At 45.1% G+C, this 144,179-nt stretch overlaps 1 protein-coding gene and 1 long non-coding RNA gene across 2 annotated transcripts; both read left to right on the forward strand.

The window, feature by feature from the left end:
- Window positions 1-42,188: 42,188 nt before the first annotated feature.
- On the forward strand, window positions 42,189-66,733 carry LOC142917892 (catenin delta-2-like). Its single transcript, XM_076062235.1, has 6 exons — window positions 42,189-42,236; window positions 42,467-42,608; window positions 60,360-60,487; window positions 61,506-61,659; window positions 61,865-62,072; window positions 65,096-66,733. The coding sequence occupies exons 1-6, from the start codon at window positions 42,189-42,191 to the stop codon at window positions 65,337-65,339; spliced, it is 924 nt and encodes a 307-aa protein (XP_075918350.1). The 3' UTR covers window positions 65,340-66,733.
- Window positions 66,734-88,093: 21,360 nt separating this feature from the next.
- On the forward strand, window positions 88,094-94,855 carry LOC142917869 (uncharacterized). The gene is made up of 3 exons (XR_012937255.1): window positions 88,094-91,178; window positions 91,916-92,259; window positions 94,029-94,855. It is a non-coding gene; the product is annotated as an uncharacterized LOC142917869 (long non-coding RNA).
- Window positions 94,856-144,179: the final 49,324 nt, after the last annotated feature.

Genomic DNA, 144,179 nt, shown 5'->3' on the forward strand with positions numbered 1-144,179 from the left:
GAATAACCAGGCTACAGTCTACATTATAGACTGTCAGTACACTCACCCAGCTGAATAACCATTACTACAGTCTACATTATAGACTGTCAGTACACTCACCATACTTAATAACCATTACTACAGTCTACATTATAGACTGTCAGTACACTCACCATACTTAATAACCACTACTACAGTCTACACTATAGACTGTCAGTACACTCACCATACTTAATAACCATGACTACAGTCTACATTATAGACTGTCAGTACACTCATTCAGCTTAATAACCATTACTACAGTCTACATTATAGACTGTCAGTACACTCACCATACTTAATAACCATTACTACAGTCTACATTATAGACTGTCAGTACACTCATTCAGCTTAATAACCATTACTACAGTCTACATTATAGACTGTCAGTACACTCACCATACTTAATAACCATTACTACAGTCTACATTATAGACTGTCAGTACACTCATTCAGCTTAATAACCATTACTACAGTCTACATTATAGACTGTCAGTACACTCACCATACTTAATAACCAGGCTACAGTCTACATTATAGACTGTCAGTACACTCACCATACTTAATAACCATTACTACAGTCTACATTATAGACTGACAGTACACTCACCATACTTAATAACCATTACTACAGTCTACATTATAGACTGTCAGTACACTCACCATACTTAATAACCGTTACTACAGTCTACATTATAGACTGCCAGTACACTCACCATACTTAATAACCATTACTACAGTCTACATTATAGACTGTCAGTACACTCACCATACTTAATAACCATTACTACAGTCTACATTATAGACTGTCAGTACACTCACCATACTTAATAACCACTACTACAGTCTACACTATAGACTGTCAGTACACTCACCATACTTAATAACCATTACTACATCTACATTATAGACTGTCAGTACACTCACCATACTTAATAACCATTACTACATCTACATTATAGACTGTCAGTACACTCACCATACTTAATAACCATTACTACAGTCTACATTATAGACTGCCAGTACACTCACCATACTTAATAACCATTACTACATCTACATTATAGACTGTCAGTACACTCACCATACTTAATAACCATTACTACAGTCTACATTATAGACTGTCAGTACACTCACCATACTTAATAACCACTACTACAGTCTACACTATAGACTGTCAGTACACTCACCATACTTAATAACCATTACTACAGTCTACATTATAGACTGTCAGTACACTCACCATACTTAATAACCACTACTACAGTCTACACTATAGACTGTCAGTACACTCACCATACTTAATAACCATGAGTGTACTGACAGTCTACATTATAGACTGTCAGTACACTCATTCAGCTTAATAACCATTACTACAGTCTACATTATAGACTGTCAGTACACTCACCATACTTAATAACCAGGCTACAGTCTACATTATAGACTGTCAGTACACTCACCCAGCTGAATAACCAGGCTACAGTCTACATTATAGACTGTCAGTAAACTCACCATACTTAATAACCATTACTACAGTCTACATTATAGAATGTCAGTACACTCACCCAGCTGAATAACCAGGCTACAGTCTACATTATAGACTGTCAGTACACTCACCATACTTAATAACCATTACTACAGTCTACATTATAGACTGCCAGTACACTCACCATACTTAATAACCGTTACTACAGTCTACATTATAGACTGTCAGTACACTCACCATACTTAATAACCATTACTACAGTCTACATTATAGACTGTCAGTACACTCACCATACTTAATAACCATTACTACAGTCTACATTATAGACTGTCAGTACACTCACCCAGCTGAATAACCAGGCTACAGTCTACATTATAGACTGTCAGTAAACTCACCATACTTAATAACCAATGCTACAGTCTACATTATAGACTGTCAGTACACTCACCATACTTAATAACCGTTACTACAGTCTACATTATAGACTGTCAGTACACTCACCATACTTAATAACCATTACTACAGTCTACATTATAGACTGTCAGTACACTCACCATACTTAACCATTACTACAGTCTACATTACAGACTGTCAGTACACTCACCAAGGTTAAGAACCAGGCTACAGTCTACATTATAGACTGTCAGTACACTCACCATACTTAATAACCATTACTACAGTCTACATTATAGACTGTCAGTACACTCACCATACTTAATAACCAGGCTACAGTCTACATTATAGACTGTCAGTACACTCACCCAGCTGAATAACCATTACTACAGTCTACATTATAGACTGTCAGTACACTCACCATACTTAATAACCATGACTACAGTCTACATTATAGACTGTCAGTACACTCATTCAGCTTAATAACCATTACTACAGTCTACATTATAGACTGTCAGTACACTCACCATACTTAATAACCATTACTACAGTCTACATTATAGACTGTCAGTACACTCATTCAGCTTAATAACCATTACTACAGTCTACATTATAGACTGTCAGTACACTCACCATACTTAATAACCATTACTACAGTCTACATTATAGACTGTCAGTACACTCATTCAGCTTAATAACCATTACTACAGTCTACATTATAGACTGTCAGTACACTCACCATACTTAATAACCAGGCTACAGTCTACATTATAGACTGTCAGTACACTCACCATACTTAATAACCATTACTACAGTCTACATTATAGACTGACAGTACACTCACCATACTTAATAACCATTACTACAGTCTACATTATAGACTGTCAGTACACTCACCATACTTAATAACCGTTACTACAGTCTACATTATAGACTGCCAGTACACTCACCATACTTAATAACCATTACTACAGTCTACATTATAGACTGTCAGTACACTCACCATACTTAATAACCATTACTACAGTCTACATTATAGACTGTCAGTACACTCACCATACTTAATAACCACTACTACAGTCTACACTATAGACTGTCAGTACACTCACCATACTTAATAACCATTACTACAGTCTACATTATAGACTGTCAGTACACTCACCATACTTAATAACCACTACTACAGTCTACACTATAGACTGTCAGTACACTCACCATACTTAATAACCATGACTACAGTCTACATTATAGACTGTCAGTACACTCATTCAGCTTAATAACCATTACTACAGTCTACATTATAGACTGTCAGTACACTCACCATACTTAATAACCAGGCTACAGTCTACATTATAGACTGTCAGTACACTCACCCAGCTGAATAACCAGGCTACAGTCTACATTATAGACTGTCAGTAAACTCACCATACTTAATAACCATTGCTACAGTCTACATTATAGACTGTCAGTACACTCACCCAGCTGAATAACCAGGCTACAGTCTACATTATAGACTGTCAGTACACTCACCATACTTAATAACCATTACTACAGTCTACATTATAGACTGCCAGTACACTCACCATACTTAATAACCGTTACTACAGTCTACATTATAGACTGTCAGTACACTCACCATACTTAATAACCATTACTACAGTCTACATTATAGACTGTCAGTACACTCACCATACTTAATAACCAGGCAACAGTCTACATTATAGACTGTCAGTAAACTCACCATACTTAATAACCGTTCCTACAGTCTACATTATAGACTGTCAGTACACTCACCATACTTAATAACCATTGCTACAGTCTACATTATAGACTGTCAGTACACTCACCCAGCTGAATAACCAGGCTACAGTCTACATTATAGACTGTCAGTACACTCACCATACTTAATAACCATTACTACAGTCTACATTATAGACTGCCAGTACACTCACCATACTTAATAACCAGGCAACAGTCTACATTATAGACTGTCAGTAAACTCACCATACTTAATAACCGTTCCTACAGTCTACATTATAGACTGTCAGTACACTCATTCAGCTTAATAACCATTACTACAGTCTACATTATAGACTGTCAGTACACTCACCATACTTAATAACCATTACTACAGTCTACATTATAGACTGTCAGTACACTCACCATACTTAATAACCAGGCAACAGTCTACATTATAGACTGTCAGTAAACTCACCATACTTAATAACCGTTCCTACAGTCTACATTATAGACTGTCAGTACACTCATTCAGCTTAATAACCATTACTACAGTCTACATTATAGACTGTCAGTACACTCACCATACTTAATAACCAGGCTACAGTCTACATTATAGACTGTCAGTACACTCACCATACTTAATAACCATTACTACAGTCTACATTATAGACTGTCAGTACACTCATTCAGCTTAATAACCATTACTACAGTCTACATTATAGACTGTCAGTACACTCACCATACTTAATAACCAGGCTACAGTCTACATTATAGACTGTCAGTACACTCACCATACTTAATAACCATTACTACAGTCTACATTATAGACTGTCAGTACACTCACCATACTTAATAACCAGGCAACAGTCTACATTATAGACTGTCAGTAAACTCACCATACTTAATAACCGTTCCTACAGTCTACATTATAGACTGTCAGTACACTCATTCAGCTTAATAACCATTACTACAGTCTACATTATAGACTGTCAGTACACTCATTCAGCTTAATAACCATTACTACAGTCTACATTATAGACTGTCAGTACACTCACCATACTTAATAACCAGGCTACAGTCTACATTATAGACTGTCAGTACACTCACCATACTTAATAACCATTACTACAGTCTACATTATAGACTGACAGTACACTCACCATACTTAATAACCATTACTACAGTCTACATTATAGACTGTCAGTACACTCACCATACTTAATAACCATTACTACAGTCTACATTATAGACTGTCAGTACACTCACCATACTTAATAACCAGGCTACAGTCTACATTATAGACTGTCAGTACACTCACCATACTTAATAACCATTACTACAGTCTACATTATAGACTGTCAGTACACTCACCATACTTAATAACCAGGCAACAGTCTACATTATAGACTGTCAGTAAACTCACCATACTTAATAACCGTTCCTACAGTCTACATTATAGACTGTCAGTACACTCATTCAGCTTAATAACCATTACTACAGTCTACATTATAGACTGTCAGTACACTCATTCAGCTTAATAACCATTACTACAGTCTACATTATAGACTGTCAGTACACTCACCATACTTAATAACCAGGCTACAGTCTACATTATAGACTGTCAGTACACTCACCATACTTAATAACCATTACTACAGTCTACATTATAGACTGACAGTACACTCACCATACTTAATAACCATTACTACAGTCTACATTATAGACTGTCAGTACACTCACCATACTTAATAACCGTTACTACAGTCTACATTATAGACTGCCAGTACACTCACCATACTTAATAACCATTACTACAGTCTACATTATAGACTGTCAGTACACTCACCATACTTAATAACCATTACTACAGTCTACATTATAGACTGTCAGTACACTCACCATACTTAATAACCACTACTACAGTCTACACTATAGACTGTCAGTACACTCACCATACTTAATAACCATTACTACAGTCTACATTATAGACTGTCAGTACACTCACCATACTTAATAACCACTACTACAGTCTACACTATAGACTGTCAGTACACTCACCATACTTAATAACCATGACTACAGTCTACATTATAGACTGTCAGTACACTCATTCAGCTTAATAACCATTACTACAGTCTACATTATAGACTGTCAGTACACTCACCATACTTAATAACCAGGCTACAGTCTACATTATAGACTGTCAGTACACTCACCCAGCTGAATAACCAGGCTACAGTCTACATTATAGACTGTCAGTAAACTCACCATACTTAATAACCATTGCTACAGTCTACATTATAGACTGTCAGTACACTCACCCAGCTGAATAACCATTGCTACAGTCTACATTATAGACTGTCAGTACACTCACCCAGCTGAATAACCAGGCTACAGTCTACATTATAGACTGTCAGTACACTCACCATACTTAATAACCATTACTACAGTCTACATTATAGACTGCCAGTACACTCACCATACTTAATAACCGTTACTACAGTCTACATTATAGACTGTCAGTACACTCACCATACTTAATAACCATTACTACAGTCTACATTATAGACTGTCAGTACACTCACCATACTTAATAACCAGGCAACAGTCTACATTATAGACTGTCAGTAAACTCACCATACTTAATAACCGTTCCTACAGTCTACATTATAGACTGTCAGTACACTCACCATACTTAATAACCATTGCTACAGTCTACATTATAGACTGTCAGTACACTCACCCAGCTGAATAACCAGGCTACAGTCTACATTATAGACTGTCAGTACACTCACCATACTTAATAACCATTACTACAGTCTACATTATAGACTGCCAGTACACTCACCATACTTAATAACCGTTACTACAGTCTACATTATAGACTGTCAGTACACTCACCATACTTAATAACCATTACTACAGTCTACATTATAGACTGTCAGTACACTCACCATACTTAATAACCAGGCAACAGTCTACATTATAGACTGTCAGTAAACTCACCATACTTAATAACCACTACTACAGTCTACACTATAGACTGTCAGTACACTCATTCAGCTTAATAACCATTACTACAGTCTACATTATAGACTGTCAGTACACTCACCATACTTAATAACCAGGCTACAGTCTACATTATAGACTGTCAGTACACTCACCATACTTAATAACCATTACTACAGTCTACATTATAGACTGTCAGTACACTCATTCAGCTTAATAACCATTACTACAGTCTACATTATAGACTGTCAGTACACTCACCATACTTAATAACCAGGCTACAGTCTACATTATAGACTGTCAGTACACTCACCATACTTAATAACCATTACTACAGTCTACATTATAGACTGTCAGTACACTCACCATACTTAATAACCAGGCAACAGTCTACATTATAGACTGTCAGTAAACTCACCATACTTAATAACCGTTCCTACAGTCTACATTATAGACTGTCAGTACACTCATTCAGCTTAATAACCATTACTACAGTCTACATTATAGACTGTCAGTACACTCACCATACTTAATAACCAGGCTACAGTCTACATTATAGACTGTCAGTACACTCACCATACTTAATAACCATTACTACAGTCTACATTATAGACTGTCAGTACACTCATTCAGCTTAATAACCATTACTACAGTCTACATTATAGACTGTCAGTACACTCACCATACTTAATAACCAGGCTACAGTCTACATTATAGACTGTCAGTACACTCACCATACTTAATAACCATTACTACAGTCTACATTATAGACTGACAGTACACTCACCATACTTAATAACCATTACTACAGTCTACATTATAGACTGTCAGTACACTCACCATACTTAATAACCGTGACTACAGTCTACATTATAGACTGCCAGTACACTCACCATACTTAATAACCATTACTACAGTCTACATTATAGACTGTCAGTACACTCACCATACTTAATAACCACTACTACAGTCTACACTATAGACTGTCAGTACACTCACCATACTTAATAACCATGACTACAGTCTACATTATAGACTGTCAGTACACTCATTCAGCTTAATAACCATTACTACAGTCTACATTATAGACTGTCAGTACACTCACCATACTTAATAACCAGGCTACAGTCTACATTATAGACTGTCAGTACACTCACCCAGCTGAATAACCAGGCTACAGTCTACATTATAGACTGTCAGTAAACTCACCATACTTAATAACCATTACTACAGTCTACATTATAGACTGTCAGTACACTCACCCAGCTGAATAACCAGGCTACAGTCTACATTATAGACTGTCAGTACACTCACCATACTTAATAACCAGGCTACAGTCTACATTATAGACTGTCAGTACACTCACCATACTTAATAACCATTACTACAGTCTACATTATAGACTGCCAGTACACTCACCATACTTAATAACCGTTACTACAGTCTACATTATAGACTGTCAGTACACTCACCATACTTAATAACCATTACTACAGTCTACATTATAGACTGTCAGTACACTCATTCAGCTTAATAACCATTACTACAGTCTACATTATAGACTGTCAGTAAACTCACCATACTTAATAACCAATGCTACAGTCTACATTATAGACTGTCAGTACACTCACCATACTTAATAACCGTTACTACAGTCTACATTATAGACTGTCAGTACACTCACCATACTTAATAACCAGGCTACAGTCTACATTATAGACTGTCAGTACACTCACCCAGCTGAATAACCAGGCTACAGTCTACATTATAGACTGTCAGTAAACTCACCATACTTAATAACCATTACTACAGTCTACATTATAGACTGTCAGTACACTCACCCAGCTGAATAACCAGGCTACAGTCTACATTATAGACTGTCAGTACACTCACCATACTTAATAACCATTACTACAGTCTACATTATAGACTGCCAGTACACTCACCATACTTAATAACCGTTACTACAGTCTACATTATAGACTGTCAGTACACTCACCATACTTAATAACCATTACTACAGTCTACATTATAGACTGTCAGTACACTCACCATACTTAATAACCATTACTACAGTCTACATTATAGACTGTCAGTACACTCACCCAGCTGAATAACCAGGCTACAGTCTACATTATAGACTGTCAGTAAACTCACCATACTTAATAACCAATGCTACAGTCTACATTATAGACTGTCAGTACACTCACCATACTTAATAACCGTTACTACAGTCTACATTATAGACTGTCAGTACACTCACCATACTTAATAACCATTACTACAGTCTACATTATAGACTGTCAGTACACTCACCATACTTAACCATTACTACAGTCTACATTACAGACTGTCAGTACACTCACCAAGGTTAAGAACCAGGCTACAGTCTACATTATAGACTGTCAGTACACTCACCATACTTAATAACCATTACTACAGTCTACATTATAGACTGTCAGTACACTCACCATACTTAATAACCAGGCTACAGTCTACATTATAGACTGTCAGTACACTCACCCAGCTGAATAACCATTACTACAGTCTACATTATAGACTGTCAGTACACTCACCATACTTAATAACCACTACTACAGTCTACACTATAGACTGTCAGTACACTCACCATACTTAATAACCATTACTACAGTCTACATTATAGACTGTCAGTACACTCATTCAGCTTAATAACCATTACTACAGTCTACATTATAGACTGTCAGTACACTCACCATACTTAATAACCATTACTACAGTCTACATTATAGACTGTCAGTACACTCATTCAGCTTAATAACCATTACTACAGTCTACATTATAGACTGTCAGTACACTCACCATACTTAATAACCAGGCTACAGTCTACATTATAGACTGTCAGTACACTCACCATACTTAATAACCATTACTACAGTCTACATTATAGACTGACAGTACACTCACCATACTTAATAACCATTACTACAGTCTACATTATAGACTGTCAGTACACTCACCATACTTAATAACCGTTACTACAGTCTACATTATAGACTGCCAGTACACTCACCATACTTAATAACCATTACTACAGTCTACATTATAGACTGTCAGTACACTCACCATACTTAATAACCATTACTACAGTCTACATTATAGACTGTCAGTACACTCACCATACTTAATAACCACTACTACAGTCTACACTATAGACTGTCAGTACACTCACCATACTTAATAACCATTACTACAGTCTACATTATAGACTGTCAGTACACTCACCATACTTAATAACCACTACTACAGTCTACACTATAGACTGTCAGTACACTCACCATACTTAATAACCATGACTACAGTCTACATTATAGACTGTCAGTACACTCACCATACTTAACCATTACTACAGTCTACATTACAGACTGTCAGTACACTCACCAAGGTTAAGAACCAGGCTACAGTCTACATTATAGACTGTCAGTACACTCACCATACTTAATAACCATTACTACAGTCTACATTATAGACTGTCAGTACACTCACCATACTTAATAACCAGGCTACAGTCTACATTATAGACTGTCAGTACACTCACCCAGCTGAATAACCATTACTACAGTCTACATTATAGACTGTCAGTACACTCACCATACTTAATAAACACTACTACAGTCTACACTATAGACTGTCAGTACACTCACCATACTTAATAACCATGACTACAGTCTACATTATAGACTGTCAGTACACTCACCATACTTAACCATTACTACAGTCTACATTACAGACTGTCAGTACACTCACCAAGGTTAAGAACCAGGCTACAGTCTACATTATAGACTGTCAGTACACTCACCATACTTAATAACCACTACTACAGTCTACACTATAGACTGTCAGTACACTCACCATACTTAATAACCATGACTACAGTCTACATTATAGACTGTCAGTACACTCACCATACTTAACCATTACTACAGTCTACATTACAGACTGTCAGTACACTCACCAAGGTTAAGAACCAGGCTACAGTCTACATTATAGACTGTCAGTACACTCACCATACTTAATAACCATTACTACAGTCTACATTATAGACTGTCAGTACACTCACCATACTTAATAACCAGGCTACAGTCTACATTATAGACTGTCAGTACACTCACCCAGCTGAATAACCATTACTACAGTCTACATTATAGACTGTCAGTACACTCACCATACTTAACCATTACTACAGTCTACATTACAGACTGTCAGTACACTCACCAAGGTTAAGAACCAGGCTACAGTCTACATTATAGACTGTCAGTACACTCACCATACTTAATAACCATTACTACAGTCTACATTATAGACTGTCAGTACACTCACCATACTTAATAACCAGGCTACAGTCTACATTATAGACTGTCAGTACACTCACCCAGCTGAATAACCATTACTACAGTCTACATTATAGACTGTCAGTACACTCACCATACTTAATAACCACTACTACAGTCTACACTATAGACTGTCAGTACACTCACCATACTTAATAACCATTACTACAGTCTACATTATAGACTGCCAGTACACTCACCATACTTAATAACCGTTACTACAGTCTACATTATAGACTGTCAGTACACTCACCATACTTAATAACCAGGCTACAGTCTACATTACAGACTGTCAGTACACTCACCAAGGTTAAGAACCAGGCTACAGTCTACATTATAGACTGTCAGTACACTCACCATACTTAATAACCATTACTACAGTCTACATTATAGACTGTCAGTACACTCACCATACTTAATAACCAGGCTACAGTCTACATTATAGACTGTCAGTACACTCACCCAGCTGAATAACCATTACTACAGTCTACATTATAGACTGTCAGTACACTCACCATACTTAATAACCATTACTACAGTCTACATTATAGACTGTCAGTACACTCACCATACTTAATAACCACTACTACAGTCTACACTATAGACTGTCAGTACACTCACCATACTTAATAACCATTACTACAGTCTACATTATAGACTGACAGTACACTCACCATACTTAATAACCATTACTACAGTCTACATTATAGACTGTCAGTACACTCACCATACTTAATAACCGTTACTACAGTCTACATTATAGACTGCCAGTACACTCACCATACTTAATAACCATTACTACAGTCTACATTATAGACTGTCAGTACACTCACCATACTTAATAACCATTACTACAGTCTACATTATAGACTGTCAGTACACTCACCATACTTAATAACCACTACTACAGTCTACACTATAGACTGTCAGTACACTCACCATACTTAATAACCATTACTACAGTCTACATTATAGACTGTCAGTACACTCACCATACTTAATAACCACTACTACAGTCTACACTATAGACTGTCAGTACACTCACCATACTTAATAACCATGACTACAGTCTACATTATAGACTGTCAGTACACTCATTCAGCTTAATAACCATTACTACAGTCTACATTATAGACTGTCAGTACACTCACCATACTTAATAACCAGGCTACAGTCTACATTATAGACTGTCAGTACACTCACCCAGCTGAATAACCAGGCTACAGTCTACATTATAGACTGTCAGTAAACTCACCATACTTAATAACCATTGCTACAGTCTACATTATAGACTGTCAGTACACTCACCCAGCTGAATAACCAGGCTACAGTCTACATTATAGACTGTCAGTACACTCACCATACTTAATAACCATTACTACAGTCTACATTATAGACTGCCAGTACACTCACCATACTTAATAACCGTTACTACAGTCTACATTATAGACTGTCAGTACACTCACCATACTTAATAACCATTACTACAGTCTACATTATAGACTGTCAGTACACTCACCATACTTAATAACCAGGCAACAGTCTACATTATAGACTGTCAGTAAACTCACCATACTTAATAACCGTTCCTACAGTCTACATTATAGACTGTCAGTACACTCATTCAGCTTAATAACCATTACTACAGTCTACATTATAGACTGTCAGTACACTCACCATACTTAATAACCAGGCTACAGTCTACATTATAGACTGTCAGTACACTCACCATACTTAATAACCATTACTACAGTCTACATTATAGACTGTCAGTACACTCATTCAGCTTAATAACCATTACTACAGTCTACATTATAGACTGTCAGTACACTCACCATACTTAATAACCAGGCTACAGTCTACATTATAGACTGTCAGTACACTCACCATACTTAATAACCATTACTACAGTCTACATTATAGACTGACAGTACACTCACCATACTTAATAACCATTACTACAGTCTACATTATAGACTGTCAGTACACTCACCATACTTAATAACCGTGACTACAGTCTACATTATAGACTGCCAGTACACTCACCATACTTAATAACCATTACTACAGTCTACATTATAGACTGTCAGTACACTCACCATACTTAATAACCACTACTACAGTCTACACTATAGACTGTCAGTACACTCACCATACTTAATAACCATGACTACAGTCTACATTATAGACTGTCAGTACACTCATTCAGCTTAATAACCATTACTACAGTCTACATTATAGACTGTCAGTACACTCACCATACTTAATAACCAGGCTACAGTCTACATTATAGACTGTCAGTACACTCACCCAGCTGAATAACCAGGCTACAGTCTACATTATAGACTGTCAGTAAACTCACCATACTTAATAACCATTACTACAGTCTACATTATAGACTGTCAGTACACTCACCCAGCTGAATAACCAGGCTACAGTCTACATTATAGACTGTCAGTACACTCACCATACTTAATAACCAGGCTACAGTCTACATTATAGACTGTCAGTACACTCACCATACTTAATAACCATTACTACAGTCTACATTATAGACTGCCAGTACACTCACCATACTTAATAACCGTTACTACAGTCTACATTATAGACTGTCAGTACACTCACCATACTTAATAACCATTACTACAGTCTACATTATAGACTGTCAGTACACTCACCCAGCTGAATAACCAGGCTACAGTCTACATTATAGACTGTCAGTAAACTCACCATACTTAATAACCGTTCCTACAGTCTACATTATAGACTGTCAGTACACTCACCATACTTAATAACCGTTACTACAGTCTACATTATAGACTGTCAGTACACTCACCATACTTAATAACCAGGCTACAGTCTACATTATAGACTGTCAGTACACTCACCATACTTAATAACCATTACTACAGTCTACATTATAGACTGTCAGTACACTCATTCAGCTTAATAACCATTACTACAGTCTACATTATAGACTGTCAGTAAACTCACCATACTTAATAACCGTTCCTACAGTCTACATTATAGACTGTCAGTACACTCACCATACTTAATAACCGTTACTACAGTCTACATTATAGACTGTCAGTACACTCACCATACTTAATAACCAGGCTACAGTCTACATTATAGACTGTCAGTACACTCACCATACTTAATAACCATTACTACAGTCTACATTATAGACTGTCAGTACACTCATTCAGCTTAATAACCATTACTACAGTCTACATTATAGACTGTCAGTAAACTCACCATACTTAATAACCAATGCTACAGTCTACATTATAGACTGTCAGTACACTCACCATACTTAATAACCGTTACTACAGTCTACATTATAGACTGTCAGTACACTCACCATACTTAATAACCAGGCTACAGTCTACATTATAGACTGTCAGTACACTCACCCAGCTGAATAACCAGGCTACAGTCTACATTATAGACTGTCAGTAAACTCACCATACTTAATAACCATTACTACAGTCTACATTATAGACTGTCAGTACACTCACCCAGCTGAATAACCAGGCTACAGTCTACATTATAGACTGTCAGTACACTCACCATACTTAATAACCATTACTACAGTCTACATTATAGACTGCCAGTACACTCACCATACTTAATAACCGTTACTACAGTCTACATTATAGACTGTCAGTACACTCACCATACTTAATAACCATTACTACAGTCTACATTATAGACTGTCAGTACACTCACCATACTTAATAACCATTACTACAGTCTACATTATAGACTGTCAGTACACTCACCCAGCTGAATAACCAGGCTACAGTCTACATTATAGACTGTCAGTAAACTCACCATACTTAATAACCAATGCTACAGTCTACATTATAGACTGTCAGTACACTCACCATACTTAATAACCGTTACTACAGTCTACATTATAGACTGTCAGTACACTCACCATACTTAATAACCATTACTACAGTCTACATTATAGACTGTCAGTACACTCACCATACTTAACCATTACTACAGTCTACATTACAGACTGTCAGTACACTCACCAAGGTTAAGAACCAGGCTACAGTCTACATTATAGACTGTCAGTACACTCACCATACTTAATAACCATTACTACAGTCTACATTATAGACTGTCAGTACACTCACCATACTTAATAACCAGGCTACAGTCTACATTATAGACTGTCAGTACACTCACCCAGCTGAATAACCATTACTACAGTCTACATTATAGACTGTCAGTACACTCACCATACTTAATAACCACTACTACAGTCTACACTATAGACTGTCAGTACACTCACCATACTTAATAACCATTACTACAGTCTACATTATAGACTGTCAGTACACTCATTCAGCTTAATAACCATTACTACAGTCTACATTATAGACTGTCAGTACACTCACCATACTTAATAACCATTACTACAGTCTACATTATAGACTGTCAGTACACTCATTCAGCTTAATAACCATTACTACAGTCTACATTATAGACTGTCAGTACACTCACCATACTTAATAACCAGGCTACAGTCTACATTATAGACTGTCAGTACACTCACCATACTTAATAACCATTACTACAGTCTACATTATAGACTGACAGTACACTCACCATACTTAATAACCATTACTACAGTCTACATTATAGACTGTCAGTACACTCACCATACTTAATAACCGTTACTACAGTCTACATTATAGACTGCCAGTACACTCACCATACTTAATAACCATTACTACAGTCTACATTATAGACTGTCAGTACACTCACCATACTTAATAACCATTACTACAGTCTACATTATAGACTGTCAGTACACTCACCAAGGTTAAGAACCAGGCTACAGTCTACATTATAGACTGTCAGTACACTCACCATACTTAATAACCATTACTACAGTCTACATTATAGACTGTCAGTACACTCACCATACTTAATAACCACTACTACAGTCTACACTATAGACTGTCAGTACACTCACCATACTTAATAACCATGACTACAGTCTACATTATAGACTGTCAGTACACTCACCATACTTAACCATTACTACAGTCTACATTACAGACTGTCAGTACACTCACCAAGGTTAAGAACCAGGCTACAGTCTACATTATAGACTGTCAGTACACTCACCATACTTAATAACCATTACTACAGTCTACATTATAGACTGTCAGTACACTCACCATACTTAACCATTACTACAGTCTACACTATAGACTGTCAGTACACTCACCAAGGTTAAGAACCAGGCTACAGTCTACATTATAGACTGTCAGTACACTCACCATACTTAATAACCACTACTACAGTCTACACTATAGACTGTCAGTACACTCACCATACTTAATAACCATTACTACAGTCTACATTATAGACTGTCAGTACACTCACCATACTTAATAACCACTACTACAGTCTACACTATAGACTGTCAGTACACTCACCATACTTAATAACCATGACTACAGTCTACATTATAGACTGTCAGTACACTCACCATACTTAACCATTACTACAGTCTACATTACAGACTGTCAGTACACTCACCAAGGTTAAGAACCAGGCTACAGTCTACATTATAGACTGTCAGTACACTCACCATACTTAATAACCATTACTACAGTCTACATTATAGACTGTCAGTACACTCACCATACTTAACCATTACTACAGTCTACATTACAGACTGTCAGTACACTCACCAAGGTTAAGAACCAGGCTACAGTCTACATTATAGACTGTCAGTACACTCACCATACTTAATAACCACTACTACAGTCTACACTATAGACTGTCAGTACACTCACCATACTTAATAACCATGACTACAGTCTACATTATAGACTGTCAGTACACTCACCATACTTAATAACCACTACTACAGTCTACACTATAGACTGTCAGTACACTCACCATACTTAATAACCATGACTACAGTCTACATTATAGACTGTCAGTACACTCACCATACTTAACCATTACTACAGTCTACATTACAGACTGTCAGTACACTCACCAAGGTTAAGAACCAGGCTACAGTCTACATTATAGACTGTCAGTACACTCACCATACTTAATAACCATTACTACAGTCTACATTATAGACTGTCAGTACACTCACCATACTTAACCATTACTACAGTCTACATTACAGACTGTCAGTACACTCACCAAGGTTAAGAACCAGGCTACAGTCTACATTATAGACTGTCAGTACACTCACCATACTTAATAACCACTACTACAGTCTACACTATAGACTGTCAGTACACTCACCATACTTAATAACCATGACTACAGTCTACATTATAGACTGTCAGTACACTCACCATACTTAACCATTACTACAGTCTACATTACAGACTGTCAGTACACTCACCAAGGTTAAGAACCAGGCTACAGTCTACATTATAGACTGTCAGTACACTCACCATACTTAATAACCACTACTACAGTCTACACTATAGACTGTCAGTACACTCACCATACTTAATAACCATGACTACAGTCTACATTATAGACTGTCAGTACACTCACCATACTTAACCATTACTACAGTCTACATTACAGACTGTCAGTACACTCACCAAGGTTAAGAACCAGGCTACAGTCTACATTATAGACTGTCAGTACACTCACCATACTTAATAACCATTACTACAGTCTACATTATAGACTGTCAGTACACTCACCATACTTAATAACCAGGCTACAGTCTACATTATAGACTGTCAGTACACTCACCCAGCTGAATAACCATTACTACAGTCTACATTATAGACTGTCAGTACACTCACCATACTTAATAACCATTACTACAGTCTACATTATAGACTGTCAGTACACTCACCATACTTAATAACCACTACTACAGTCTACACTATAGACTGTCAGTACACTCACCATACTTAATAACCATTACTACAGTCTACATTATAGACTGTCAGTACACTCATTCAGCTTAATAACCATTACTACAGTCTACATTATAGACTGTCAGTACACTCACCATACTTAATAACCATTACTACAGTCTACATTATAGACTGTCAGTACACTCATTCAGCTTAATAACCATTACTACAGTCTACATTATAGACTGTCAGTACACTCACCATACTTAATAACCAGGCTACAGTCTACATTATAGACTGTCAGTACACTCACCAAGGTTAAGAACCAGGCTACAGTCTACATTATAGACTGTCAGTACACTCACCATACTTAATAACCAGGCTACAGTCTACATTACAGACTGTCAGTACACTCACCAAGGTTAAGAACCAGGCTACAGTCTACATTATAGACTGTCAGTACACTCACCATACTTAATAACCATTACTACAGTCTACATTATAGACTGTCAGTACACTCACCATACTTAATAACCAGGCTACAGTCTACATTATAGACTGTCAGTACACTCACCCAGCTGAATAACCATTACTACAGTCTACATTATAGACTGTCAGTACACTCACCATACTTAATAACCATTACTACAGTCTACATTATAGACTGTCAGTACACTCACCATACTTAATAACCACTACTACAGTCTACACTATAGACTGTCAGTACACTCACCATACTTAATAACCATTACTACAGTCTACATTATAGACTGTCAGTACACTCATTCAGCTTAATAACCATTACTACAGTCTACATTATAGACTGTCAGTACACTCACCATACTTAATAACCATTACTACAGTCTACATTATAGACTGTCAGTACACTCATTCAGCTTAATAACCATTACTACAGTCTACATTATAGACTGTCAGTACACTCACCATACTTAATAACCAGGCTACAGTCTACATTATAGACTGTCAGTACACTCACCATACTTAATAACCATTACTACAGTCTACATTATAGACTGACAGTACACTCACCATACTTAATAACCATTACTACAGTCTACATTATAGACTGTCAGTACACTCACCATACTTAATAACCGTTACTACAGTCTACATTATAGACTGCCAGTACACTCACCATACTTAATAACCATTACTACAGTCTACATTATAGACTGTCAGTACACTCACCATACTTAATAACCATTACTACAGTCTACATTATAGACTGTCAGTACACTCACCATACTTAATAACCACTACTACAGTCTACACTATAGACTGTCAGTACACTCACCATACTTAATAACCATTACTACAGTCTACATTATAGACTGTCAGTACACTCACCATACTTAATAAACACTACTACAGTCTACACTATAGACTGTCAGTACACTCACCATACTTAATAACCATGACTACAGTCTACATTATAGACTGTCAGTACACTCACCATACTTAACCATTACTACAGTCTACATTACAGACTGTCAGTACACTCACCAAGGTTAAGAACCAGGCTACAGTCTACATTATAGACTGTCAGTACACTCACCATACTTAATAACCATTACTACAGTCTACATTATAGACTGTCAGTACACTCACCATACTTAATAACCAGGCTACAGTCTACATTATAGACTGTCAGTACACTCACCCAGCTGAATAACCATTACTACAGTCTACATTATAGACTGTCAGTACACTCACCATACTTAATAACCATTACTACAGTCTACATTATAGACTGTCAGTACACTCACCATACTTAATAACCACTACTACAGTCTACACTATAGACTGTCAGTACACTCACCATACTTAATAACCATTACTACAGTCTACATTATAGACTGTCAGTACACTCATTCAGCTTAATAACCATTACTACAGTCTACATTATAGACTGTCAGTACACTCACCATACTTAATAACCATTACTACAGTCTACATTATAGACTGTCAGTACACTCACCATACTTAATAACCATTACTACAGTCTACATTATAGACTGTCAGTACACTCACCATACTTAATAACCATTACTACAGTCTACATTATAGACTGTCAGTACACTCACCATACTTAATAACCACTACTACAGTCTACACTATAGACTGTCAGTACACTCACCATACTTAATAACCATTACTACAGTCTACATTATAGACTGTCAGTACACTCACCATACTTAATAACCACTACTACAGTCTACACTATAGACTGTCAGTACACTCACCATACTTAATAACCATGACTACAGTCTACATTATAGACTGTCAGTACACTCATTCAGCTTAATAACCATTACTACAGTCTACATTATAGACTGTCAGTACACTCACCATACTTAATAACCAGGCTACAGTCTACATTATAGACTGTCAGTACACTCACCCAGCTGAATAACCAGGCTACAGTCTACATTATAGACTGTCAGTAAACTCACCATACTTAATAACCATTACTACAGTCTACATTATAGACTGTCAGTACACTCACCCAGCTGAATAACCAGGCTACAGTCTACATTATAGACTGTCAGTACACTCACCATACTTAATAACCATTACTACAGTCTACATTATAGACTGCCAGTACACTCACCATACTTAATAACCGTTACTACAGTCTACATTATAGACTGTCAGTACACTCACCATACTTAATAACCATTACTACAGTCTACATTATAGACTGCCAGTACACTCACCATACTTAATAACCAGGCAACAGTCTACATTATAGACTGTCAGTAAACTCACCATACTTAATAACCGTTCCTACAGTCTACATTATAGACTGTCAGTACACTCATTCAGCTTAATAACCATTACTACAGTCTACATTATAGACTGTCAGTACACTCACCATACTTAATAACCAGGCTACAGTCTACATTATAGACTGTCAGTACACTCACCATACTTAATAACCATTACTACAGTCTACATTATAGACTGTCAGTACACTCATTCAGCTTAATAACCATTACTACAGTCTACATTATAGACTGTCAGTACACTCACCATACTTAATAACCAGGCTACAGTCTACATTATAGACTGTCAGTACACTCACCATACTTAATAACCATTACTACAGTCTACATTATAGACTGACAGTACACTCACCATACTTAATAACCATTACTACAGTCTACATTATAGACTGTCAGTACACTCACCATACTTAATAACCGTGACTACAGTCTACATTATAGACTGCCAGTACACTCACCATACTTAATAACCAGGCTACAGTCTACATTATAGACTGTCAGTACACTCACCCAGCTGAATAACCAGGCTACAGTCTACATTATAGACTGTCAGTAAACTCACCATACTTAATAACCATTACTACAGTCTACATTATAGACTGTCAGTACACTCACCCAGCTGAATAACCAGGCTACAGTCTACATTATAGACTGTCAGTACACTCACCATACTTAATAACCAGGCTACAGTCTACATTATAGACTGTCAGTACACTCACCATACTTAATAACCATTACTACAGTCTACATTATAGACTGCCAGTACACTCACCATACTTAATAACCGTTACTACAGTCTACATTATAGACTGTCAGTACACTCACCATACTTAATAACCATTACTACAGTCTACATTATAGACTGTCAGTACACTCACCATACTTAATAACCAGGCTACAGTCTACATTATAGACTGTCAGTACACTCACCATACTTAATAACCATTACTACAGTCTACATTATAGACTGTCAGTACACTCATTCAGCTTAATAACCATTACTACAGTCTACATTATAGACTGTCAGTACACTCACCATACTTAATAACCAGGCTACAGTCTACATTATAGACTGTCAGTACACTCACCATACTTAATAACCATTACTACAGTCTACATTATAGACTGCCAGTACACTCACCATACTTAATAACCAGGCTACAGTCTACATTATAGACTGTCAGTACACTCACCCAGCTGAATAACCAGGCTACAGTCTACATTATAGACTGTCAGTAAACTCACCATACTTAATAACCATTACTACAGTCTACATTATAGACTGTCAGTACACTCACCCAGCTGAATAACCAGGCTACAGTCTACATTATAGACTGTCAGTACACTCACCATACTTAATAACCAGGCTACAGTCTACATTATAGACTGTCAGTACACTCACCATACTTAATAACCATTACTACAGTCTACATTATAGACTGCCAGTACACTCACCATACTTAATAACCGTTACTACAGTCTACATTATAGACTGTCAGTACACTCACCATACTTAATAACCATTACTACAGTCTACATTATAGACTGTCAGTACACTCACCATACTTAATAACCAGGCAACAGTCTACATTAAAGACTGTCAGTAAACTCACCATACTTAATAACCGTTCCTACAGTCTACATTATAGACTGTCAGTACACTCATTCAGCTTAATAACCATTACTACAGTCTACATTATAGACTGTCAGTACACTCACCATACTTAATAACCAGGCTACAGTCTACATTATAGACTGTCAGTACACTCACCATACTTAATAACCATTACTACAGTCTACATTATAGACTGTCAGTACACTCATTCAGCTTAATAACCATTACTACAGTCTACATTATAGACTGTCAGTAAACTCACCATACTTAATAACCAATGCTACAGTCTACATTATAGACTGTCAGTACACTCACCATACTTAATAACCGTTACTACAGTCTACATTATAGACTGTCAGTACACTCACCATACTTAATAACCAGGCTACAGTCTACATTATAGACTGTCAGTACACTCACCCACCTGAATAACCAGGCTACAGTCTACATTATAGACTGTCAGTAAACTCACCATACTTAATAACCATTACTACAGTCTACATTATAGACTGTCAGTACACTCACCCAGCTGAATAACCAGGCTACAGTCTACATTATAGACTGTCAGTACACTCACCATACTTAATAACCATTACTACAGTCTACATTATAGACTGTCAGTACACTCACCCAGCTGAATAACCAGGCTACAGTCTACATTATAGACTGTCAGTAAACTCACCATACTTAATAACCAATGCTACAGTCTACATTATAGACTGTCAGTACACTCACCATACTTAATAACCGTTACTACAGTCTACATTATAGACTGTCAGTACACTCACCATACTTAATAACCATTACTACAGTCTACATTATAGACTGTCAGTACACTCACCATACTTAACCATTACTACAGTCTACATTACAGACTGTCAGTACACTCACCAAGGTTAAGAACCAGGCTACAGTCTACATTATAGACTGTCAGTACACTCACCCAGCTGAATAACCATTACTACAGTCTACATTATAGACTGTCAGTACACTCACCATACTTAATAACCATTACTACAGTCTACATTATAGACTGTCAGTACACTCACCATACTTAATAACCACTACTACAGTCTACACTATAGACTGTCAGTACACTCACCATACTTAATAACCATTACTACAGTCTACATTATAGACTGTCAGTACACTCATTCAGCTTAATAACCATTACTACAGTCTACATTACAGACTGTCAGTACACTCACCATACTTAATAACCATTACTACAGTCTACATTATAGACTGTCAGTACACTCATTCAGCTTAATAACCATTACTACAGTCTACATTATAGACTGTCAGTACACTCACCATACTTAATAACCAGGCTACAGTCTACATTATAGACTGTCAGTACACTCACCATACTTAATAACCATTACTACAGTCTACATTATAGACTGTCAGTACACTCACCATACTTAACCATTACTACAGTCTACATTACAGACTGTCAGTACACTCACCAAGGTTAAGAACCAGGCTACAGTCTACATTATAGACTGTCAGTACACTCACCCAGCTGAATAACCATTACTACAGTCTACATTATAGACTGTCAGTACACTCACCATACTTAATAACCATTACTACAGTCTACATTATAGACTGTCAGTACACTCACCATACTTAATAACCACTACTACAGTCTACACTATAGACTGTCAGTACACTCACCATACTTAATAACCATTACTACAGTCTACATTATAGACTGTCAGTACACTCATTCAGCTTAATAACCATTACTACAGTCTACATTATAGACTGTCAGTACACTCACCATACTTAATAACCACTACTACAGTCTACATTATAGACTGTCAGTACACTCATTCAGCTTAATAACCATTACTACAGTCTACATTATAGACTGTCAGTACACTCACCATACTTAATAACCAGGCTACAGTCTACATTATAGACTGTCAGTACACTCACCATACTTAATAACCATTACTACAGTCTACATTATAGACTGACAGTACACTCACCATACTTAATAACCATTACTACAGTCTACATTATAGACTGTCAGTACACTCACCATACTTAATAACCACTACTACAGTCTACATTATAGACTGTCAGTACACTCATTCAGCTTAATAACCATTACTACAGTCTACATTATAGACTGTCAGTACACTCACCATACTTAATAACCAGGCTACAGTCTACATTATAGACTGTCAGTACACTCACCATACTTAATAACCATTACTACAGTCTACATTATAGACTGACAGTACACTCACCATACTTAATAACCACTACTACAGTCTACACTATAGACTGTCAGTACACTCACCATACTTAATAACCATGACTACAGTCTACATTATAGACTGTCAGTACACTCACCATACTTAATAACCACTACTACAGTCTACACTATAGACTGTCAGTACACTCACCATACTTAATAACCATTACTACAGTCTACATTATAGACTGTCAGTACACTCACCATACTTAATAACCACTACTACAGTCTACACTATAGACTGTCAGTACACTCACCATACTTAATAACCATGACTACAGTCTACATTATAGACTGTCAGTACACTCACCATACTTAACCATTACTACAGTCTACATTACAGACTGTCAGTACACTCACCATACTTAATAACCATTACTACAGTCTACATTATAGACTGTCAGTACACTCACCATACTTAATAACCAGGCTACAGTCTACATTATAGACTGTCAGTACACTCACCATACTTAATAACCATTACTACAGTCTACATTATAGACTGTCAGTACACTCACCATACTTAATAACCATTACTACAGTCTACATTATAGACTGTCAGTACACTCACCATACTTAATAACCATTACTACAGTCTACATTATAGACTGTCAGTACACTCACCATACTTAATAACCAGGCTACAGTCTACATTATAGACTGTCAGTACACTCACCCAGCTGAATAACCATTACTACAGTCTACATTATAGACTGTCAGTACACTCACCATACTTAATAACCATTACTACAGTCTACATTATAGACTGTCAGTACACTCACCATACTTAATAACCACTACTACAGTCTACACTATAGACTGTCAGTACACTCACCATACTTAATAACCATTACTACAGTCTACATTATAGACTGTCAGTACACTCACCATACTTAATAACCAGGCTACAGTCTACATTATAGACTGTCAGTACACTCACCATACTTAATAACCATTACTACAGTCTACATTATAGACTGTCAGTACACTCACCATACTTAATAACCATTACTACAGTCTACATTATAGACTGTCAGTACACTCACCATACTTAATAACCACTACTACAGTCTACACTATAGACTGTCAGTACACTCACCATACTTAATAACCATTACTACAGTCTACATTATAGACTGTCAGTACACTCACCATACTTAATAACCAGGCTACAGTCTACATTATAGACTGTCAGTACACTCACCATACTTAATAACCATTACTACAGTCTACATTATAGACTGACAGTACACTCACCATACTTAATAACCATTACTACAGTCTACATTATAGACTGTCAGTACACTCACCATACTTAATAACCGTTACTACAGTCTACATTATAGACTGCCAGTACACTCACCCAGCTGAATAACCATTACTACAGTCTACATTATAGACTGTCAGTACACTCACCATACTTAATAACCATTACTACAGTCTACATTATAGACTGTCAGTACACTCACCATACTTAATAACCACTACTACAGTCTACACTATAGACTGTCAGTACACTCACCATACTTAATAACCATTACTACAGTCTACATTATAGACTGTCAGTACACTCACCATACTTAATAACCACTACTACAGTCTACACTATAGACTGTCAGTACACTCACCATACTTAATAACCATTACTACAGTCTACATTATAGACTGTCAGTACACTCACCATACTTAATAACCAGGCTACAGTCTACATTATAGACTGTCAGTACACTCACCATACTTAATAACCATTACTACAGTCTACATTATAGACTGACAGTACACTCACCATACTTAATAACCATTACTACAGTCTACATTATAGACTGTCAGTACACTCACCATACTTAATAACCGTTACTACAGTCTACATTATAGACTGTCAGTACACTCACCATACTTAATAACCACTACTACAGTCTACACTATAGACTGTCAGTACACTCACCATACTTAATAACCATTACTACAGTCTACATTATAGACTGTCAGTACACTCACCATACTTAATAACCACTACTACAGTCTACACTATAGACTGTCAGTACACTCACCATACTTAATAACCATGACTACAGTCTACATTATAGACTGTCAGTACACTCACCATACTTAACCATTACTACAGTCTACATTACAGACTGTCAGTACACTCACCAAGGTTAAGAACCAGGCTACAGTCTACATTATAGACTGTCAGTACACTCACCATACTTAATAACCATTACTACAGTCTACATTATAGACTGTCAGTACACTCACCATACTTAATAACCACTACTACAGTCTACACTATAGACTGTCAGTACACTCACCATACTTAATAACCATTACTACAGTCTACATTATAGACTGTCAGTACACTCACCATACTTAATAACCACTACTACAGTCTACACTATAGACTGTCAGTACACTCACCATACTTAATAACCATTACTACAGTCTACATTATAGACTGTCAGTACACTCACCATACTTAATAACCAGGCTACAGTCTACATTATAGACTGTCAGTACACTCACCATACTTAATAACCATTACTACAGTCTACATTATAGACTGACAGTACACTCACCATACTTAATAACCATTACTACAGTCTACATTATAGACTGTCAGTACACTCACCATACTTAATAACCGTTACTACAGTCTACATTATAGACTGTCAGTACACTCACCATACTTAATAACCACTACTACAGTCTACACTATAGACTGTCAGTACACTCACCATACTTAATAACCATTACTACAGTCTACATTATAGACTGTCAGTACACTCACCATACTTAATAACCACTACTACAGTCTACACTATAGACTGTCAGTACACTCACCATACTTAATAACCATGACTACAGTCTACATTATAGACTGTCAGTACACTCACCATACTTAACCATTACTACAGTCTACATTACAGACTGTCAGTACACTCACCAAGGTTAAGAACCAGGCTACAGTCTACATTATAGACTGTCAGTACACTCACCATACTTAATAACCATTACTACAGTCTACATTATAGACTGTCAGTACACTCACCATACTTAATAACCACTACTACAGTCTACACTATAGACTGTCAGTACACTCACCATACTTAATAACCATTACTACAGTCTACATTATAGACTGTCAGTACACTCACCATACTTAATAACCACTACTACAGTCTACACTATAGACTGTCAGTACACTCACCATACTTAATAACCATGACTACAGTCTACATTATAGACTGTCAGTACACTCACCATACTTAACCATTACTACAGTCTACATTACAGACTGTCAGTACACTCACCATACTTAATAACCATTACTACAGTCTACATTATAGACTGTCAGTACACTCACCATACTTAATAACCAGGCTACAGTCTACATTATAGACTGTCAGTACACTCACCATACTTAATAACCATTACTACAGTCTACATTATAGACTGACAGTACACTCACCATACTTAATAACCATTACTACAGTCTACATTATAGACTGTCAGTACACTCACCATACTTAATAACCGTTACTACAGTCTACATTATAGACTGCCAGTACACTCACCCAGCTGAATAACCATTACTACAGTCTACATTATAGACTGTCAGTACACTCACCATACTTAATAACCATTACTACAGTCTACATTATAGACTGTCAGTACACTCACCATACTTAATAACCACTACTACAGTCTACACTATAGACTGTCAGTACACTCACCATACTTAATAACCATTACTACAGTCTACATTATAGACTGTCAGTACACTCACCATACTTAATAACCACTACTACAGTCTACACTATAGACTGTCAGTACACTCACCATACTTAATAACCATGACTACAGTCTACATTATAGACTGTCAGTACACTCACCATACTTAACCATTACTACAGTCTACATTACAGACTGTCAGTACACTCACCATACTTAATAACCATGACTACAGTCTACATTATAGACTGTCAGTACACTCACCATACTTAATAACCAGGCTACATTTTGATTTAAAGCTTTCGTGACTGCAGTAATTCATATTCTTAGTTTTTTCGGTAAAGTCACGTTGAAGAGAAACAACAAAATAACAAAATATATATAAAACAATAAAAAATTCTCACGACGTTTCGACCATAACTCAAACGGTCATCATCAGGTGTGTCGGTTTGCATAAATTTATTTTGAAAACGGCATATTTATTTATATATATAAAAATAACGTTTGCGTCACGCGCAACGATGGCAGTTTGCCAGGACTAGTCCATCTATTTTTTGAAAAGAGGAGGGGGGAGACGAAATTTGTTTTTATGTGTTCACGCTTACAGTGCCTTTCAGACAGCATACATAAAAACAAATTTCGTCTCCCCCCTCCTCTTTTCAAAAAATAGATGGACTAGTCCTGGCAAACTGCCATCGTTGCGCGTGACGCAAACGTTATTTTTATATATATAAATAAATATGCCGTTTTCAAAATAAATTTATGCAAACCGACACACCTGATGATGACCGTTTGAGTTATGGTCGAAACGTCGTGAGAATTTTTTATTGTTTTATATATATTTTGTTATTTTGTTGTTTCTCTTCAACGTGACTTTACCGAAAAAACTAAGAACCAGGCTACAGTCTACATTATAGACTGTCAGTACACTCACCATACTTAATAACCATTACTACAGTCTACATTATAGACTGCCAGTAAACTCACCATACTTAATAACCAGGCTACAGTCTACATTATAGACTGTCAGTACACTCACCATACTTAATAACCAGGCTATGGCCATTGACAAAATACAAATCGTTTGTATTTTGTCAATGGCCATAGCCTCAGCACTGCCCCATAGACTCAGCACTGTCCCATAGACTCAGCACTGCCCATAAATTCAACAGTGCATATTTAAACTATCTGCGAATCACGGGCTGGACATTTGAGGCCACTTTTTACCTCACGTTTTCCCTCACGAGAGGCGATCTCGCACCCCTGGGGGGTCGTCATCGTCGTCTATTTCTGCTCCAAAATAAATAAAAATTCAAAACCGCACCTCACGACTCTCAAAACGTCGCCTGGCCGAGGGAAAGGAGTCACAAAACATTTGGCGGGAAAAAAATTATCGCGTCACGTGGGTAGGGAGGACTCAAACCTGATTGGCTCCAAGGCGTAGCGAGGAGGGCGAGACGCCAAAATAATTTAGCGGGAAATTTTTTTTATCGTGTCACGTGGGTAGGAGGGAACCAAACCTGATTGGCTCCAAGGCGGGGGTGGGGAGGAGCCAAAACAAATTTGGCGGGAAAAAAACTCCCGCGTCACGTGGGTAGGTTTAGTTACTTGTAGGAACAACCACAAAGCACACAGATGTAGTTTTATATCACTCCCATTGTTTCCCTCCACGATGTCTCCTTTAAGCAATAAATGACTCGCAGGGTGAAAAGAAAACAGTCATCTCGACGAATACTGGCACATCTTATGCCCCTCACGAGGCAAACTATTCACAAATTAAATCGTTTTTATTTTGTCAATGACCATAGCCTCAGCACTGCCCCATAGACTCAGCAGTGTCCCATAGACTCAGCACTGTCCCATAGACTCAGCACTGTCCCATAGACTCAGCACTGCCCCATAGACTCAACACTGCCCCATAGACTCAGCACTGTCCCATAGACTCAGCACTGCCCCATAGACTCAGCACTGCCCATAGATTCAACACTGTCCCATAAACCCAACACTGCACATAGATTCAACAGTGCATATTTAAACTATCTGCGAATCACGGGCTGGACATTTGAGGCCACTTTTTACCTCACGTTTTCCCTCACGAGAGGCGATCTCGCACCCCTGGGGGGTCGTCATCGTCGTTAATTTCTGCTACGAAATAAAAAAAATTCAAATCCGCACCTCACGACTCTCAAAATGGCGCCTGGCCGACGAGGAGTCTCAAAAATTTGGCGGGAAAAAAAAATCCCGGGTCACGTGGCTAGGGAGGAATCAAATCTGATTGGCTCCAAGTCGCCGCTTGGACCAATCAGAGAGCTCCAAGCGCCTCGCCTCACAGCAGCTCCGCTCCTGCACTGATAGATCACTGCAGGTCTCTCGTCTATAGTTGAATAGTGTAATAGTGTGTGTATCTGTGTGTATGTGTGTGTATGTGTATTTATCTGTGTGTGTGTATCTGTGTGTATGTGTGTGTATGTATCTGTGTGTGATGTGTGTATATGTGTGTGTATCTGTATTATGTGGGGAGCGATAGTGTAGCGGTTAGCGCGCTGCGCTATGAACCTGGCGACCCGGGTTCGATTCCCGCTCACGGCCAACACCAGTGACGATTATCTGAACCGGTCCCGGGCCTCCCCTAGGTCGACTCAGCCTCAAATGAGTACCTGGTGCGGTGTGTAAACATTGCCACTAGGGAGACAAAGGCGGTCGGGCGTGGTACTGGCCACCCACCCCCTCGTGTACCGTTCCGGCCTTCATAGGTGCTCGCTAACAGCACTTGCCCCTACAGTCTGTTAAGGCTATATGGGGGATCTTTGTCTTTGTATCTGTATTATGTGTGTATCTGTGTGTATGTGTGTATCTCGTGTGATGTCTGTGTGTCTGTCTTGTGTGTGTGTCTGTCTTGTGTGTGTGTGTGTCTTGTGTGTGTGATGTCTGTGTGTGTGTGATGTCTGTGTGTGTGTGATGTCTGTGTGTGTGTGGTGTCTTGTGTGTGTGATGTCTGTGTGTGTGTGATGTCTGTGTGTGTGTGATGTCTGTGTGTGTGTGATGTCTGTGTGTGTGTGATGTCTGTGTGTGATGTCTGTGTGTGTCTTGTGTGTGTGATGTCTGTGTGTGTGTCTTGTGTGTGTGATGTCTGTGTGTGTGTCTTGTGTGTGTGTGATGTCTGTGTGTGATGTCTGTGTGAGTGTCTTGTGTGTGTGATGTCTGTGTGTGATGTCTGTGTGTGTCTTGTGTGTGTGTGATGTCTGTGTGTGTGTGATGTCTGTGTGTGTCTTGTGTGTGTGATGTGTGTGTCTTTGTGTGTGTCTCTGTTTGGTTGATGTGTGTGTGTCTGTGTGTCTCTGTGTGTAATGTGTGTGTCTTTGTGTGTCTCTGTGTGTGTCTCTGTGTGTGTCTCTGTGTGTGATGTGTGTCTCTGTGTGTGGTGTGTGTGTCTCTGTGTGTGTGTCTCCGTGTGTGTACGTGTGTGCCTCCGTGTGAGTCTCTGTGTGTGCGTCTCTGTGTGTGATGTGTGTGTTGTGTGTGTATGTGGGGAGCGGTAGTGTAGTGGTTAGCGCTACGCCGCGCTACGAACCGGGCGGCCTGAGTTCTATACCCCTTCCACAGCCACCGCCGGCGACGATTATCTGAATCGGTCCTGGGCCTCCCCTAGGTCGATTCAGCCTCAAATGAGTACCTGGTGTAGTGGTGTGTAGTAAACATCACCACTGGGGGAGACAAAGGCGGTCGGGCGTGGTGTTGGCCACCCACCCCCTCGTGTGCCGTGCCGGCCCTTATAGGTGCTGCTACTCGCTTACAGCACTTGCCCCTACAGTCTGTACGGGGGGTCTTTGTGTGTGTGTGATGTCTGTGTGTGTGTCATGTGTGTGTGTCTTGTGTGTGTGTGTGTGATGTCTGTGTGTGTGTGATGTCTGTGTGTGTGATGTCTGTGTGTGATGTCTGTGTGTGTGTCATGTGTGTGTGTGTGATGTCTGTGTGTGTCATGTGTGTGATGTCTGTGTGTGTGTCTTGTGTGTGTGATGTCTGTGTGTGATGTCTGTGTGTGTGTCATGTGTGTGTGTGTGATGTCTGTGTGTGTCTTGTGTGTGTGTGTGATGTCTGTGTGTGATGTCTGTGTGTGTGATGTCTGTGTGTGTGTCAAGTGTGTGTGTCTTGTGTGTGTGATGTCTGTGTGTGTGTGTGATGTCTGTGTGTGTGTCTTGTGTGTGATGTCTGTGTGTGTCTTGTGTGTGGTGTCTTGTGTGTGTGTGTGATGTCTGTGTGTGTGTGTGATGTGTGTGTGTGTGTGATGTCTGTGTGTGTGTCTTGTGTGTGTGTGTGTGATGTCTGTGTGTGTCTTGTGTGTGGTGTCTTGTGTGTGTGTGATGTCTGTGTGTGTGTGATGTCTGTGTGTCTTCTGTGTGGTGTTTTGTGTGTGTGTGATGTCTGTGTGTATCTTGTGTGTGTGTGATGTCTGTGTGTGTGTCTTGTGTGATTTCTGTGTGTGTCTTGTGTGGTGTGTGTGATGTCTGTGTGTGATATCTGTGTGTCTTGTGTGTGTGTGATGTCTGTGTGTATCTTGTGTGTGTGTGATGTCTGCGTGTGTCTTGTGTGTGTGTGATGTCTGTGTGTGTGTCTTGTGTGTGATGTGTGTGTGTGTGATGTCTGTGTGTGATGCCTGTGTGTCTTGTGTGTGTGTGTGATGTCTGCGTGTGTCTTGTGTGTGTGTGATGTCTGTGTGTGTGTTGTGTGTGTGTTGTCTGTGTGTGTGTGATGTCTCTGTGTGTCTTGTGTGTGTGTGTCTTGTGTGTGTGTGTGTGTTGTCTGTGTGTGTGTCTTGTGTGTGTGTGTGATGTCTGTGTGTGATGTCTGTGTGTGTAATGTGTGTGTGTGATGTCTGTGTGTGTGTCTTGTGTGTGTGTGATGTCTGTGTGTGTGTCTAGGCCACTACTCAACAACGAGTGGAGCACCGGGTGGCTAAAGCACAGCAGGTTGGCACAGTAGGGGGCACAGGTGGTGCATCAGCCAGTCATCTCAGTCATCTCAGTCAGTCGACCTGTGGCACCTGGGTCTGCCCCGTGACCTCCTGCCAGCGGGCGTTCGACACTTCACGTGGCCTCAGGGTGTACATAGCCTGGCACAAGCGTCGTGGTGACGTCACCGCCACTTAGTGGCGAATGGTGGTTGTTGTCTGTCTCGGCGTGTGTGTGTCTGTATCGGTGTGTCTGTGTCTCTGCATGTGTGTCTGTCTCTGCGTGTGTGTATGTCTCTGCGTGTGTGTCTGTCTCTGCGTGTGTGTCTATGTGTCTCTGTGTGTGTCTGTGTGTCTGTCTCTGCGTGTGTGTCTGTGGTTGCGTGTGTGTCTATGTCTCTACGTGTGTCTATGTGTCTCTGTGTCTATGTGTCTCTGTGTGTGTCTATGTGTCTCTGCGTGTGCGTCTGTGTGTCTGTCTCTGCGTGTGTGTCTATGTCTCTGCGTGTGTGTCTGTGTCTCTGCATGTGTGTGTCTGTCTCTGCGTGTGTGTGTCACTGTGTTTGTGTGACTGCCAAGTTGTCCTTATTTTCGTTGCCTTCTGATACGCCCAGCAGAGACACTCGCCGCACACACTCACCGTGCCGCGCACAGACAAAGATCCCCCATATAGCCTTAACAGACTGTAGTGGCAAGTGCTGTTAGCGAGCTCCTATAAGGCCAGCACGGTACACGAGGGGGTGGGTGGCCAGCGCCACGCCCGGCCGCCTTTGTCTCCCTAGTGGCGATGTTTACTACACACCGCACCAGGTACTCATTTGAGGCGGAGTCGACCTAGGGGAGGCCCTGGACCGGTACAGAGAATCGTCACCGGTGTTGGATGTGAGTGGGAATCGAACTTGGGTCGCCAGGATCGTGGTGCAGCGTAGCGCTAACCGCTACCCTTCAGCTCTCCACACACGTCGTCGGTCACACACAGAACCGCAGAGGAGGGCAAGAAGGATCCCAAGCGTGCGACACTCAGAACCACAAGTGGCAGAGACTCGGCCGAGAGAGTGGAGAGAGAGAGAGAGAGTGGAGAGAGAGTGGAGAGAGAGAGAGTGGAGAGAGAGTGGAGAGAGTGAGAGTGGAGAGAGTAGAGAGAGAGTGGAGAGAGTGGAGAGTGAGAGTGGAGAGAGAGTGGAGAGAGAGTGGAGAGAGAGAGTGGAGAGAGTGGAGAGAGAGAGTGGAGAGAGAGTGGAGAGAGAGAGAGTGGAGAGAGAGAGTGGAGAGAGAGAGTGGAGAGAGAGAGTGGAGAGAGAGAGTGGAGAGAGAGTGGAGAGAGAGAGAGTGGAGAGAGAGAGTGGAGAAAGTGAGAGTGGAGAGAGAGAGTAGAGAGAGAGTGGAGAGAGAGTGGAGAGAGAGTGGAGAGAGAGTGGAGAGTGAGAGTGGAGAGAGAGTGGAGAGAGAGAGTGGAGAGAGAGAGAGTGGAGAGAGAGAGTGGAGAGAGAGAGAGTGGAGAGAGAGTGGAGAGAGACTTTTCGGGACTTTATTTCCACTAAAACATTAACAACAGAAACATTACCGGAAAAAAACACCTAAACTGAAAATCAATAAAACATCAAACTCTTAACAGCTGTATGTGTACTCTTTGGTTCTATTCGGTAAAGTCACCACGTAGGTAAAAAAATAAAACAACAAAAATCACGACGTTTCGGCCACAACACAAGTAGCCTTCTTCAGGTGAAGGAACAGAACTAAAATACAAATGGCACCGGGATAGAGGCCGTGGAAACGAGGCGGTGCACGGACATCTCCGTGTGCAGCAAAGTTGTTCAAGGGTTTTTCTATTTGATAAACAATCAAATGTTCTGACATCAGAATGCGACGTGAACAAAATATATTTTTCTCCCGTGCATTTTCATAAACGAAATGGCGTCGACATGTCAAAAAACCTGAATTAGTTTTTTTTCTTCAAGGATTCTGTTGTCGGTTTTCATTGAAGTGTAATGACAGGGTGACACCTGCTGACATGACAGGGTGACACCTGCTGACATCACAGGGTGACACCTGCTGACATCACACGGTGACACCTGCTGACATCACAGGGTGACACCTGCTGACTTGACAGGGTGACACCTGCTGGCTTGGCAAGGGCTTCAGGGGTACGGCCACAGAGGTAACAACCAATCAGGGAAGGAGGCACATCTGGGGCAAGGGCAACAGGTGGGGCTAGCCGAGTTACTCCGGTAACCTGCTCGAAGGGTTCCACGAGAGGGCGTGGCTGGAGGCGGGGCCTAGCCACGCCTCTGGCCACGCCCTCTCGTGAAACCTGCTCCAAGGTTCGACGAGAGGGCGTGGCCGGAGGCGGGGCCTAGCCACGCCTCTGGCCACGCCCTCTCAGGTAACCTGCTCGAAGGTTCCACGAGAGGGCGTGGCCGGAGGTGGGGAATTCGCATTGCTGAGGATGTTGTAGGCGAGCTGACACGCCACCTCCCGTGCTCCCTCCTCGCTGGAGCTCAGAAATTCGGGGAAGATGCCGGCGCCTTCTCCCACCCCGGGAATCGACATCTTATAGAGGAGGCCCACGGGTATCCCGGGCTCCGAGTAAGCGTGCAGCTCGAAGATTGGGTAGCTGATGCCGGCGGTCCGGCACAGCATCCGCAGCCGCACCTCCCACGACAGCATGGCCGCCTCCGGCAGCGCCTCGAGAGCAATGGGCATGGGCCGCAGGTGGAGAGGTACCCACCACAGCTGCATGCGTGCCCCCCAGCCCCCAAATTGGCTTTGTGCGGCTTTGCCGGTGCCCGTGCACTCCGGCTGCAGCAGGTCTGGCACCGCCGCCTCCATCTCCACCGCCGCGGCCGCAGCCACCCGTTCCGGGATGGCCCAGTCCACCTTGATGGTCCGGCCCCATAGCTGCAAGTTGATTCGAAGGAGCTTCCGCCGGGCCATGGCGGCCGCGCGATGGCTCCCGTACTCGATGAACGCGTAGCCTCGGTTGAGGGTTTTGTCCCAGCGACAGACGCTCATCTTGACGTCCACCACGCCCTCCGTGGCACCGCTCATCGCCATCATCACCTCCGCTCGCTTCTTGTCCTTTGGCAGCCCCCCAATTAAGAGGCAGCGATTGTCCACGCTGAAGTGGACTCCAATGCGGCATCCTGGACGGATCTCGAATTTATCGAGTTTCTTGACGGCATCCATGGCTTGGGCGCGCGTGGCGTAGGTAGCGAACGCGTAGCCGCGGTTCTCTCCGCTAAACTCCATCATGAGGCAGAGCTGGTAGAGATTCCCCACCATCTCCAGCACGGGCACCAGCTCATCCTCGTAGAGGTCGCGCGGGATCCTCCCCAGAAACACCTCACAGCCACGGGCGGGACGGGGCCCCTGCCAGTCGGGCGGTGGTCCGATCTTCCTCTGTCCGTTCTCCTGGACGATGTTGTACCCTGTGCGCAACATGAGGTCCGGCAGGACCTTCATACAGGCCATGCCGAGCACCGGTGGTTTGGCTGCTACGGTGGTGCTGGGGCAGCGGCTTGGGGCCCGGTGGAGCCCTTGACACTCCGCGCGGTCGCCTCGTGCCGACAAAGCCACGGGGGGAATCAGCTCCTGAAGAGCCAAATCCCCGGCAGGAACTCGCTCGGCCCAAACCTACAGGCCAGCAGTGAAGAGAGGAAGAGAGAGAGTGGAGACGGATGGAGAAAGAGAGACGCGTTTGTTCGGTCCATGGGCCTAAATGTGACGTTAGCGTAGCCTGTGCAGTATGCATACAGCGCTTTTGTCAATCCACTGCTGGATGAAGCCCTCCCCCACATTGCGCAGAGGAAACAAGAAACACAAACTCACACGGTTCCCGGCATGCGTTTGTTTGTCCTCGGAAATGTTCACCGAGCGATGATTTTGCGTTTCGAGCGGCGCTCATGAGGCGGCGTTTGACTTCGCGCGGTGAACTTTGCCCGTGATGACGTCACTGGGCACGACAGGAGAGGTCGGCGCTGACTTTTAGCGCCGTTTTTTTTCTCCCCATCCATTTTAGACCTTAATTGTAATAATTAAGGTCTAAAATGTTAAAAGTTACAAGTGTAGGGGACTGTGTCCAATGAACGTCTTGCGAGCTTTTAGACGTTAACTTTGCCGTTGGGGGTTTTCCCGCCTTTTTTGCGCGGGGAAATCAAATGGGCGTAACAAGATGTGGTTATTAACAATAATTATTACAGTACTACTAATACTGTATTCATCGCTTCTTTTATCGATCCAAATCGGAATGACATCGACGCGACCGAGTTGGAAGGTGGCTTTAGAGCGTTTTGGTGAGAAAAGTGCGATGTTATGTAATAGTCGATTAGTTTTATATATATAGTTTTATATATTTTATTGTTTCCCTTCAACGTGACTTTACTGAAAGAGCTAAGAATATAGACTCTACTTATTACTAAAATGCATACATACATTAAAATAAATGCATAAATTGAAATAAAAATAAAATTTTACGTCACTTTACCTCGCTGAGAGGAGTTGATAGCCTACGAGGATGGTGGTGAGGGGGAGGAGCAGGAGGAGATGTTATTCTTTGGAAGGAGATTCCCCTTCCATTAAAACTTCAGCAAGCTGAAATTCTGAGGGTTTTTTTCTCTTTTCTGTCTTTTTTCTTGACTTGGACCTGGTTGAAGCTCACCAGGTTTGAGTTGTACTAAAAACCTGTCCATTGACGTTTGTTTTTGCCTTCTTCTAAGAACGTTCCTGAAGTGTGACATTGTCTGGTCATTCCACACAATACTCTTACGGCCTTGTTAGAGCTTTATTGGGGTGGTATTTTTCTTGCAAAACTTTGGACTGCCATGCATTTTGCACACATTTGTTTAATAAGTGAAGTAGGGGATTCCTCTATCTCCTCCTCGCCTGAAGAGAGTGCATCCATCTTCACCTGGTGTTCCTCCCTCTCAAGCTGCCGCAGCTCCTCAGTGGGTACAGCTCTTCCTTGTGCCCCTCCACTAACTCCTCCACATCATCATCACCATTCACCTCCAGGCCCATGGACCTGCCCAGAGAGACAATATCCTCCACAATAGGCACAGCCTCAAAGCCCTCAAAGTCCCTTTCAGTTACGGCTTCTGGCCACAAATTCCTCCAGGCAGAGTTTTTTTACTTGCTTCCTGCCAGGTTTTTGTGTATAAGAGTTATATATATTCTTAGCTCTTTCAGTAAAGTCACGTTGAAGGGAAACAATAAAATATATATAAAACAATAAAAATTCTCACGACGTTTCGACCATAACACAAACGGTCGTCATCAGGTGCGTCGGTTTGCATTAATGTATTTATTTTTAACGGTGTATTTATTTATATAAAACGTCAGCGCCACGCGCAGCGATTTGGCAGTTTATTTAGTGGAGCCACAGCTTGGCTCTGTTCTGAAAAGAGGAGGGGGGAGACGAAAAATTAATGTATGCTGTCTGAAAACCACTGTAAGCGTGAACAATCAATTAAGACCTGAAATGGCTTAGCAATCATTGGAAAGATTTGATTAACTATTTCAGGTCTTAATTGATTGTTCACGCTTACAGTGGCTTTCAGACAGCATACATTAATTTTTCGTTTCCCCCCTCCTCTTTTCAGAACATAGATGGACTAGTCCTTCTAAATAAACTGCCAAATCACTGCGCGTGGCGCTGACGGTTTTTTATAAGTAAATAAATACACCGTTTAAAATAAATTAATGCAAACCGACGCACCTGATGACGACCGTTTGTATTATGGTCGAAACGTCGTGAGAATTTTTATTGTTTTATATATTTTTTATTATTTTATTGTTTCCCTTCAACGTGACTTTACCGAAAGAGCTAAGAATATGAATTACTGCAGTCACGAAAGCTTTAAATAAAAATTCCCCCTTACCTCTCCACGCAACGCCTCTCACCACCCCCCTCAAACCCCCCCAACCAACCCCTCCCCTCACCACCCCCCTAAAACCCCCCCAACCAACCCCTCCCCTCACCAAACCCCTCACCAAACCCCTCCCCTCACCAAAACCCCCTAACCAACCCCTCCCCTCACCAAACCCCTCCCCTCACCAAACCCCTCCCCTCACCAAACCCCTCCCTCACCAAACCCCTCCCCTCACCAAACCCCTCAAACCCCCCTAACCAACCCCTCCCCTCACCAAACCCCTCCCCTCACCAAACCCCTCCCTCACCAAACCCCTCCCCTCACCAAACCCCCCTAACCAACCCCTCCCCTCACTAAACCCCTCCCTCACCAAAACCCTCCCCTCACCAAACCCCTCACCAAACCCCTCCCTCACCAAACCCCTCACCAAACCCCTCACCTAAGCCGCGCCCCTTCTTCCCGTCGTGCCCTTTTCCGGTGGGTAGGCCACGTGACGCCGTTTTGAACTGTTCAGTTTATTAACTGGGAGACGACTAACGGGCCAGCGGAGCCGGGCGAGCGAGGGGAGTGAGAAGAAGAGGAAGAAGAGGAGGAGGAAGGAGAGGAGGAGAGAGGAGGAGGAAGGAGAGGAGAGTGGCGGCGGCGATGTCGGCGCGGCGCTGCGAGGTGACGGTGCGCGGCGCCGTGAGCCAGCGGAGCCTTGGCGCCCTGGTCTGGGAGATCTTCGCTCACGCCCTGTACCAGCGCGGCCAGCTGCCGCTTCCCTACCCGCAGCTGCTGCACTTCCACAGCCACCTGGTGAGGGGAGTGGTGAGGTGGGGGTGGAGTGTTCAGGGGTGGAGTGTTCAGGGGCGGAGTGTGCAGGGAGGAGTGTGCAGGGTGGAGTGTTCAGGGGTGGAGCGTTCAGGGGTGGAGTGTTCAGGGTGGAGTGTTCAGGGGTGGAGTGTGCAGGGTGGAGTGTTCAGGGGTGGAGTCTGCAGGGGTGGAGTGTTCAGGGGTGGAGTGTTCAGGGGTGGAGTGTTCAGGGGTGGAGTCTGCAGGGGTGGAGTCTGCAGGTGGAGTGTGCAGGGTGGAGTGTTCAGGGGTGGAGTGTGCAGGGGTGGGGTGTTCAGGGGTGGAGTGTTCAGGGGTGGAGTGTTCAGCGGTGGAGTGTGCAGGGTGGAGTGTTCAGGGGTGGAGTTTTCAGGAGTGGAATGTGCAGGGTGGAGTGTTCAGGGGTGGAGTGTTCAGGGGTGGAGTGTGCAGGGGTGGAGTGTTCAGGGGTGGAGTGTGCAGGGGTGGAGTGTTCAGGGGTGGAGTGTGCAGGGTGGAGTGTTCAGGGGTGGAGTCTGCAGGGGTGGAGTCTGCAGGGGTGGAGTGTTCAGGGGTGGAGTGTTCAGGGGTGGAGTGTGCAGGGTGGAGTGTTCAGGGGTGGAGTCTGCAGGGTGGAGTGTTCAGGGGTGGAGTCTGCAGGGGTGGCGTGTTCAGAGGTGGAGTGTTCAGGGGTGGAGTGTGCAGGGGTGGAGTGTGCAGGGGTGGAGTGTTCAGGGGTGGAGTCTGCAGGGGTGGAGTGTGCTGGGTGGAGTGTTCAGGGGTGGAGAGTGCAGGGGTGGAGTGTTCAGGGGTGGAGTGTGCAGGTTGGAGTGTTCAGGGGTGGAGTGTGCAGGGGTGGAGTGTGCAGGGTGGAGTGTTCAGGGGTGGAGTCTGCAGGGTTGGCGTGTTCAGGGGTGGAGTGTTCAGGGGTGGAGTGTTCAGGGGTGGAGTGTGCAGGGGTGGAGTGTGCAGGGGTGGAATGTTCAGGGGTGGAGTGCTCAGAGGTGGAGTGTTCAGGGGTGGAGTGTTCAGGGGTGGAGTGTGCAGGGGTGGCGTGTTCAGGGGTGGAGTGTGCAGGGGTGGAGTGTTCAGGGGTGGAGTGTGCAGGGGTGGAGTGTTCAGGGGTGGAGTGTGCAGGGGTGGCGTGTTCAGGGGTGGAGTGAGCAGCAATATCTTTTCATCGGTTGCGTGACGCTGTGTGGAAGCTACCTGGTCTATCGCTCCGCACTAAGCTTCAGGTCTTCTCGGCCACGGTCATTCCCTCCCTTCTCTACGCTTGCGAAACATGGACCCCCCTAATGGAACATCTTCACCGGTTAGAAACAGTTAGGCTGGCCTGCCTACGATCCATCCTGGGTTTAACCAGACTAGATTGTGTGAGGAGCTCACAAATCCTTGAAAGATCTGGGCAAGGTCCCATCAGTGAGCTCCTCCGGCGGGCCAGGCTGCGATGGCTGGGTCATGTAGCCCGCATGCCCAGCCACCGCATGCCGAAACAGCTTTTGTTCGGCCGGATCGAGGGGACTAAACGGGCGCGGCACGGGCTAGAGAAGAGATGGAGTGATGTGGTACAGAAGGACGTGGAGCTGAGTGGACTTGTCGATGACTGGTACCAGCGGTGTCAAGGTCGGTATCTGTGGAGGAGGCTCGTGAAGGACGCTACTGGGCAGTTGGAGGTAGTTGCCCTCCAACAACAACGGAGGGCGGAGGAGCGACGCCAGTCATCTCAGTCAGTCGACCCGTGGCACCTGGGTCTGCCCCATGACCTCCTGCCAGCGATAGTGTAGCGGTTAGCGCGCTGCGCTATGAACCTGGCGACCCGAGTTCGATTCCCGCTCACGGCCAACACCAGTGACGATTATCTGAACTGGTCCCGGGCCTCCCCTAGGTCGACTCAGCCTCAAATGAGTACCTTGTGTGGTGTGTAAACATTGCCACTAGGGAGAGAAATGCGGTCGGGCGTGGTGCTGGCCACCCACCCCCTCGTGTACCGTTCCGGCCTTCATAGGTGCTGCTCGCTGACAGCACTTGCCCCTACAGTCTGTTAAGGCTATATGGGGGATCTTTGTCTTTGTATGTGTGTGTATGTGTGTATGTATGTGTGTATGTATGTTCGTGTGTATGTGTGTGTATGTGTGTATGTATGTGTGTATTTGTGTGTATGTGTGTGTGTATGAGTGTGTGTATTTGTGTGTATGTGTGTGTGTATGTATGTGTGTATGTATGTGTGTATGCGTGCGGGGAGCAGCGGTGTAGTGGTTAGCGCTATGCCACAAACCCGGCGACCCGAGGACTCCCGCTCACATCCAACCCCGGTGGCGAAAATCTGAACCGGTCCCTGGGCTTCCCCTAGGTCGACTCGGCCTCAAATGAGTACCCGGTGCGGTGCGTAGTAAACATCGCCACCGGGGAGACAAAGGCGGCCGGGCGCGGTGCCGGCCACCCACCCCCTCTTGCGCAACTAACGACACTCGCCCCTACTGTCCGTCACGGGCTACACGGGGGATCTTTGTCTTCGTCTGCCACGGGCTGTCTGTGTGCGCAGGCGGTCGAGGATGCAGTCTGCCTCCTCCAGCAGCTGAGCGTGCACATCCTGTACCACATCCCGGACGTGAAGGGCTCCAGGGTGGGCAGGGTGGGGGGGGGCTGGGGAGAAGCTGCCAGCCGCAGCTTCACCATGAAGAGAGGTGACCCCCCCTTCCACTCCCTCCCCCTCACTCCCTCCCCCCTCACTCCCTCCCCCCTCACTCCCTCCCCCCTCACTCCCCCCCCTCACTCCCTCCCCCCTCACTCCCCCCCCCCTCACTCCCCCCCCTCACTCCCTCCCCCCTCACTCCCTCCCCCCTCACTCCCTCCCCCCTCACTCCCTCCCCCCTCACTCCCTCCCCCCTTACTCCCTCCCCCTCACTCCCTCCCCCCTCACTCCCCCCCCCTTACTCCCTCCCCCTCACTCCCTCCCCCCTCACTCCCCCCCCCTTACTCCCTCCCCCTCACTCCCTCCCCCCCTCACTCCCTCCCCCTCACTCCCTCCCCCCTCACTCCCTCCCCCCTCACTCCCCCCTCACTCCCTCCCCCCTTACTCCCTCCCCCCCTCACTCCCTCCCCCCTATACACGACACTAGTAGTGTATAGGGTAGTGTAGAGTGTAGTAGTGTATAGTAGTGTATAGTGTAGTGTAGTTTGTGATAGTGTAGTGTATAGTGTAGTGTAGTTTGTGATAGTGTAGTGTATAGTAGTGTAGTGTATAGTGTGGTGTAGTTTGTGATAGTGTCGTGTAGTTTGTGATAGTGTAGTGTAGTTTGTGATAGTGTAGTGTAGTGTGTTATAGTGTAGTGTAGTTTGTGATAGTGTAGTGTATAGTAGTATAGTGTAGTGCAGGGGTGGGCAAATTTTTTTACTCGCGGGCCACAATGGTTTCTAAAATTTGACAGAGGGGCCGGGCCAGGAACAGATGGATGAAGTGTTTGTGTGAACTAAATATAAATGACGTGTTAAAAATCATTACATGAAAGGATTTGGCCTTTAACAGGTAGCAAAGCGTTTATTTGCAAGGCAGTTTAACAAATCGCACGAATATGAACAATACAAAAACACGTCGTAGCGTGACTGATCAAACATCATGAAAACATCTGAGCCATATACACCACACTCCCGGTCAAAGTGCGCCATCTAATGGGGAAACGGGGGCATTAAAGGGGAAAGGGAACATTTAATTTAATAATAATATTTGGACGGCGGGCCGGATTCAAAAGCCCAACGGGCCGTATACAGCCCGGGGGCCGTACTTTGCCCACGTCTGGTGTAGTGTATAGTGTAGTGTATAGTAGTGTATAGTAGTGTAGTGTATAGTAGTGTAGTGTATAGTAGTGTATAGTAGTGTAGTGTATAGTAGTGTAGTGTATAGTAGTGTAGTGTATAGTAGTGTAGTGTATAGTAGTGTAGTGTATAGTAGTGTATAGTAGTGTATAGTAGTGTATAGTGTACGGTAGTGTAGTGTATAGTGGTGTAGTGTATGGTAGTGTAGTGTATGGTAGTGTAGTGTATAGTAGTGTAGTGTATAGTAGTGTAGTGTATAGTGGTGTAGTGTATAGTGGTGTAGTGTATGGTAGTGTAGTGTATAGTAGTGTAGTGTATAGTAGTGTAGTGTATAGTGGTGTAGTGTATGTTAGTGTAGTGTATAGTAGTATAGTGTATAGTAGTGTAGTGTATAGTTGTGTAGTGTATAGTAGTGTAGTGTATAGTAGTGTAGTGTATAGTAGTGTAGTGTATAGTAGTGTAGTGTATAGTAGTGTAGTGTATAGTGTAGTGTATAGTGGTGTAGTGTATGGTAGTGTAGTGTATGGTAGTGTAGTGTATAGTAGTGTAGTGTATAGTAGTGTAGTGTATAGTGGTGTAGTGTATAGTGGTGTAGTGTATGGTAGTGTAGTGTATAGTAGTGTAGTGTATAGTGTAGTGTATAGTTGTGTAGTGTATAGTAGTGTATAGTGTACGGTAGTGTAGTGTATAGTGGTGTAGTGTATGGTAGTGTAGTGTATGGTAGTGTAGTGTATAGTAGTGTAGTGTATAGTAGTGTAGTGTATAGTGGTGTAGTGTATAGTGGTGTAGTGTATGGTAGTGTAGTGTATAGTAGTGTAGTGTATAGTAGTGTAGTGTATAGTGGTGTAGTGTATGGTAGTGTAGTGTATAGTAGTGTAGTGTATAGTGTAGTGTATAGTAGTGTATAGTAGTGTATAGTGTACGGTAGTGTAGTGTATGGTGGTGTAGTGTATGGTAGTGTAGTGTATGGTAGTGTAGTGTATAGTAGTGTAGTGTATAGTAGTGTAGTGTATAGTGGTGTAGTGTATAGTGGTGTAGTGTATGGTAGTGTAGTGTATAGTAGTGTAGTGTATAGTAGTGTAGTGTATAGTGGTGTAGTGTATGGTAGTGTAGTGTATAGTAGTGTAGTGTATAGTAGTGTAGTGTATAGTAGTGTAGTGTATAGTAGTGTAGTGTATAGTAGTGTAGTGTATAGTATAGTGTAGTGTATAGTATAGTGTAGTCTATGGTAGTGTAGTTTGTGACAGTGTAGTGTATAGTGTAGTGTAGTTTGTGATAGTGTAGTGTAGTATAGTGTAGTGTAGTTTGTGATAGTGTAGTGTAGTTTGTTATAGTGTAGTGTAGTTTGTGATAGTGTATAGTATAGTGTATAGTAGTGTAGTGTATAGTGTAGTGTAGTTTGTGATAGTGTGAAGTATAGTGTATAGTAGTGTAGTGTATGGTGTAGTTTTTGATAGTGTGTGGTGTAGTTTTTGATAGTGTGTAGTGTAGTGTATAGTGATAGTGTGTAGTGTAGTGTGGTTTGTGATAGTGTATAGTATAGTGTATAGTAGTGTAGTGTATAGTATATGGTGTAGTTTGTGATAGTGTATAGTATAGTGTATAGTAGTGTGGTGTATAGTGTATGGTGTAGTTTGTGATAGTGTGTAGTGTATAGTAGTGTATGGTAGTGTAGTTTGTGATAGTGTAGGGTATAGTAATGTAGTGTGTAGTAGTGTATAGTAGTGTAGTGTATAGTGTAGTGTATAGTATAGTGTAGTCTATGGTAGTGTAGTTTGTGATAGTGTAGTGTATAGTGTAGTGTAGTTTGTGATAGTGTAGTGTATTATAGTGTAGTGTAGTTTGTAATAGTGTAGTGTAGTTTGTTATAGTGTTGTGTAGTTTGTGATAGTGTATAGTGTAGTGTATAGTAGTGTAGTGTATAGTAGTGTAGTGTATAGTGGTGTAGTGTATGGTAGTGTAGTGTATAGTAGTATAGTGTATAGTAGTGTAGTGTATAGTTGTGTAGTGTATAGTAGTGTAGTGTATAGTAGTGTAGTGTATAGTAGTGTAGTGTATAGTAGTGTAGTGTATAGTAGTGTAGTGTATAGTGTAGTGTATAGTGGTGTAGTGTATGGTAGTGTAGTGTATGGTAGTGTAGTGTATAGTAGTGTAGTGTATAGTAGTGTAGTGTATAGTGGTGTAGTGTATAGTGGTGTAGTGTATGGTAGTGTAGTGTATAGTAGTGTAGTGTATAGTGTAGTGTATAGTTGTGTAGTGTATAGTAGTGTATAGTAGTGTATAGTGTACGGTAGTGTAGTGTATAGTGGTGTAGTGTATGGTAGTGTAGTGTATGGTAGTGTAGTGTATAGTAGTGTAGTGTATAGTGGTGTAGTGTATGGTAGTGTAGTGTATAGTAGTGTAGTGTATAGTGTAGTGTATAGTAGTGTAGTGTATAGTAGTGTATAGTATGTATAGTGTACGGTAGTGTAGTGTATAGTGGTGTAGTGTATGGTAGTGTAGTGTATGGTAGTGTAGTGTATAGTAGTGTAGTGTATAGTAGTGTAGTGTATAGTGGTGTAGTGTATAGTGTAGTGTATAGTAGTGTAGTGTATAGTAGTGTATAGTAGTGTATAGTGTACGGTAGTGTAGTGTATAGTGGTGTAGTGTATGGTAGTGTAGTGTATGGTAGTGTAGTGTATAGTAGTGTAGTGTATAGTAGTGTAGTGTATAGTGGTGTAGTGTATAGTGGTGTAGTGTATGGTAGTGTAGTGTATAGTAGTGTAGTGTATAGTAGTGTAGTGTATAGTGGTGTAGTGTATGGTAGTGTAGTGTATAGTAGTATAGTGTATAGTAGTGTAGTGTATAGTTGTGTAGTGTATAGTAGTGTAGTGTATAGTAGTGTAGTGTATAGTAGTGTAGTGTATAGTAGTGTAGTGTATAGTAGTGTAGTGTATAGTGTAGTGTAGTGTATAGTGGTGTAGTGTATGGTAGTGTAGTGTATGGTAGTGTAGTGTATAGTAGTGTAGTGTATAGTAGTGTAGTGTATAGTGGTGTAGTGTATAGTGGTGTAGTGTATGGTAGTGTAGTGTATAGTAGTGTAGTGTATAGTGTAGTGTATAGTTGTGTAGTGTATAGTAGTGTATAGTAGTGTATAGTGTACGGTAGTGTAGTGTATAGTGGTGTAGTGTATGGTAGTGTAGTGTATGGTAGTGTAGTGTATAGTAGTGTAGTGTATAGTAGTGTAGTGTATAGTGGTGTAGTGTATAGTGGTGTAGTGTATGGTAGTGTAGTGTATAGTAGTGTAGTGTATAGTAGTGTAGTGTATAGTGGTGTAGTGTATGGTAGTGTAGTGTATAGTAGTGTAGTGTATAGTGTAGTGTATAGTAGTGTAGTGTATAGTAGTGTATAGTAGTGTATAGTGTACGGTAGTGTAGTGTATAGTGGTGTAGTGTATGGTAGTGTAGTGTATGGTAGTGTAGTGTATAGTAGTGTAGTGTATAGTAGTGTAGTGTATAGTGGTGTAGTGTATAGTGGTGTAGTGTATGGTAGTGTAGTGTATAGTAGTGTAGTGTATAGTAGTGTAGTGTATAGTGGTGTAGTGTATGGTAGTGTAGTGTATAGTAGTGTAGTGTATAGTAGTGTAGTGTATAGTAGTGTAGTGTATAGTAGTGTAGTGTATAGTAGTGTAGTGTATAGTAGTGTAGTGTATAGTGTAGTGTATAGTATAGTGTAGTGTATAGTATAGTGTAGTCTATGGTAGTGTAGTTTGTGATAGTGTAGTGTATAGTGTAGTGTAGTTTGTGATAGTGTAGTGTAGTATAGTGTAGTGTAGTTTGTGATAGTGTAGTGTAGTTTGTTATAGTGTAGTGTAGTTTGTGATAGTGTATAGTATAGTGTATAGTAGTGTAGTGTATAGTGTAGTGTAGTTTGTGATAGTGTGTAGTATAGTGTATAGTAGTGTAGTGTATGGTGTAGTTTTTGATAGTGTGTGGTGTAGTTTTTGATAGTGTGTAGTGTAGTGTATAGTGATAGTGTGTAGTGTAGTGTGGTTTGTGATAGTGTATAGTATAGTGTATAGTAGTGTAGTGTATAGTATATGGTGTAGTTTGTGATAGTGTATAGTATAGTGTATAGTAGTGTGGTGTATAGTGTATGGTGTAGTTTGTGATAGTGTGTAGTGTATAGTAGTGTATGGTAGTGTAGTTTGTGATAGTGTAGGGTATAGTAATGTAGTGTGTAGTAGTGTATAGTAGTGTAGTGTATAGTGTAGTGTATAGTATAGTGTAGTCTATGGTAGTGTAGTTTGTGATAGTGTAGTGTATAGTGTAGTGTAGTTTGTGATAGTGTAGTGTATTATAGTGTAGTGTAGTTTGTAATAGTGTAGTGTAGTTTGTTATAGTGTTGTGTAGTTTGTGATAGTGTATAGTGTAGTGTATAGTAGTGTAGTGTATAGTAGTGTAGTGTATAGTGGTGTAGTGTATGGTAGTGTAGTGTATAGTAGTATAGTGTATAGTAGTGTAGTGTATAGTTGTGTAGTGTATAGTAGTGTAGTGTATAGTAGTGTAGTGTATAGTAGTGTAGTGTATAGTAGTGTAGTGTATATTAGTGTAGTGTATAGTGTAGTGTAGTGTATAGTGGTGTAGTGTATGGTAGTGTAGTGTATGGTAGTGTAGTGTATAGTAGTGTAGTGTATAGTAGTGTAGTGTATAGTGGTGTAGTGTATAGTGGTGTAGTGTATGGTAGTGTAGTGTATAGTAGTGTAGTGTATAGTGTAGTGTATAGTTGTGTAGTGTATAGTAGTGTATAGTAGTGTATAGTGTACGGTAGTGTAGTGTATAGTGGTGTAGTGTATGGTAGTGTAGTGTATGGTAGTGTAGTGTATAGTAGTGTAGTGTATAGTGGTGTAGTGTATGGTAGTGTAGTGTATAGTAGTGTAGTGTATAGTGTAGTGTATAGTAGTGTAGTGTATAGTAGTGTATAGTAGTGTATAGTGTACGGTAGTGTAGTGTATAGTGGTGTAGTGTATGGTAGTGTAGTGTATGGTAGTGTAGTGTATAGTAGTGTAGTGTATAGTAGTGTATAGTGGTGTAGTGTATAGTGTAGTGTATAGTAGTGTATAGTAGTGTATAGTGTACGGTAGTGTAGTGTATAGTGGTGTAGTGTATGGTAGTGTAGTGTATGGTAGTGTAGTGTATAGTAGTGTAGTGTATAGTAGTGTAGTGTATAGTGGTGTAGTGTATAGTGGTGTAGTGTATGGTAGTGTAGTGTATAGTAGTGTAGTGTATAGTGTAGTGTATAGTAGTGTAGTGTATAGTAGTGTATAGTAGTGTATAGTGTACGGTAGTGTAGTGTATAGTGGTGTAGTGTATGGTAGTGTAGTGTATGGTAGTGTAGTGTATAGTAGTGTAGTGTATAGTAGTGTAGTGTATAGTGGTGTAGTGTATAGTGGTGTAGTGTATGGTAGTGTAGTGTATAGTAGTGTAGTGTATAGTAGTGTAGTGTATAGTGGTGTAGTGTATGGTAGTGTAGTGTATAGTAGTGTAGTGTATAGTAGTGTAGTGTATAGTAGTGTAGTGTATAGTAGTGTAGTGTATAGTAGTGTAGTGTATAGTGTAGTGTATAGTGTAGTGTATAGTATAGTGTAGTCTATGGTAGTGTAGTTTGTGATAGTGTAGTGTATAGTGTAGTGTAGTTTGTGATAGTGTAGTGTAGTGTAGTTTGTGATAGTGTAGTGTAGTTTGTTATAGTGTAGTGTAGTTTGTGATAATGTATAGTATAGTGTATAGTAGTGTAGTGTATAGTGTAGTGTAGTTTGTGATAGTGTGTAGTATAGTGTATAGTAGTGTAGTGTATGGTGTAGTTTTTGATAGTGTGTGGTGTAGTTTTTGATAGTGTGTAGTGTAGTGTATAGTGATAGTGTGTAGTGTAGTGTGGTTTGTGATAGTGTATAGTATAGTGTATAGTAGTGTAGTGTATAGTATATGGTGTAGTTTGTGATAGTGTATAGTATAGTGTATAGTAGTGTGGTGTATAGTGTATGGTGTAGTTTGTGATAGTGTGTAGTGTATAGTAGTGTATGGTAGTGTAGTTTGTGATAGTGTAGGGTATAGTAATGTAGTGTGTAGTAGTGTATAGTAGTGTAGTGTATAGTGTAGTGTATAGTATAGTGTAGTCTATGGTAGTGTAGTTTGTGATAGTGTAGTGTATAGTGTAGTGTAGTTTGTGATAGTGTAGTGTATTATAGTGTAGTGTAGTTTGTAATAGTGTAGTGTAGTTTGTTATAGTGTTGTGTAGTTTGTGATAGTGTATAGTGTAGTGTATAGTAGTGTAGTGTATAGTAGTGTAGTGTATAGTGGTGTAGTGTATGGTAGTGTAGTGTATAGTAGTATAGTGTATAGTAGTGTAGTGTATAGTTGTGTAGTGTATAGTAGTGTAGTGTATAGTAGTGTAGTGTATAGTAGTGTAGTGTATAGTAGTGTAGTGTATAGTAGTGTAGTGTATAGTGTAGTGTAGTGTATAGTGGTGTAGTGTATGGTAGTGTAGTGTATGGTAGTGTAGTGTATAGTAGTGTAGTGTATAGTAGTGTAGTGTATAGTGGTGTAGTGTATAGTGGTGTAGTGTATGGTAGTGTAGTGTATAGTAGTGTAGTGTATAGTGTAGTGTATAGTTGTGTAGTGTATAGTAGTGTATAGTAGTGTATAGTGTACGGTAGTGTAGTGTATAGTGGTGTAGTGTATGGTAGTGTAGTGTATGGTAGTGTAGTGTATAGTAGTGTAGTGTATAGTAGTGTAGTGTATAGTGGTGTAGTGTATAGTGGTGTAGTGTATGGTAGTGTAGTGTATAGTAGTGTAGTGTATAGTAGTGTAGTGTATAGTGGTGTAGTGTATGGTAGTGTAGTGTATAGTAGTGTAGTGTATAGTGCAGTGTATAGTAGTGTAGTGTATAGTAGTGTATAGTAGTGTATAGTGTACGGTAGTGTAGTGTATAGTGGTGTAGTGTATGGTAGTGTAGTGTATGGTAGTGTAGTGTATAGTAGTGTAGTGTATAGTAGTGTAGTGTATAGTGGTGTAGTGTATAGTGTAGTGTATAGTAGTGTAGTGTATAGTAGTGTATAGTAGTGTATAGTGTACGGTAGTGTAGTGTATAGTGGTGTAGTGTATGGTAGTGTAGTGTATGGTAGTGTAGTGTATAGTAGTGTAGTGTATAGTAGTGTAGTGTATAGTGGTGTAGTGTATAGTGGTGTAGTGTATGGTAGTGTAGTGTATAGTAGTGTAGTGTATAGTTGTGTAGTGTATAGTGGTGTAGTGTATGGTAGTGTAGTGTATAGTAGTGTAGTGTATAGTGTAGTGTATAGTAGTGTAGTGTATAGTAGTGTATAGTAGGGTATAGTGTACGGTAGTGTAGTGTATAGTGGTGTAGTGTATGGTAGTGTAGTGTATGGTAGTGTAGTGTATAGTAGTGTAGTGTATAGTAGTGTAGTGTATAGTGGTGTAGTGTATAGTGGTGTAGTGTATGGTAGTGTAGTGTATAGTAGTGTAGTGTATAGTAGTGTAGTGTATAGTGGTGTAGTGTATGGTAGTGTAGTGTATAGTAGTGTAGTGTATAGTAGTGTAGTGTATAGTAGTGTAGTGTATAGTAGTGTAGTGTATAGTAGTGTAGTGTATAGTGTAGTGTATAGTATAGTGTAGTGTATAGTATAGTGTAGTCTATGGTAGTGTAGTTTGTGATAGTGTAGTGTATAGTGTAGTGTAGTTTGTGATAGTGTAGTGTAGTATAGTGTAGTGTAGTTTGTGATAGTGTAGTGTAGTTTGTTATAGTGTAGTGTAGTTTGTGATAGTGTATAGTATAGTGTATAGTAGTGTAGTGTATAGTGTAGTGTAGTTTGTGATAGTGTGTAGTATAGTGTATAGTAGTGTAGTGTATGGTGTAGTTTTTGATAGTGTGTGGTGTAGTTTTTGATAGTGTGTAGTGTAGTGTATAGTGATAGTGTGTAGTGTAGTGTGGTTTGTGATAGTGTATAGTATAGTGTATAGTAGTGTAGTGTATAGTATATGGTGTAGTTTGTGATAGTGTATAGTATAGTGTATAGTAGTGTGGTGTATAGTGTATGGTGTAGTTTGTGATAGTGTGTAGTGTATAGTAGTGTATGGTAGTGTAGTTTGTGATAGTGTAGGGTATAGTAATGTAGTGTGTAGTAGTGTATAGTAGTGTAGTGTATAGTGTAGTGTATAGTATAGTGTAGTCTATGGTAGTGTAGTTTGTGATAGTGTAGTGTATAGTGTAGTGTAGTTTGTGATAGTGTAGTGTATTATAGTGTAGTGTAGTTTGTAATAGTGTAGTGTAGTTTGTTATAGTGTTGTGTAGTTTGTGATAGTGTATAGTGTAGTGTATAGTAGTGTAGTGTATAGTAGTGTAGTGTATAGTGGTGTAGTGTATGGTAGTGTAGTGTATAGTAGTATAGTGTATAGTAGTGTAGTGTATAGTTGTGTAGTGTATAGTAGTGTAGTGTATAGTAGTGTAGTGTATAGTAGTGTAGTGTATAGTAGTGTAGTGTATAGTAGTGTAGTGTATAGTGTAGTGTAGTGTATAGTGGTGTAGTGTATGGTAGTGTAGTGTATGGTAGTGTAGTGTATAGTAGTGTAGTGTATAGTAGTGTAGTGTATAGTGGTGTAGTGTATAGTGGTGTAGTGTATGGTAGTGTAGTGTATAGTAGTGTAGTGTATAGTGTAGTGTATAGTTGTGTAGTGTATAGTAGTGTATAGTAGTGTATAGTGTACGGTAGTGTAGTGTATAGTGGTGTAGTGTATGGTAGTGTAGTGTATGGTAGTGTAGTGTATAGTAGTGTAGTGTATAGTAGTGTAGTGTATAGTGGTGTAGTGTATAGTGGTGTAGTGTATGGTAGTGTAGTGTATAGTAGTGTAGTGTATAGTAGTGTAGTGTATAGTGGTGTAGTGTATGGTAGTGTAGTGTATAGTAGTGTAGTGTATAGTGCAGTGTATAGTAGTGTAGTGTATAGTAGTGTATAGTAGTGTATAGTGTACGGTAGTGTAGTGTATAGTGGTGTAGTGTATGGTAGTGTAGTGTATGGTAGTGTAGTGTATAGTAGTGTAGTGTATAGTAGTGTAGTGTATAGTGGTGTAGTGTATAGTGTAGTGTATAGTAGTGTAGTGTATAGTAGTGTATAGTAGTGTATAGTGTACGGTAGTGTAGTGTATAGTGGTGTAGTGTATGGTAGTGTAGTGTATGGTAGTGTAGTGTATAGTAGTGTAGTGTATAGTAGTGTAGTGTATAGTGGTGTAGTGTATAGTGGTGTAGTGTATGGTAGTGTAGTGTATAGTAGTGTAGTGTATAGTAGTGTAGTGTATAGTGGTGTAGTGTATGGTAGTGTAGTGTATAGTAGTGTAGTGTATAGTGTAGTGTATAGTAGTGTAGTGTATAGTAGTGTATAGTAGTGTATAGTGTACGGTAGTGTAGTGTATAGTGGTGTAGTGTATGGTAGTGTAGTGTATGGTAGTGTAGTGTATAGTAGTGTAGTGTATAGTAGTGTAGTGTATAGTGGTGTAGTGTATAGTGGTGTAGTGTATGGTAGTGTAGTGTATAGTAGTGTAGTGTATAGTAGTGTAGTGTATAGTGGTGTAGTGTATGGTAGTGTAGTGTATAGTAGTGTAGTGTATAGTAGTGTAGTGTATAGTAGTGTAGTGTATAGTAGTGTAGTGTATAGTAGTGTAGTGTATAGTAGTGTAGTGTATAGTGTAGTGTATAGTATAGTGTAGTGTATAGTATAGTGTAGTCTATGGTAGTGTAGTTTGTGATAGTGTAGTGTATAGTGTAGTGTAGTTTGTGATAGTGTAGTGTAGTATAGTGTAGTGTAGTTTGTGATAGTGTAGTGTAGTTTGTTATAGTGTAGTGTAGTTTGTGATAGTGTATAGTATAGTGTATAGTAGTGTAGTGTATAGTGTAGTGTAGTTTGTGATAGTGTGTAGTATAGTGTATAGTAGTGTAGTGTATGGTGTAGTTTTTGATAGTGTGTGGTGTAGTTTTTGATAGTGTGTAGTGTAGTGTATAGTGATAGTGTGTAGTGTAGTGTGGTTTGTGATAGTGTATAGTATAGTGTATAGTAGTGTAGTGTATAGTATATGGTGTAGTTTGTGATAGTGTATAGTATAGTGTATAGTAGTGTGGTGTATAGTGTATGGTGTAGTTTGTGATAGTGTGTAGTGTACAGTAGTGTATGGTAGTGTAGTTTGTGATAGTGTAGGGTATAGTAATGTAGTGTGTAGTAGTGTATAGTAGTGTAGTGTATAGTGTAGTGTATAGTATAGTGTAGTCTATGGTAGTGTAGTTTGTGATAGTGTAGTGTATAGTGTAGTGTAGTTTGTGATAGTGTAGTGTATTATAGTGTAGTGTAGTTTGTAATAGTGTAGTGTAGTTTGTTATAGTGTTGTGTAGTTTGTGATAGTGTATAGTATAGTGTATAGTAGTGTAGTGTATAGTGTAGTGTAGTTTGTGATAGTGTATAGTATAGTGTATAGTAGTGTAGTGTATAGTGTATGGTGTAGTTTTTGATAGTGTGTAGTGTAGTGTATAGTGTATGGTGTAGTTTGTGATAGTGTGTAGTGTAGTGTGGTTTGTGAAAGTGTATAGTATAGTGTATAGTAGTGTAGTGTATAGTGTATGGTGTAGTTTGTGATAGTGTATAGTATAGTGTATAGTAGTGTGGTGTATAGTGTATGGTGTAGTTTGTGATAGTGTGTAGTGTATGGTAGTGTATGGTAGTATAGTTTGTGATAGTGTAGGGTATAGTAATGTAGTGTGTAGTAGTGTATAGTAGTGTAGTGTATGGTAGTGTAGTGTAGTTTGTGATAGTGTAGTGTATAGTGTAGTGTAGTTTGTGATAGTGTATAGTAGTATAGTGTAGTGTAGTTTGTGATAGTGTAGTGTAGTTTGTGATAGTGTATAGTATAGTGTATAGTATTGTAGTGTATAGTGTATGGTGTAGTTTGTGATAGTGTGTAGTGTAGTTTGTGATAGTGTATAGTATAGTGTATAGTAGTGTAGTGTATAGTATATGGTGTAGTTTGTGATAGTCTGTAGTGTAGTGTATAGTGTATGGTGTAGTTTGTGATAGTGTGTAGTGTAGTGTAGTTTGTGATAGTGTATAGTATTGTAGTGTATGGTGTAGTTTGTGATAGTGTGTAGTGTAGTTTGTGATAGTGTATAGTATAGTGTATAGTAGTGTAGTGTATAGTGTATGGTGTAGTTTGTGATAGTGTGTAGTGTAGTGTATAGTAGTGTAGTGTATAGTGTTTGGTGTAGTTTGTGATAGTGTAGTGTAGTTTGTGATAGTCTAGTGCAGTGGTTCTTAACCTTGTTGGAGGTACCGAACCCCACCAGTTTCATATGCGCATTCACCGAACCCCTCTTTAGTGAAAAATAAAATGTGATTTTTTTTCAAATTCAAGACATAGATATGTTTTTTACTGGTACACAAAATGAGCCGTGCATGAACATTACCTTGTTCAAAGAATAAAACCAACACAATGCATAAACTCACAACAAATTACATACCTGGAAATCAATGTGACTTCTGCTGTTGCCTTTGAGAGATCAGTTCAGATATGCGTGGCTTCACCTTGGCAAGTGCCACTCTCATGTCATTTTCACAGCAAAGTCTGTTCCTTTTCTTCGTTTTTATGTCCAGCATCCTCGAAAAGGATTGCTCACAAAGATATGTTGTAACAAATGGTATAAAAAAATCCAGGGCTTTCTTAGCAATAACTGGATACTTGTTCATTTGTCGACACCAAAACGTTGAGAGCGTTGTTGTTCTGAAGAGTTGCTGTTGAACCTGGCTCTGCTGAATTTCAATGATTTCGTCGAGGAATTCATCATTGACATCTGCTGTTTCAACAGCAAACGTGAACGGCTGTCTCACCCATGCTGGATATGACTCTCTTGTAGGGAAATATCCGTCGAGAGACTTTGCAAGCTCATCTAAGTACGTGGCAATTGTTTGCTTCAGTTCCGTGGATACAGAAATATCTCCGATTCCAGACACATCTTCGATCTTACTTGCACAGTCGTCCAGAAGCGGGAAGTTTGCGAAGTTATTGTTCTCTGTTCGTCGTTTCCATGACGGTAGCTTTTTTTGAAAAGCCTTCAGGTGTTCTTCCGCTTCCATGATATTGACTCCACCACCCTGCATCTGCTGATTGAGATGATTGAGAGCTGCGAATATATCAGCCATGTACGCTAAAATGAGAATGAACTCAGGATTTTTGAAGCAATCTGCATGGCAGTGTTGGTGCTCTTGCAAAAACAGGGCTAATTCCACACGCATGGCAAAAACACGATTCAGCACCTGTCCCCGGGATAACCAGCGAATATTAGAATGGAGCAGAAGTACCTCAAATTCAGAGCCCATTTCTTTACACAGCTCACTGAAGATGCGGTGCCTCAGAGCACTTTTTCGCACATAGTTCACACATTCCACCACAGTTTTTAATACTTCTGCCATTTTTGGAGGTAAGGTTTTTGTTGCCAACGCATGCCTGTGCAGAATACAATGCGTCACAATGATGTGTGGTGCATCGGCCTTTACTAGCGCACCAAAACCAGACTTTCTTCCCAGCATGACTGGAGCTCCGTCCGTACAAACTGCAGAAACCATATCCCATGAAAGATTGTTGTCTCTGAAGAAGTCATCCACAAGCTTCTTCACATCGGCTGCCTTCGTTGTTGTTGTAAGAGGCTTACAAAATAAAAACTCTTCTTTTATCATGTCGTCTTTCACATAGCGTACAAAAACAGCAAGCTGGCTTAGATCAGAAACGTCTGTGGTTTCGTCGAGTTGAAGGCTGAATTTTGCCGGGCTTGAAATCAGATCCGCGACTACTTGAGCCAAGATGTCTTTACTCATGTCTTCTATTCTGTCACTGACGGTGTCATTTGAAAGGGGAATTTGGGATAATTTACCTTCGGCCGCTGTTCCGAGTATCAGATTCGCCATCTTTAATGCAGCTGGTTTCACAAGTGTTTCACCAATGGTGTGTGGCTTGCCCTGCTTTGCGATCAGGTAAGCAACTTCGTACGATGCTGTCAGGATCGGTTTGTTAACAGGTACAAATCCAAGAGCAGGCAGAGTGGCCCTTTCATCGAATCTGGCTCTCTTCACCCTGAATTCAGCAAGTGTTGTGTTCTTGTATTCCCCGTCTCCATGCAGCTTCAAGAAGTGTTCCTTTAGTTTTGCCGGTGCAAGACTAGAGTTGCTCAACTTGGCGTTGCAAATCATGCAGATAGGACGCTCACTCCCATCACGTTCCGTGATACATGAGAATCCATGTTGTACATATTCGTCCGACCACTTTCTTCTTTTGCCCGACATAGTTAGTATGGATAAAATATTAAAGAAATCACACGACGTACGACAACAACAGTCACACGTTGACTACTGAGTATGCACTAAATTCCCCGCAGCGCTGATTGGCCAAGCAGTGTAGCATGATCATCTGCAGCCAGTGATGGCCAAGCAGGCCGTGTGTGTCATCACAAATTTACACAATAATTCAAGTGTGTCCGGACCTCCGTGGCGGGGGCTCTGCCGAACCCCTGAGATCAACTCACCGAACCCCTGGGGTTCGATCGAACCCAGGTTAAGAACCACTGGTCTAGTGTATAGTAGTATAGTGTAGTGCAGGGGTGGGCACATTTTTTGACTCGCGGGCCACAATGGTTTCTAAAATTTGACAGAGGGGCCGGGCCAGGAACAGATGGATGGAGTGTCTGTGTGAACTAAATATAAATGACGTGTTAAAAATCATTACGTGAAAGGATTTGGCCTTTAACAGGTAGCAAAGCATTTATTTGCAAGGCAGTTTAACAAATCGCACGAATATGAACAATACAAAAACACGTCGTAGCGTGACTGATCAAACATCATGAAAACATCTGAGCCATATACACCACACTCCCGGTCAAAGTGCGCCATCTAATGGGGAAATGGGGGCATTAAAGGGGAAAGGGAAAATTTAATTTAATAATAATATTTGGACAAGTTCGGCGGGCCGGATTCAAAAGCCCAACGAGCCGTATACGGCCCGGGCGCCGTACTTTGCCCATGTCTGGTGTAGTGTATAGTGTAGTGTATAGTGGTGTAGTGTATAGTAGTGTAGTGTATAGTAGTGTAGTGTATAGTAGTGTAGTTTATAGTAGTGTAGTGTATAGTAGTGTAGTGTATAGTGTAGTGTATAGTGTAGTGTATAGTGTGTATAGTAGTGTAGTGTATAGTAGTGTAGTGTATAGTGGTGTAGTGTATAGTAGTGTAGTGTATAGTAGTGTAGTGTATAGTAGTGTAGTGTATAGTAGTATAGTGTATGGTAGTGTAGGGTATAGTTTAACACGTAGGCTTTCGCGACCAATATTATTCATAATAACGGTTTTTGGGTTAGATCGCGTTTATTTATAAATGTGTCGTAACCCTCCACCACCCGACACGGCCAATCAGCAAAAAAGTGTCACGTTGATAAAAGACAAATAATTCACTACTTTAGCCCACCGGTGTGTTGAAGAGTGAATCCACATTTACAGTTTGAGTACGACGTTTCGCCAATTGCCCGATGATGCTGGAAGTACTTACCAGCGAAACGTCGTACTCAAACTGTAAATGTGGATTCACTCTTCAACACACCGGTGGGCTAAAGTAGTGAATTATTTGTCTTTTGTCAACGTGACACTTTTTTGCTGATTGGCCGTGTCGGGTAGTGGAGGGTTACGACACATTTATAAATAAACGCGATCTAACCCAAAAACCGTTATTATGAGTGTAGGGTATAGTAATGTAGTGTGTAGTAGTGTATAGTAGTGTAGTGTATAGTAGTGTAGTGTATAGTAGTGTAGTGTATAGTAGTGTAGTGTATAGTAGTGTATGGTAGTGTAGGGTATAGTAATGTAGTGTGTATTAATGTATAGTAGTGTAGTGTATGGTAGTGTAGTGTATAGTGTAGTGTATAATGTAGTGTATAGTAGTGTAGTGTAGTCTATGGTAGTGTAGTTTGTGATAGTGTAGTGTATAGTGTAGTTTGTGATAGTGTAGTGTAGTTTGTGATAGTGTAGTGTAGTTTGTTATAGTGTAGTGTAGTTTGTGATAGTGTGTAGTGTAGTGTAGTTTGTGATTGTGTATAGTATAGTGTATAGTATTGTAGTGTATAGTGTATGGTTTAGTTTGTGATAGTGTGTAGTGTAGTTTGTGATAGTGTATAGTATAGTGTATAGTAGTGTAGTGTAGTTTGTGATAGTGTGTAGTGTAGTTTGTGATAGTGTATAGTATAGTGTATAGTAGTGTAGTGTATAGTGTATGGTGTAGTTTTTGATAGTGTGTAGTGTAGTTTGTGATAGTGTATAGTATAGTGTATAGTAGTATAGTGTATAGTGTTTGGTGTAGTTTGTGATAGTGTAGTGTAGAGTAGTGTAGTATATAGTGTATGGTGTAGTTTGTGATAGTCTGTAGTGTAGTGTATAGTGTATGGTGTAGTTTGTGATAGTGTCTAGTGTAGTGTAGTTTGTGATAGTGTATAGTATTGTAGTGTATGGTGTAGTTTGTGATAGTGTGTAGTGTAGTGTAGTTTGTGATAGTGTATAGTATAGTAGTATAGTGTATGGTGTAGTTTGTGATAGTGTGTAGTGTATAGTAGTGTAGTGTATAGTGTTTGGTGTAGTTTGTGATAGTGTGTAGTGTAGTGTAGTTTGTGATAGTGTATAGTATAGTGTATAGTAGTGTAGCGTATAGTGTATGGTGTAGTTTGTGATAGTGTGTAGTGTAGTTTGTGATAGTGTATAGTATAGTGTATAGTAGTGTATAGTGTATGGTGTAGTTTGTGATAGTGTGTAGTGTAGTTTATGATAGTGTATAGTATAGTGTATAGTAGTGTAGTGTATGGTGTAGTTTGTGATAGTGTGTAGTGTAGTGTAGTTTGTGATAGTGTATAGTATAGTGTATAGTAGTGTAGTGTATAGTGTGTGGTGTAGTTTGTGATAGTGTATAGTAGTATAGTGTATGGTGTAGTTTGTGATAGTGTGTAGTGTATGGTGTAGTTTGTGATAGTGTATAGTATAGTGTATGGTGTAGTTTGTGATAGTGTATAGTATAGTAGTATAGTGTGTAGTGTAGTGTAGTTTGTGATAGTGTATAGTATAGTGTATGGTAGTGTATAGTGTATGGTGTAGTTTGTGATAGTGTGTAGTGTAGTGTATAGTAGTATAGTGTAGTTTGTGATAGTGTATAGTATAGTATATAGTAGTATAGTGTATGGTGTAGTTTGTGATAGTGTGTAGTGTATGGTGTAGTTTGTGATAGTGTATAGTAGTATAGTGTATGGTGTAGTTTGTGATAGTGTGTAGTGTATGGTGTAGTTTGTGATAGTGTATAGTATAGTAGTGTGTAGTGTATGGTGCAGTTTGTGATAGTGTGTAGTGTATGGTGTAGTTTGTGATAGTGTATAGTATAGTGTATAGTAGTATAGTGTATGGTGTAGTTTGTGATAGTGTGCAGTGTATGGTGTAGTTTGTGATAGTGTATAGTATAGTGTATAGTAGTATAGTGTATGGTGTAGTTTGTGATAGTTTGATGTACGGGCGTTGTGCAGGCAGTGAGCTGCTGTACCAACCCGACACGGTCAGCTGCTACGTGTCTCTGCTGCAGCAGTCACACAACACGGTCATCCTGCAAGCAGCAACCAGCACCATCTACAGCCTGGCCAGCGGAGACACCGAGGTGGGTGGGGGGGGGGTGACGTCACTGCACCACAAAACAAATGGCCGCTACTCAGCGACGGTGACGTCACTGCACCACAAAACAAATGGCCGCCACTCAGCGACGGTGACGTCACCGCGGTGCTCCTGCTCCCGGCCGCGTGTGCGTTGTGGGCCACGAGAAGCAAGATGACCCACGTTCCCTAGCAACGCTCCTTAGCAACGCTCCCTAGCAACGCTCCCTTGCAACGTTCCCTAGCAACGCTCCTTAGCAACGCTCCCTAGCAACGTTCCCTAGCAAGGTTCCCTAGCAACGCTCCCTAGCAACGTTCCTTAGCAACGCTCCTTTGCAACGCTCCCTAGCAACGTTCCCTAGCAACGCTCCCTTGCAACGCTCTCTAGCAACGCTCGCTAGCAACGTTCCCTAGCAACGCTCCTTAGCAACACTCCCTAGCAACGCTCTCTAGCAATGCTCGCTAGCAACGTTCCCTAGCAACGCTCCCTAGCAACGCTCCCTAGCAACGCTCTTTAGCAACGCTCCCTAGCAACACTCCCTAGCACCGCTCTTTAGCAACGCTCGCTAGCAATGCTCACTAGCAACGCTCCCTAGCAACGCTCTTTAGCAACGCTCCCTAGCAACGCTCCCTAGCACCGCTCTTTAGCAACGCTCCCTAGCAACGTTCCCTAGCAATGCTCCCTAGCAACGCTCCCTAGCACCACTCTTTAGCAACGCTTCCTAGCAACGCTCGCTAGCAATGCTCGCTGGCAACGCTCCCGAGCAACGCTCCCTAGCAACGCTCGCTACCAACGCTCCCTAGCAACACTCCCTAGCAACGTTCGCTACCAACGCTATCTAGCAACGCTCTCTAGCAACGCTATCTGGCAATGCTCCCTAGCAATGCTCCCTGGCAACGCTCCCTAGCAACGCTATCTAGCAACGCTCTCTAGCAACGCTCCCTAGCAACGCTCGCTACCAATGTTCACTGTTTGATGTGCCGTCTGCTTGGTGGTGTCGCGTTGCCGTGCGTCGTCGCGAGCAGTGGTCGGCGTTGGCCCGCACGGTCGTCGCCCACAACGGGGGGCTGCTCTGCCTCGTGGAGCAGCTGCGGAGCGATCACCAGCTGCTGGCATTCACCTCGGTGCACGCTCTGCGAGTCCTCGCTCGGAATGACCCCAACAACCAGCGCCTCATCGGTGGGATGCGGGTGGGGGGGTGGGGGTGGGGAGGTAGTGATGGGGGGATGGAGGTGGTGATGGAGTTGATGATTGAGGTGGTGATGGGAGTGGTGATTGAGGTGGTGATGGAGTTGATGATTGAGGTGGTTATGGGAGTGATGATTGAGGTGGTGATGGGAGTGGTGATGGAGGCCGCTTACCACTATCTCTCCGCACTCCCCAGGGCTGTACAACGGCGTGAGGATCCTCACCGTGATGCTGCCTGACGTTGGTGAGGGTGGTGAGGGTGGCGACGCCTCCCGGCTGGGTGAAAACGGGGTGTCGGCGGTGCTCTGGGCGCTCACTGTGCTGGTGTCCGGCAGCGCCGCCAACGCTCAGCGCCTGCAGGGCAGCGGTGGCATTGGGCGCGTCGTGGCCATCCGCACCAGCCGGTGAGCAGGGGGGGGGGGGGGGGTACACACTCACCACCACCACTCACCACTCTCACCGCACACACTCACCACCACCACTCACCAGGCGTGGTGCTGACTACCCACCTCGTGGTATGCCACAGCGCCGGCCTCCATGGGCGCTGCTGCTCGCTACTAACAGCACTTGCCCCTACAATCTGCTGAGGCTACACGGTTGGGGACCTTTGTCTTTGTGTGTATGTGTGTGTGTGTCTGTGTGTGTGTGTCTGTGTGTATCTGTGTGTGTGTATCTGTGTGTGTATCTGTATCTGTGTATCTGTGTGTGTGTGTGTGTCTGTGTATCTGTGTGTGTGTGTCTGTGTGTATCTGTGTGCGTGTATCTGTGTGTGTGTGTCTGTGTGTGTATCTGTGTATCTGTGTGTGTGTGTCTGTGTATCTGTATGTGTGTCTGTGTGTATCTGTGTGTGTGTGTCTGTGTGTGTGTCTGTGTGTATCTGTGTGTCTGTGTGTGTGTGTCTGTGTGTATCTGTGTGTGTGTATCTGTGTGTGTGTGTCTGTGTGTATCTGTGTCTGTGTGTGTGTGTCTGTGTGTATCTGTGTGTGTATCTGTGTGTATTTGTGTGTATCTGTGTATCTGTGTGTGTCTGTTTATCTGTATGTGTGTCTGTGTGTACCTGTGTGTGTGTCTGTGTGTGTATATCTGTGTCTGTGTGTGGGGAGCGGTAGTGTAGCAGTTAGCGCACTGCGTTACGAACCTACATCTCTGCTTTATTGACCTGGTCAAGGCCTATGATACCATCAGTAGGCCTGGGCTCTGGGTCGTTCTTCGTGCTTTTGGAGTACCTGACCCTCTGCTCACGATCATTAAGGACCTTCATGATGGTGAGCGGACCCGGGTAAAACTACGTGGCCAGGAGTCAGAGCCATTCCCTGTACACCTTGGGGTGCGACAGGGATGTCCTCTGGCTCCCACATTATTTAACATCTATTTTGACCACGTAGTTCGTGAAGCCTTCAATAGCTGTACCGGGGGAATCTCCATATGGTACAGATATAATGGGAGGCTAATCGATGCCCGGGTGCGGTCAAGGGATGGCTCCCTATTGCTCAACCACGTTATGTATGCTGATGATTTGGTAATAGCTGCTCAGTCAGAGGAGGAGTTGGAGACGCTGCTGTTGAGACTGGAGCGTGCCACTAAGAGGTGGGGCCTTACCATCAGCCCCACCAAAACTAAGCACCTGCCTGGGTATTTTGTACCATCGGACACTCCACCCCCACAACTCCCAATCGGTGATGGGGCAGTTGTGGAGAGAGTGGAGAGTTTCCCATACCTGGGCAGTGTGCTTATGACTGGCTCCAGTTTAACAGCAGAGGTCTCACTCCGAATCAGTCGAGCGGCAATATCTTTTCATCGGTTGCGTAACGCTGTGTGGAAGCTACCTGGTCTGTCGCTCCGCACTAAGCTTCAGGTCTTCTCGGCCACGGTCATTCCCTCCCTTCTCTACGCTTGCGAAACGTGGACCCCCCTAATGGAACATCTTCGCCAGTTAGAAACATTTAGGCTGGCCTGCCTACGATCCATCCTGGGTTTAACCAGACTGGATTGTGAGGAGCTCACAAATCCTTGAAAGATCTGGGCAGGGTCCCATCGGTGAGCTCCTCCGGCAGGCAAGGCTGCGATGGCTGGGTCATGTAGCCCGCATGCCCAGCCACCGCATCCCGAAACAGCTTTTGTTCGGCCGGATTGAGGGGGCTAAGCGGGCGCGGCACGGGCTAGAGAAGAGATGGAGTGATGTGGTACAGGAGGACGTGGAGCTGAGTGGACTTGCCGATGACTGGTACCAGCGGTGTCAAGATCGGCCTCTGTGGAGGAGGCTCGTGAAGGATGCTACTGGGCAGTTGGAGGCAGTCGCCCTCCAACAACAACGGAGGACGGAGGAGCGACGCTCAGATCAACGAGCGGAGCGCCGGGTGGCTAAAGCACAGCAGGTTGGCACAGTAGGGGGCACAGGTGGTGCATCAGCCAGTCATCTCAGTCAGTCGACCCGTGGCACCTGGGTCTGCCCCGTGACCTCCTGCCAGCGGGCGTTCGACACTTCACGTGGCCTCAGGGTGCACATAGCCTGGCACAAGCGTCGTGGTGACGTCACCACCACTTAGTGGCGAATGGCGGTTGTTGTTGTTGTCTGTGTGTGTGTCTGTGTGTGTGTGTCTGTGTGTGTCTGTGTGTGTGTGTGTCTGTGTGTGTGTGTCTGTGTGTGTCTGTGTATCTCTGTGTGTGTCTGTGTGTGTCTGTGTGTATCTGTGTGTGTCTGTGTGTATCTGTGTGTGTCTGTGTGTGTGTGTCTGTGTGTGTCTGTGTGTCTGTGTGTGTCTGTGTGTGTCTGTGTGTATCTGTGTATCTGTGTGTCTGTGTGTGTCTGTCTGTCTGTGTCTGTGTCTGTGTGTATCTGTGTGTCCGTGTGTGTCTGTGTGTCTGTGTCTGTGTGTGTCTGTGTGTGTCTGTGTGTCTGTGTGTGTCTGTGTGTATCTGTGTGTGTATATATCTGTGTGTGTGTCTGTGTGTGTATCTGTGTGTGTATCTGTATGTGTGTCTGTGTATGTGTGTGTGTCTGTGTGTCTGTATGTGTGTGTCTGTGTGTATCTGTATGTGTGTCTGTGTGTATGTGTGTGTGTATGTGTGTGTGTCTGTGTGTGTGTCTGGGGAGCGGTAGTGTAGTGGTTAGCGCTACGCTGCGCTACGAACCCGGCGACTCGATTCCCGCTCACGGCCAACACCGGTGACGATTATTTGAACCGGTCCCGGTCCTGGGCCTCTCCTAGGTCGACTCAGCCTCAAATGAGTACCTGGTGCTGTGTAAACATCGCCACTGGGGAGACAAAGGCGGCCGGGCGTGGTGCTGGCCACCCACCCCCTCGTGTACTGTGCCGGCCTTCATAGGTGCTCGCTAACAGCACTCGCCCCTACAGTCTGTTAAGGCTACACGGGGGATCTTTGTCTTTACCTTTGTGCATCTGTGTGTGTGTGTGTGCTGCATCAGGACGGCATGGAGCCAGGATGTATTTGCAGCGAGGGCTTTGCTCACCGCTCTCTGGGCTCACCGCAAGCTCCACGCCAGCTACAAGAATGACGGCTGGGACAGGGAGCACTTCCTGTCACAAAGATTCCTCGAGCAGCAGCGGCGTCAGCGTCAGCGGCAGCTATGGCAGCAGTGGCAGCTGTGGCAGCAGTGGCAGCTGTGGCAGCAGTGGCAGCAGTGGCGTCTGTCGCAGCGGCCGCAGTAGCAGTAGGAGCAGTCGTGGCTGTGGCGTTGTTGTTGATTTTGTTGTTGATGTTTATGATGTTGTTGTTGATGATGTTGATGATGTTGATTTTGTTGTTAAAGATGTTGATGTCGTTCGACTGGTGGGCTATGGGAACGAGGTAACGACGGTAGAATCTGCCGGTGGAGCGAGCCTCTGGAACAAGCGAGACCGTTCAGGAATTGGGGAGATGCGTGGGAGAATCGGGGCTGTTGCAGTGGAGGTCTCCGCCTGTTTGAGTGAACGCGTCTCTACAGTAAAGAAACCATCTCAAGATAAGTGTGACAAGTCTTCATCGCACATGCAATGAATGCACTTGGCACACGCCACACACTCAGAATGCAATTAGACTCGACGCAATCCATTCCTAGAATGAAATTGTTCCGCCGTCCACCTGGTCACCAAATAGTCCAGTGGGTTTATGAACAAACACATTCTCTTGCGGAGGGAGCTGGTAGGAACGTTGGGTTGCTCAGTCAATGGCCAGGGTCAACGGCGGCACCACGTGGTGTATTCCGCAAATATGCCCGACTGTGAGGGCGGGCACTAGCTGGCGTGAGTAGGTTACACGTTGAGTTTTATAAGGGCACCACGGGGTGACCAGCCCCTCCCCACCCAGCCCCACCCCTCCCACCCAGCCCCACCCCTCCCACCCCTCACCCAGCCCCTCCCCACCCAGCCCCTCCCCACCCAGCCCCTCCCCACCCTCCCCTCTCCACCCAGCCCCACCCCTCCCATTTTTGGATGCACGACGGACGGACGGACACAATAATCCCCTGTGGGCTGGTGGTGTAACCAGGAGGTTCCTACCAGTATCATTGAGCTTCAAATCTAATTGATGCGTAGATTCGAATCGCAACCCTTGCAGTCACTAATCTACATAGTCAACACAGTTTGATTGTTTTTTTTTATATGCCAATTAGGACATAGTTTCATGATGTTTAAGTCTCAGTGCGAGTGATATACGCTCGTCATTGCCTTGCTGCTGCTGCTTGAACGAGCGGTGGGGAGCGGTAGTTGTAGTAGCGGTCAGCACTGTGCCGCGCTACGAACCCCCGGACACCCGAGTTCGATTCCTTCCCACGGCCAACACCCAGTGACCAATAAAAAAAACCGTCTGCAATTCTGTTTAACGTCCAGTAGTAGTAGGCTTCTTTAATAACGAGGAATAACAACGTGAACAATAAACAACATCTACATTAACATTCAGAAGTTGTAGGCTTCCGTGACCAATGTTGACCATAATAGATGTTGTTTTTTGGTTAGATCGTGTCGTATTATTGCTCTTTGGTGTTGGCCCCACTTTTGTATGCTCTCGTGGTGTGTGACGTTACGGTGTTGTAATTAAATAAACATTGACGACAATGTAAAATAAAGCAGTTTGTTTCGTGTTGTTTCTTTGCTGGTGGGTTGGGGAATTGAGAACATTCCACACATGGAGTTATTTCCTTGACGGTGGCTTTCATAAATAGGTGGGATAGCAAGATGAGTAATTTTATTATCACTTTCATGTGATCACACGACCAGGTTTCACATGTCTGCATGAAGTCTAGGGCAGTAAGACTGTTTTTAGAGTGCTCGACATACAATTTTAAGGTTGGTACCGTATTTTCCCGCATATAGCCCGCAGACGCATATACCCCGCAAAAATAGCATTTTGTGTAAAACAAATTTCAGATATTCTACCGACACTTCTTTCAAATGTTTCTTGCCGTTGGTTTTTCACACCTGATGATAACCGTTTGTGTTATGGCCGAAACGTCGTGAGAATTTTTATTGTTTTATATATATTTTATTATTTTGTTGTTTCCCTTTAACGTGACTTTACCGAAAGAGCTAAGAATATGAATTACTGCAGTCACGAAAGCTTTGAATCAAAATTTCAGACAGCCCGCACCTCCATATACCCCACATGCATTCATAGATTTAACGTCGTTACCGCAGCTTAATTCCATCATTAAAACTAAGTTTACATTTGTAATACATTACACTATCAATTGTTAACATTAAAATCATAACTTGCACAAAGAAAACAAATTAACCAGAAACGAATGAACTTAAAACAGTAAATAAGTAAGTAAAGTAAATATCCACTAAATAAATAACACGTAACTGGTAGATAAGTAAGTAGTTTTAGCACTGGTAGATTGCGCACTGCGCAGACAATAGCGGCACTACAGTAACGCCGTGGCCTCGCCCACCCCCCACCTCTCCCCCAGCTCCCGTCGCCGGTAAACAAAGTACGCCCACTTCAAACATCATTTCATTGTACAAACAATTCGAATCATTTAAAACCTGATAACGTGCAATATTAGTGTGAGTGGTTTATTCAGCAGTGCTTTAGTCAAAGGTAAGTGTTGCATAGTGGACAGTCCTACCATTAAAAACTGTAAACGAGTCATGACTTGTCACACGTGTAAAATATTTTTGGGATAGCCAGCACCTCCATATACCCCGCAGGGTCTTGTTTGTTTGTAAAAAGTTGTATACCCCGTGGGTTATATGCGGGAAAATGCGGTAGTGTATATACTAATTGGATATCTATTATTTTTTTAAAATTAGTATCACTTTCAAAAACCTAATAGTTGGTTGTTTAAATCGAGACGATTGGCATCCCTTTCTTGAATAAAGAGGGAAACAGGTTAATGACATAACAGTGCACTACATAAATTAATGGTTGTAGAGGATTACTTTATTGTTACAGCTCATTTGAAAGCAGGTCTTGTTCCTTCTGTACTCGGAAACATTTAGCATCCAGTGCCAGTGAATGGCCATTAAAATTAATGGGACCTAGTGTCTGTGACTGCGTTATAAAAGTCCTAATGTGTTCACCGTAATTTTCAGCCACGCTCCACGGTAAACCGCCTACTGGACAAAGGACTTCCCAATGCGGCGCTTTCTCTCGTGATTCTGCAATACAATAATTCACCTGGCACCTACACAACAGAACGATTTCATTGTCTGATCTTCATTATTAATCACTGAAATTGTATCTCTAATTATTAAATTAATATGTTCACATGCTGGTGAACACTGTAAGACTTTGGTGGAAATCCACAGTGGTTCTCCGATGGAGAATGGCCCCCGTCACAGACGTTGGGATTTTCCTCTCCATTGCCAAGGTCACCAGCATGTGATTGTTGCCCATGCTCGGTTGAACAGCACATTACTTGCCATGTTTTTTTTAAGATCTTGGGACACAACGATGCTTCATAGTAAATTGTCACTTGTCCGCTATAGAAGATTACAAAAAGACCAACATTTACAGCTTACTCAGGCTATGCCATGACTAACACCTCCACTATACAACTGGGTCCAGCAACCTTTAAATCTGCATGAAAGTATGAATCCTCGTTTGATGAGTCACGGATTCAAAATAGTTTTTTGGCAGCAATTTAGTACAAATACCTTTTTGAGAAATAATTATAACAAAAAATGCAATAGACCCATTTATAAGTACAGCAATCTTCATTTGAAGCTTTCGTGACTGCAGCAATCCATACCCTTTGGTTCTTTCGGTAAAGTCGTCACGTAGTAGGTAGAAAATAAATAGATCACGTGACATTTCAATGGCAACCCAAGCGACCGTCTTCAGGTGAGACAAACGCAGCAGGAGAACTGCTGACGCACCCACCACCCCCCATCGTCAGACCACAAGCTGGGTCTGATGAAGAACTTTGTCAAAGCCATGGACAAAACACAAGCAACTTCCAAGTACCTCCGTGGAATGATTCTCAAAGTGAAGCGAAGATAAAGGAAGGTGTCTTTGTTGGTCCTCAGATTCGTGAACTTTTTCGGGATGACGCATTTGACAGTGCGCTGCGTGGCAAAGGAAAAGACGGCATGGAAAGCCTTCCGGTTAGTGGCAACATTTTCTCGGAAACAACAAGGCAGGCAACTACAGGGGAGTCGGTGGAAAACCTCAAGGCATACAAAAGCCTTGGTTTGCACCATGTCACTAAAGATACACTTTTTGCACTCTCATCATCTAGATTTTTTCTCACCGAATTGCGGAGCAGCGAGCAACGAGCATCGCGAGCGATTTCACCCAGGACATTGCAATAATGGAGAAACGCTATCGGGGTCAATGGAGCCCCATCAATGCTTGCAGACTATTGCTTGACGGTGTCAAGAGATGCTCCATTTTTTATGAATAAAAGAGACAAGCCAAGAAGCGCCGAGTAGACACTGAACAAGGACTAAACTATGTACTTACTAGCGGTAAGTACCCGGCGTTGCCCGGGTGAAAAAGATAGACACACACATCAAGTTACACACAGACATCGACCCACACACGTAGAAACACATCGACTTACACGCGCACACACATACATATATAGACTCACACAGACAGACATCGACTTACACACACATATGAACTTACACACACATAGACATCCACTTTAGATACACACACATGGAGTTATACACACATATCGACATACACACATATAGCGACTCACACACACACATCGACTCACACACAGACAAAGGTGAACTCACACACACATTGACGTAAAAACACATGTCATTACACACACACACATATCGAGTAAGACACACACACACGGACGTATATACACACACATGGACCCACGCACACATATCGATTTACACACACACACATAGACTCGCACACACGTAAATAGACTGACACACACATTGCCCTACACACATATGGACTCTGACACACAGAGATCTACTTTAGATACACACACATGTGTATCTAAAGTAGATGTATGGACTTACACACACACACATGTGGATAAACAGAGACATATGGACTGACACACACATGGACGTACACACACACATCGACACACAAACGCACATTGACTTACACACTGACATGGAGCCATGCACACACATTGACTAACACACACACACATCAACTAACATACACACAGCGACTGATACACGCACACATGGACTGACACGCACCCTTGGACTGACACACACACAGACACATCGACCTACACATACACACAGCGACTGATACACACACATGGACTGACGATATCTGTTCCGGTACAATCCTTATTTGAGCAAAGCTACGCCCAGTGACTGGCGGGTCATTAACATAATGAGTTCGTGAAAGCCGTCGCGAGTTGATTGGGACGGGTTCAGCACCCACGCCCCCATCCCTCGACATATGGCCCGAGCTCATTAACATAATTTTATTCAGTTACGGAGCCGCTCGTGGGAGGGGAGTGTCTTGTACCCCGGACGTGACGTCATGTCACCTGCAGCTGCCGCGTGACGTCACGAGATAACAGGAAGCGATCGCTTCGCTCTTGCACTGAAATCCGAGGTGAGAAATTATCATCGTGTTGGTGGTCGTGGTTGTTGTGGTGGTTGTTGTTGTTTACCAAGGTAGAGCCTCGCTCTCTCGTAGGGATGTCAGTTGAGTAGCAGCGAGCATGGGAATCGATGTCCAGGTTGGAACTTTACAACGCGGGGCCCAGCCATGCGGGGCCTTGCCTCCTGCCCTCGCCTGATTGCGTTTACTTTAATTATCTCGCTTAAGTTTAATTTGTCTTCACCCGGCTCGCCACTTTGTAACTTTGTTTTATTGTAAATATTCACGCATCTCTCAGAGACATGATCTAACCCACGACCTCCTGTACACCAGGCGAGGTAGTTCACATCTCTCAGGGACATGATCTAACCCACGACCTCCTGTACACCAGGCGAGGTAGTTAACATCTCTCAGGGACATGATCTAACCCACGACCTCCTGTATACCAGGCGAGGTAGTTAACATCTCTCAGGGACATGATCTAACCCACGACCTGTACACCAGGCGAGGTAGTTAACATCTCTCAGGGACATGATCTAACCCACGAACTCCTGTAGACCAGGCGAGGTAGTTAACATCTCTCAGAGACATGATCTAACCCACGACCTCCTGTACACCAGGCGAGGTAGTTAACATCTCTCAGGGACATGATCGAACCCACGACCTCCTGTACACCAGGCGAGGTAGTTAACATCTCCCAGCCACCACTGCGCCTACTACTGACGGTGCTCGTGTGAGTCTCAATGCGTGACGCGTGATTTACCGACGGCGATGTAAAGTGGGGGGTGGGTGGTGGCCTCCGTCCGTTGCTGCATTGAGAATGACCGCGGTGGATATCCAAACCCTTTGTTCTGACTGCTGCAACGTCCCTGCTGCATTGTGGGAGCGGCGGTGGCGGTGCAGCAATTTGGTGGCGTGGAGCTGCAGCCTCCAGAGGTGTCCTGCTCCCCAAGGGTGAGGGCACGAGCTGGATTGGCTCTTGACCATCACCCCGCTCGTGACCTTGACCCTGATGCTCCTGACTTTGACCTTTACCCCGTGCCTGACCTTGACCCTGCCCCCCCCCCCCCCCCCCGAGGGCGGTGCCGCCGTAGGTGCTGCTGCTCGCTACTAGCACCACTTGCCCCTACAACCTGTTACAGTCTACATGGGGATGGGGAGATAGTTGTCTTGGCATTGACATTTTGAGTTTAAGTTTCGAGATACAAAAAAAATAATGAAAGTGAACACAGACATTGGGATGATGTTTGTATTTTATTTTTCTTTGCAACTAATTTTTCTTCGTGAGAATTGTAAAATGCAAAGGGGGGGTGGGAGGTGGTGGGGGGTGCAGTAATGAACAGTCACGTGACAACTCAGTGGCGGTCAATGTTGTCGGAGGGCCCCTGACGTGAAATGAACCAAACGGAAGTAAAAATCGAAATTCGTTTATTTTGGGCGACTCCGTCCCCACCGCGCACGTAAACGCCGTGACCCACCTGGCGCTGAGATAATTCTGTCCTCGTCATGGTGCGTCGTCCAAGCACAGCAGCGAGGACGAATGCGCAGACTGAACAAAATTTTGATTAGCGCATCGTGTAAAGCTCGTCGAGAGGAATAGTTCGCCTTGAACAGATATAAAATGACGTCGCAACGCAGTTCGTGCGAGAGCCGGGGGCTTACGGGACCCTGAGGTCCCACCATGAGGTTCGAATGTGTGAAGGTCTAACCAGATTCAGAGGGCACGGGGTCCACCCAGTTGAAATGGATGGTGGAGTCTTCCGGACTAGAGACACGAGGCAGTGTGCCCAATGAGACGAGAGAGAGACAACCACGCTGAGAGGTGTCACAGCAACAACAGCAGCAGCAACAACAACGGCAAGAACAGCATTAGAGGCACGGTTCCACGTCTACACGGAGTTTGGGCCTAGTGGGTCGCCCACGTGGAAGAGCCTGGGTCGGGCCTAGTAATGCACGGTGTTGTGTCTGCTGCTATATTAACCAACTATTCGACCAAAACCATAAAAACACACAAACTACAGTTATAGTGTGCATTGAATAATCCGTGGCTGAAAGTTACGTAAAGTAGCTTACCTGATAATAGCGAGTGGAGTTTGTATTATATCCTTCTGTTTTGCAAAGTGAGCGAGGGTAGAGTTTGTATGATCTCCCCCTGTTCTAGAGAGTGGAATTTATATGATATCCCCCTGTTCTAAGAGAGTGGTGTTTGTATGATCTCCCCCTGTTCTAGAGAGTGGAGTTTGTATGATATCCCCTGTAGTGGAGTTTGTATGATCTCCCCCTGTTCTACAGAGTGAGTGGAGTTTGTGTGATCTCCCCTGTAGTGGAGTTTGTATGATCTCCCCCTTTTCTAGAGAGTGGAGTTTGTATGTTATCCCCCTGTTCTACAGAGTGAGTGGAGTTTGTATGATCTCCCGCTGTTCTACAGAGTGAGTGAAGTTTGTATGATCTCCCCCTGTTCTAGAGAGTGGAGTTTGTATGATATCCCCCTCTTCTACAGAGTGAGTGGAGTTTGTATGATCTCCCCCTGTTCTACAGAGTGAGTGGAGTATGTATGATCTCCCCCTGTTCTACAGAGTGAGAGAGTGGAGTTTGTATGATCTCCCCCTGTTGTAGAGAGTGGAGTTTATATGATCTCCCCCTGTTCTAAAGAGTGAGTGGAGTTTGTATGATTCCCCCTCTTCTACAGAGTGAGTGGAGTTTGTATGATCTCCCCCTGTTCTACAGAGTGAGAGAGTGGAGTTTTTTATGATCTCCCCCTGTTCTAAAGAGTGAAGTTTGTTTGATCTCCCCCTCTTCTACAGAGTGAGGGCAGTTTGTATGATCTCCCACTGTTCTAGAGAGTGGAGTTTGTATGATCTCCCAATGTTCTAGAGAGTGGAGTTTGTATGATCTCCCCCTGTTCTACAGTCAGTGGAGTTTGTATGATCTCCCCCTGTTCTAGAGAGTGGAGTTTGTATGATCTCCCCCTGTTCTACAGAGTGGAGTTTGTATGATATCCCCCTGTTCTACATAGTTAGAGAGTGGAATTTGTATAATCTCTCCCTGTTCTACAGAGTGGAGTTTGTATGATCTCCCCCTGTACTACAGAGTGAATGAGTGGAGTTTGTATGATCTCTTGCTGTGCTACAGAGGGAGTGATTGGAGTTTGTATGATCTCCCCCTGTTCTTGCTGATGGTTTTCTTGCTGATGGTTTTCACACCTGATGATGATTGCTTCTTGTGTTGCAGTCGAAACGTCGTGATAATTTTATTGTTTTATATTTTTATTATTTTAATGTTCCCCTTCTACGTGGTGGTGACTTTACCGACAGAACCAAGAATATGAATCCCTGCAGTCAAGAAAGCTTTAAATCAAAAGCTCACTTAATCAAACAAACTGAGTAAAACTTGGAAATGTAATGCAATGCAACACTGAGAGTCGATCAACACACAATAAACGCAAAGCCTGGTAGATTACTTTCTTACAAAGATTGCTCAACTAAGCGAGATAATTAAAGCAAACGCGATCAGGCGAGGGCAGGAGGCAAGGCCCCGCGTGGCTAGGCCCCGCGTTGTAAAGTTCCAACCTGGACATCGATTCCAATGCTCGCTGCTACTCAATTGACATCCCTACGAGAGAGCGAGGCTCTACCTCGGTAAACAACAACCACCACTACAACCGCGATGAGAATTTCTCACCTCGGATTTCAGTTCACGCACGGAGCAGCAGATTTCTGTTACCTCGTGACGTCACGCAGCAGCAGTAGGTGACGTCACTTGCGTGGTACAAGAACACTCCCCTCCCGCAACGAGCGGGTCTTAATTTAAATAAATTATGTTAATGAGCCCGGCCCATACGTGGAGGGATGGGGCGTGGGTGCTGAACCCGTCGCAATAAACTCCCGACAGTCGACACGAATATATTATGTCAATGAGCCGCCAGTCACCGGGCGTAGCTTTGCCCAAATAAGGATTGTACTTGAACAGATAACGCAAGTTGACCCAGGCAGAGGTGACGTCACGCTCAAGGGCGCGGTAGACGGGGTGGGGTGAATACCTTGGTGACATGACGTCACTGGCGAGGTACACCTCCCCCTGGCGTTTCACGCCGATGAGGTGATGCTGAGTAGTGACGTCACAGAGCGGGATTGGAGTTTAAGTTGATTTAGATTCATTTTCCATTGCTCCCTCCCTTGAACTCAGCAACAACGTGGACATTGCATCCCACTGGGATTTTTAGCACACAGCGTTGGTGTACGGTGCTTTTCTCAGCAACATTTTGCTGTTTTTTTCATGGATTTTCTGTTTGCAGAGTCACACAAAGTAGTAACTTTAAGATGTGTTTTTTGTTCTTGTTTGTGTTTGTTGTGGTTGCACTTGATTCAAGAGCCGAATGGCTCACAGGGGTATACCAAATATATATCAACTGAAACTATTGTGTACACACTGTGTATGTAAACTATGTGTGTACACTGTGTGTGCGTACACTGTGTGTGTGTACACTCTGTGTACACGTACACAGAGTGTGCACTGTGTGTGTGTGTGTACAGTGTGTGTACACACTGTGTGTGTGTGTACACTGTGTGTCACTGTGCCTGGCATAAGCGTCGTGGTGACGTCACCGCCACTTAGTAGAGAATGGCGGTTGTTGTTGTGTCACTGTGTGTGTGTGTACACTCTGTGTGTACACTATGTGTCACTGTGTGTGTCACTGTGTGTATATACACTGTGTGTATATACACTGTGTGGGGGAGCGATAGTGTAGCGGTTAGCGCGCTGCGCTATGAACCTGGCGACCCAAGTTCGATTCCCGCTCACGGCCAACACCAGTGACGATTATCTGAACCGGTCCCGGGCCTCCCCTAGGTCGACTCAGCCTCAAAATGAGTACCTGGTGCGGTGTGTAAATATCGCCACTGGGGAGACGAAGGCGGTCGGGCGTGGTGCTGGCCACCCACCCCCTCGTGTACCGTTCCGGCCTTCATAGGTGCTCGCTAACAGCACTTGCCCCTACAGTCTGTTAAGGCTATATGGGGGATCTTTGTCTTTGTTGATATACACTGTGTGTGTACCCTGTGTGTGTACACTGTGTGTATACACTGTATGTGTGTACACTGTGTGTGTACAGTGTATACCCTGTGTATGTGTACAGTGTATACACTGTGTGCGTGTACACTGTCAGTGTGTACACTGTGTATACACTGTGTGTGTGTACGCTATGTGTGTATACACTGTGTGTGTACACTGTGTGCATGTGTACACTGTGTGTACACTGTGTGTACATTGTGTGTGTACACTGTGTGTGTGTACACTGTGTGTACACTGTTTGTGTCCGAACCCCCGGCAAGGCCATCTACTTAATGACGAGAGAAAATTCACACGAAATGTCCTTTTCAATGAAGTCTTTCAGATGTAAATTGATACAAGCTTTTAATGAAGAAATAAAATCATCTAATTCAAAACACAACACAATTCAAAGATGTTTCATTTTAAAACTTCAAAACGGAGCATGGGGTACTTGCGTGAATGCGTCCTTCGTGTGCCGTAAATGTTGTGACTTTCCTGGCCTGAAGGCCGTCAATGTGTTGGACCATTATTGGTGCACAGCGTCTCAACAGCAGTGGGGTTTGCTTCAACCGATAGGTAACGAACATCCAGACGTGAATCAGCAAGGAGCATTTCTAGTCCTAGTTAGACAAAATCTACGTCAACACGTAAGACAAAACTACAATTCGTGTTGTAGAGAATGTACCTCCTCCTATACGTGTAACTTTCAAGTGGTATGCCTTGTAACTGATGAATGATCCGAGCGTGCTCCCTATTTCAAAGACGATGAGTTGCTCCAGAGGCAGACGCTTCGTGAAACACAAGAGTTCTCTGTACAGGTTACTTCCAAAACACACACACACTTTGTCCTAACATCACTTATTCAATGTGTGAATCTCAGACAAAATATTACATGTACGCGCACAATCAGACGAGTATTCATTCTAAATCATTGACGGGCATATTAGCAGCATTGAATTACTGCAGCGAAATTGACTGCATCACGTTACATCGTATTAACAAGAAGTTATTTTACAAATACGCACCGTCTGCTTAACAGTGTATGTACAACATACTATTGTTGCGTCATTCAAAACGAGTAGGCCATTGCATGCTGGCGTCTGGGTCAAAATGTATCAAACTCTAAACATTACGCTACAAATAATAGATCACGGAGTTTCGATGGCAACACAAGCAATCGTCATCAGGTGGGACAAGCACAGCAGCAATAAGAGGAAACTGCTGGAGTAGGGGCCTACTACTTCAGCAGTTTCTCTTGCTGTGGTTGTCCCACTTGATGACGATTGCTTGTGTTGTGATCTAAACGCCGTGATCTGTTATGTTTCTACCCACGTGATGACTTTACCGAAAGAACTCAAGAGTGTGGATTCCTGCAGTCACGAAAGCTTCGAATCAAGATTACCTACAAACTACACAACTGAGATGACGCATCAATCATCGCCCCCTACTGACAGGCTCTTGGTCACATGGAGGCTGGTGCAGGGCCACCACCTTGTGTCACACAGGGGTAGCTGCTACTTGGGGATGCTCTTCGAGCGTTTCAGACGAGGTGCTACACAAAACTCCGAGTTGCTGAGGCGGTTAAGCAAGCACCACGCAAAAACAATTATGATAACATCATGAATGTTTGGGAGCTTTATGGCTCTCGCTCCTAGTGAGAGATTAACCCAACCCACAGGTCCACAAAGACTGGCCGCTCTTACTCTGCAGGTTGAACCTAGGAATTGAGTGTTCAACTTCACATTCTTGTCATTAAAGGCCTGTGACAAAGGTGCATCTATTGGAGCGACATCGTCTCTGGCTTACACATCTACCGGGTCTCCACTTGACTTTGGATTGTCTCGGAGGAAGTCCACCCACACCTCCACTTCCACAAACTGCTGGGAGTTGCCTCGCTCTGCCTCACAGTCAGAATTCTCCTCCTGCTTCACGTTGCCTCCATCGATGTGAAGGTCGGATTTTGAAGTTGAATTTTCATCTTCACATTTAACCTGCACTTCTTTGCTCTTCACCATCACTTCTTCCCTCTTCACCATCACCTCTTCGCTCATCACTTCTTCCCTCTTCACCATCACCTCTTCACATTTCACCTCGATACCTTTAAGTGTCAAAGCTGGGATTTTCCTCCGGTTCTTGTTTCATGAGGGATGGGCTCATTGCGGCACTTTGACTTTCACAAGCTGACTTCAGACTAAACTCCTTGTGGATCTTCTGATGCTTGTGCGTTCTCTGGTGTACTTGAAGATTTGATGAATCTGCAAACGCCTTCCAGCAGAGTGCACCTGAAGGGTTTCTCTCCTGTGTGTGTTCTCTGGTGTTTTTGAAGAACAGATGACTGTGAAAATGACTTTCCACACACACTGCACTTGAAGGGTTTCTCTCCCGTGTGTGTTCTCTGGTGTCTTTGACGATTTGATGAATCTGCAAACGCCATCCCGCACAGAGTGCACCTGAAGGGTTTCTCTCCCGTGTGTGTTCTCTCGTGTCTTTGAAGATGTGACACATGTACAAACGCCATCCTGCACAGAATGCACCTGAAGGGTTTCTCTCCTGTGTGTGTTCTCTGGTGTTCTCTAAGATATGATGACTGTGCAAACGCCATCCCGCACACACTGCACCTGAAGGGTTTCTCTCCTGTGTGTGTTCTCTGGTGTTTTTGAAGAACAGATGACTGTGAAAATGACTTTCCACACACACTGCACTTGAAGGGTTTCTCTCCCGTGTGTGTTCTCTGGTGTCTTTGACGATTTGATGAATCTGCAAACGCCATCCCGCACAGAGTGCACCTGAAGGGTTTCTCTCCCGTGTGTGTTCTCTCGTGTCTTTGAAGATGTGACACATGTACAAATGCCATCCTGCACAGAATGCACCTGAAGGGTTTCTCTCCTGTGTGTGTTCTCTGGTGTACTTTAAGATGTGGTGACTGTGCAAACGCCATCCCACACACAGTGCACTTGAAGGGTTTATCTCCTGTGTGTGTTCTCTGGTGTTTTTTAAGACCAGATGACTGTGAAAATGCCTTCCCACACACACTGCACTTGAAGGGTTTCTCTCCTGTGTGTGTTCTCTGGTGGGTCTGAACAACTAATGAACGTGCAAACGCCTTCCCGCACAAGGTGCACCTGAAGGGTTTCACTCCCGTGTGTGTTCTCTGGTGTCTTTGCAGATTTGATGACTGTGCAAATGCCTTCCCACACACACTGCACTTGAAGGGTTTCTCTCCCGTGTGTGTTCTCTGGTGTATTTGCAGATTTGATGACTGTGAAAATGCCTTCCCACACACAGTGCACTTGAAGGGTTTCTCTCCTGTGTGAGTTCTCTGGTGCCGTGTCAAATTTCCAGTCCGATCCGTGCTGTATGCAGGCTGGTCGCATTGTTGACTTGTCATACCGAGCTGCGCTGACTGCATTTGCTCCATCAGACCAATTCTGCGGAGGAAGCGTGAGAGGAAGCGTCAGCTGCAGACAGAAAAAAATAATATCCACACCATCTACACGTCAGTATCGAGGCACAGAGGAATGCATATATAGTCACATGTGACTTACACGTCTATATTCATATATTCATGATGTAGTAAAAACGTTTCCCAAATTCATCACACGGGCTGGTATGGCACACAATGAGAGGGCAAATGGTCATAAACATGCCTGGAAGCCCTCGTATCTTCAAAATGAATGTTCACCCAAAACTCCGAGTACACAATTTCGGCTGTCTGGCTACAAAAGGAATATTTATGAGAGCTAAATTCAGCTGACATAGCAAAGGGTGTTGAAAACAATACTATTTGTGTTATGCCGAAATTCATAAATTAATGTTCAATCACAACTTAGAGGTGTGAATCCAGGCTCAGATGTCCTTGAATGCTGGGATGAACAGTTCCGATTTCAGCTGCATATGTGTGCTGTGTTCACCTCCTGTTTCCATTCTTATAAAGAGTTCCAGAGGAAAACAAAAGTAAACTACTGTTATGCTATAACCTCCGTGTTCAACAGAGTTAATAGACGTTACTAAAAAACACAAACTGTACACTGTCACTGGGTAAACAGGCGGTGGCGTGTCTAGAATCACGCCTGGCCATCTTAATCTGCTTGGCATGAATGCTTCCTCACTCCACCAAGTAATTAATCGAGGATCAATTAACATAGCCGAGGCTAACTGGAGTTTGCGTGTCTCTCTCCGTGGTGAGATGTTAACTACCTCACCTGGTATACAGGAAGTCGTGGGTTCGATCCCGACAATGACGCCTGCTGTATATCTGGAGTTTGCGCGTCTTTGACCGATAAACATTGACACATGTATTCTTGGTTCTTTCAGTAAAGTTACGTAGATAGGAAATAACAATAACAGATAATAACAATAACAGATAATACAATTAAATTAAATAAAGACTACTTGTGTTGCAATCAAAACGTGGGTTTTTTTTGCTTTATTTACTATTTTTTATTGTTATTTTTATTTTATTTTCTATCTACGTGACTTTACCGAAAGAACCAAGAATATTAATTCCTGCAGTCACCAAAGTTTTAAGTCAAAACATTCACACACGTTGACAAAGCCTCACCTTGTGTTGTTGTGGGCAGGTCGCTTCTGATAACAAGAGCGGTATAGCAGCTCAAGCAGGCTTGGCCTGGTGAAAAAAATGAAAACTGCGTGAATATTTACAATAAAACAAAGTTACAAAGTGGCGAGCCGGGTGAAGACAAATTTAACTTAAGCGAGATAATTAAAGAGAATGCAATCAGGCGAGGGCAGGAGGCAAGGCCCCACGTGGCTAGGCCCCGCGTTGTAAAGTTCCAACCTGGACATCGATTCCCATGCTTGCTGCTACTCAACTGACATCCCTACGAGAGAGAGAGGCTCTACCTTGGTAAACAACAACCACCACCACTACCACCATGAGAATTTCTCACCTCAGATTTCAGTGCAAGCGTGGATCGGCAGCCTCCTGTTACCTCGCGACGTCACGCGGGTAAGCATGTAACATGACGTCATTCCAGGGTAAGAGACACGCCCCTCCCACGAGCGGCTCTGTAACTGAATAAATTATGTTAATGAGTCAGGGCCATATGTCGAGGGATGGGGCGTGGCTGCTGAACCCGACAGCTACTGATAATGATGATACTACTACTGATTATGCTACTACTGATAATTATGATACTACTACTAATGATGATACGACTGATAATGATGATACTACTACTGATTATGCTACTACTGATAATGATGATACTACTACTAATGATGATACTACTGATAATGATGATACTACTACTGATTATGCTACTACTGATAATGATGATACTACTACTAATGATACTACTGATAATGATGATGATACTACTACTGATGATGCTACTACTGATAATGATACTACTACTAATGATGATACTACTGATAATGATGATACTACTACTGATGATGCTACTACTGATAATGATACTACTACTAATGATGATACTACTGATAATGATGATACTACTACTGATTATGCTACTACTGATAATGATGATACTACTACTAATGATGATACTACTGATAATGATGATAATACTACTACTGATTATGCTACTGATAATGATGATATTACTACTAATGATGATACTACTGATAATGATGATGATACTACTACTGATTATGCTACTACTGATAATGATACTACTACTGATGATGATACTACTGATAATGATGATACTACTAATGATTATGCTACTACTGATAATGATGATACTACTACTAATGATGATACTACTGATAATGATGATGATACTACTACTGCTGATGCTCCTACTGATAATGATACTACTACTGATGATGATACTACTGATAATGATGATACTACTAATGATTATGCTACTACTGATAATGATGATACTACTACTAATGATGATACTACTGATAATGATGATAGTACTACTAATGATGATACTACTGATAATGATGATGATACTACTACTAATGATGATACTACTGATAATGATGATGATACTACTACTGATTATGCTACTACTGATGATACTACTACTGATGATACTACTGATAATTATGATGATACTACTACTGATCATGCTACTATTGATAATGATGATACTACTACTACTAATGATGATACTACTGATAATGATGATGATACTACTACTGATGATGCTACTACTGATAATGATGATACTACTACTAATGATGATACTACTGATAATGATGATACTACTACTAATGATAATACTACTGATAATGATGATGATACTACTAATGATGATACTACTGATAATGATGATGATACTACTACTGATTATGCTACTACTGATAATGATACTACTACTGATGATGATACTACTGATAATGATGATGATACTACTACTGATTATGCTACTAATGATAGTGATGATACTACTACTAATGATGATACTACTGATAATGATGATGATACTACTACTGATGATGCTACTATTTTAATTTGAAGCTTTCGTGACTGCAGGAATCCACACTCTTTGGATCTGTCGGTAAAGTCGTCACGTGGTAGGTAGAAACATAACAGATCACGTGACGTTTCGATCGCAACACAACAAGCAATCGTCATCAGGTGGTACAACGACAGCGAGAAACAAAGTGCTGAAGTAGTGGGCAAGAGATCTGCTGTGGGACCAAGTTCTAGAGTAGGAGCCCTCGGCTGTTGTGTCTCGCTGTGGTTGTCCCACCTGATGACGATTGTTTGTGTTGCGATCGAAAAGTCACGTGATCTGTTATGTTTATACCTACCACGTGATGACTTGACCGAAAGAAGCAAAGAGTGTGGATGCTACTATGACTGATGATGATGCTGCTACCACAGACTCGTCACACAGAGACTCATCACACAGAGACCCATAGACTCGTCACACAGAGACCCATAGACTCACCACACAGAAACCCACAGACTCACCACACAGAGACCCACAGACTCATGACACAGAGACCCATAGCCTGACCACACAGAGACCCATAGACTCACCACACAGAGACCCATAGACTCGTCACACAGAGACCCACAGACTCGCCACACAGAGACCCATAGACTCATCACACAGAGACCCATAGACTCACCACACAGAGACCCATAGACTCACCACACAGTGACCCATAGACTCATCACAGAGAGACCCACAGACTCACCACACAGAGACCCATAGACTCACCACACAGAAACCCACAGACTCATCACACAGAGAAACACAGACTCACCACACAGAGACCCATGGACTCACCACACAGAGACCCATAGACTCATCACACAGAGACCCATAGACTCGTCACACAGAGACCCATAGACTCACCACACCGGACCCACAGACTCATCACACAGAGACCCACAGACTCATCACACAGAGACCCATAGACTCATCACATGAAGACCCATAGACTCATCACACAGAGACCCATAGACTCATCACACAGAGACCCACAGACTCGTCACACAGAGACCCATAGACTCACCACACAGAGACCCATAGACTCATCACACAGAAACCCACAGACTCATCACACAGAGACCCATAGACTCACCACACAGAGACCCATAGACTCATCACACAGAAACCCACAGACTCATCACACAGAGACCCATAGACTTATCACACAGAGACCTATAGACTCACCACACAGAGACCCACAGACTCATCACACAGAGACCCACAGACTCATCACACAGAGACCCATGGACTCATCACACAGAGACCCATAGACTCAATACAGAGACCCATAGACTCATCACACAGAGACCCATAGACTCATCACACAGAGACCCATAGACTCATCACACAGAGACCCATAGACTCATCACGCAGAGACCCATAGACTCATCACAGAGACCCATAAACCCAGCACAAACACACCACTCACTCACTCACTCACCACAGTCACCACACACACCACACACACCACACACTCACCACCACCACTCACCTCCATCACCCTCCGTGCCAGGGTCTGGTAGTTGCCAGGTCCATCTCTCAGTCCGTGGACTATCACCACAGGCCGCCTCACACCACTACTCACACCACTACTACCACCACTACTACTACCACTAGTACCACCACCACTACTACTACCACTAGTACCACCACTACTACTACCACTACTCACACAACTACCACCACTACTACCACCACTACTACTACTAGTACCACCACTACTACTACTACCACCACTACTACCACCACTACTACTACTACTAGTACCACCACTACTACCACTAGTACTACCACTACTACTACCACCACTACCACCACTACTACCACCACTCACACCACCACTACTACTACTCACACCACCACTACCACCACCACCACTACTCATCACAAGACTCTTCATTCTACTCATCATTCCCTCACCACCTCCTTCATTCGCTCCTTCCCTCGCCACCGCTGCGAGCGAAGGAACGAACGGAAGCAACAACAACAACACAGCCACCACCACCACTCTGGCCCCTGACGTTCTCTATTTCATTCCTTGCCTCGTTCCTCCTTGTTTCCTTCCCCCTCCCTCCTTCCTTCCCCCTCCCTCCTTCGTTCCCTCGTTCCCTCCTTCGTTCCCTCGTTCCCTCCCTCTTTCGTTCCCTCCCTCCCTCCTTCCCCTCTGCCTCCTTCCCTCCTGCTTTCGTTCCCTCCCTCCTTCCTTCCCCCTCCGTTCCCTCGTTCCTTCTTCTTTCGTTCCCTCCCTCCTTCCCCCTCCGTTCCCTCGTTCCTCCTTTCGTTCCCTCCCTCCCTCCTTCCCCTCTCCCTCCTTCCCTCCTGCTTGCGTTCCCCCGTCGACTCGCTAAGAATGAAAGATAAATTATCCACGCGGAGCGAGGCGGCCGCTGTCAAAGAACAAACCGCGGAAGTCGACTCCAGGTGGGGCGGGGCTGTCGATGGCCATTGTATGACGTCATTAACACTCGAGCGGGGGCGGGGCTGTCGATGTTCATTGTATGGCGTCATTAACACTCGAGCAGGGGCGGGGGTGTCGATAGTAATTGTATGACGTCAATAATCCACGCTCGGAAGGGTTGGGGTCAATGTTTATGTACGGACGTCATGACGTCATCTTTAGTAGAGGGAGTCTCAATCTTTATTGACAGGGGTCATGACGTCATGTTTAGTAGAGGAGGTGTCAATGCTCGGAGAGTCGTGACGTCATTAAGCCCGACTCAATGTGTGGACGGCCGTGACGTCATTCTAGGTAGTAGGGGAGGTGCCGCTGCTGGCTGTATAACGTCACGAAGCCATCTTGGTAAGGAGTGAGTCCCAATGTTAATTACCTTGCAGAGGCCATCCTGGTGAATAACAATGTGAATTAGCTTGGAGAGGCCATCTTGGTAAGGGGTGAGTCCCAATGTTAATTAGTTTGTAGAGGCCATTTTGGTAAGTGGTGAGTCCCCATGTTATTTACCCTGCAGAGGCCATCCTGGTGAATCACAATGTTAATTAGTTTGGAGAGGCCATCTTGGTAAGGGGTGAGTCCCAATGTTAATGAGTTTGTAGAGGCCATCTTGGTAAGTGGTGAGTCTCAATGTTAATTACCTTGCAGAGGCCATCCTGGTGAATCACAATGTTAATTAGCTTGGAGAGGCCATCTTGGTAAGGGGTGAGTCCCAATGTTAATGAGTTAGTAGAGGCCATCTTGGTAAGTGGTGAGTCCCAATGTTATTTACCTTACAGAGGCCATCCTGGTGAATCACAATGTTAATTATCTTGGAGAGGCCATCTTAGTAAGGGGTGAGTCCCAATGTTAATTAGCTTGTAGAGACCATCTTGGTAAGGGGTGATTCCCAATGTTAATTAGCTTGTAGAGGCCATCTTGGTATTTGAGTGAGTCCCAATGTTAATTAGCTTGGAGAGGACATCTTAGTAAGGGGTGAGTCCCAATGTAATGAGTTTGTAGAGGCCATCTTGGTAAGTGGTGAGTCCCAATGTTAATTAGCTTGGAGAGGCCATCTTGGTAAGGGGTGAGTCCCAATGTTAATTAGCTTGAGAGGCCATAGATTCATCACACAAAGATCCATAGAATAACCACACAGAGACCCATAGAATCGTCACACGAATACCCATAGACTCATCACACAGAGACCCATAGACTCATCACACAGAGACCCATAGACTCATCACACAGAGACCCATAAACCCAGCACACACCACACACTCACCAAACACAGCACACATACCACTCACCACACACTCACCACCCTCACCCCACACTCACCACACTCACCACCACCACTCACCTCCCTCACCCTCCGTGCCAGGGTCTGGTAGTTGCCAGGTCCATCTCTCAGTCCGTGGACTATTACCGCAGACCGCCTCACACCACTACTCACACCACTACCGCCACCACTACTACCACTAGTACCACTACTACTACTAGTACCACCACCACTACCACCACTACTACCACTAGTACCACCACTACTACCACCACCACTACTACCACTAGTACCACTACTACTACCACCACTACTACTACCACTTGTACCACCACTACTACTACTCACACTACTACCACCACTACTACTACTCACACTACCACCACCACTGCTACTCACACTACCACCACTACCACTACTCACACTACCACCACCATCACTACTACTAATCACACCACCACCACTACTACTCACACTACCACCACTACTACTCACACCACCACCACTACTAATCACACTACCACCACTACTACTACTCACACCACCACCATTACTACTAATCACACCACCACTACTCACACTTCCACTACTACTAATCACACCACCACTACTACTCACACCACCACCACTACTAATCACACTACCACCACCACCACTACTCACACTACCACTACTACTACTCACTCCACCACTGCTACTCACACCACCACCACCACTATTAATCACACTACCACTACTCACACTACTAATACTACTACTCACACTACTACTCACACTACCACCACTAATCACACTACCACCACCACTACTAATCACACTACCACCACCACTACTCACACTACCACCACCACTAATCACACTACCACCACCACTACTACTCATCACACTACCACCACCACTACTCACACTACCACTGCTACTCACACCACCACCACTACTCACACCACCACCACTACTCACACTACCACTACTACTAATCACACCACCACTGCTACTTACACTACCACCACCACTACTCACACTACCACCACCACCACTACTCATCACAAGACTCTTCATTCTGCTCATCATTCCCTCACCACCTTCATTCGCTCCTTTTTTTCAACTGTAATTGGTCTTTATTTGGAACACATGAAAATAAAAAGCGGGAGACAATATATGCACATTTGGAAGTATAATTGTATAAATGAGAAGTTGCCACATCAGGGAAGAGAGAAAGAGTGAGTTGGCTGGGCTGGTAAAGGAGGGAGGACAAAAAAAACCCCAACAGAATATTAATCCATTACGCAAGCGTGTTGTTAACAAGACGAGACAGATACATCGATCAAAGATTTGCACCATCTTACAGGTACGTATTCCAATATTTGTGCTTTAGACAACAAATATGTACCAATGCATTCAACTCGGCCGCACAGCAAGAAGCAGACCGCACTATTTCTTGGCGCGCTGCCTCTGTACCTAGCCTGGCACAGCAGTCAACCCATGGCACTTTGTGGGTCTGTCCCGTGACCTGTACCTAGCCTGGCACAGCAGTCAACCCATGGCACTTTGTGGGTCTGTCCCATGACCTGTACCTAGCCTGGTACAGCAGTCAACCCATGGCACCTGCTGGGTCTGTCCCGTGACCTGTACCTAGCCTGGCACAGCAGTCAACCCATGGCACCTGCTGGGTCTGTTGTTGGAATCGAATCGATTCAAAGGCAATGTGCCGAGTGGGTGTTGGAATCGTATCGATTCAGAGGCAACGTGTCGGCGGGTGGATGTTTGAATCGAATCGATTCAGAGGCAATGTACAGGAGGGTGAATGTTGGAATCGAATCTATTCAGAGGCAATGTGCAGGCGGGGTGGGTGTTGGAATCGAAAAACGTTTATTCGTGACTACGAATCGAATCGTCCATGAAAGTTTCAATAAAACGCGGGAACACGAACTGCTCCGAGACCCAATCAGCGGCGAGTTTTGTGTCACTTAGAGGCAGCCATCATCACCCCTCCCCTCACCTCCCTCGGCCTACAGCCAATCAGATGCGAGCATCACCCCTGACCACCCCTCTCGGCCCATAACCAATCAGAGGCGAGCATCACCCCCTTCCCCTCCCTCCTCGGCCCACAGCCAATCAAAGGTGAGCATCATCACCCCTCCCCTCACCTCCCTCGGCCTACAGCCAACCAGAGGCGAGCACCATCCTCTCCCGCAGCCAATGGGAGGCGAGTTCAGGGGGCAAAGGTCGCGAAATTTCAGAATTTGTCGATGGCCGCCTCGAAGGCCTCCACTTAGGCTGCGACTTTAACCATTTAACTGTACGACTTTAAACATGAAACTACAAATAAACAACGACTATACAACAGCTATACAGCGACGACTATACAACAGCACAACAACGACTATACAACAGCTATACAACAACGACTATACAACAGCTATACAACGACAACTAAACAACAGCACAACAACAACTATACAACAGCTATACAACGACGACTAAACAACAGCTATACAACGACTATACAACAGCTATACAACGACGACTATACAACAGCTATACAACGACTATACAACAGCTATACAACAACGACGACTAAACAACAGCACAACAACGACTATACAACAGCTATACAACGACGACTGAACAACAGCACAACAACGACTATACAACAGCTATACAACGACGACTATACAACAGCACAACGACGACTATACAACAGCTATACAACGACGACTATACAACAGCACAACAACGACTATACAACAGCTATACAACGACGACTATACAACAGCACAACGACGACTGAACAACAGCACAACAACGACTCTACAACAGCTATACAACGACGACTAAACAACAGCACAACAACGACTATACAACAGCTATACAACGACGACTAAACAACAGCACAACAACGACTATACAACAGCTATACAACGACGACTAAACAACAGCACAACAACGACTATACAACAGCTATACAACGACGACTATACAACAGCACAACAACGACTATACTACAGCTATACAACGACTCTACAACAGCTATACAACGACGACTAAACAACAGCACAACAACGACTATACAACAGCTATACAACGACGACTAAACAACAGCACAACAACGACTATACAACAGCTATACAACGACGACTAAACAACAGCACAACGACGACTATACAACAGCTATACAACGACGACTATACAACAGCACAACAACGACTATACAACAGCTATACAACGACGACTATACAACAGCACAACAACGACTATACTACAGCTATACAACGACTCTACAACAGCTATACAACGACGACTAAACAACAGCACAACAACGACTATACAACAGCTATACAACGACGACTAAACAACAGCACAACAACGACTATACAACAGCTATACAACGACGACTAAACAACAGCACAACAACGACTATACAACAGCTATACAACGACGACTAAACAACAGCACAACAACGACTATACAACAGCTATACAACGACGACTAAACAACAGCACAACAACGACTATACAACAGCACAACAACGACTATACAACAGCTATACAACGACGACTAAACAACAGCACGACAACGACTATACAACAGCTATACAACGACGACTAAACAACAGCACAACAACGACTATACAACAGCTATACAACGACGACTAAACAACAGCACAACAACGACTATACAACAGCTATACAACGACGACTAAACAACAGCACAACAACGACTATACAACAGCACAACAACGACTATACAACAGCTATACAACTACGACTAAACAACAGCACAACAACGACTATACAACAGCTATACAACGACGACTAAACAACAGCACAACAACGACTATACAACAGCTATACAACGACGACTAAACAACAGCACAACAACGACTATACAACAGCTATACAACGACGACTAAACAACAGCACAACAACGACTATACAACCGCTATACAACGACGACTAAACAACAGCACAACAACGACTATATAACAGCACAACAACGACTATACAACAGCTATACAACTACGACTAAACAACAGCACAACAACGACTATACAACAGCTATACAACTACGACTAAACAACAGCACAACAACGACTATACTACAGCTATACAACGACGACTATACAACAGCACAACAACGACTATACAACCGCTATACAACGACGACTAAACAACAGCACAACAACGACTATACAACAGCACAACAACGACTATACAACAGCTATACAACAACGACTATACTACAGCTATACAACAACGACTATACAACAGCTATACAACGACGACTAAACAACAGCACAACAACGACTATACAACAGCTATACAACGACGACTATACAACAGCACAACAACGACTATACAACAGCTATACAACGACTCTACAACAGCTATACAACGACGACTAAACAACAGCACAACAACGACTATACAACAGCTATACAACGACGACTAAACAACAGCACAACAACGACTATACAACAGCTATACAACGACTATACAACAGCTATACAACGACGACTAAACAACAGCTATACAACAACGACTATACAACAGCTATACAACGACGACTATACAACAGCACAACAACGACTATACAACAGCTATACAACGACTATACTACAGCTATACAACAACGACTATACAACAGCTATACAACGACGACTAAACAACAGCACAACAACGACTATACAACAGCTATACAACGACGACTATACAACAGCACACCAACGACTATACAACAGCTATACAACGACTCTACAACAGCTATACAACGACGACTAAACAACAGCACAACAACGACTATACAACAGCTATACAACGACGACTAAACAACAGCACAACAACGACTATACAACAGCTATACAACGACGACTAAACAACAGCACAACAACGACTATACAACAGCTATACAACGACGACTAAACCACAGCACAACAACGACTATACAACAGCTATACAACGACTATACAACAGCACAACAACGACTATACAACAGCACAACAACGACTATACAACAGCACAACAACGACTATACAACAGCTAGACAACGACGACTATACAACAGCACAACAACGACTATACAACAGCTATACAACGACGACTGAACAACAGCACAACAACGACTATACAACAGCTATACAACGACGACTATACAACAGCACAACAACGACTATACAACAGCTATACAACGACGACTAAACAGCACAACAACGACTATACAACAGCTATACAACGACGACTAAACAACAGCACAACAACAACAACTTCTCCGGCGATGTCTACGATGGACAAAGAGAACTCGCGCGCCTCAGCTGCCCAAGGTTCGAGTGCTTTTGAGGGCGAATTTTTTAAAAAAATTGTTTTAATTTATTTTAGTCGAAAAATGTTTTAAGTTTTTAATTTCATTTAGTCGAATATTTTTTTTAATTTAAAGTCGAACATTTTTTATTTAAAGCTTTCGTGACTGCAGCCGCCCACACCTCCTGCACCACCACCACCACCCCAGCCGCCCACATCTCCTGCACCACCACCACCCCAGCCGCCCACATCTCCTGCACCACCACCCCAGCCGCCCACACCTCCTGCACCACCACCACCCCAGCCGCCCACATCTCCTGCACCACCACCCCAGCTGCCCACACCTCCTGCACCACCACCACCCCAGCCGCCCACACCTCCTGCACCACCACCCCAGCCGCCCACATCTCCTGCACCACCACCACCCCAGCCGCCCACACCTCCTGCACCACCACCACCCCAGCCGCCCACATCTTCTGCACCACCACCACCCCAGCCGCCCACACCTCCTGCACCACCACCACCACCACCACCCCAGCCGCCCACACCTCCTGCACCACCACCACCACCCCAGCCGCCCACACCTCCTGCACCACCACCACCACCACCCCAGCCGCCCACACCTCCTGCACCACCACCACCCCAGCCGCCCACATCTCCTGCACCACCACCACCACCACCCCAGCCGCCCACATCTCCAGCACCACCACCACCACCCTGGCTGCCCCCCCTAACATCACGGCCCCCCCTTCCACCGCAGCGCTGGCGGCCCCCCCCTCGCGGCCGCGGCTCGTGACGCCGGTGCGCCGCTCGGCGCGGATCCACGCGGCGGGGGGGGCGGTGGGGGGGGGGCGACCCCCCCGGGGAGGGCCCTGAGGGACGGCGACACGGTGGGAGGCATTGCGGAGCTGCTGCTGGCAGCGGCCTACGCGGAGGAGGAGGAGGCAGACGAGGTGGTGGTGCAGGAGGGCGCTGCTGGCAGGGGAGGGAGGGGGGGGGGAGAGGCGGCGTCACCGCACGAGGTTCCTGCTGAGGGCCAACGCGGCGCTGGGGGACAACGCCCCCCAGCAGCAGCAGCAGCTCGGGCTACTGGGGGGCTGGGCGGTGAGCGGAGTGAGATGAGTGGTGGGGTGAGCGGAGGGGTGAGTGGAGGGGTGAGCGGAGGGGTGAGTGGAGGGGTGAGTGAGATGAGTGGAGGGGTGAGCGGAGGGGTGAGCGGAGGGGTGAGTGGGTGAGTGAGATGAGTGGAGGGGTGAGTGGGGTGAATGGAGGGGTGAGTGGGTGACTGGGTGAGTGAGATGAATGGAGGGGTGAGTGGGGTGAGTGGAGGGGTGAGTGAGTGAGATGAGTGGAGGGGTGAGTGGTGGGGTGAGTGGAGGGGTGAGTGGGTGAGTGAGATGAGTGGAGGGGTGAGTGGGGTGAGTGGAGGGGTGAGTGGGATAAGTGGAGGGGTGAGTGGGTGACTGGGTGAGTGAGATGAGTGGAGGGGTGAGTGGGGTGAGTGGAGGGGTGAGTGAGATGAGCGGAGGGGTGAGTGGGGTGAGTGGAGGGGTGAGTGAGATGAGTGGAGGGGTGAGCGGAGGGGTGAGCGGAGGGGTGAGTGGAGGGGTGAGTGGAGGGGTGAGTGAGATGAGTGGAGGGGTGAGTGGAGGGGTGAGTGAGATGAGTGGAGGGGTGAGCGGAGGGGTGAGTGGAGGGGTGAGTGAGATGAGTGGAGGGGTGAGCGGAGGGGTGAGCGGAGGGTGAGCGGAGGGGTGAGTGGAGGGGTGAGTGGGTGACTGGGTGAGTGAGATGAGTGGAGGGGTGAGTGGGGTGAGTGGATGGGTGAGCGGAGGGGTGAGCGGAGTGGTGAGTGGAGGGGTGAGTGAGATGAGTGGAGGGGTGAGCGGAGGGGTGAGCGGAGGGGTGAGTGGAGGGGTGAGTGGGTAACTGGGTGAGTGAGATGAGTGGAGGGGTGAGTGGAGGGGTGAGTGAGATGAGTGGAGGGGTGAGTGGAGGGGTGAGTGGGGGGGTGAATGGGGTGACTGGGTGAGTGAGATGAATGGAGGGGTGAGTGAGATGAGTGGTGGGGTGAGTGGAGGGGTGAGTGGAGGGGTGACTGGGTGAGTGGGGTGAGTGGAGGAGGGGAATGTTTCTGCAGCTGGCTGATGGCCTGTGGTGCTGTCCACCCCCCTATCTCCCCACCCCGGAGTGCCCTACAGTGCTGCCCTTAATTGCTACTCCCAACAGAACTTGCCACAAAAGTGTGCTGAGGCTACTGGGGGTGCCTTTGTCTTTGTATAGGCTGCCTGTCCTCCTCGCATCGCGTGTCACCCAATAATTCAGAAGCCACGTGGTTTGCTGTGCGTTTCAAGCTTTATTATCCAGCCACTCCGAGCGTAGCTGCCGTCACTACACACGCCACGTGATGGGGGCACGGCCACGCCCACTGGTGGGGCACGGCCACGCCCACTGGTGGGGCACGGCCACGCCCACTGGTGGGGCACGGCCACGCCCACTGGTGGGGCACGGCAACGCCCACTGGTGGGGCCCCTCGGTGCGAGGGTTTCCCGACATTCAATTGCTGACCAGGATCGGAGGTCAGAATGAAACCACCAGATTCTGATGTTTATTTCTGCATTCACAACCACAAACGATGAGGATCATCAACCTCGTCAACCTCGTCATCCTCCCCTAGGAGGGAGCTCGAGAGCGATGGGTGACAGGGTGAGCTCGGAGCGACCCCACAAACTTTCACCGCTTTTGCTCGACTCACCATTACCGCCACCACATGGACAAACCCCGCACGCACGCAACAATATTTACACGCCGCAAGACAAAGGTCTACCACCACCACCCCCCCCCCTCTCTATCTCGCTCCCCCTACCCCATAGCTTGGAACAGACTGGCGAGCGACGTTTAGCGGCGTAGGCGGGCAGGGGGGCGCCCAGTAATCATCGCCAGCACCCGCAGCCACCTTAATCTCCCCTGTGGCGATGTTTACGATACGTACGGCGTGAAAGAAGTTCGACACGCACCACACGGCCGCCACCACTACCGCCATCACTACCACCACCGCGTGTCACTGTAGACACATACACATAGACACACAGACACATAGACACACGCAGACACATAGACACACACAGAGACACAGACACACACAGACACAGACAAACACACGCAGAGATACATAGACACAGACACACACAAGACACATAGACACAGGCAGAGACAGGCACATGCAAAGCACGTAGACACACACAGACACACACGTAGAAATACACAAACAGACACACACACAGACATACTCACAGACACATAGACACACAGAGACACATAGACACAGACACATAGACAAACACACCAAGACAGACACACGCAGAGATACATAGACAGACACACACAAGACACATAGACACACACAGAGACACAGACACACACAGAGACACATAGGCAGACACATAGACACACACAGACACACATATAGAAATACACAGACATACTCACAGACACAGTCACACACACACAGAGACAGACACACACAGACAGAGGCGTGTGTCTGTGTGTGTGTCTGCCAGGATGAGTAAAAAAAAGGTGTCGTCTATCGACTTGGAAATAATCCCACGGGAACGCTGTCTCGAGAAAAAGATGACCGATAAAAGTGTTTTGAAGTTATATCCGTTGACTTGTGAACCGAATAAATCCCGTGTTCTTCACACATTGAGTCTCGTCATCGTTTTTCTTTTCTTACCTATAAAAGGCATTTTTTCTGTGTGTCTGTCCGTCTGTCTGTCTCTGTGTGGATGCACACTTGCTCGCGAACCGTGGAGTTTACTTTTTAAAAAGTAGCCGGGTACCACGCCGTAAGCCCCGTGGTGAGCCAGCGCCATTCCGTTTTCCCATCCGTAAACTTTAAAGTTGTTAAATTAACAATTTTGTGCTATTTCGCATTATTTAAGTATTTCCTTGCGCCGCTAAAGCTGCCCTCGGGTTGCTCCTAGCAACGCTCGCGCGTCATCGGTGGAGGGTGGGGGGGGATTTCTCATTAAGCGTTCAAAATGGTTTTACTTAACTTGATTCCTCTGTTTGTCGTGGTCAAATGTTGTGATAAAGATTTCGTCCACTTCCCATCGTCCAATCAATTCCACATTTTGCACACGGTACTCAGATCCGGTGACAATGCATGCCTGTATCAAAATCGGCATCAATTAATTGGCTCCCTTAAAACGATTAACATTTTGTATGGACGCCTTATTATTCTTATATATTTGTGTGTAGGTCAAAAACGCCGCGGTCTCTAAACTGTGGAATCGCCTCGCCTGCTCCGTGTGAACGAGTTACGGGCACCCTCACTCCACACAAACAAAAGTTGTACATTGAAGATTGATTTATAAAATAACCAATTAATTCAAGTAAGCGTTGATGTGTGAGCAGGCGCCGCATCATTGACGTACTTCTTGACGGTGAGTTGAACGAAGTTGTGAGAAAAAAGTTATTAAACTTCATTCCTCTGTTTGATGTTTTGGTCAAATCTTGTACTCAAGATGTCGTCCACTTCCCGTTGTCCAATCGAGTTCTTTACTTTTTAGTGCACTTTAAAATAAAACCGTTTTTAAAAGGAGTTTTTCACTATTCAAAAGCCACCACAACCATTTCAATGCTACAACGTTTGGGCAATTATAATTGAGTTAAACATTCTTGTCAACCATTTTTGTATTACTATCCGAGTGTCTACCCTTAATTAACTCCTGTCTGGTTCTCATGAATTAACCAAAGCAGCATTACATTTTTGTGAACAGGGCTGAGGGTTCAGAGCATATACATTCTAATCTCAAATCATCAGTGACGTCGATAACTGGAACAGATGAGTATTCTTGGTTTTTTTGGTAAAGTCACCTCGTAGAAGGGAAACAATAAAATAATAAAAATATAAAACGATAAAATTATCACGACGTTTCGACTGCAACACAAGAAGCAATCATCAGGTGTGAAAACCACAGCAAGAACATTTCAAAAAAATTATTGCTGTGGTTTTAACACAAGAAAATTTGAAAAAAAATTATTTCTGTGGTTTTCATACCTGATGATGATTGCTTCTTGTGTTGCAGTCGAAACGTCGTGAGGGGAGACCTTCGTCCAGCAGACCTTCGTCCAGCAGCGGAGCGGAAGAGCAGCTGTCCGTGTGCGCAATGGGAACCGTCAATGAGACCGGGACGCTGTTGTATATATAGGTGTTATGAAAATTGATGAAAATAATGAAAATTAAATGAAATTTGAGATTTGCATAATTTATCCGAAATTATGTTAATTAGTGTAATTATGCGCATAAATTATGCTGATCCGAGAGATAATTGTATTAATTTATGCGAGTGGGCGTGGTTATGATAACGCAGGTCGTTATGGATTATCAGGTCGAGCCTCGGTGACGAGGATTGTGTTATGAATTGGAATAACGCAATTAATCGTATGCAGTGACGCAGGCGTTGTGAGCGTGAATGAGAGAGAGACGATTCGACTCTGCTCTTCAATTCCGTATTATCGATAAGGATACGATTACTCTCGATTGAACATTACGGATTATGTGTGTTATGGATCATGTGGTGATAGTGTGCTTATGATAGGTCCCCAGGATTCGGATCTCATACGCAGAACAATATTATGCAGAATTTCAGGAAGAATCACACACAAACCTTCTGCTTTAATCAATTTTATTTCTAGCTAACTTAAATTTTTGGATAATATGAAAACTCAATCTCGGGATTTTGGAATTTCAACACAGCGTTAACATGATACCATCACGATTGCGTTGTTTCACCTCGATAGCGGCACCTGTGGTTAATTCCCGACGCGTAACGCAATCGATCGGTTGTAGAGAGAGAGATTAAAAACATGCGAACTATTCTACCAAACCTTAACTTTATAATATGCAAACTCGTATGCTTGAATTGTTACACAACACGGCACTTGGTCTTTGATTCGTATCCAATCCTTAATACATTCTGGTATGCGAAGTTATTATGCTTGAAATCGTCAGCACAGTACCACGCTGATGTTCGTTCATTGATTCATAACGATTATGAATTTAAAGCGTTCGACTGTAATACTTCTAATTGCCTTATCAACACCACTCGATGGCCACAATGCTTCGTTACTTGAATTGTCACACAACACAGCATTCGGTCCTTGATCATGCGCGGCCCTTAATGCAATTATTGTCACGTTGTTCACAATAGGATGACTGATTATTATGCAACGCTACTCGTTGACAGGGCACTACAACCAGTATTATTCTTGGAGGCACAACTATGCGTTTCAATTCGTTATTTCATTCGTGGATACCAGCAAGATTATGCAGAAAGACAAATATTAACGAACGACTCAAGTATTCCTAATCAACTTCTCAACGCGACTCAATGGGTGGCGATGTTTCCCTTTGAGATCCTTATCTCGGGCCAATCTTTTAATTGATTGTGGCCAGACCCCTGACAGGGAACCGGTTGAACAAGCTCTCTATTCCCGCGAGCGGCGCTCCGTGGTGAGGAGCCAAGAATTAATCCTTGTTAATGGGTCAGTTGGTAATTTATGCGGTTAGAAGTACAGCCCCAGCACAATATTACAGAGAAAAATCATGAACACTCTTAAAAACGATGGATTATTCACTCGGTCGTTGCGATGTTTCCACAATCACGGATGGCTCAATGGCTTGAGGTTTTTAGGCTTGTTAATGACCCGTGTGTGTGTGTTGAATGGTGTGAGTGGTGTAAGAGTAGGCCAATGTTCAGAATCGATTCTTTGCGTCAAGCAGACGTCTGGTTTGTGTGTAGTGGGGGGCAGTGTATCATACGTATCAGTTGATTCTTCTTTCAGTAGTTGGTTCGGACTCGACGGACGTTGGTGAACGAGTAGATGCGTTGTTGTAGCTGAGATGACCGTCTGGTAGACGGCGTTAGAAGCACGCCCGCAGCGGCGCGCTGGTGCTCCGTCGTCGGCGGTTGTAGATTGCAGGCTCACGATTCGCTCGTGGTGGCGCTGGCCGCTAACAGCGACAGCGGATCGCCAATTGGCGACACTCGCCAATTCGGCGAGTTGTAGAGACGTTTCCGGCGTCGGTGATGGCTGCTCTCCTGCTGAGATGAGTTGAGCGGGTCTTCTGCTGAGATGAGTAGAGATGAGTCTTCTTCTGTTGAGCTGAGTTGAGATGAGTCTTCTTCTGTTGAGCTGAGTTGAGATGAGTCTTCTTCTGTTGAGCTGCCCCCGAGGGCTGATGAGTTGATTTCAATGCTGAAACGGCTCCTTTTATGCCAAAAATCTCTCCCCTTCTCGGCTCCCCCTCACGAGGTGGAGCTATCTTTGATCTGATCGTATGTCGGTGGGGGGGGTTCGTGTGTCGGTGGTGGGGGGGGTTCGTGTGTCAGTGTGTATGTTTGTGTGTGTGTCATTTATGACATGGCTCTGTTGGGGTCTTTCCTCAAGCCATAAACATCAAGACAACAGACACCTCGATTCATCTTGGTGGCGTCTGGTTGTCTAATCCCTCCACCCAGAGAGAGGGGCGGGTTCCCCCCCCCCTTTTCCGTACGCGTTCCGACGCACAAAGAAATGGTTAAGATTTTTTTTTAAGTTTAACATTTCACATCACAGTTGGTATCTTATCATACACAGTTATGATCCTGCTTGTGATTCATAGTATTTGATTTATTTCCAAGTGAAGATGCTCTTCCGAGCGTATGCATTTTATCACGTTCTGCAGGGAAAGACAAAGGTGGCCGGGAGCACCTCTTTATACTTTTGACTTATATTGCTCAAATACCATTTGGTCCCATGTTCGCCAAGACTCGTGTTTGTAACTGCGTCCTCCCGACACCTCTCGGTTTTACCGAGGTTCGAATTGTTATGATGGAATTATTAAAAAGAAAAATAATTATCATCCTGAGTTTAAGAGGTCCGTTTCTTGATTGTTGGAATCCATATCCCTTGGTTCTGTAAGGTTCTATAATGGAATGTCGTGTAAGGTTAACACGTTGTTATTATTAATATTATCTTGCAATTTTCTTTAAAACTTTCTTTGCCTGGTTGCCGTGTGTGGGGTGGGTGTGTCTCCTCATCAAGCCCGGCTGGCTTTTCCAGATGGCCCCTTGTGATAAGGTGTAATTCCTGCTTCTCCGCGCTGTGAGAGAGACAAATGTGGTCGGGGTTGCTTGGAATATTGTTTAAACTCTTTCGCAAGTTTGCTCGTTGTCTCATTCCTTCTCGATAACCTTTGATGTGACTCGGTATTCTTGCTCCAAGCTTTTGTTTTAACAGTAAAGGTATTAAAGGTGAAAATCATTTGATAGCGAATTAATCATTGTATAATAATTCACTGATGTGTCTGGTGGCCTGTTCTTAATTGGAGTGAGCGTTAGGCTCGCTACTTTTATCTTATTCTTGTTGTTGCCTTTTAATTTTTTTGTTGTTGTTTTACTGGAAAATAAGGAAAAGAATATGTATACGATTTACCCTGTTGGTGTCTGGTGTCTGCTCTCTTGGTGTTCTGACCTCGGGGGGACCTTTCCTAAGGGGCCCATCAAACTCTTGTTCCTCTGGAGATTTTCGCCGATAGCTGTTACATCCTCGCCTCGAGAGTTTTATTATTTCTTTATTTCTTAATGGTCTGTTTATGACCGACATCTGGTTTTTCGTGTTTCTGGCTTATGGGTTTGATTCATTATTAAAAATATATATTGTTTGTCACGAAAGAAAGGAAAAAGAAATCTAGGTGTATGCATCCGTAAATATTCTTACGGATATTAATTGTGGAAAAAGGGCCGTATACAACATTCCGCCCTTTTAAAAATGATCGGTGGTCTGCCACCGGTTATTTTTAATATTAAAGAAAAATGCCTTTTTCCACCATGAACCATCAAGTTTGTGATTTTTCCTTACAACGCGCGCGTACGTGTCACAACTTAGCATGATTATATTTGAATTAATAAGGGAATTTTTTTTTTTTATAAGATAAGGAAGTATTCTACTGACTACATGTTATAGGGGAAGTTGTTGATTGAATTTTTTTTTTTTTTGGGGGGGGGGGTTGTCAGGCCTTGACTCTACCTTTGTTCCTGGGCTCGAATGGTATGTGGCTTGTACCCGCGATTAGTCTCTTAAGTTCGGCATTCATTTTGGCCATATAGTATGCTAGGGTTAGGATAGCCATGGTTAATACGATCATTCCTGTTGCCCCTGTGATTCCCAGTCCCATCTGTTTATTCCTCTGATATCCGGCTTCTTCGGTTGCCCAAGTTAGGTCTGTTACGTTGATCTCTGACTCGCTGATGGCTAATTTCACTGTATGAAATTCCTTGCTGTTCAACAGGTTAGACAGAGTGCTGCTTATTTCAAACTTGTGGCTTCGGAGGGTGTTTACTACTTCTACTTCTGCTTGATGTAGGCTTTTGTCTAAATTATATAATACCTTGTCCCCTATGTGTACGAATGTTCCTCTTGGTACTGTGACCAGTGCGACGTGGCTTGGAATCGGCACTTTCATGGTTACGGAGTGTTGGTCCGTGGAAACGGTTGCCGTATCTAGAGGGGTGCTTACTAACCACTGAGCATCGGCTATCATGGCTACTGTTTCGGTTTTTTCTTTGGGTTTACTTAACTTGAACTTGCACGTTTCCCTAGAGCTTAGGTTTGACAGACCGCACATTATTTCTGCTGTATTGATTAGGAATGGCTCCCCTGGGCAGAGCCAGTGAACTTCTTTCATTATTTGGCACATGTTGAGGTCAGGCACTAGGTACTTAAGGGGACCCTCTTCCTGGTAGGCCACCACTAAGGGGGTTTCCATCTTGGAGTAAATGTCATTATTCCATGTACCCACGTTCAATACTGTCCGCAATCGAAATACATTTCCGGGTTTAACCAGTGGTAAATTTAACAGGAATGCCAGCTGTCTGGTTTGGGGGTCTACATGTATGGGTGTGGCTGTACCCATGTTAAAGGCAATTTGTACTTGTGTTGGACTGATCGTTTCTGGGGATGCTGCTTGCAGCACATTCTTTATCAGTGTTGGAGTTACCAGATATGAAGGGATTTGTCCTTGGATAAGATCACTGATGCTGCCGCTGGTGCTACGCAACCAGTCTTGGATCAACCATTGAATTGGCTGTCGAGTACTCTCTTCTTCGTATAGGTCTTGGATTGCGAAACCCAATTCTTGAATTGTTAAGTTAATCATGGCGGAATGCAGGTTAACAAGAACTACGGTGTCTCTGAGGGTAGATCCCATTTCGATCAGATTATTTTGTTGGTGTTGGATTTGCCGACGGATTTGACGCATATCAAGCTGTAAATTCTCGACGCCTTGTGTGAGGTGTCCAATCTTCACGGCGTTGGATATGGATACTCCTAGTGTGATTAAGGAGCTAAGGCCGGAGAGTATTCCGAAGGCCCCTCCCATGCCAATCGATCTCTTGGGGCGTGTGGTGTTGGGAGTGGTGGGGGGAAGTATCATGGTTCTTTGTAATTGTTTCAGGATCGTTCCGATATTCAGTTCACTGTATCTTAGGAAGTCGTGGTACCAGATTAGGGTTGCTCTGGTAGCTGAGGGTGGTATCTTCCCGAAGTGTTTCTCTATTACTACGGCAGGTTCCAAGGAAACATAGACTTGTTGGGTTATTATTTTCGTTTCGGTCACTAGGAAGCCGGAAGAGTCTCTCAGCATCACCCCGGATTCTGGTCCTGGCTTGAGTAGATCTTGGCTGCCCTCTAGCTTGGCAAAGCAAGTCAGCAGGAGCGCGAGCAGGAGGGCTGCCATTCCCTGGAAAACATTTATACATTATCTTAGTGTCACATGCCCAATTTAGTTTAGCCCCCCCCCTTTTTGTCTCTTTATTCTTCCTCTTGTTCTGCCAGCACAGGGTACGGTTTGATTTGATTGATGTGTACCCACTTGTACTGCTGCTCTCTTCCTGTCTTTGTGATTTTTAGCTGATATACAACTGGGGACATTTTGTCAACAATCTCGTGTGGTCCTGTCCAGGAAGGGAGGAATTTCCTGCACTTCTGCTTTCTTTTTTCGTAATTGAGGTACAACACCTGGTCTCCGAGCTGGTATTCTGCGTGGCTGGCTTTTTGGTCATAGTATGCTTTGCTCCCCTGAGCCTCTGCTTGCAACTGGTCTCTGACCATAGCGAATGTGCTCTGTAGGTGACTGTTCAGTCCTGCTAGGTATTCAGTGGGCGTCATTGCCGTCGGGGTCTCGTCCTCCAGTGGGACATACAGCAGGTGCACTGGGAGGGTCATTAGTCTCCCTGTCATGATCTCGAATGGTGTCCTGCCTGTAGCTCGGTTGGGTGTGGCTCGCATGGCCATCAATACTAGGGGTAGTTTCGTATCCCAGTCGCGTCCCGTGGTGGACACATATTTCTTTAGGAGGCTCACGATGGTCCTGTTGGCTCTTTCCACCTGTCCTGAGGATTGTGGATGGTAGGCGATGTGTAGTTGTCTTCTTACTCCCAACATCTTCCACACTTCTGTGATGACTTCGGCTGTGAAGTGGCTTCCTTTGTCTGAATCGATTGTTGACGGTAGGCCCCACCTACTGAATATTTGGTTGATCAGTAGGATAGCTGTCGTTTCCGCGGTGTTGTTGGGTGCTGGTAAACAATCTATCCATTTGGAGAATGCACAGGTCACAGTCAGCATGTATTTATTTCCTTTGGTTGATCGGTTGACAGGTCCTATCCAGTCGATTTGTAGGTTGGACCATGGATAGTCTGTTCCCCTCTTCTGTAGGGGTGCCCTATGCTGTGAGGTCGTTGGCTGGTACTTGCAACACACGAGGCAGTTGGACACATGTTCGTGTATGTCTTGACTCATTTTAGGCCAGTAGGCCACCTGCCGCAGCATCTGTCCTGTGTTCATCTCGCATCGGTGGCCGCTGCATGGTTCGTCGTGGGCATGTTGTAACATTATCTCTCGATATTGTGAGGGGACTACCCATCTAGTTTTACCGTCTTTTTCGTTCGTATATACCAGTAGCCCTTTTCGTATTGAGAACTTTTTGATTTGGTTATGCATGATCTCGAGCTCTTTGTTGTCGTTCAGGTTGTCGGTAGTGATTGGTTTTCCTGTTGGATCCTGGATATGATCAGCCAGTGTTTTTAGGGTTTCGTCCTCTTGTTGCATTCTGACTAGATCTTCGGAAGGCTGTGCACTGTTCAATTGGGCTCTGACTCCAGCTTCTGCAGGGTTCTTCCCACTCCTGGTGATCAGTCTTATTACGGCAGGGTCTTGGTTCGTCGACTCTTGTTGTCCGTCTCTTTCAGTTTGGCTTTCTAGCTTCCACGGTGTGCCTTCCAGGCTTCCCGCTTTTGCGAGGGCGTCTGCCTGGTCATTTCCAGTTTTCTCTTGGCCAGGTATCTTGGAGTGCCCTTTGACCTTCTTCCAAAATATCTTCATATCTTTGTTCTGAACCATCGTATCTATGGCCTCGAACAGTTCTTGATGGTGAATTGGTTTATTTCTATGGTTCTTCATACCGTTCTTTTTCCATATGGGCAAGTGGTGTAGGAAGCTGTGCTGTACGTAGTTGGAATCAGTACACACCACCATGGTCTGTATTTGGTTATTGGATGCCATTTGGACGGCGATGTGTACCCCGGCCAATTCTGCATACTGGTTGGACTTTGGTCCCAGTTGAAATCCCGCTTGAATCCCTGTGAGTGGGCCAGTTTCCCAAACGATTCCTGATCCGGCGTGGAGTTTGTTTTCCTTCATTTTGGAGCATCCATCGATGTACACCATTGGTAGGTCGGCGCATGTTTCCTTTTTGAAGGGCAGGTGCCTGTTGTCCTCCGGAGGTACCTTTGCGGCACATGCTTCTGTGCTGTCTAGCGTGCAATCATGTAAGTCAGCCAGACCTTTGGCCATTGGACTTTTCTTGTTTTTTGCGTATTTTACTGTGATTGGTAGGCCTTGGAGTGTCAGTGCCCAATTGGCTATCCGGCTGCTGGTTACGCGGCCCTCTCGAATCTTCTTACTATTGAGGTACGCCAAGGATTCATGATTCGTTTCTAGGATGATTTTCTCTCCGTTCAACAAGTTCCGAAAATGCTGTATAGCCCAGATGTTTCCGAATATTGCCTTCTCGCACTCAGAGAACTTTGTCTCTACCCCACGGAGGGCCTTGCTGGCATAGGCAATAATTCGTTTCCCTGCTTCCTGTATCTGGTATAGTACCGAGCTGATACTATGATCTGAGTATGCGGTCTCTAGGTAGTATTCTTTTCCTTTCTCTGGGTATGCCAGGTAGGATGCCCCTGTGATCTGTCGTTTTAATTCCTCCACTGCAGATTCCTGTTCTTGTCCCCATTCCCATGGTTCGTCTTTTTGAAGTAGTTTGACTAGGGGTCGAGCGATCCCTGCGTAGTCGTCCACGAACTGTCGAAGGTAGTTGCAGATCCCTAAGAAGCTCCGAAGGGTCGTGACTGTGGTGGGCGGTTTGAGCGCGTGGAGGGCTTCAAGTCTTTTCGTTTGGGGTAACATTCCTTCAGTGCCGATCTGGAACCCGAGGTAGTCCACCCTTTTACGTGCCCACTGTCCCTTTTGTATTGATATCTTTGCACCTGCTTCTTTTAACTGCTCGAGGGTATGCTGGAGGTTCTCGAGGTGTTCTTCCCATGAGGAGTCCTTGACCAGAATGTCGTCGACATAGACGATGGTGCCTCGCTCTTTTGCGTCACCCATTGCCTTGTGTAGGAATATGTTGAAGTCTGCAGGTGAATTTGAGTATCCAAATGGGCATCGGTTCCAAGTATACTGTATCCCGTTGAATGTGAAGGCCAACTTGTATTGATCTGCTTCTTTCACGGGCATGGTCCAGAAACCATTTGATAGGTCCATTGTGGTGAGTATTTTTGCGCCTTTTATTTGGTTGAGACTTTGGTCGATTTCCGCCATGGGCCATCGAGATAGGGGAACCGTTTTGTTGAGTTGCCTATAGTCGATGGTGAGTCGCCACTTGCCAGTGGGTTTTAGCACAGGCCAAATTGGTGAGTTGTAGGTTGAATTGCATTCCCGAATTATATTCTTCTTGAGTAGGTTTCCCAAGGTTTCTTGGATTGATTCGTAGGCGGCCAGTGGAATCTTGTATTGTTTCACGTATACCGCTGGTGCTCCCTCCAGGGTGGGAATAGATACCACATGTAGGTCGGTTTTGCCGCAGTCATAGGAGTCTTCTGAGAACAGGAAGTGGTATTTCTGGAGCAGTTGTCGGAGCTCGTTTCGTTGAGTGTCATTTTCAAGGGCGTCTGCCGCTTCAATTTGTTGTTCAATTTGTTCTTCTATTGTAGGGACTCTTTTTCCTTGGTCTGGGTCTAAAGCTTCTGTGATTCCTGGTAGCTCAGTGGGTTGTTTCCCTTGCGTTATTATCGGTTGAATTGCCTTTGCTTCACTAGAGTGGAATATGCTCTTGATCTTGTGTTGTCCTTCAAAAGTCCCCTGTTCACCTGTTTGACCACTAGTAGGCGGCATATACCCCACGAGGGGACAGTCCTTGGGAACTGCTGGTCGTAGGTCTGCTTCCTCAAGGTCCTTTCCCGGTTTATTTGTCAGCAGTTGAGTGGTTCGTATTCCTGCTGGACGCTTGGTTCTGTTCTTGGTTGTCTGTGATAGGTCGTTGAGTTCTGGTGTGGTTACTTGAATTCCCATAGAGTCTTCTGCGACTTCTTCCTCTTCTGGATCCCTATGCTGCTCCGGCATTGACTGTGCCCATATTTGTCGGGATTCAAGGTTCATAATGGGTTTAAGGCGATTCAGTAGTTCGATCCCAATGATCAGCTCTTTTCCTGGGTTCTGTACGACATATAATGGATGGCTCATGTTGACTTCGTTGAACTTGAGCTTCATCGTGACCTTGCCCAATGGTCGCATGTGGGTCCCTTCGCATCCAGAGTAGGTAAGCTTGCTTGGCATCATCTGCAGTGCTTCATTCTTCCTCTGGAGGGCAGTCTGGAGTTCGTCAAATAGGTCCCTGGATATCATTGATATTTCTGCTCCAGTATCACAAAGGCCCTGGCTGGTCAGTGTGTCTTGCAGTGTTACTTCCATGTGGACTCGCCCGACCGGTCCTGCGGGAATTAATTCTCCCAGATGGTACCCTTTGCCCTCTGGTATCACCTCGGCGACTGCTTTGGTGTTTCTTGAGTTTCCTATGTTTACTTGGTCTACTCTGGCGTTGGGTGTGCCCTCTTCCTGTGTGTGTTCTGTTGGTCTTCTTGTCTTTGGTGTTGGTATCGGAGTCTTCATACTCTCTTGGTGTCCTCTTTCCATCCGAATGTGGTGGGCGTATCGACTCCTGTTGGCTGACTGTGGTCTATGCTCGATTGCTAGTGGAGGCGGCAGTGGAAGACGATATGGTGTTTGATTCGGTGGGCGTCGGCCCCCGTGGTGTAGGTATGATTCATCACTCGCTCTTCCTCCTCCATAGTTCCAGGATCCGCCTCCTTCGGTATTCCATGGCTGTGTTGTCCGTGGATGCCAAGTCCCTCTTGCCTCGCTCCTCTCCCCACGTGGAGTGTTATTCAGCATGCCGTTGATGGGTGTTGATTGTAGTAGATTAGGCGCCCTCTCCAGGGGGGTTTCATGTCCGTCCCGTATGGTGTGGTTATTATTTCTTGGACATTCGCTTCCCTCCAGATCAAGTCGTTCTCTATCTTTGGTGATGATGTGTGTTTTGGCTATGTTTGTGGTTCTTCGGCCGTTCACCCAGGCCGTGTGAGCCTTGCTTTCAATCTGGCGCAGGGAGGCAGTCTCGGGATCCAACATCATTCCTACTATCTTCATTATTTCAGGTCTTAGGGATTGGAAGAACATAACTTTTAATATTTTCCCTTCTTCTTGGGCGTTATCCACGTCGCCTGCGTAATACGCTCTCTTGAGGCGTAGGAGATAATCTCGTGGGTCCTCGTCTGCACGCTGAGTCATCAATTTTGCCGCATTCAATCCTTCAGACAGTGTGGAGTATTCCCCGAATCTCTTAACTACTACTCGGCTTAATTGCTTGAAATCGCTCCTGACCCTGTTGGGCAGGGAGGTTACCCATGGTCTGGCTGACTCATGCAAGCTTCTTGATAATAGACATGCTTTTTCTGCTGATTTACACAGACCCCGGATCTTAGCCTCCTGTCCTACTGTGGCTATGTGAGTGTGGATATCCCTGTTCTTGTTGTGTGGATCGAAGTAGGGAATTCTCACGAGCGCTTTATCCATTCGTTTGAGGGTTTTACTGTTAAAAGTGTGTTGTTCGTCGTCAGTGGTGTCTGTTCCTGAGGAGTGCTCACTCGAGCTGTCCCTGTCTTCGCTATCACTGCTATCATGTTTCCCTTGCTTGTGCCGTGGTCTCCCTCTGTCCGAGGATTTGTATCTGTCCCGTGGCTTGTGTCCTTTGTTTTTCCTATGTGGGTCTGGTGAATCGTGCTTGTGGGTTGGTGTGTGTGATCTCCTTGAGCTGTGTCTATGTGGTGAGTGTCTTTGTCCTTGACCTTCATACCGTCTATCACGTGCGTGGTGTCTGCTGGGTGATATGCTGCGTTTACGTTGGTCTCGTATTTTGTGACTGTCAGGATTCCTGTGTCTGTTTTCTGTGGTGCGGGTTGTTTTGCGTTGGTGAGTTTTATGTGTTGCGCGTCTCTCTGGGGAGCTCTCCCTGGTACCCGTGTCATGTCGGTCATGTTTACGTGAGGTGCGTTCCTCTGGTGAGCCGTCTGTGTCTGACTGGTCACTTTTGCGTGCTGTGCGTCTCTCTGGAGAGCTGTGGGTTCTACGTCGGTCGGGCTTGTGTGGAATGTGTCTTCCTAGTGAGCTGTCTCTGTCCTCTGCATCATATCGGTCATTTTTGCGTAGCGTGCGTCTTTCTGGCGAATTGTCTCTGTGCCGCTCATTCCGCCCTGGTTCCGCCCCTTTTGGTGCTATTCGTACTGCGTATCCTGGCAATTTTATTTTGGGTTTTTGTGTCTCTCTAATTTCAAGGTTGTCATCCGCATGTTTTTCCACTTTTATCACTGTTTCTCCTTCCTTCCTCTCGAATTGCAAGGGGGTCTCTCTGTCAAAATTGCTTTCTTTGGTGGTCATACTTTTTGGGGATTTTGGCCCTGGGCTACGTATGCGTGGCTCGGAGTATGGTAAACTGCTACTCCCGTATGTGTTATGTGTATCAACGTCTGGGGGTTTCACTGGTGCAGCTAGCTCTGATCCTTTCTCTCCCACGAGGGCGCGCAGACGTTCTACCTCCCCCATCAGGGACAGTTTATCCTCTCTTTCCCTTTCAAATTTTTCCGCATTCCATGCCCTTTCCCTGTCTGTCTGTATGAGGAGGTGTGAGTCTAACCTTGCTATTTCCGCAATTTTTACATCACGTTCGGATTTGTTACATTTTATCACGTCCTTAAGAAGTTTTTTTCCGATGTTCCTTAATGTCCTCGATATGTGTCCCCTCCCATATGTCTCTCTGTTCTGCCTGCTCTTTAGCAGTCCGGCCAGTACGTTTTAACACAAGTTCACGATATTGTTTTTCCATAGATTCCATCTCCTCCGGGGAGGTCCCCTCTGAGTCAGTGGTATGCGTTGGGGTGTCAGCCTCCGAATGTTGCAGATCCAGTTCCATCTATCTTATGTGGTGTACTTGATAGACTTAAGAGTTTATCTTAATTCTGACATTTCATTTGTGGTGTGAGTTACTCTGGAAATTCCCTTCGGAGCACGTATAAACAATTGTATCACAGGATATGGTCAGTTTGACTCGAGCAAATAATCTTACTTCAATTGTCTTTGTTATACCCTGCTACTCTGGAATTTCCCTTCAGAGTGCGTTTTTTTGTTTGCTTTACACCCGTTACAGTCACAGGGTAACGTTAGATCATAAAACCTTGGTTAATACAACAGTGATTTGTTCCTTAATTCAAGCATAAACTGTCTGCGAGAGATCCCGGACGACGCGCCCAATATGTTGTATATATAGGTGTTATGAAAATTGATGAAAATAATGAAAATTAAATGAAATTTGAGATTTGCATAATTTATCCGAAATTATGTTAATTAGTGTAATTATGCGCATAAATTATGCTGATCCGAGAGATAATTGTATTAATTTATGCGAGTGGGCGTGGTTATGATAACGCAGGTCGTTATGGATTATCAGGTCGAGCCTCGGTGACGAGGATTGTGTTATGAATTGGAATAACGCAATTAATCGTATGCAGTGACGCAGGCGTTGTGAGCGTGAATGAGAGAGAGACGATTCGACTCTGCTCTTCAATTCCGTATTATCGATAAGGATACGATTACTCTCGATTGAACATTACGGATTATGTGTGTTATGGATCATGTGGTGATAGTGTGCTTATGATAGGTCCCCAGGATTCGGATCTCATACGCAGAACAATATTATGCAGAATTTCAGGAAGAATCACACACAAACCTTCTGCTTTAATCAATTTTATTTCTAGCTAACTTAAATTTTTGGATAATATGAAAACTCAATCTCGGGATTTTGGAATTTCAACACAGCGTTAACATGATACCATCACGATTGCGTTGTTTCACCTCGATAGCGGCACCTGTGGTTAATTCCCGACGCGTAACGCAATCGATCGGTTGTAGAGAGAGAGATTAAAAACATGCGAACTATTCTACCAAACCTTAACTTTATAATATGCAAACTCGTATGCTTGAATTGTTACACAACACGGCACTTGGTCTTTGATTCGTATCCAATCCTTAATACATTCTGGTATGCGAAGTTATCATGCTTGAAATCGTCAGCACAGTACCACGCTGATGTTCGTTCATTGATTCATAACGATTATGAATTTAAAGCGTTCGACTGTAATACTTCTAATTGCCTTATCAACACCACTCGATGGCCACAATGCTTCGTTACTTGAATTGTCACACAACACAGCATTCGGTCCTTGATCATGCGCGGCCCTTAATGCAATTATTGTCACGTTGTTCACAATAGGATGACTGATTATTATGCAACGCTACTCGTTGACAGGGCACTACAACCAGTATTATTCTTGGAGGCACAACTATGCGTTTCAATTCGTTATTTCATTCGTGGATACCAGCAAGATTATGCAGAAAGACAAATATTAACGAACGACTCAAGTATTCCTAATCAACTTCTCAACGCGACTCAATGGGTGGCGATGTTTCCCTTTGAGATCCTTATCTCGGGCCAATCTTTTAATTGATTGTGGCCAGACCCCTGACAGGGAACCGGTTGAACAAGCTCTCTATTCCCGCGAGCGGCGCTCCGTGGTGAGGAGCCAAGAATTAATCCTTGTTAATGGGTCAGTTGGTAATTTATGCGGTTAGAAGTACAGCCCCAGCACAATATTACAGAGAAAAATCATGAACACTCTTAAAAACGATGGATTATTCACTCGGTCGTTGCGATGTTTCCACAATCACGGATGGCTCAATGGCTTGAGGTTTTTAGGCTTGTTAATGACCCGTGTGTGTGTGTTGAATGGTGTGAGTGGTGTAAGAGTAGGCCAATGTTCAGAATCGATTCTTTGCGTCAAGCAGACGTCTGGTTTGTGTGTAGTGGGGGGCAGTGTATCATACGTATCAGTTGATTCTTCTTTCAGTAGTTGGTTCGGACTCGACGGACGTTGGTGAACGAGTAGATGCGTTGTTGTAGCTGAGATGACCGTCTGGTAGACGGCGTTAGAAGCACGCCCGCAGCGGCGCGCTGGTGCTCCGTCGTCGGCGGTTGTAGATTGCAGGCTCACGATTCGCTCGTGGTGGCGCTGGCCGCTAACAGCGACAGCGGATCGCCAATTGGCGACACTCGCCAATTCGGCGAGTTGTAGAGACGTTTCCGGCGTCGGTGATGGCTGCTCTCCTGCTGAGATGAGTTGAGCGGGTCTTCTGCTGAGATGAGTAGAGATGAGTCTTCTTCTGTTGAGCTGAGTTGAGATGAGTCTTCTTCTGTTGAGCTGAGTTGAGATGAGTCTTCTTCTGTTGAGCTGCCCCCGAGGGCTGATGAGTTGATTTCAATGCTGAAACGGCTCCTTTTATGCCAAAAATCTCTCCCCTTCTCGGCTCCCCCTCACGAGGTGGAGCTATCTTTGATCTGATCGTATGTCGGTGGGGGGGGTTCGTGTGTCGGTGGTGGGGGGGGTTCGTGTGTCAGTGTGTATGTTTGTGTGTGTGTCATTTATGACATGGCTCTGTTGGGGTCTTTCCTCAAGCCATAAACATCAAGACAACAGACACCTCGATTCATCTTGGTGGCGTCTGGTTGTCTAATCCCTCCACCCAGAGAGAGGGGCGGGTTCCCCCCCCCCTTTTCCGTACGCGTTCCGACGCACAAAGAAATGGTTAAGATTTTTTTTTAAGTTTAACATTTCACATCACAGTTGGTATCTTATCATACACAGTTATGATCCTGCTTGTGATTCATAGTATTTGATTTATTTCCAAGTGAAGATGCTCTTCCGAGCGTATGCATTTTATCACGTTCTGCAGGGAAAGACAAAGGTGGCCGGGAGCACCTCTTTATACTTTTGACTTATATTGCTCAAATACCATTTGGTCCCATGTTCGCCAAGACTCGTGTTTGTAACTGCGTCCTCCCGACACCTCTCGGTTTTACCGAGGTTCGAATTGTTATGATGGAATTATTAAAAAGAAAAATAATTATCATCCTGAGTTTAAGAGGTCCGTTTCTTGATTGTTGGAATCCATATCCCTTGGTTCTGTAAGGTTCTATAATGGAATGTCGTGTAAGGTTAACACGTTGTTATTATTAATATTATCTTGCAATTTTCTTTAAAACTTTCTTTGCCTGGTTGCCGTGTGTGGGGTGGGTGTGTCTCCTCATCAAGCCCGGCTGGCTTTTCCAGATGGCCCCTTGTGATAAGGTGTAATTCCTGCTTCTCCGCGCTGTGAGAGAGACAAATGTGGTCGGGGTTGCTTGGAATATTGTTTAAACTCTTTCGCAAGTTTGCTCGTTGTCTCATTCCTTCTCGATAACCTTTGATGTGACTCGGTATTCTTGCTCCAAGCTTTTGTTTTAACAGTAAAGGTATTAAAGGTGAAAATCATTTGATAGCGAATTAATCATTGTATAATAATTCACTGATGTGTCTGGTGGCCTGTTCTTAATTGGAGTGAGCGTTAGGCTCGCTACTTTTATCTTATTCTTGTTGTTGCCTTTTAATTTTTTTGTTGTTGTTTTACTGGAAAATAAGGAAAAGAATATGTATACGATTTACCCTGTTGGCGTCTGGTGTCTGCTCTCTTGGTGTTCTGACCTCGGGGGGACCTTTCCTAAGGGGCCCATCAAACTCTTGTTCCTCTGGAGATTTTCGCCAATAGCTGTTACATCCTCGCCTCGAGAGTTTTATTATTTCTTTATTTCTTAATGGTCTGTTTATGACCGACATCTGGTTTTTCGTGTTTCTGGCTTATGGGTTTGATTCATTATTAAAAATATATATATTGTTTGTCACGAAAGAAAGGAAAAAGAAATCTAGGTGTATGCATCCGTAAATATTCTTACGGATATTAATTGTGGAAAAAGGGCCGTATACAACAACGCGCATGGAGCTTTGTTTTCAAGGAGTCTTTCATTAAAGCCAGACGCCTGTTTGAACGATGAGCTCCTGCAGGCATATTGCCACGTGACGTTGGCGCTGATGTTACGTAGGCCAGGCGTTATTCGTAATGTTTGGGACGCTTTCAATCGGCAACCCAAGCAATTGGGATGGCGAGATTAATCTTCTTGGTTCTGTCGGTAAAGTCACGTAGAATGGGAATGAAATAATAAAATAATAAAAATAAAACATTAACTAAAGCGCTGTCTTCCCGACAGTTCTGTTTCTTCACCTGAGGAAGGCTACTTGTGTTGTGGCCGAAACGTCGTGATAATTTTATTTTATTATGTTTTATTTTTATATTTTTATTATTTTATTGTTTCCCTTCTACGTGGTGACTTTACCGAAAGAACCAAGAATATGAATCGCTGCAGTCACGAAAGCTTTAAATCGAAAAATGGAACAGATGTGTTATATTATCTTGGCTTTGTGAAACACAGAAAAAAAGAGGCCTTCAACATTGATTGTGCCTTTGTACCGACAGTTGTTGAGTGGTCCAGTGCCATCACCATCAGAATCCATGGTCAATCCACTGCTGGATGAGGTTCTCAAAAAGCTCTCACCATCTCCTGAGATCCCGAAAAGTATAAATCCACCCAGTACCTGCAGGTGATACTCATCAGCTGATATCATCCTGTCGTCTCGATGGGCGTCCTATTGGCCGCATTCCATTCCTTGGCTGTCATTCCATCACTATCCTCAACCAACCATCGGCCAACATTCCATAACAGAATTAAACCAAGGGAGAGTATTTGAAAGCATGCGATTAATTCACCCACCCATGGGATACGGGTCCATAATAGCAAATCATTACAGTCGCAGGCGCACGGCGAATTGTAACGATGGAGACACTACAGCACGCCGTCGATTTGCGGTGCGACGATGCAATTAACTGAGCTCGATTTTTCGATTTAAAGCTTTCGTGACTGCAAGGATTCATCTTCTTTGGTTCTTTCGGTAAAGTCACCACGTAGAATGAGAATAGAATAATAAAATAATAAAATTCTCACGACGTTTTGGCCACAGCGCAAGCGGCCGTCTTCAGGTGAAAGGTACATTGAAGCTCTGTCGTCCCGACAGTTCTGTACCTTTCACCTAAAGACAGCTGCTTGCGTTGTGGCCGAAACGTCGTGAGAATTTTATCGTGTTATTTTATTATTTTATTCTCATTCTACGTGTTGGTGACTTTACCGAAAGATCAAAGAAGATGAGCTCGATTTCTTTGGGGCGGATAAAGGCAACCGGCGCAGGCACACTAGATCCCGGGGACGTGAATAACTCCACGCGCATTCAGGGCGTCCACATTGCCCTGTCAAGAGGCTGCAGGAGAGCGGGCGAAACAAACAGCCCTGTGCTCGCCACGCGGACGGTCGCCCAGACAAACAACAAACTCTTCCAGGCTTCATCTTCTTTGGTTCTTTCGGTAAAGTCACCAACACGTGGAATGAGAATAAAATAATAAATTAATAAAATAACACGATTAAATTATCACGACGTTTCGGGCCACAACACAAGTGGCCCTCTTCAGGTGAAAGGAACATACCTGTCGGGACGACAGAGCTTCAATGAATGTTGTGTTATTTTATTGTTTTATTTTATTATTTTATTCTCATTCTACGTGGTGACTTTACCGAAAGAACCAAAGAAGATGAATCCTTGCAGTCACGAAAGCTTTAAATCAAAACTCTTCCAGGCTTCACGCGGGCCAGACGAGCGGCATGCAGGAAAAAAAACCCATCACAACCATTATTAGCGCGGACGTCCAGAATAAAAAAAAACTCGTTCAGAAACCCCAAAACATGGCAACCCTCCTGGCTTTGGCGTTCCTCAGGAGACACCTGTTTCATCGACAACCGCATCAGAACACCACCAGGCCGATGCGCACCCGAATTGATCCATCAGCGACTGACACGGGGACTGCGTCGCGATCGTCACGTGGACGGTTCAATCGTCGCAGGCAGCCATCGCCTCGGCGTGTCGTCTCCGCTGCGTCGATACAAAAAACAACGACTTGGTGAGAGGTCAACGGCGTTTGTCCTTTTAGAAACACTCGTCCCTGCCGCGCGAGTGTGGAATTTCCACTTAGGTGTGAGAGGGCGCACCGACTGCCTGCCAGTGGTTCACACATTCAGTCCGCCAGGGGGCAAGGATCCATATTCTTTGGTTCTATTCGGTAAAGTCACCACGTAGGTAAAAAATAAAACAACAAAAATCACGACGTTTCGGCCACACCTGATGAAGGCCGCTTGTGTTGTGGCCGAAACGTCGTGATTTTTATTTTTTTATTTTTTACCTACATGACTTTACCCAATAGAATCAAAGAGTGTAGCCCTGTGAGCCATCCGGCTCTTGAATCCGAATGCAACCACAACAAACACAAACACGAACAAGAAAAACATCTTAAAGTGACTACTTTGTGTCGACTGTGCAAAACAGAAAATCCATGGAAAACAAAAACCAGCAAAAATATTCCTGAAAAAAAATCACCGTACACCACCAACGCTGTGTGCAAAAAAATCCCAGTGGGATGCAAGTCAAACAACAACAACAACGACAACCACAAGAACTTAGATTAAGGCCATCAGTACTACAACAAAACAAACATGTCCAACGAGGTTGTTGTCGTGTGTGTGTGTATGCAGGGGTATATTACCACTCGGGAGACAAAGGTGGCCGGGCGTGGTGCTGGCCACCCACCCCCTCGTGTGATGTGCCGGCCTTCATCGGCGCCACTCGATAACGGCACTTCCCCCTAAAGTGTGTGAATGCTGTACAAGGGATACTTGTGTGTATCTATTATGGGGGGAGTGGTGGGTGCAGTAGCGGGACAACATCACGATGTACCCCAGCTACCCCAGCTCCATTCCCGGCCACGGCTAACACGAGTGAGGGATTCTGTTCGTCCCGGTCCTGGGTCTCCCCTGGGTCTACTCAGCATGGAGAGACAAAGGCGGCAACCGGGAATGGAGTTGGCCACGCCACCCTTCCGTGTGCCGCGCGGGCCTTGAGAATCGCCGCCCAACCAGCAGCACGTCCCACCGGCCAATCAAGTCTGGGGCCTGCAGGCGGGGGAGACGCGGTGGCTGTGGTAAGGGCTGACCCCGGTGTCTTGTGCGCATGGCCAGGATTTGCATATACCACGATCCAGAGGCGGAGCCAGGGGGGGTGACATTCTGCGTGTAAGTGCACGACACTCAGTCTGGCGAACTCCGTGCAACTGCAATGTCAGAGCGTGTTGCCAACCGCTGGTGTCCGGTTCAACAACCTGACCCTCTCTAAATCATTCTTGAAATTAACATTTGTTGAATGTCACCCCGGGCTGAAAATCCTGGCTCCGCCCCTGCCACGATCACCACCCGCCGAGCTTAAAGGTCGAGAAGGAATTGGCTGGAGGCCCTGTCAGGACGGGCAGATCGTGTAGCACGACGGGAGGGTGGGGTGGCTGTGGGGGATGACAGGGTGCAAGTGGTCGGGTCACCGCCCCCGTTGGGTCGTCAAAGACATAATCACGTGACATTCTCTCCTGGTTTGTTTTAGTTTTAGTTTCATTTATTTTGGTATAGCCCTGTGAGCCATTCGGCTCTTGAATCGGGTGCAACCGCAACAAACAAAAACATGAACAAGAAAACATCTTAAAGTGATTATGTGTGACTGTGCAAACAGAAAATCCAGGAAAGAAAACATCAAAATATTCCTGAAATAGCACCGTACACCAACGCTGTGTGCAAAAATCCCAGTGGGATGCAAGTCAAATAACAACAACAACAACCACAAGACAACTAAGATTAAGGCCATCAGTCTAACAAGGCCCGTGTGTCATTGGAACACACGGGCCGTCGCGGATACATGATTGTGTTGCCGTCACGTGACACGTCCCGCACAGTCACGTCGCAGCCCCGTGTCGAGCCATTAACAAGAAAGTGTAGAGGTGTTAACTACGCGCTGTTGCGTAACCCGCGTTGCCACCAGGGCGGTGCAGCATTACCCCTGGGTACAACGGTTGGGGTCAGTTGAGGTGAAACGGATCGTGGCCAGGGTTTGGTGCGAACCAATCAGACGGTTCCACGTGGGAATGTATGATTGGTTCTACCTGGCCACGAAGGGGTATAAGACGGGTGACCCAACGGACCTCGAGGAGTTCTCTCCCTGCACGAAGACAGAAGACTGGGCTGAAGCCTAGCTAGGACCCTGGACCAGCCTTTCAGCCCTTCTAAGGGCTAAGGCTCGGCATACCCAGTGGTCAGGACCCACCGGGCCAGCGGTGGGTCAGATAGCCTCCCCTAGGTCCTAGCCGGAGGACTAGGATAGCGGTAGACGTGTGAGTCCCGCCAAGTCCGGAGGCTGTACCTCCCTAGGGTATCGGGTGAGGGGACCGAATATCCCTCTGTGTGTGTTAAGCATTGTATAAGGAAATAATACAATAAACAGAGTGTGCCTCCATAAGAAGTCTGCTCGTCCTTACAACACTACAACGGAGTCAGAAGTGGTTGGAAATGGAAACCAGAAGTTCAGCCCACACGCGGAGCCAGAACGAAGATAATGCTGTCTCACCTGCATGCACCGGCTGCTCCGCTGAAAACGCTGCCGCGTTGACGGCCGCCCAGCCACCGGTTGAGCAGCCGGTTGCTCCCCCTGCCATGGGGGACGGACTCAGGGCAGCACACGGCCGTCTCGCTCAACTCCTACACGCTGCGGCCTCCATTCTCGAAGAGATCAACTTGGAGGTTGCGGGCAGGCCGAGTCAACCGCCGGCAGACGTTCCCGCCATCGGCCAGGGCAGACATTTTTATTTTCCCGCCGGGGAACCACGTGATTCCGCCGGAAGCGGAAGCCAGGGGCATCCTGAGAACGTGGGGGGCCCATCACAACCCGCAACGTCATCAGCACGCGACGCTGCGAATTCAAGTTTCTCAGCGGACGCCGCGTCATCACTGTACCGACACGGTACAGTAGACTCTATCGGCCGGGAAATCGCCGATCTCCGGCTCGAGACGGTACAAGCTGAGGGGGAGACGACGTCCGCCCTCCAACAACGCCTGCCCATCTTCCGAGAATTCACATCTGAAGAGGGCGACTGGGCGGCGTTCCAGCGTCGCTTCCTGAGCCACCAAGAGATGGTGGGCTGGTCGGACGCACAGGCGCTCCGAGCACTACCGGCCACTTTGGATGACGACGCTCTCGCCTCGCTCCTCACCATCCCCAGGCAACAAAGGGCGACTCTTCAATCGGCCCTTCGACGGATGTCCGACGTGTACGGGCCTCCATCTGACGTCCGCAGCCGATTTTACGACAGGCGACGCCGCCCTAAAGAGTCTCCGTTGGCATTCCGGACCGCTCTACTGGCGATGGCAAGAGCGGGTTACCCTCGCATGGACGACGAGGCCATCGATGCCATCGTTCTCCAGAAGATGCTGGAGCTGGCGCGCGAGCTGCGCATCGTCATCCAAGCGGTGGACGACGACAGTATGTGCTCGCTACGAGCCGCTCGGTGCATCCACGCACATCTGCTGCTCCACACGGAATCGACCATCGCCGCCTCGGCTTCGACGTCGGAGCCTGCCAGCAGGGATGCCGAGTTCTCCCCCGACCGGGCCTTCATGGCGACCAGGTCAACGGGCCGGCGATCGTCCGACCACGCTGGTCGCCGCAACGACCAGCAGCGGGGACGGCCTGCTCCACGCGGCGACTTGACGTGCTTCAACTGTGGCCGACGAGGCCACATCTCCTCTGACTGCCGTGCGCCTCGACGACGCCCCTCCGCATCCCGGGGCCAGGACTACAGGACGTCCACGGCATCGCGGCAAAACCAGGCAAGTCGCGACGCCTCTCACGCTCGGCCCTCATTCACACCATACACACTGCAACGCACCATAAGAAGGGCTCGCGATTCGGCGTGTGATGGGGGGTATTCTGGCGTTTGTTCGCGGCCACTCGGACCTGGGCAGTGGTCTGAGTTGGCCCATAGGGTAGTCGCGGCGACGGCAGGTTCGTCCGTGGTTGTCGGATCAATCGAGGGTGTGGAATTTCGCGTGTTGGTCGATACTGGTGCGTCGGCTACGATCATTTCGGATCTGATTTACAATATACTGCCCGTACGATGCCGCCCCTTGGAACGGGTTTCTATCCCGTGTTTCGCCGCTAATGGCAGTTCACTTGGCATTATTGGGCAAATTCGGGCGCAAATTTCGATTGGAGACATTAAATTGGCAGGGCCTATTTTGGTCTCTTCTTCCCTCGCCGTGCCGTGTTTGTTAGGCACTGATTTTCTCGCGAAAATGCCTATTAAGATCCTTGTAGATCAAGGCTGCATCGAACTCCCGTCGGGTCGACGGATGGCGTTCTTGCCCACACCCTCACATCCGCGCAAGGCTAGTGCCTCGGTGCAGGCGTTTGTTGCGAGCACAGTCCGCATTCCGCCAGGGACACAAATGCTCGTGCCCTTGCAACTTAAAAAACCGCTAGCCCCGGAGGCCTCGGCACATGGCATTTTGCTGGGGCCTTCAAACGCAGCTGCTAAGGGGTTAGATTTGGTGGCTGCACAGACCCTCGTAGCAGCCGACAGGGAGCCGTTCTTGCAGGTTTTGAATGTCGGATTGTCCACAACCGTCATTCCGCAAGGAACTGTGCTCGCTCACGCGACCCTGGTGCCGTTGGGGACCGGAGTCGCGGGACACGTGCGTGACACGCCGCAGGTCCCACCTCCTTCCGAATCGGATGAGAGATGGTTGGACGCGCTCTGCACAGACACGGGTGATCTGTCTCATTCGCAGCGAATTAAATTGCGCGCTCTTCTGCGAGAATTTTCCGATGTCTTTAGTAAATCTAAATTTGATATTGGCTGCACCAAGCTGCTGCGTCACCACATTGATACTGGTGACGCTGCCCCGATTCGACAAAACCCGTTTCGGCTTAGCCCGGCGGAGAAACAGCATGTTAAATCGGCTGTGGATGACATGCTGAAGGCCGATATAATTTCTCCCTCCACTAGTCCCTGGGGTGCTCCAATAGTGCTGGTCAAAAAGCACGATGGCAGTCTCCGTTTTTGCGTTGATTTTCGGCGCCTAAATAAAATCTCGGTAGCGGACGCCTACCCTCTCCCTCGTATGGACGAGTCATTGGATGCCCTGGCAGGGGCGCACTATTTCTCCACCTTGGACCTTCTGTCGGGGTTTTGGCAACTCCCCCTCGACGAATCGTCAAAACCTAAGACTGCTTTTCGGACACCACAGGGCCTTTTCGAGTTTAATAGATTGCCCATGGGTCTCCACTCGGCCCCAGCGACGTTCCAGAGGCTCATGGAGCTGGTCCTCGCTGGGCTCCAGTGGGACTCATGTCTCATTTATCTTGACGACGTCATCGTCTTTAGCCGCACGTTCGGCGAACACATCGAACGGTTGCGTGCTGTCTTCTTGAAAATGCGGGCCGCTAACTTGAAATTCAAGCCGCAGAAGTGTCACCTTCTGCGTGAGTCTGTGCGCTATCTGGGCCACATAGTTAGCCGCTCGGGCATTTCTACCGACCCTGAAAAAACCAAATGTGTTCAACATTGGCCGACCCCTACATCTGCGGGCGATGTTCGTAGTTTTATTGGTTTTGCGTCGTACTACCGCCGGTTTGTTGCTGGCTTCGCGACGATTGCCAAGCCGCTCCACGCCCTTACGTCAAAAGGGGTGGCGTTTCATTGGGGGGACGCAGAACAGGCTGCGTTCGACTCCTTGCGGAACGCGCTCGTGACGGCACCGTCCCTTGCGTACCCCGATTTTTCCGTGCCATTCGTGTTGGACACCGACGCTAGCAATACGGGGATTGGGGGTGTTCTGTCACAAAAAGTTGATGGCATTGAAAGGGTTGTTGCCTATGGTAGCAGAGTCTTGTCTCTTGCTGAACAAAGATACTGTGTGACCAGACGTGAGCTGCTGGCCATTGTTTTTTTTATTCAGCAATACAGGCCGTACCTGTATGGTCAGCATTTTACCGTGCGATCTGATCATTCGGCTTTACAGTACGCTCTTCGGGTTGACCAACCGTCCGGGCAGCTTTCTCGGTGGCTCAAAGTCCTTCAGGACTACGATTTCAATGTCACTTACCGTAGGGGTGCACAACACACGAATGCCGATGCGTTGTCTCGCCTTCCGCCGGCTCAAAAATGTGCGTGTTTTTTGGGCTCGGGCCGTTGTAAGCCGCCACTGCCTGCGCAGGTCGCGCCTCTCACAACGGTGTCAGCTGCACTTCCCGCCGCCTCAGCGCCGATGTTGGATCATGCAGATCCAATGGCCAGTGACGATTTGCTGGGGCTAACTTTGGCCGAATGGGGTCGGCACCAGGGCGAGGACATGTCGTTATTGAGGTTGCGTCGCCACGCGAATAATGCGGTTCCAAGACAGGGCAAATTTAATTCATTTGTCATGAAGCGCGGCTTGTTGATGCATTGGGATGCTGACTCGTGTCAACATAAAATCGTCGTGCCATCCGCCTTGCGATGCAAGGCCGTATGGGCGGCGCATGAGCGTTTATTGCACCTGGGTGTTCATAAGACCATTGGGTTGTTGCGGTTGCAATTTTTCTGGCCGGGCATGCTGCGTGACGTCACTGACATTTTGCTGGGATGCACCCATTGTGCGCAACGTAAACCGCCGGCTAAACCGGCATGCCCACCCCTGCAACCCATTTCGGTCTCTCGTATAAATGAGTTGGTGGCTCTCGATATTTTGGGCCCTTTTCCTACTACGCCACGGGGTAATAAGTACCTTCTGGTTGGGGTAGAGTATTTTACACGGTGGCCTATGGCCTGGGCCCTCCCCAACCAGTCGGCGGCGGCCGTTGTGGACGCCTTTGTTCAAGGCTACGTCCTGGACAAGGGTGCACCAGAACGGTTGCTGACCGATCAGGGAAGAAATTTTTCAGGAGCCTTGCTGACTGATGTGTGCCGCCTGTTGGGCACTAAGAAAGTGCGCACTTCGCCCTACCATCCCCAGACCGACGGCATGGTGGAGCGCCTTCATAGAACTCTCACCGCTATGTTATGCCATCAGGTCGATGAATCCCACCTCGATTGGGACTTGCAGGTTCCGGGGGTCCTCGCCGCATACCGTATGGCACCTCACGCGGCGACGGGATTTTCCCCGTTCTTTCTAATGTACGGCAGGGATGCCTTTCCTCCCGCCGACGTTCGGCTGGAAATCGAACAGCCACCGCAAAAGTCAAAGCTCGTTGACCACTTGCGATTCAACCTCCGTAAGTTGGCCGAGGCACGGGAGGCCGCCATTGAAAATTCGGCTTCCCGCCAACGGGCGAATTTGCGACTGCGGGACCCTCGGTCGTACACGCATCGGTGGGCACCGGGAGACAGGGCATGGCTCCACTGCCCCCAGGTGCCGGTGTCCACATCGGCCAAACTCCTCAGACCATGGCGAGGCCCGGTTGAGGTAGTGGAAGTCCTGCGTCCCCAATGTGTTAAAATTAGCTGGGGACGGCGTCGCTGGTGCGTTCACCCTTCTCGGTTAAAACCCTTCGTCACGCCACGCGTCCCTCCACAACACACACGACATGGGGGCCGAGTGTGCGACGCGTCCGACGAGCCGGATGTTGCCCCGTTGGTGCCTAACCCACAGCGCAGGCGTGTTATTCCTCCTGCAGATGACGTGGGAGTGACGGCTCCATGCAGGCCACGTTCGGCCTCAATGGACCGTGGAGCAGCACGTGTCCCCGTGGAGATGCCTAAAGGCCCACCAGATGCTCTGGCTCATCCTCCTCCTTCCCTTGTGCCGCCGACAAAGCCTGCCATCCCCTACGATGGCCCCGCGAAACGCACGCGCGCGAAATCTCGCCGGTTGTTATAATGTTTTTTTTTGGCATGTCTTGTGCCTTGTACATACGTTATGTTGTTAAGGGGGGGTATTTATAGGGGCTTAATTGTTCTTGTTGTTCGTGAGGCACACTCACAATTCTTCTACCGTTGGTAATTTCAAAGTTTCCCATTGTTGCAGCCGGGACGGCTGGAGCTTCCGAAGGAGGGGGTGATGTAGAGGTGTTAACTACGCGCTGTTGCGTAACCCGCGTTGCCACCAGGGCGGTGCAGCATTACCCCTGCGTACAACGGTTGGGGTCAGTTGAGGTGAAACGGATCGTGGCCAGGGTTTGGTGCGAACCAATCAGACGGTTCCACGTGGGAATGTATGATTGGTTCTACCTGGCCACGAAGGGGTATAAGACGGGTGACCCAACGGACCTCGAGGAGTTCTCTCCCTGCACGAAGACAGAAGACTGGGCTGAAGCCTAGCTAGGACCCTGGACCAGCCTTTCAGCCCTTCTAAGGGCTAAGGCTCGGCATACCCAGTGGTCAGGACCCACCGGGCCAGCGGTGGGTCAGATAGCCTCCCCTAGGTCCTAGCCGGAGGACTAGGATAGCGGTAGACGTGTGAGTCCCGCCAAGTCCGGAGGCTGTACCTCCCTAGGGTATCGGGTGAGGGGACCGAATATCCCTCTGTGTGTGTTAAGCATTGTATAAGGAAATAATACAATAAACAGAGTGTGCCTCCATAAGAAGTCTGCTCGTCCTTACAACACTACAAAAGCAACACGTCACACGATTGTGTCACTACCACACTGCCGATGCAGCATCACCAAATAACAGGCAATTACATGTCGTAGAATCCATTGTTGTAACGTGATCCCTGGACGAATTGCGCATTATAAATTTCAATTATATTTTATTACAATTCCCCCATTGTAATAAGATGGTTTTTTGGGTTCTTATTTTAGTTTTTTGTGTTTGTTGATGGCTCACAGGGCTACACCAAATAAACTGAACTGAACTTAGTAATAGGTTTTCACCCTTTTATCTGGCACCAAAACTGACACCTTTATACAAGGGGATCATGTTTGCAATAACCACAACACAAGCAGTCAAAATGCAAACGAAAAAGAGACAACTCTGATAATAATGATATTGGCACTGTCCTTGAATTTGATTGGTCCACACCCGAGACGGCATTTCTTAGAGCCTAGTCTCCACTGGTGTTGGACCAGACGACACCAAAAGGCGTATCTTGCTGCTGGCAAAGGAGGTCTCGTAATGAGCTGAACTTAACCCGTGTCTACGCTCCTGGCCTTCAACACGGCGACACAAACCGGCGTCCCGCGCGGTGCAGGATACTCGCTGAAACCTCGCGCATCGTGCAGCGTGGGGAGGCCTTCGTCCATCAGCGGAGTGGAAGAGCAGCTGTCCGTGTGCGCAATGGGAACCGTCAATGAGACCGGGACGCGCATGGAGCTTTGTTTTCAAGGAGTCTTTCGTTAAAGCCAGACGCCTGTTTGAACGATGAGCTCCTGCAGGCATATTGCCACGTGACGTTGGTGCTGATGTTACGTAGGCCTGGCGTTATTCATAATGTTTGGGACGCTTTCAATCGGCAACCCAAGCAATCGGGATGGCGAGATTAATCTTCTTGGTTCTGTCGTTAAAGTCACGTAGAATGGGAATCAAATAATAAAACAATAAAACGTAATAATTCAAGCGCTGTCTTCCCGACAGTTCTGTTTCTTCACCTGAGGAAGGCTACTTGTGTTGTGGCCGAAACGTCGTGAGAATTTTATTTTATTATGTTTTATTTTTATTATTTTATTATTTTATTATTTCCATTCTACGTGGTGACTTTACCGAAAGAAGCAAGAAGATGAATTCCTGCAGTCGCGAAAGCTTTAAAAAGGCAAGATTAATGTTTAGTTTTTGGCTGCTACAAATTTGCACGTACAATCTTATTTCGTTGAGCTTTAATTTGAGATAGCAAGGTCGCTTCTGAAATAGAGCTATATAGCTCACTGGGCCTTACCTGGTAAAATAATGAATAGTTGTAATAGTTTAGTTGTAATGTACCATCCAAGGTTGGCATGCTTATATATATGTGTGTGATATAATCTATCCTTGGTACATTAGCAGTGGGATGATTGGCTGCCACCGCGTTCTAAACTTGTATTTACTACTGCACTTGTAATGACTATCGATCAATGACTTAAAGTTCTCGCTTTTAAACTCCTGGGAATTTGATTGGACAAGCACACACACACATCTCATTTTCATTATTTCCTTTTGGGAGCACAAATATGCTCTGGAGCTGATTTGTTCATACGTCAGAGGTATCCCTGTGAGTTCCAAAAGCGTTCTGGTTCCATACACCTGCAAATAGGATTAGAAGAACCAAACTTAGGTAAGAGAGGAAGGGCGGAGGTCAAGTAGAGAATTAAACAAATATTTGTTGCGACTAAGGTTGGGGGTGTTAATACTTTAGCTCTGTCTGTCTGTAACTTGGGCTCACAATTGCTCTCGTCAATATGATCCAATACGCGTACAACTTTAGTTTTAACTTGCGTTACTAGAGACTTGCCCAAAAAGAAAACGAGACAAATTGACCAAAGGGTTTCCCAAAACGTTTTCTGGCCAAGGTGATGACGTCAGAAAGCATGACGTCGTGTGACGTCATCTCATCGTCAAACTTAGAAGGCGATGCCATTGAATCATCACGTTCGTTACGTACGAAACATCACATTAATCACACGTCAATAATCACAGGGAAAAAAAACAGTTCTAAATAATCTTTGTTTTTTATCGGCAAAGTCACGTATAAATAAGAAATAATAAAATAACATAATAGCGTATGACATTTCGGTTGCAACACAAGCAGCCATCATCAGGTACAGAAGAGCTAAATTTAAGAGAGAGGGGAAACACATAACCCCAGATGTATACACAGACACCCAAGTAGGGGGAACTAACACCGACACAATAGGGGACACAGAGAGAGAAGCATACCAAACAGACAGAGTTTAGCAGAATTTGGAAACCAAATAAAGCAACACAGACGGTCGGTCAAAACACAATTAACGCATAGCCAGGTTGATTATGTTATTTCAAAGAATGCTAAATTGCAAGTTAAGTATGAAATTTAAGATACAGATGGCACACACACACACATAGACACACATAAACTCTGTTTGGTATGCTTCTTTTCTCTGTGTCCCCTATTGTGTCGGTGTTAGTTCCCCCTACTTGGGTCTCTGTGTATACATCTAGGGTTATGTGTTTCCCCTCTCTCGTAAATTTAGCTCTTCTGTACCTGATGATGGCTGCTTGTGTTGCAACCGAAACGTCGTACGCTATTATTTTATTTTATTATTTCTTATTTATACGTGACTTTACCGAAAAAAACAAAGATTAATTCCTGCAGTCACAAAAGCTTCGAACCAAGTTTAGTTCTAAAGAAATACATTTTAAATCCAGATGATTTAAAAGCGCATAGCTCCAGTGGCTTCCTAATATCGGAAGGAAGAGCGTTCCAGACGGCCGCGACAGTGCATCTGAAAGCGTGCGAGCGGTGGCCGTCTTTGTTCGATGGCCAATCAAAACGTTGCGTTGCTACGTTTGATTTTATATATGGTAGGTTAAATTCGTGGAAATATCCTCAAATAACATTAACATATGAAATGTTATAACATGTTGAACTATCAAACATATGCGCCGTTTCAATTGTTTACTGCTTGTGACATTTGAATCCACAATTTATAACGCACGCAGCTAATTTGCCAGTCTAATGGTGGGTCGGGTCGGGTGTGCGATTGATGTCTCTGGTCTGGCGGGCACAGACTACGTGCAGGGAAACGCCGTAAACTCAGTGGTCACCACCTGGCTAGATACACCAATCACGTGATAACTAGTGTAGCTAGCCTGGTGGTCACCACCTGGCTAGCTACACTAGTCACGTGATAACTAGTGTAGCTACCCTGGTGGTCACCACCTGGCTAGATACACTAGTCACGTGATAACTAGTGTAGCTAGCCTGGTGGTCACCACCTGGCTAGCTACACCAGTCACGTGGTAACTAGTGCAGCTAGCCTGGTGGTCACCACCTGGCTAGCTCCACCAGTCACGTGGTCACCACCTGGCTAGCTACACTAGTCACGTGATAACTAGTGTAGCTAGCCTGGTGGTCACCACCTGGCTAGCTACACTAGTCACGTGATAACTAATGTAGCTAGCCTGGTGGTCACCACCTGGCTAGATACACCAGTCACGTGGTCACCACCTGGCTAGCTACACTAGTCACGTGATAACTAGTGTAGCTAGCCTGGTGGTCACCACCTAGCTAACTACACTAGTCACGTGATAACTAGTGTAGCTGGCCTGGTGGTCACCACCTGGCTAGATACACCAGTCACGTGGTCACCACCTGGCTAGCTACACTAGTCACATGGTACCTAGTGTAGCTAGCCTGGTGGTCACCACCTGGCTAGTTACACTAGTCACGTGTCTCTGGTCTGGCGGGCACAGACCACGTGCAGCGAGACGCCGTACACTCAGTGTTGCTGTGCTACATCAGTTAGAGTTTTTAATTTCCGCCAACAAACCGCGTCAAATATATCCTCAGCTATCAACAACAAATTAAATACGTCATTTTATGTTTTCCTCTCACTCTCTCTCGAAAAACGAACCGTATTCCAAATATGTGCACGCAATATACATTCGCGAAAATCAAACACGCATGAACAAATATGAAATATCGCAACAAATATCGTGACACACCGCGATGAATTGACCTGCAAGACTTGTGGGAGGGGGGGGGGACCTCCCTTGCAGTTTGCAGCGGAACGGCTGAGACGCTTGACTGGGAGGTACTCACTTGATGACTCCCACTAGCAAAGAAACCTCGTGTGCAATGTCTCTGAAGCATCGGGAATTAACGTAGCATTAGCCCGGCCAACAAAAGACGCAGATCCCCGCCGTGGTAACCTTTAACAGACTGTTGGGGCAAGTGCCCGTTAGCGAGCACCTCAGAAGGAGAATGTTTATTTACACTGGAGAAATCCGATGAGCTATGAAGCTCTTTTTCACAGATGTCCAGTAGGCGCACGGGGTAAGAACGTCAAAACAACAGAAAGTAGAACACGTGATGGTAGTGCAATGTACAAAAATGTTAAATAAATCGCCCACACACACACACGCAACTAAACCATCCCCGTCCTACCAGGCAAAGCCCACTAGTTGCTATTCACTTATTTTACAGAAGCGATTTGGCCTATGAGGGTCGACTGACTGAGATGACTGGCCAATGCACCGCCTTTGCCCCCCACTACACACACACAGTGTGTACGTACACACACACAGTGTGTACACACACACACAGTGTGCACACAGTGTGTGTGTGTACGTACACACAATAATGTCAACGTTGTTGTTGCTTAGTTCACGCACCCAAGGGAGGGGGCAATGGAAAATGAATCTAAATCAACTTAAACTCCATCCCCGCTCTGTGACGTCACCACTCAGCAGACCTCATCGGCATGAAGTGCCAGCGGGAGGTATACCTGGCTAGTGACGTCTTGTCACCAAGGTATCCACACTCCCCCAACCCCCGTCCACGGCGCTCTTGAGCGTGACGTCACCTCCGCTCAGATCACTGCCGATATCGTTCCAGTGGCAATCCTTGTTTGGGCAAAGCTTCGCCCAGTGACTGGCGAATCATTAACATAATGTATCCGTATTCTTAGTTTTTTCGGTAAAGTCACGTTGAAGAGAAACAACAAAATAATAAAATATATATAAAACAATAAAAAATTCTCACGACGTTTCGACCATAACTCAAACGGTCATCTTCAGGTGTGTTGGTTTGCATAAATTTATTTTTATAAAAATATAATGTATCCGTTAAAGCCATCGGGTTCAGCAGCCACGCCCCATCCCTCGACGTATGGCCAGTGAACATTAACATAATTTATTCAGTCACAGAGCCACTCATTATGGGAGGGGCGAGGTGAGAAATTCTCATCGTTGTGGTGGTGGTGGTCGTTGTGGTGGTGGTGGTTGTTGTTGTTTACCGAGGTAGAGCCTCGCTCTCTCGTAGGGATGTCAGTTGAGTAGCAGCGAGCATGGGAATCGATGTCCAGGTTGGAACTTTACAACGCGGGGCCTAGCCACGCGGGGCCTTGCCTCCTGCCCTCGCCTGATTGCATTCACTTTAATTATCTCGCTTAAGTTTAATTTGTCTTCACCCAGCTCGCCACTTTGTAACTTTGTTTTATTGTAAATATTCACGCAGTTTGTATTTTCTTTTGTTAGCAGGCCAAGCCCGCTTGAGCTGCTATACCGCTCTTGTTATCAGAAGCGACCTGCCCACAACAACACAAGGTGAGGCTTTGTCAACGTGTGTGAATGTTTTGACTTAAAACTTTGGTGACTGCAGGAATTAATATTCTTGGTTCTTTCGGTAAAGTCACGTAGATAGAAAATAAAATAAAAAAAACATATAATAATTTATCTTTTTTTAAATGAAGCAAAAAACCCCACAACGTTTCTATGGCAACATTAATGTTGAAGATGCGAGGGCTTACAGGAATGTTTATGACATTTCTCTCATTGCGTGCCATGACAGTGCTGTTTGCACAGTCACACATAGTCACTGTAAGATGTTTTTCTTGGTCGTGTTTTTGTTTGGTTGCTTGTTGTGGTTGCACCCGATTCAAGAGCCGAATGGCTCACGGGACTATAACCAAAATAAATAAAACTGAAAATCAAAAAACTGAAACCGCGTGATGAATTTGGGAAAGTTTTTCACTGCATCTCCAAATATATATAAAAGGCAAAGTTGTGATTGTGTGTGTTGTCTGTTCAAATTGTTTAGCGTACTTACCGACATGCAACAAACTGGAAATTTGCCATGTGGGTACTTTCCAGACTGTACACCGTGCAAACATTATACAAATACACTTTTGTTTCTAGGGGGCGGGGGGGGGGAGCTCAATAATGTATAGATTTTTTGCACGGCAAGTGAGCTGTGACGTCAAATCTGTCACGTGACCCTCGCATGTGGAAGCGTCACTCATTGTAGTGTAGCGGTTAGCGTTGTCTGTGTGTGTGTGTCTGTGTGTGTGTGTTGGGAGCGATAGTGTAGCGGTTAGCGCGCTGCGCTATGAACCTGGCGACCCGGGTTCGATTCCCGCTCACGGCCAACACCAGTGACGATTATGTGAACCGGTCCCGGGCCTCCCCTAGGTCGACTCAGCCTCAAATGAGTACCTGGTGTGGTGTGTAAACATCGCCACTAGGGAGACAAAGGCGGTCGGGCGTGGTGCTGGCCACCCACCCCCTCGTGTACCGTTCTGGCCTTCATAGGTGCTCGCTAACAGCACTTGCCCCTACAGTCTGTTACAGGCTATATGGGGGATCTTTTGTCTGTGTGTGTGTGGAAGAGTAACGCATTGTAGTGTAGCGGTTAGCGTTGTCTGTGTGTGTGTCTGTGTGTGTCTGTGTGTGTGTGTCTGTGTGTGTCTGTGTGTGTGTCTGTGTGTGTAAGCGTAACGCATTGCAGTGTAGCGGTTAGCGCTACGCCGCGCTACGAACCCGGCGACCCGAGTTCAATTCCTGCTCACGGCCACCACCGGCGACGATTATTTGAACCGCTTCTGGGCCTCCCCTAGGTCGACTCAGCCTCAAACGAGTAACTGCTGTGGTGTGAACATCGCCACTGGGGAGACAAAGGCGGCCGGACGTGGTGGATCCAAGTCCCGGGCGAAGCCGGGTAGTACAGCTAGTCATGAATACATGAATGAATATAGACGTGTAAGTCACGTGTGACTGTTTATATTCATTCCTCCATGGCTCGATACTGACGTGTAGATGGTGTGGATATTCTTATTTTCTGTCTGCAGCTGACGCTGGTCTGATGGAGCAAAGGCCCTCAGCACACCAGCGCGGTACGACAAGTCAACAATGCGACCAGCGTGCATACAGCACGGATCGGACTGGAAATTTGACACGGCACCAGAGAACTCGCACAGGAGAGAAACCCTTCAAGTGCACTGTGTGTGGGAAGGCATTTGCATGGCCATCAGTTCTTAAAATACACCAGAGAACACACACGGGAGAGAAACCTTTCAAGTGCAGTGTGTGTGGGAAGACATTTTCAGATTCATCGACTCTTACAAAACACCAGAGAACACACACGGGAGAGAAACCCTTCAAGTGCAGTGTGTGTGGGAAGGCATTTTCAGATTCATCTCATCTTCAAAGACACCAGAGAACACACACGGGAGAGAAACCCTTCAAGTGCAGTGTGTGTGAGAAGACATTTTCAGATTCATTTGCTCTTAAAACACACCAGAGAACACACACGGGAGATAAACCTTTCAAGTGCAGTGTGTGTGGGAAGACATTTTCAGATTTATCTACTCTTAAAAAACACCAGAGAACACACACGGGAGAGAAACCCTTCAAGTGCAGTGTGTGTGGGAAGACATTTTCAGATTCATCTACTCTTAAAACACACCAGAGAACACACACGGGAGAGAAACCCTTCAGGTGCAGTGTGTGTGGGAAGACATTTTCATGGTCATCTGCTCTTAAAGCACACCAGAGAACACACACGGGAGAGAAACCCTTCAAGTGCAGTGTGTGTGGGAAGGCATTTTCAGATTCATCTCATCTTCAAAGACACCAGAGAACACACACGGGAGAGAAACCCTTCAAGTGCAGTGTGTGTGAGAAGACATTTTCAGATTCATTTGCTCTTAAAACACACCAGAGAACACACACGGGAGATAAACCTTTCAAGTGCAGTGTGTGTGGGAAGACATTTTCAGATTTATCTACTCTTAAAAAACACCAGAGAACACACACGGGAGAGAAACCCTTCAAGTGCAGTGTGTGTGGGAAGACATTTTCATGGTCATCCGCTCAAAAAACACACCAGAGAACACACACGGGAGAGAAACCCTAGTGCAGTGTGTGTGGGAAGACATTTTCAGATTCATCTACTCTTAAAACACACCAGAGAACACACACGGGAGAGAAACCCTTCAGGTGCAGTGTGTGTGGGAAGACATTTTCATGGTCATCTGCTCTTAAAGCACACCAGAGAACACACACGGGAGAGAAACCCTTCAAGTGCAGTGTGTGTGGGAAGGCATTTTCAGATTCATCTACTCTTAAAAAACACCAGAGAACACACATGGGAGAGAAACCCTTCAGGTGCAGTGTGTGTCGGAAGACATTTTCAGGTTCATTTGCTATTAAAACACACCAGAGAACACACACGAGAGAGAAACCCTTCAAGTGCAGTGTGTGTGGGAAGGCATTTTCAGATTCATCTCATCTTCAAAGACACCAGAGAACACACACGGGAGAGAAACCCTTCAAGTGCAGTGTGTGTGGGAAGACATTTTCAGATTCATTTGCTCTTAAAACACACCAGAGAACACACACGGGAGAGAAACCCTTCAAGTGCAGTGTGTGTGGAAAGGCATTTTCACAGTCATTTGCTCTTAAAACACACCAGAGTACACACACGGGAGAGAAACCCTTCAAGTGTAGTGTGTGCGGAAAGGCATTTGCACAGTCATCAAATCTTCAAGTACACCAGAGAACACAAAAGCATCAGAAGATCCACAAGGAGTGCAGTCTGAAATCAGCTGGTGAATGTCAAAGTGCCGCAATGAGCCCATCCCTCATGAAACAAGAACCGGAAGAAAATCCCAGCTTGGACACTTTTAAAGGTATCGAGGTGAAATATGAAGAGGTGAAGGTGAAATATGAAGAGGTGATTGTGAAATGTGAAGAAGTGATGGTGAAGAGCGAAGAAGTGAAGGTAAAATGTGAGGATGAAGATTCAACTCGAAATTGGGACCTTCACATCGATGAAGGCAACGTGAAGCAGGAGGAGAATTCTGCGAGGCAGAGCGAGGCAACTCCCAGCAGTTTGTGGAAGTGGAGGTGTGGGTGGACTTCCTAGACAATACAAAGTCAAGTGGAGACCCGGTAGATGTGTAAGCTTGAGATGATGTCGCTCCAATAGATGCACCTTTGTCAAAGGCCTTTAATGACAAGAACGTGAAGTTGGACACTCAGTTTCTAGGTTCAACCTGCAGAGTAAGAGCGGCCAGTCTTTGTGGGCCCGTGGGTTGGGTAGATCTCTAACCAGGAGCGAGAGACAATAAGCCCCCAAGCATTCACGATGTTATAATGTTTGCATTTTCACGGTGCTTGCTTAACCGCCTCAGCAACTCGGAGTTTTGTATCTCGTCTGAAGCACTCGAAGAGCATCCCCAAGTTGCAGCTGCCCCTGTGTGGCACAAGGTGGTGGCCCTGCACCAGCCTGTATGTGGACAAGAGCCTGTCAGTAGGGGGCGATGATTGATGCGTAATTTCAGTTGTGTAGTTTGTCGGTAATCTTGATTCATAGCTTTCGTGACTGCAGGAATCCACACTCTTGAGTTATTTCGGTAAAGTCACCACGTGGGTAGAAACATAACAGACCACGGCGTTTAGATCACAACACAAGCAATCGTCATCAGGTGGGACAACCACAGCAAGAAGAAGACGCTGAAGTAGTAGGCGCCTACTCCAGCAGTTTCTGCTTATTGCTGCTGTGCTTGTCCCACCTGATGACGATTGCTTGTGTTGCCATCGAAACGCCGTGATCTATTATTTGTAGCTAATGTTTATAATTTGCTACATTTTGACCCAGACGCCAGCATGCAACGGCCTACTCGTTTTGAATGACGCAACAATAGTACGGTGTACATACACTGTTAAGCAGACGGTGCGTATTTGTAAAATTACTTCTTGTTAATACGATGTAACGTGATGCAGTCAATTTCGCTGCAGTAATTCAATGTTGTTGATATGCCCGTCAATCATTTAGAATTAATACTTGTCTGATTGTGCGCGTACATGTAACATTTTGTCTGAGGGTCACACATTGAATAAGTGATGTTAGGACAAAGTGTGTGTGTGTGTTTGGAAGTAACCTGTACAGATATCTCAAGTGAGACCCGTTGTTCTTGTGATACAGGTCAAAGGGTGCTTTTGTGTTTCACGAAGCATCGGCCTCTGCAGCAACTCATCGTCTTTGAAATAGGGAGCACGCTCGGATCATTCATCGTTACAAGGCATACCACTTGAAAGTTACACGTATAGGAGGAGGTACATTCTCTACAACACGAATTGTAGTTTTGTCTTACGTGTTGACATAGATTTTGTCTAACTAGGACTAGAAATGCTCCTTGCTGATTCACGTCTGGATGTTCGTAACCATCGGTTGAAGCAAACCCCACTGCTGTTGTTGAGACGCTGTGCACCAATAAGGGTCCAACACATTGACGGCCTTCAGGCCAGGAAAGTCACAACATTTGCACACGAAGGACGCATTCACGCAAGTACCCCATGCTCCGTTTTGAAGTTTTAAAATGAAACATCTTTGAATTGTGTTGTGTTTTGAATTAGATGATTTTATTTCTTCATTAAAAGCTTGTATCAATTTACATCTGGATGACTCCATTGAAAAGGACATTTCGTGTGAATTTTCTCTCGTCATTAAGTAGATGGCCTTGCCGGGGGTTTGGTTCAATGTGGACACAAACAGGGTACATACACAGTGTATACACACACAGTGACACACACACAGTGTACACACACACAGTGTAAACTGTGTGTGTGTACACACACACAGTGTACACACTCAGTGACACACAGTGACACAGTGACACAACAACAATCGCCATTCGCCACTAAGTGGCGGTGACGTCACCACGACGCTTGTGCCAGGCACAGTGACACACACAGTGACACACACAGCGACACACAGTGACACAGTGTATACACAGTGTACACACACAGTGTACACACACAGTGTATACACAGTGTACACACACACAGTGTACACACACACAGGGTACACACACAGTGACACAGTGACACACATAGTGTGCACACACAGTGACACAGTGACACACAGTGTACACACAGTGACACAGTGACATACACACAGTGACACAGTGACATAACCGCCATTCACCACTAAGTGGCGGTGACGTCACCACGACGCTTGTGCCAGGCACAGTGACACACACAGTGACACAGTGACACACACAGCGACACACAGTGACACACAGTGACACAGTGTATACACTGTACACACACACAGTGTACACACAGTGTATACACACACAGTGTATACACAGTGACACACAGTGTACACACACACAGTGTACACACACAGTGTACACACACAATGTATATACGTACACACAGTGTACATACACACACTGTACACACACAGTGTACACACACAGTGACACACAGTGACACACACAGTGACACAGTGTACACACACATAGTGTACACACACAGTGTACACACACACACACAGTGTACACACACACAGTGTACACACAGTGTATACACAATAATGTCCACGTTGCTGAGCCCACACACCCAAGGGAGGGAGCAATGGAAAATGAATCTAAATCAACTTAAACTCCAACTCTGTGACGTCACCACTCTGCATTACCTCATCGGCGTGAAACGCCAGGGGAGGTGTACCTCGCTAGTGATGTCATGTCACCAAGGTGTTCACCCCAACCCCGTCCACCGCGCTCTTGAGCGTGACGTCACATCCGCTTGGGTCACTGCCGATATCGTTCCAGTGGCAATCCTTATTTGGGCAAAGCTACGCCCAGTACTCTTTGGTTCTATTGGGTAAATTCTAGATTTAAAGCTTGGGTAAAGTCACGTAGGTGAAAATAAAATAAATAAAAAATTAACAAAAAATCACGACGTTTCGGCCACTACACAAGCGGCCTTCATCAGGTGAAGGGACGAGACTGTCTGGAGGACAGCGCTGGAGTGGAAGAAGCCACGCTTAGATCACGACCTTTAAGCTGTGTGAAAAGAAAAAGACCAAGCGCCTTGACAAAGGAATTAGCATATAATTTAGCATTGAAATGGCTCATTGAAATAGCTAAGTTAAAGTATACACATCCGCAGAGATACCCCTTGACAAAGGAATTAGCATAGAATTTAGCATTGAAATAGCTGAGTGATTAGCTGGTAACTGGTCACAGAAATAGCTATGTTAAAGTCAGAGCATATACATTCACCGAGGCACCTAGTACTCATCACGCACAGTGACTGGCGGCTCCTTAACATAATGTATCCGTTAAAGCCGTTGCGAGTTTATTGCGACGGGTTCAGCGCCCACGGCCCCATCCCTCCGCATATGGACCGGCCTCATTAACATAATTTATTCAGTTGGAGAGCAGCTCTTGGGCGGGAAGTGACGTCATACTACTTCCTGCTGTCGCGAGGCAACAGGAAGCTGCCGTGTGCGCGCTTGCACTCAAATCCGAGGTGAGAAATTCTCATCGTTGTGGTGGTGGTGGTTGTTGTGGTGGTGGTTGTTGTTGTTTACCAAGGTAGAGCCTCTCTCTCGTAGAGATGTCAGTTGAGTAGCAGCGAGCATGGGAATCGATGTCCAGGTTGGAACTTTACAACGCGGGGCCTAGCCACGCGGGGCCTTGCCTCCTGCCCTCGCCTGATTACATTAACTTTAATTATCTCGCTTAAGTTTAATTTGTCTTCACCCGGCTCGCCACTTTGTAACTTTGTTTTATTGTAAATATTCACGCAGTTTTTTTATTGTCGTTCTTTTGTTAGCAGGCCAAGCCCGCTTGAGCTGCTATACCGCTCTTGTTATCAGAAGCGACCTGCCCACAACAACACAAGGTGAGGCTTTGTCAACGTGTGTGAATGTTTTCACTTAAAACTTTGGTGACTGCAGGAATTAATATTCTTGGTTCTTTTGGTAAAGTCACGTAGATATAAAATAAAATAAAAATAACAGATAATAATTTTTATTTTTTTAAATGAAGCAAAACACCCCACAACGTTTCTATGGCAACATTAATGTTGAAGATGCGAGGGCTTACAGGAATATTTATGACATTTGCCCTCTCATTGCGTGCCATGACAGTGCTGTTTGCACAGTCACACATAGTCACTGTAAGATGAGTTTCTTGGTCGTGTTTTTGTTTTTTTGCTTGTTGTGGTTGTACCCGATTCAAGAGCCGAATGGCTCATGGGACTATAACCAAAATAAATAAAACTGAAAATCAAAAAACTGAAACTGCGTGATGAATTTGGGAAAGTTTTTCACTGCATCTCCAAATATATATAAAAGGCAAAGTTGTGATTGTGTGTGTTGTCTGTTCAAAATGTTTAGCGTACTTCCCAACATGCAACAAACTGGAAATTTGCCATGTGGGTACTTTCCAGACTGTACACCGTGCAAACATTATACAAATACACTTTGTGTTGTTTAAGGGGGGCGGGGGAGCTCAATAATGTATAGATTTCTTGCACGGCAAGTGAGCTGTGACATCACATCTGTCACGTGCCCCTCGGACGTGGAAGCGTCACGCATTGTAGTGTAGCGGTTAGCGTTGTCTGTGTGTGTGTGTCTGTGTGTGTCTGTGTGTGTGTCTGTGTGTGTGTGTGGCCCGTGATCACAAATCTCTATTTAACTCCATCAAAAAAGTAACCTACAGCGCCACACCTATTACGATCATTAGGGGAAAAAACGGTGATCCAATCTCCGACCCCCAGGAACAGGTTTGGAGATTTGCTGAGCATTTCTGTGAGGTCCTGGGGGAGGAAAAATCCCTCAGCCAGGAAAACATCGTGGCACAAAGTGAGGATGACCCTGCTGAGGCTGCGGTGCCTCAAATATTCGAAGAAGTCACCCCCTGTGAGTGGATGGCTGAGGTGCCATCTGTTGAGGAAGTACTGAAGGCGATACGGAGTCTGAGACCAGGAAAGGCAGCGGGCAGAGATGATCTCCCAAGCGAAATGCTGAGGGAGGGTGGCGTTTGTGCACAGACTGCCCTATATGACATCATAACAACAGTCTGGACCACTGGACGGGTTCCGCAGGATTGGAAGGATGCCCTGGTGGTCCCCCTTTTTAAGAAGGGGGACCGCACAGACTGTAACAACTACAGGGGCATCTCACTCCTCAGTGTGCCGGGAAAGGTCCTGGCAAGGATTATTCAGCATCGCCTTGCCAGGCATGCTGAGGAGAGGCTTGCGGAGCCCCAATGCGGTTTCAGGATAGGGCGGTCCTGCAGAGATGCCATATTTTCTGTCCGTCTGCTACAGCAGAGGTGTAGGGAATTCCAACAAGACCTACATCTCTGCTTTATTGACCTGGTCAAGGCCTATGATACCATCAGTAGGCCTGGGCTCTGGGTCGTTCTTCGTGCTTTTGGAGTACCTGACCCTCTGCTCACGATCATTAAGGACCTTCATGATGGTGAGCGGGCCCAGGTAAAACTACGTGGCCGGGAGTCAGAGCCATTCCCTGTACACCTTGGGGTGCGACAGGGATGTCCTCTGGCTTACACATTATTTAACATCTATTTTGACCACGTAGTTCGTGAAGCCTTCAATAGCTGTACCGGGGGAATCTCCATATGGTACAGATATAATGGGAGGCTGATCGATGCCCGGGTGCGGTCAAGGGATGGCTCCCTATTGCTCAACCACGTTATGTATGCTGATGATTTGGTAATAGCTGCTCAGTCAGAGGAGGAGTTGGAGACGCTGCTGCTGAGACTGGAGCGTGCCACTAAGAGGTGGAGCCTTACCATCAGCCCCACCAAAACTAAGCACCTGCCTGGGTATTTTGTACCATCGGACACTCCACCCCCACAACTCCCGATCGGTGATGGGGCAGTTGTGGAGAGAGTGGAGAGTTTCCCATACCTGGGCAGTGTGCTTATGACTGGCTCCAGTTTAACAGCAGAGGTCTCACTCCGAATCAGTCGAGCGGCAATATCTTTTCATCGGTTGCGTAACGCTGTGTGGAAGCTACCTGGTCTGTCGCTCCGCACTAAGCTTCAGGTCTTCTCGGCCACGGTCATTCCCTCCCTTCTCTACGCTTGCGAAACGTGGACCCCCCTAATGGAACATCTTCGCCGGTTAGAAACATTTAGGCTGGCCTGCCTACGATCCATCCTGGGTTTAACCAGACTGGATTGTGTGAGGAGCTCACAAATCCTTGAAAGATCTGGGCAAGGTCCCATCGGTGAGCTCCTCCGGCGGGCAAGGCTGCGATGGCTGGGTCATGTAGCCCGCATGCCCAGCCACTGCATGCCGAAACAGCTTTTGTTCGGCCGGATTGAGGCGGCAAAGCGTGCGCGGCACGGGCTAGAGAAGAGATGGAGTGATGTGGTACAGGAGGACGTGGAGCTGAGTGGACTTGCCGATGACTGGTACCAGCGGTGTCAAGATCGGCCTCTGTGGAGGAGGCTCGTGAAGGATGCTACTGGGCAGTTGGAGGTAGTCGCCCTCCAACAACAACGGAGGGCGGAGGAGCGACGCTCACAACAACGAGCGGAGCGCCGGGTGGCTAAAGCACAGCAGGTTGGCACAGTAGGGGGCACAGGTGGTGCATCAGCCAGTCATCTCAGTCAGTCGACCCGTGGCACCTGGGTCTGCCCCGTGACCTCCTGCCAGCGGGCGTTCGACACTTCATGTGGCCTCAGGGTGCACATAGCCTGGCACAAGCGTCGTGGTGACGTCACCGCCACTTAGTGGCGAATGGCGGTTGTTGTTGTTGTTGTGTGTGTCTGTGTGTTTGTGTCTGTGTGTGTCTGTGTGTCTGTGTGTGTGTGTGTCTGTGTGTGTCTGTGTGTGTGTCTGTGTGTGTGTCTGTCTGTGTGTCTGTGTGTGTGGAAGCGTAACGCATTGTAGTGTAGTGGTTAGCGCTACGCCGCGCTACGAACCCGGTGACCCGAGTTCGATTCCCGCTCACGGCCACCACCGGCGACAATTATTTGAACCGCTTCTGGGCTTCCCCTAGGTCGACTCAGCCTCATACGAGTAACTGCTGTGGTGGTGTGAACATCGCCACTGGGGAGACAAAGGCGGCCGGACGTGGTGGATCCAAGTCCCGGGCGAAGCCGGGTAGTACAGCTAGTCATGAATACATGAATGAATATAGACGTATAAGTCACGTGTGACTGTATATATTAATTCCTCCATGGCTCGATACTGACGTGTAGATGGTGTGGATATTCTTATTTTCTGTCTGCAGCTGACGCTGGTCTGATGGAGCAAATGCACTCAGCACAGCAACTCGGTACGACAAGTCAACAATGCGACCAGCGTGCATACGGCACGGATCGGACTGGAAATTTGACACAGCACCAGAGAACTCGCACAGGAGAGAAACCCTTCAAGTGCACTGTGTGTGACAAGGCATTTTCAGATTCATCTGCTCTTAAAATTCACCAGAGAACACACACGGGAGAGAAACCCTTCAGGTGCAGTGTGTGTGGAAAGGCATTTTCAGATTCATCTCTTAAAAAACACCGGAGAACACACGGGAGAGAAACCCTTCAAGTGCACTGTGTGTGGGAAGACATTTTCAGATTCATCTGCTCTTAAAACACACCAGAGAACACACACGGGAGAGAAACCCTTCCAGTGCACTGTGTGTGGGAAGACATTTTCAGATTCATCTGCTCTTCAAGTTTCAAGTTTCATTTATTTAGGTATAGCCCTGTGAGCCATGCGGCTCTTAAGTCGGGTGCAACCGCAACAAACAAAATGTGAATACAGAACATCCCAAAGCGACGACGCACAACAGAAAACATCCTGGAATGAACCAGGAAATATTCCACACACAATAAAAACGTATTAAAATGCTGTGTGCAAAAATCACAATGTGGTGCAAGCCAACAACAACTATAAGACAATTTAGATTAACCATGTTTTTGAATCACCAAAATAAAGCTATGAAAAACAATGTAACAACAGTAATCATAGGAACTGTAATTTTAAATTTAACAACGATATACATAACACGACAAAAACCTGCAGCCATAGTTGGCATTCGACACTCCCAGTGTATGATGTGTGAGTGAGTCAGCAGCAGCGTGAGTGAGTGTATGATGTGCGAGTCACTGTATGATGAGTGAGTCAGTGTATGATGTGTGAGTGAGTCAGCAGCAGTGTGAGGGTATGATGTGCGAGTGAGCCAGCACACGAGTGAACCTGTGTATGATGAGTGAATGGGTCAGTGGTTGCGCGAGTGTATGATGTGTGAGTGAGTAAGCGCACGATGAGCGAGTCAGTGCATGATGTGTGAGTGAGTCAGTGTCGGCTCCCTCTGCTCGCGCGTCGCCCCCCCCCTCCGGTTCCGTCGCCCCCCCCCCCGGCTCCGTCCCCCCCCCCCCGGCTCTGTCATCCCCCCCCCCCCGGCTCCATCGTCCCCCCCCCCGGCTCCGTCGCCCCCCCCCTGGCTCCGTCGCCCCCCCCCGGCTTCGTCGCCCCCCCCCCCGCTCCGTCGCCCCCCCCCCCGTCTCCGTCACCCCCCCCCGGCTCTGTCGCCCCCCCCCCCGGCTCTGTCGGCCCGCCCCGCCCCCGTCGGCCCCGCCCCGACCCCCTCGGCTCCATCGGCTCCTTCTGTCGGCTCCCTCGGCCCCCTCACAAACGGCCCCGCCAGCCGCTGCTCGGAGCGCGGCCCGGGAACGCCCTGGGAGCGCACGCGCGCCTCAGGCGGCCATCTTGGATTTGTCTTCTTGGTCTTTGTCGAGCACGCAGAATGAGTCGAGGAAGGGGAAGTTGGCCGCGACTTGCTCGAAGTCCTGCTGCGAGATGTAGCCATCACGGTCGTGGTCGTAGTTCTTGAAGACGGACTCCACGACCCGCTGCACGTGCTTGTTGATTGTGGTCGCGTCGGGCTTGGGCGACACGCCGGAGGCCCACTCGGCCATCACCACCGGCTTGGAGGGCGTCAGCGGTGTTGATTTTGGATTCTGAGGTTCCCTCATCAAGGAGAGCTCGTAGATCTCATCCTCCGTGTGGTACAGGTCCAGGGACAGCAGAAGACCCGGAGAAAAATCCACGCGACCACGGGGAGAGAGACACCGCAAACTCCAAATATACAGCAACAGGCGTCAGGGTCGAGATCACACCCACGACGTGACATTAAGGAGTGAAGAAACCCGAACCCCGATGAGATGCTGTGCGGCCTAGCGCCTCCAGCGGGAAAACGGTCTTCTCTCCGGGCAGTGATGCTTGGCGAGAGTGCTTGGGGGCTCGGGTCGAGGGGATTTGTCCGAAATAAAACCTAAAAACTGTCGGCGAAAATACGCGGCGTGCATTTCTGAGGCAGGATGAAGTCCGCTGAGCCAGACATGGCTGAGATTTGTTCGAAATTAAACTTTAAAACCGGGAGAATAATCTTCACCTAACAACAAGCGAGCGCCCCGACCGACCAAACCGCCATGACAACTTGCGGAGTGTGCGCTCTTAAAACACACCAGAGAACAACCACGGGAGAGAAACTCTTCAGGTGCAGTGTGTGTGGGAAGGCATTTTCACAGTCATCTGCTCTTAAAAAGCATCAGAGAACACACGGGAGAGAAACCCTTCAGGTGCAGTGTGTGTGGAAAGGCATTTTCAGATTCATCTCATCTTCAAAGACACCAGAGAACACGCACGGGAGAGAAACCCTTCAAGTGCAGTGTGTGTGGGAAGACATTTTCAGATTAATTTGCTCTTAAAACACCAGAGAACACACATGGGAGAGAAACCCTTTATGTGCAGTGTGTGTGGAAAGACATTTTCAGATTCATCTACTCTTAAAAAACACCAGAGAACACACACGGGAGAGAAACCCTTCAGGTGCAGTGTGTGTGGGAAGACATTTTCAGATTCATCTCTTAAAAAACACCAGAGAACACACGGGAGAGAAACCCTTCAAGTGCACTGTGTGTGGGAAGACATTTTCAGATTCATCTGCTCTTAAAACACACCAGAGAACACACGGGAGAGAAACCCTTCAAGTGCACTGTGTGTGGGAAGGCATTTTCAGATTCATCTGCTCTTCAAGTTTCATTTATTTAGGTATAGCCCTATGAGCCATGCGGCTCTTAAGTCGGGTGCAACCGCAACAAAAAATATGAATACAGAACATCCCAAAGCGACGACGCGCAACAGAAAACATCCTGGAATAAACCAGGAAATATTCCACACAATAAAAACGTATTAAAACGCTGTGTGCAAAAATCACAATGTGGTGCAAGCCAACAACAACAACTCTAAGACAATTTAGATTAACCATATGTTTTTGAATCACCAAAATAAAGCTATAAAAACAATGTAACAACAGTAATCATAGGAACTGTAATTTTAAATTTAACAATAAACGATATACATAACACGACAAAAACCTGCAGCGATAGCTGGCAGCACGACACTCCCAGTGTATGATGTGTGAGTGAGCAGCAGCATGAGTGTATGATGTGCGAGTCACTGTATGATGATTGAGTCCGTATTAGGTTGAGTGAGTGTATGATGTGTGAGTCAGCGTACGATGTGTTAGTCAGCACATGATGAGTGAGTCAGTGTATGATGTGCGAGTCAGTGTATGATGAGTGAGTCAGTGTATGATGTGCGAGTCAGTGTATGATGTGCGAGTCAGTGTATGATGTGTGAGTGAGTCTGCGGCAGTGTGAGTGAGGGTATGATGTGCGAGTGAGCCAGCACACGATGAGTGAACCTGTGTATGATGAGTGAATGGGTCAGTGGTTGTGCGAGTGTATGATGTGTGAGTGAGTAAGCGCACGATGAGCGAGTCAGTGCATGATGTGTGAGTGAGTCAGTGTCGGCTCCCTCTGCTCGCGCGTCGCCCCCCCCCTCCGGCTCCGTCGCCCCCCCCCCGGCTCCGTCCCCCCCCCCCCGGCTCTGTCATCCCCCCCCCCCCCGGCTCCATCGTCCCCCCCCCGGCTCCGTCGCCCCCCCCCTGGCTCCGTCGCCCCCCCCCGGCTTCGTCGCCCCCCCCCCCGCTCCGTCGCCCCCCCCCCCGTCTCCGTCACCCCCCCCCGGCTCTGTCGCCCCCCCCCCCGGCTCTGTCGGCCCGCCCCGCCCCCGTCGGCCCCGCCCCGACCCCCTCGGCTCCATCGGCTCCTTCTGTCGGCTCCCTCGGCCCCCTCACAAACGGCCCCGCCAGCCGCTGCTCGGAGCGCGGCCCGGGAACGCCCTGGGAGCGCACGCGCGCCTCAGGCGGCCATCTTGGATTTGTCTTCTTGGTCTTTGTCGAGCACGCAGAATGAGTCGAGGAAGGGGAAGTTGGCCGCGACTTGCTCGAAGTCCTGCTGCGAGATGTAGCCATCACGGTCGTGGTCGTAGTTCTTGAAGACGGACTCCACGACCCGCTGCACGTGCTTGTTGATTGTGGTCGCGTCGGGCTTGGGCGACACGCCGGAGGCCCACTCGGCCATCACCACCGGCTTGGAGGGCGTCAGCGGTGTTGATTTTGGATTCTGAGGTTCCCTCATCAAGGAGAGCTCGTAGATCTCATCCTCCGTGTGGTACAGGTCCAGGGACAGCAGAAGACCCGGAGAAAAATCCACGCGACCACGGGGAGAGAGACACCGCAAACTCCAAATATACAGCAACAGGCGTCAGGGTCGAGATCACACCCACGACGTGACATTAAGGAGTGAAGAAACCCGAACCCCGATGAGATGCTGTGCGGCCTAGCGCCTCCAGCGGGA

The sequence above is a fragment of the Petromyzon marinus genome, unplaced genomic scaffold (assembly GCF_048934315.1).
Source record: "Petromyzon marinus isolate PM22_M1 ecotype Great Lakes invasive population unplaced genomic scaffold, UKy_Petmar_22M1.pri1.0 PM_G_Scaffold_54, whole genome shotgun sequence".
In the NCBI taxonomy this organism is placed as follows: domain Eukaryota; kingdom Metazoa; phylum Chordata; class Hyperoartia; order Petromyzontiformes; family Petromyzontidae; genus Petromyzon; species Petromyzon marinus.

Coding starts and splice junctions, on each gene's coding strand:
- LOC142917892 (XM_076062235.1), top strand. CDS start 42,189: ATGCCACAAACCCGGCGACCCGAGGACTCCCGCTCACATCCAACCCCG. Junction 42,609..60,359: donor CAGCTTCACCATGAAGAGAG/GTGACCCCCCCT, acceptor GGCGTTGTGCAG/GCAGTGAGCTGCTGTACCAA. Junction 62,073..65,095: donor GTGGCCATCCGCACCAGCCG/GTGAGCAGGGGG, acceptor GTGCTGCATCAG/GACGGCATGGAGCCAGGATG.